The sequence below is a fragment of the Triticum urartu genome, chromosome 7A (genome assembly GCF_056163025.1).
Source record: "Triticum urartu cultivar PI428250 chromosome 7A, HENAU_Tu73, whole genome shotgun sequence".
NCBI classification, from domain to species: Eukaryota; Viridiplantae; Streptophyta; class Magnoliopsida; order Poales; family Poaceae; genus Triticum; species Triticum urartu.
Window position 1 is genome coordinate 576,460,010 of NC_141879.1, and position 144,179 is coordinate 576,604,188.

At 46.8% G+C, this 144,179-nt stretch overlaps 6 protein-coding genes and 2 pseudogenes across 16 annotated transcripts; 1 reads left to right on the top strand and 7 right to left on the bottom strand.

Annotated features, from left to right (window-relative positions):
* Positions 1-44,588: 44,588 nt before the first annotated feature.
* Positions 44,589-45,767, bottom strand: LOC125520530 (uncharacterized). Its single transcript, XM_048685484.2, has 3 exons — positions 45,367-45,767; positions 45,168-45,217; positions 44,589-45,068 (listed from the first exon to the last, which is right to left on the bottom strand). The coding sequence occupies exons 1-3, from the start codon at positions 45,452-45,454 to the stop codon at positions 44,778-44,780; spliced, it is 429 nt and encodes a 142-aa protein (XP_048541441.1). The 5' UTR covers positions 45,455-45,767; the 3' UTR covers positions 44,589-44,777.
* Positions 45,199-58,469, bottom strand: LOC125520528 (uncharacterized). Of its 5 annotated transcripts, none has more exons than XM_087537785.1 (7): positions 57,991-58,469; positions 56,234-56,270; positions 55,870-56,106; positions 55,752-55,799; positions 54,717-55,147; positions 54,518-54,605; positions 45,199-45,217 (listed from the first exon to the last, which is right to left on the bottom strand). In XM_087537785.1, the coding sequence occupies exons 1-6, from the start codon at positions 58,311-58,313 to the stop codon at positions 54,530-54,532; spliced, it is 1,152 nt and encodes a 383-aa protein (XP_087393911.1). In that variant the 5' UTR covers positions 58,314-58,469; the 3' UTR covers positions 45,199-45,217; positions 54,518-54,529. The 5 variants fall into 5 exon arrangements, with proteins under 5 accessions (XP_087393911.1, XP_087393910.1, XP_087393912.1 ...); XM_087537784.1 differs by lacking the exon at positions 45,199-45,217 and adding an exon at positions 48,736-49,241; XM_087537786.1 differs by lacking the exon at positions 45,199-45,217 and adding an exon at positions 48,736-49,274.
* A 9,448-nt stretch (positions 58,470-67,917) lies between these two features.
* Positions 67,918-69,096, bottom strand: LOC125519075 (uncharacterized). The gene is made up of 2 exons (XM_048683962.2): positions 68,029-69,096; positions 67,918-67,962 (listed from the first exon to the last, which is right to left on the bottom strand). The coding sequence occupies exons 1-2, from the start codon at positions 69,094-69,096 to the stop codon at positions 67,918-67,920; spliced, it is 1,113 nt and encodes a 370-aa protein (XP_048539919.2).
* Positions 69,097-70,158: 1,062 nt separating this feature from the next.
* Positions 70,159-73,759, bottom strand: LOC147960504 (uncharacterized). Of its 7 annotated transcripts, none has more exons than XR_015611164.1 (5): positions 72,910-73,759; positions 72,753-72,823; positions 72,611-72,662; positions 72,297-72,401; positions 70,159-70,472 (listed from the first exon to the last, which is right to left on the bottom strand). XR_015611164.1 is itself a non-coding variant. In XM_087536004.1 (4 exons), the coding sequence occupies exons 1-4, from the start codon at positions 73,147-73,149 to the stop codon at positions 72,360-72,362; spliced, it is 405 nt and encodes a 134-aa protein (XP_087392130.1). In that variant the 5' UTR covers positions 73,150-73,758; the 3' UTR covers positions 70,159-72,359. The 7 variants fall into 7 exon arrangements, 1 of the variants encoding a protein (XP_087392130.1); XR_015611163.1 differs by having other exon boundaries at positions 70,159-70,952; XR_015611158.1 differs by having other exon boundaries at positions 70,159-71,736.
* Positions 73,760-76,311: 2,552 nt separating this feature from the next.
* Positions 76,312-81,324, bottom strand: LOC125524735 (alpha-L-fucosidase 2). Its single transcript, XM_048689772.2, has 10 exons — positions 80,978-81,324; positions 80,582-80,727; positions 79,233-80,083; positions 78,875-79,007; positions 78,166-78,324; positions 77,609-77,839; positions 77,353-77,454; positions 77,140-77,275; positions 76,870-77,065; positions 76,312-76,728 (listed from the first exon to the last, which is right to left on the bottom strand). Exons 1-10 carry the CDS (start codon positions 81,153-81,155, stop codon positions 76,407-76,409), a joined length of 2,454 nt encoding a protein of 817 aa, XP_048545729.2. The 5' UTR covers positions 81,156-81,324; the 3' UTR covers positions 76,312-76,406.
* A 4,216-nt stretch (positions 81,325-85,540) lies between these two features.
* On the bottom strand, positions 85,541-107,985 carry LOC125525902 (diacylglycerol kinase 1-like). The gene is made up of 13 exons (XM_048690909.2): positions 107,771-107,985; positions 106,631-106,847; positions 106,443-106,565; positions 106,223-106,351; positions 105,815-105,900; positions 105,499-105,622; positions 89,228-89,276; positions 88,910-88,992; positions 88,713-88,780; positions 86,846-86,923; positions 86,535-86,619; positions 86,327-86,443; positions 85,541-86,165 (listed from the first exon to the last, which is right to left on the bottom strand). The coding sequence occupies exons 2-13, from the start codon at positions 106,844-106,846 to the stop codon at positions 85,836-85,838; spliced, it is 1,488 nt and encodes a 495-aa protein (XP_048546866.2). The 5' UTR covers position 106,847; positions 107,771-107,985; the 3' UTR covers positions 85,541-85,835.
* Positions 89,736-91,762, bottom strand: LOC147960505 (uncharacterized; annotated as a pseudogene).
* LOC147960506 (uncharacterized) lies at positions 98,736-105,486 on the top strand (annotated as a pseudogene).
* Positions 107,986-144,179: the final 36,194 nt, after the last annotated feature.

Genomic DNA, 144,179 nt, shown 5'->3' on the forward strand with positions numbered 1-144,179 from the left:
AGTACCTTGTGATGGCATTAGTGAGCTGAGTTGTCGAGCAAAAACTCTACACTTTGGCGCAAACGGCGGCGACACCTGTGAGTGCCGCTTTCCTCTTAAGGGCGTCGTTGTGGTTCTCTTCGTGCTAGGGTCCCGGTGAAGACCCATGTCCATCTTGGACTCGGCAGCTACGCACTTAGCATTGTTCCTCTCCCTGATGGCGTTGTTCTGGAACTTACGTGTCCTAGCTTGTGTCATGGCATACTTATTGGCCATTAATAGGCGTCGGCGCGCCAGCCGAAATTTCGGTCGGTCCCACGTGGGCCGCACGATCTAGCTTTTCTAAACCGTACAATTCCTTCGTCAAGCTTCCAGAAAACGCTGCAGCAAAAAAAAGCAGAGGAGAAAAAAGAAAGGGGAAAAAGACCAGCACCCCGCTCGTCCTTGACCGCGACGACCCGTGCTCACCGAACCTTGCCCGTTTGCCTCGCCTCAGACACTCACCGCCAATGCTCGCCGCCGTCGCTCGCAACAAAAAGGCCGTTGACCGTAGCAGCTTTTTCTCTTGCCTCTGTGTTGCATCCATGGTAGCTTTGCGGCGCCGACCGCAACACCGTCCCTCGTTGGTGCTGCCCACCGCCGTCGCAGCATCAATGGTGACGGCGGTGTCTCTTCCAGACAAAGTTGATGGTAGCAAAGAACGGATTGCTAGTTCCAGCAAAAGTCGATGGCGGTGGAAGCAAAATTGGGGCTGGTTCCAACAAAAACAAAAGATAGTGGTAGAAAAAAAATATTGCTGGTTCCAGCAAAAATCGAAGGCGATGGAAGCAAAATTGGGTCTGGTTCCAGCAAAAACAAAAGATAGTGGTAACAAAAAGATTGATGGTTCCAACAAAAATTGAAGGCGGTGGTAGAAAAATTCGGTTGGTCAGCAAAACCAAGATAGTAGTAGCAAAAAAAGATGCTAGTTCCAGCTTTCGTATGCATCGTTTTCAGCACCGATAGACACCGGTTCCAGCATCGCTAGCTGCCCATCACAGCACAACTCTCTAGCACATAGCAGCACTCGATGCCGGAGTTAGAACCGGCTTGTGGAGGAGCTGCAGCCGGCAGGGGGCCAAGCTGCATCCGGCAAGGGCTAAGATGGAACCCGCGAGCGCCGAAGCTGCGGTGCGGTCGGTTGCAGCTCCCCGCGGTGCTGGTTCCAGCAAAAATGATGCGTGATTCCAGCACGCGCTGCAGTGGCTGGGGTCGTCTGAGACATGGCGTACGCGGTGGCTGTTGGTAGCCCACGCCCGCGACGCTGGCAAGCCCCTTACATCAACTCCACTCACCAGGGGCGCCTGAAAATAGTGCTTGGTCTTTGGGAGGTCCGATGCCAGGCGGTACGCGCATTGGGATGAACTACGTCATGGCATCTGAGGCCAGAGGGAGGAGGGTGCGCGCGTGGCCATGAATCGGCAGCGGTGGCCGGAACAGCTCACGGGATAGTTTAGCTGAGAGATGAGAAGGAGAAAATAGATAAGAGGAGAAACGAATGGCTGTGAGAGACGGAAGAGATAAGGCAAAAAAAATAAGGAAAGCGGTGCGTGCGTAGAAGCTACTAGTAGAACCGAGCGAAGCCTGTGTCCGGCGCAATATTGAGCCGGTCCGCCGAGTACAAGGCTTCCCATAGTTTTTAAGCCTACCTGGGTTATCTTTCAGCAATGTAGTCGCGGGCGTTTGTATTGACTGATTATCCTGAAATCTACTTTATAAAAGGGTTTCCTTATTATTTTTTATTGTTTGGCTATGTATAGCTTGATGTGTGTTTTATCCATAAAGCGGGGCAAAATCTATTTCGAAAGAAGGCCGGGACGCATGCGCTGGATGACAACGAAGGCTAACTATGTTTTCTTTAACATCTAGCAATTACTGGCGCTCATTGATCAAAGCAAGGCGAATATTTACATGATCGCTGACGTGACAAGGATCAAAGTAAGAGATAAAAAAATGCACAGCCAAAGAAATCTGAAGCATCAACCTGCTGGATCCAGAGGCGTTTCCAAGCATCACTCTCAGGCCAGCACGATCAAGAGGGACTTGCTACCTCCGTTTTTTTGAACACTTATTTTTTTTACATCGACTTGGTACCTCCGATGTCCGACTCCGACTGTGGTGTAGACCTGTAGTGTACTCCGTACGTATACCCGAGTGGGTTTCCGACTCCGACCGAGGGTTGAGCCGCTTCTTCTCTATTATCTATCTCTAAATTATTAGTAGAATGTATGTGCGTTGCTACGAGCTATAATACATATAAATAAATCAAACAAATGATTAAAGTTATCATCAAGGTCGAAGCTCATTTCTTCTTCACACGTATGAACGTGTTCGGACATCAAACGGGCGCTTAATAGGCTCCCTAAAATTTAACCGTCCGACAGTTCAAGCTCCCCAAATCCAGGCCATATGTGAAGGAGAAATATTGTTGTTCAGACTATTCATCATGTTATCTCAAACACGTGGGCCTAACACAAAAACCCCATCTGACGACACACCCATCCCTTTTCCTTCCACAACCTCCCCTTCCCACTTGATTTTCGTCATAGCCGAACATTTCTAACTGGAGCCCTGTTTTGTAAAACCAGATGACACCCACCTCACCTCCTTCATGGTACCCTATGTTCTTCACCCTTTAAAACCGGATGATGCCCACCTCACCTTCAACATGGTGCCCTATGTTCTTTACCCTTTAAAACCAGATGACGCCCACCTCACCTTCGCCACGGCGCCCTATGTTCTTCGCCCCGCCATCGCCCGACTCTCCGCCCTAATCCCCTCCCCACATGTGTTGTGCTGATCCACCACTGCCATAAGGGGGAGGAGGCGTACACCGACTGTGACGCCCTCCCCCCTTCGAGCCAAGAAGGCAGATCCAATGCCTCTTGAGCCACAGATCTCCCGAGCCAAGGAAGCAGAGCCAATATGCAATGGGGACATAAATATTACCAGTGAAATCAATTTACTTGTAGCAAATCCTATGGAGAAGATTAAAGAAAAGATCATGCCGAGTTTACAACTCCAAAATGAACTTTTAAAATAACCAATGGAGGAACAATACACATGACTTATCATTGCATGTATGTGTTGAAACAAGCTAGTTCACTCTTGTTAGATTCTTGCTGAAAAAGTCACTCGCTGGAACTTCCAGCACCAGCTTTTTATGCTCTTGCAACAATAATCTTCTTAGGAACAATGCTGGATTAGAAGGCTACGTGTTGCTGCCACTACCTTATGCATCCTCCTTTCGATGGTCTTCCTCTACTCTTCCCTGATGGATCCATGTCTTCTAGTTGCTTCTGGCGAGTTCATGAGCATGCAGTTGGTGATGGATCCATGTCTTCTGAATAATTTGATACCAAATCTATCTGACCGCATGCCCTCTGTTTTGTATTTCAGTCCAAACATCAATTAGACATATGGAAGGGTGATATTACAACAAAAACATAAATTAAACAACAAAAATTTGACAACATACTACACAATTAAAAGAATCGATGATCCAAACATGAAGCTAGCAACTTACATTATTTTTAAGAGAAGCAAATACTCTTGTATAACGATAAAAAAAACAAAATGCAATTCATTGGTCTTTGATATGGACAATAGAGTATTGTTACTTGATTCAAATATTCACCTCTACGATCAAATCATAGAAACTTAATTTTCTTGTTACGATAATTTTCCACTTCACTCTGAAATTCTTTAAACTTTTCAAATGTTTCAGACTTATGTTTCATCAAGTAAACATACCCATATTTGCTCAAATCATCTGTGAAGGCCAGAAAATAATGATACCCGCCACAAGCATCAACACTCATCAGACCGCATACATCAGTATGTATTATTTCCAATAAGTCTGTTGCTCATTCCATTGTTCCGGAGAACAGAGTCTTAGTCATCTTGCCCATAAGACATGGTTCGCAAGCATCAAGTGATTCATAATCAAATGATTTCAAAAGCCTATCAGCATGGAGTTTCTTCATGCGTTTTACACCAATATGACCTAAATGGCAATGCCACAAATAAGTTGCATTATCATTATTAAACGTATATCTTTTGGCTTCAATACTATGATATGTGTATCACTACTATCAAGATTTAGTAAAAATAGACCACTCATCAAGGGTGCATGACCATAAAAGATATTACTCATATAAATAGAACAACCATTATTCTCTGATTTAAATAAATAATCGTCTCGCATCAAACAAGATCCAGATATGATGTTCATGCTTAACGCTGGCACCAAATAACAATTATTCAGGTCTAAAACTAATCCCGAAGGTAGATGTAGAGGTAGCGTGCCGACGACGATCACATCGACTTTGGAACCATTTCCCACGCGCATCGTCACCTCGTTCTTAGCCAATCTTTGCTTAATCCGTAGCACATGTTTCGAGTTGCAAATATTAGCAACAAAACCAGTATTAACCCAGGCGCTACTGCGAGCATTAGTAAGGTATACATCAATAACATGTATATGAAATATACCTTTCACTTTGTCATTCTTCTTATCCACCAAATACTTGGAACAGTTCCGCTTCCAGTGACCAGTCCCTTTGCAGTAGAAGCACTCAGTCTCAGGCTTAGGTCCAGACTTGGGCTTCTTCACTTGAGCAGCAACTTGCTTGTCTTTCTTCTTGAAGTTCCCCTTCTTCCCTTTGCCCTTCTTCTTGAAAACTGGTGGTCTTGTTGACCATCAACACTTGATGCTCCTTGATTTCTACCTCTACGGCCTTTAGCATTGCGAAGAGCTCGGGAATTGTCTTATCCATCCCTTGCATATTATAGTTCATCATGAAGCTTTTGAAGCTTGATGGCAGTGATTGAAGAACTCTGTCAACAACACTATCAAACGGAAGATTAACTCCCAGCTGAGTCAAGTGATTGTGGTACCCAGACATTCTGAGTATGCGTTCACTGACAGAACTATTCTCCTCCATTTTGCAGCTGTAGAACTTATTGGAGACTTCATATCTCTCAACCCGGGCATTTTCTTGAAATATTAACTTCAACTCCTGGAACATCCCATATGCTCCATGACCTTCAATACGTCGTTGAAGTCCCGGTTCTAAGCCGTAAAGCATGGCACACTGAACTATCGAGTAGTCATCAAATTTGCTCTGCCAGGTGTTCATAACATCTGGAGTTGCTCCTGCAGCGAGTTTGGCACCCAGCGGTGCTTTCAGGACGTAATTCTTCTGTGCAGCAATGAGGATAATCCTCAGGTTACGGACCCAGTCCGTGTAGTTGCTACCATCATCTTTCAACTTAGCTTTCTCTAGGAACACATTAAAATTCAACGGAACAACAACACGGGCCATTTATCTACAACAACACAGACATGCAAAATACTATCAGGTACTAAGTTCATGATAAATTAAAGTTCAATTAATCATATTACTTAAGAACTCCCACTTAGATATACATCCCTCTAATCATCTAAGTGATCACGTGATCCATATCAACTAAACCATGTCCGATCATCACGTGAGATGGAGTAGTTTTCAATAGTGAACATCACTATGTTGATCATATCTACTATATGATTCACGCTTGACCTTTCGGTCTCAGTGTTCCGAGGCCATATCTGCATATGTATGACGCCCAGATAATTAGGCTACAGTAATCCCGTGTTAATGATGCCTCGTCACCTCGGTTACTGCTGATAATCTCACGTTAGTTCGAAACGGTTTCAAATTCAAAATTTGAATTAAAGTTAAAACAATTAAAGTTTTCAAAAGTCAAAACTAAAATGTTCGATGTGTTGAAAATATTCCCTAACTATTTGTCATGTAGAAACCATGTTTTTATATAAGTCCTAAATATTTAAAATGAGCAAAAACAGAAAAAAGAAAAAAAAATAAAAAGAGAAAAAAAAGGGAAAACCCCCTGCTGGGCCATGGCCCAGCTGGCCACCGGTCCAACCAGGCCGGCCCAGCCGTGCCCCATCCCACTCTCCATAACCTCCCCCACTCTGGTCAAACCCTAGCGCACCCCACCCCACTTTCCCCACTCCTCCCTCTTCTCCCCCCCCCCGATCCCGATCGCATCGGGCGCTCGAAGGCGCCTGTAACACCCTCGATGCGACTATAGCTCCCACGTCTCGAGGCACGACTTAGAGACATAATCGCATTGAAGGCATATGTCGCAAGTAAGGTAATCTTTACAACATCCCATGTAATATAATAATAAAGGGGAGAACATAGTTGGCTTACACTCGCCACGTCAATCAAGGTACATAAATAACATTACATTAACCAAACACTCATGGCCCGACTACGGCGCCAAAATAAAAGATAACCTAACATGCGACATGGTCCCGATCACCCCCAACTGGGCACCACTACTGATCATCAGGAAAAGAAACATAGTATCATTGAGAGTCTTCGTCGAACTCCCACTTGAGCTCAAGCGCGTCACCTGGAGCGGAATCATCAGGCCCTGCATCTGGTGTAATAGTAATCTGTGAGCCACAGGGACTCAGCAATCTCGCACCCTCGCGATCAAGACTATTTAAGCTTATAGGTAAGGCAAGGTAAAAATATATGTGGAGCTGCATCAAGCGACTAGCATATATGGTGGCTATCCTGTTCGCAAAAGAGAGCAAGAAGAGGATGCAAAGCGCGAGCGAGAAACTAGAGGGCAACCTGCGCAAGCATTACTCCAACACCGTGTCCACTTCCCGGACTCCGCCGAGAAGAGGCCATCACGGTAACACACTCAGTTGATTCGTTTTAATTAAGTTAAGGTTCAAGTTATCTACAACCGGACATTAACAAATTCCCATCTGCCCATAACCGCGGGCACGGCTTTCGAAAGTTCAAATCCCTGCAGGGGAGTCCCAACTTAGCCCATGACAAGCTCTCACGGTCAACGAAGGAATAGACCTCCTCCCGAGACGTTCCAATCAGACTCGGTATCTCGGTTCTTCAAGACACTTCGACAGGTTAAAACAAGACCAGCAACACCGCCCGAATGTGCCGACAAATCCCGATAGGAGCTGCACATATCTCTTTCTCAGGGCACACTCAGATTGTCTTAGGTACGGGTAGGCCAGCCCAGAGTTGCCCCTGGTGGCCACCGGCAGCTGACAGGTGGACCAACACTCAGAGGAGCACTGGCCCGGGGGGGTTAAAATAAGATGACCCTCGGGCTCCGGAAACCCAAGGGAAAGAAAAGGCTAGGTGGCAAATGGTAAAACCAAGGTTGGGCATTGCTGGAGGAGTTTTATTCAAGGCGAACTGTCAAGGGGTTCCCATTATCACCCAACCGCGTAAGGAACGCAAAATCCGGGAACATAACACCGATATGACGGAAACTAGGGCGGCAAGAGTGGAACAAAACACCAGGCGAGAGGCCAAGCCTTCCACCCTTTACCAAGTATATAGATGCATTAAAATAACAATATAATATAATGATATCCCAACAAGTAAATAAATGTTCCAACAAGGAACGGCCTTCAATCTTCACCTGCAACTAGCAACGCTATAAGAGGGGCTGAGCAAAGCGGTAACATAGCCAATCAACGGTTTGCTAGGATATGGTGGGTTAGAGGTTTGACATGGCAATTTGGGAGGCTTGAAAGCAAGTGGTAGGCATCGTAGCATTGGCATAGCAAAAGAGCGACCAATCTAGCATAGCAAAGATAGTAGTGATTTCGAGGGTATGATCATCTTGCCTGCAAAGTTGTCAGAGTTGACTGGATCCTCGAAAGCAAACTCAACGGGCTCCTTGTTAGAGAACTCGTCTCCCGGCTCTACCCAAAAAAGACAAACAAGCAACAAGGACACAATCAACCACGTGCAAAGATCAAACAATATGATGCAAGGATGGTATGCTATGCGGGATGCAATGCGGGATGCATATGCAAGATATGACAAGTAATGCATGAACCTGGCCTCAACCTGGAAAACCAAGTGTGCCACTGGAAAGATGAGATGAAATCGCTTGAAAACGATATAAAGAACGCCAGAATCGGAGTTACAGTTTGGAAATGGCAAGCGAAACAAATATGACACTGGTCTGCGATATACAGCAAGTAGCCATCTAAATGCAAAGAGATGAACATGCTACAACACCCAAACATGACAACAAAATACATGGAAGGGATGCACTCAAGATTCTTAACAAAAGTCTAGCACTGAGCTATGGCCAATTCATCCATTAACAGGTGCAAACAAGCATGGCAAAAATGCATATGGTAAAACAGATCTCAGACTTAGTGAAATTAACACTTGTCTGAAATTTCAGATCAGGTAGCCCTCTTCGGAGCAACAAAACTACATGCTACAGGACCTGAACATGGCAAAGTAAAGCATGGCATGGAGCTACTCAAAGAGCTTAACAAAATTCCCTTACTGACCTTGAGCCAAAAGGGATCAGAAAATACAATTGCAAGCATGTGAACATGGCAAAAACATAATCAGTTCTCAGACTTAGTGAAAACTGGAGCATGCCGAAAACAGATATCAAGTAGGCATGTTTATGAGCTCGATGCACTCACTACGGTGCAAGTCATGACAAGATAAGCATACATCTATCAAGAACACACAAAATGCAAGCTAGACATGGCAAGAACAATAGCATAGCATGCACGGATCAACTACAACATCATCGGCAAAATTGCAAACAAGTTGACAATCTGCCCAGATTCACAAAGTAGCAAAAGTAGAGCTTAATTGACTCAAGCTAGGGTGCTCCATAATTGCAAACAAAGACATGGATGGATAGAGTACTACAAGATTAACAAAACATCCTTACTGACCATCCTCAAAAGAGGCACGGATCACTAGTAAACAACATGAACATATGACAACATGAGATAAATAGCTCAAGGACTTAGTGGAAATGCTAAGTCCCTGAAAACAGAATTACCAAGTGCCTCACTTGGCAAGCTTGCACTAGACACCACACACATCACAAAAATAAATGGGTTGCACCTCTGGAAAGATGGCAAAACCCTTAACAAAACATATGTAGAACTCATGGGCATATCATGCACACAATAATCACGGCAAAAATGACAAAACTCTAAATGGAGCAGCAGATCTGACAATTAACTCAAGTAGCCCTCTTCTAACAGCATTTAGGGCATCAAAATGAACTCAAATTAAAATGATGCAATGGAATGAAATGATGTACTCTCTGAGATGAACATTTTGATATGCTATATGCCAAAAACGGAGCTACGGATGCAAAGTTACGAGGCTATGAACATGAGCACTTGGACCAGATCTAGGGTTTCGGTGGCACGCGAACCGAGGTGGCTCCGGCGAGGACTGTAGCTCCGGCGAGGTCGGCTCATCGGCGGGGAGAAGAAAGGGAGACGAGGCCGGGCTCTCCCCGGCCGGTGCTGACGGCGGCGGCGGCGGCGGGCTTCGAGGAGCGGCGGGGCGGCGACGACCGCGCGGCGGGGCGGCGACGACCGCGGTGGCCGGAGCGGGCGGAGGGGAGCTCCGTTCGCCGGCGTTGGCGAGGGAGGCGGCGATGCAGCAGCGGGGAGCAGGGAGGCGCGGGGTGGCGGATGGGCCTCGGGGGCTCGATCTGGGCCTCCCGGGCCGGCGGCGGCGACGAAGTGGGGCGGCAGCGCGGACCAGTGAGGAGGCAACACGTGGCGGCGGCGGGTCGATCCGGACGTGTCCGGCCCGTGGGAAATTGTCCGGCGGCGCGTGGAGACGACGGAGACTAGGGTTTCGGGAAGGGGATCCGAGATTTGGAATGGGGGTTCTTTAAATAGGCATAGAGGGGGCTAGGAGAGTCCAAATGAGGTGCGGTTTTCGGCCACGCGATCGTGATCGAACGCTCTAGATGATAGAGCAGGTTTATGTGGGTTTTGGGCCGAATTGGAGGGGTGTTGGGCTGCAACACACATGAGGCCTTTTCGGTCCCTCGGTTAACCGTTGGAGTATCAAACGAAGTCCAAATGATACGAAACTTGACAGGCGGTCTACCGGTAGTAAACCAAGGCCGCATGGCAAGTCTCGGTCCAATCCGGAAATGTTTAATCCCCACACACGAAAGAAAGTTAGAAATGACCACCGGAGGGGAACGGAGCGCCGGAATGCAAAACGGACAACGGGGAAAATGCTCGGATGCATGAGATGAACACGTATGCAAATGCAATGCACATGATGACATGATATGAGATGCATGACAACGATAACAACACATGGAGACAAAAACCCGAACCCGAGAAAATAAAATAACTTAATGCCGGAAACGGCAAGAGTTGGAGTACAAATTGGGAAAGTTACATCCGGGGTGTTACAGCGCTCCTCACCGCGCCGATCGCGTCGCCATCGCCCCTAACGCCCCTGGACATCGACGACCGCCCCGACGCTGCTGGACCGTGCCATCGCCCGGAGCTCCACGGGCCTCGCTGGAGCCACCCCATCGCCCCCGACCTCGTCGCCTCGTCCCCGTCGTCGCTCGTCGTCGTCTCCCACCACCACCCCGACCACCGCTGCCACGAACCCTACGACCCCGCCGTGAGCACCGCTCCTTCTCCTTTGCCCTGCTCCGCCGCACATGCGTTCGGCTGCCCGCACCGCTCGCCTCATGCAGCCATGGCCATCCGCCGCTGCCCTCGCGCGCCCGCCTCTGCCTGGCGCTGCGGCCTCGCGCGCCTGCTGCTCCCGCTGGCTCTGCTCGCCGCGACCGCGCCTCTCCCTCACCCCGCGGTCACCGTGCTCCACCTCCGTGCCCGCGCCGCTGGCTCGCCGGCCGCGCCCTCGCCCCTGCTGCTTGCGCGCTGCACTGCTGCTGCGGTTGCGGCGGCGGCTACTACGACCCCGCTCTGCCTTGTCGCCTGCATCCCCCTACTGCAGTTACGCCCGCACCACCGCGCCCTTGGCCGCGCCGCCCGGGCCTCGCCTCCGCCGCCCTGCTTCCACTCCGCCACGACCTCCCCCCTGTCCACGGCCACCAGCGCCAAGCCGCGCGCCCGCCTCCGCGTGCCCGTAACCACTGCCTGGTGCCCGCTAAGGCCTCTAGGCCACAGACGAACGGGGCCCACGCCTAGAATGAAAATGATTAAAAAAAGAAATTTTAAAAAATAAATAAATAATAAAAAATATTAATTAATTAATTAATTAAAGAAGTAGTTAACTTAATTAATTCTGTTAACTAACTATTAAACCTAATTAACCTACTAATTAATCTAACTAAACAGTTAGTTAGTTAGTAAGTCAATGATAGTGGGACCCACACGTCACTTTGACCGGTCACAGTTGACTGCTGACGTCATGCTGACGTCAGCAATCACTATTCTGGATAATGTTGATTTAAAATAATTAAATAAATCCTAAAAATGATTTAAATCTTTTATAAATTAATATAAAATAAACCATAGCTCGGATGAAAAAACTTTGTACATGAAAGTTGCTCAGAACGACGAGACGAATTCGGATACGCAGCCCGTTCGTCCGCCACGCATCCCTAGCATAGCGAACACGCAACTTTCCCCCTCCGGCTCATTTGCCGAAAACGTGAAACACCGGGGATACTTTCCCGGATGTTTCCTCCCTTCGCCGGTATCACCACATACTGCGTTAGGGCACACCTAGCACCGCTACTTGTCTTGTCAAGCATCGTTATGCATCTGTTTGCATTGTATTCATTGTTTCTTCCCCCTCTTCTCTCCGGTAGACTACGAGACCGACGCCACTGCTACCCAGTACGACTACGGTGTTGACGACCCCTCTCTCTTGCCAGAGCAACCAGGCAAGCCCCCCCCCCTTGATCACCAGATATCGCCTATTCTTCTCTCTACTGCTTGCATTAGAGTAGTGTAGCATGTTACTGCTTTCGGTTAATCCTATTCTGTTGCATAGCCTGTCATTGTTGCTACAGTTGTTGATACCTTACCAGCATTCCTAAACGCTTAGTATAGGATGCTAGTTTATCATCAGTGGCCTTACATTCTTGTCCGTCTGCCGTGCTATACTATCGGGCCGTGATCACTAGGGAGGTGATCACGGGTATATACTTATATACATATACATGATACATGTGATGACTAAAGACGGGTCGGCTCGTAGAGTACCCGCAAGTGATTCCGATGTGGGGGGCTGAAGAGGCAGGTGGCTCCATCCAGGTAGTGGTGGGCCTGAGTTCCCGACGGCCCCCAACTGTTACTTTGTGGCGGAGCGACAGGGCAGGTTGAGACCACCTAGGAGAGAGGTGGGCCTGGCCCTGGTCGGCGTCCGTAGTTACTTCAAAATAACACGCTTAACGAGATCTTGGTATTTGATCTGAGTCTGGCCACTGGCCTATACGCACTAACCAACTACGCGGGAATAGTTATGAGCACTCGACGTCATGGTATCAGCCGAAGCCTTCGTGACGTCAGTGACTGAGCAGCGCGCGCCGGGTTGGACCGCGTAACGCAACTTCCTTTGTAATGCAGGTTGCTATGTCTGCTCACCGGCCGCGTACGCAACGTGCAGGTGTGCAATGGACGATGGGCCCAGACCCCTACGCGCATAGGATTTAAACCTATTCTATTGCATAGACTGTCATTGTTACTATAGTCGTTGATACCTTACATGCATTCCTAAATGCTTAGTATAGAATGCTAGTTTATCATCAGTGGCTCTACATTCTTGTCCGTCTGCCGTGCTATACTATCGGGCCGTGATCACTAGGGTGGTGATCACGGGTATATACTTATATACATATACATGATACATGTGATGACTAAAGACGGGTCGGCTCGTAGAGTACCCGCAAGTGATTCCGATGTGGGGGCTGAAGGGGCAGGTGGCTCCATCCAGGTAGTGGTGGGCCTGAGTTCCTGATGGCCCCCAACTGTTACTTTGTGGCGGAGCGACAGGGCAGGTTGAGACCACCTAGGAGAGAGGTGGGCCTGGCCCTGGTCGGCGTCCGTAGTTACTTTAAAATAACACGCTTAATGAGATCTTGGTATTTGATCTGAGTATGGCCACTAGCCTATATGCACTAACCAACTACGCAGGAACTTATGGGCACTCGACATCGTGGTATCAGCCGATGCCTTCGTGACGTCAGCGACTGAGCAGCGCGCGACGGGTTGGACCGCATAACGCAACTTCCTTTGTAATGGAGGTTGCTAGGTCTGCTCACCGGCCGCGTACGCAACGTGCAGGTGTGCAATGGGCGATGGGCCCAGACCCCTGCGTGCATAGGATTTAGACCGGCGTGCTGACCTCTCTGTTGTGCCTAGGTAGGGTTGCGACGTGTTGATCTTCCGAGGCCGGGCATGACCCAGACAAGTGTGTCCAGACAAAGGGGATCGAGCGTGTTGGGAAATGTGGTGCACCCCTGCAGGGAAGTTAATCTATTCCAATAGCCGTGATCTTTGGTAACAGGACGACTTGGAGTTGTACCTTGACCTTATGACAACTAGAACCGGATACTTAATAAAATACACCCTTCCAAGTGCCAGATACAACCCGGTGGTCGCTCTCTAACAGGGCGACGAGGAGAGGATCGCCGGGTAGGATTATGCTACACGATGCTACTTGGTGAACTTACCATCTACTCTCTTCTACATGCTGCAAGATGGAGGTGGCTAGAAGCGTAGTCTTCGATAGGACTACCTATCCCCCTCTTATTCCGGCATTCTGTAGTTCAGTCCACATATGGTATCCTTATTCCATTTGATACCAATGCATACATATGTAGTGTAGCTCCTTGCTTGCAAGTACTTTGGATGAGTACTCATGGTTGCTTTGCTCCCCCTTTTCCCTTTCTATACCCGATTGCTGCGACCAGACGATGGAGCCCAGGAGCCAGACACCACCGTCGACGATGACTCCTACTACACTAGAGGTGCCTACTACTACGTGCAACCCGCTGACGATGACCAGGAGTAGTTTAGGAGGATCCCAGGCAGGAGGCCTGCGCCTCTTTCGATCTGTATCCTAGTTTGTGCTAGCCTTCTTATGGCAAACTTGTTTAACTTATGTCTGTACTCAGATATTGTTGCTTCCGCTGACTCGTCTATGATCGAGCTCTTGTATTCGAGCCCTCGAGGCCCCTGGCTTGTAATATGATGCTTGTATGACTTATTTTATTTGTAGAGTTGTGTTGTGATATCTTCCCGTGAGTTCCTGATCTTGATCGTACACGTTTGCGTATATGCTTAGTGTACGGTCAAATTGGGGGCGTCACAAGTTGGCATCAGAGCCGACTGCCTGTAGGAATCCCCCTTCCACACTCCTTGGCTGAAGTCGAGTCTAGTCATTGCTAAACTTTTACTAACATGGCTCTGTGGCTTACGGGCCCACGTCGCCATTGGGTGGTATTAGGATCTTTTACTCCTCGTCTATACTCTGGGACTCTGATCTCTCTTCTATTCGGGTTAAATGATTTTACTAAATCTAACTCTAGATTCTCGTAACTACTTCCTCCCGGAGAGCCACTCGATACATGTGATCGCCTGATGCACTAGAAGATTCCGGAGTTACTCTCCGATGTTCTCCCGAGACTTTGTGTCATCGCTTTTACAATTCCCTTCCATCGATAAACCCTATGGATAACCACATACATTTGCCATCCATACAATCATTCCTCGTTGATCTTGTTATTACAAGATACCTCGAAATTCTCTCGATTGTTCCGAGAATCCTTGTGCCTACTGCCTTGCAGTTCCTTGACACCTGCACACACCTACAAATTAATCCGCACACACACACCGAGGATTTGTTTCTCCCCGGTTGTTCATGTGTTTCACCAAAGTCTTCGAAATACTATTTGATCTTCCGAAAATCCTCAACAACTTGTTGCTCTTGAAATTCTTGCTTGCTTGCATTATGATTAACCTCATAAAGTCCGGCAATCTTATTGGCATCCTTAGTCATTATCAGTTCGAGTCTGTTGAATCAATATGTTGCGAATGCTCACAATCCTTAATCAGATCCTTCATTTCGTCCTTCCGGCTCAGACGTCATTGTGAACAGGAACTGGTTCTCGACCAATCAAATTGCCGTCGATTGTAACTCTAAGGCTATTCAACTTATCCATCCCTAATTAGAGTGTTGCTTCTGATCCCTTGATTTGGAATGCATAATTCCTTTGCATTTGGGCTTTGAGTTAGTCAGTCATTTCTATAATATGACCTCCTTGCATTCTTTCTTCCTCTGGTTGAGTACCGATGCTCACATCAGATCCCTTGTGGACCACCAGATCCTTTGTTGGATTTTATCCGACAGCGTCCTTCATATTCTATAAGCTTGTGAGCCTTTCCTTGGATACATAATGCCTTTGGTAAATTGTATCCTCTGCTTTGTGAACCATGCTCTACTTTCGCACTTGTATTATTTACTCCGAAGTTTGTGGTATATGTTCCTAAGATGCCCTGATGGGTTGAACCTACGCCTTCCCTAATCTGTGCAAACCCGGAAGATTTCATGGGTCATACTTATCTGGTATTGCACCAGGTAAAACTTTCAACAACTAAATGTCATTTTCAAAATACGGGAGGTGAATGAAAGGTTATGCGTTGAACAAGTGGGAGTCGACCTTGAACCCTGTGTTCATGCCCATGGAAACGATGTATACCTTATCATGGAAGCTTCTCTTAAAATAATTATCCCCTTGTTATAAGTTCATATTGTATCTGTGGACGTGGTTCCGACCATGTTTCTCCTTGATTCCATTTCTCGTGCAAGTTTGAGCACTTGTCTTCTGCAGAGCATTACCCTAGTCCAACCTCTACTTTGATCTATCGTCGAGTATTACCCCCCGGTATCTCGAGATTATCATGGAACTGCATACTTGTTATGAGTTTTTCATCGAGTGCTACATTCTCACTGATTCCAATATTTCACGGGCTCTGAGTTATTAAACACTCAAAGACACCGATAACTGACTCAAGTCCACATCGCGATTAAACAAATCCTGGTAACCTTCATTACTTACGAGTTTGTACCTGATCACGTCCTTCCTACCCGATTTGGCTATATAATTATTGTGATGATTTTAACTGTGCTACCTGGTCCTTATTCCCGGAGCACAACTTTCGACGATGAGCTAAGCTTACGTCGATCTTCCTCATCATACCATTTCACCTTAAACAACGAGCTTGGTTTCGAGTTTATGTCATACCCTTGGTTTTAGTAACCTTTCGCTGCATCATTCCTTTGGCTTGATGTCATCGCCGACCGATTACATCTTCATGAAATCCCTCAACAATTGTGTCGTGATCATCATCGGCATTCTGAGCTCTTCCAGGATGTCAATTCAGTTCATGATGAGAAATACCATCCTTGCCCTCGATGATCTGTATTATTGTCGACCACTTTATTGATTTCCCTCCAACACAAACTTGTTCGTGTTTTGTGTTATACCTTGAGATCCTTGCTATCCGGCAATTATTCTTCTTTACCTTGGGGTATTACTATCTTATATGTCAAGAATGTCGTGAGAATTTCACCACCTCTTATGAATTCTTGGTACAAGTGATACTTCTTGCCATTTCCGTTCATTCCTTGGTCCCTGTGTTGTTTCTAACCAAAAAACCGATAATTGAACTTGAGGTGTGAATTCAAAACTTCTAGCAACCCTATTGCTTTGAAGTGAATGATCGATAGTTTCATTCTAATTCTTTTGTTCATTAAGTCACCATTCTAACATTGATTATGCTACCTAAGACCGTATTTCGGGTGCACCTTCTACCAATGTTTAATTGTGTATGTTTTCCTCGAGCATACCTCATTATATCATTTGATCTGACAAATGGTATCTCCTTGTTCACATAATTGTGGAAATCCATCTTTTAGTAAAACTCGAGGAATTGTCACTGAGTCCATCAGCCACCTCCTCGTCCTCTCCTTGGTTTAATGATGAACTCTTGTTTTGGAACTTGTTTCCGTAGTTCATTTCCCAAGAATCTTACATTATCATCTCGTCAATTTGTGTTGCACCTTTCCTTCTCAGCCATCATGAGTCTGAGGTATCCTGACACCAAACAGAATTGAACCTCGGTCAGATATGATGGTTGGGACTTATTTTCAGGAGTTATAACATTGGTCCTTATATATCGATAAGGTGATGTCATGCCTATCACCCCTGGCTGGAGGACCTATTGTTATAGTTCCCTTTTTAGCAAGCTTAGTGATTCTTCCATGAGGAAATCGTAAGACTTATTCTATAAGTTGTTCCAGATGGATCCTTTGCGTATCCAAAGTCTGACCTTTGCCTAAAGTGAAGGAAATATGCCCTAGAGGCAATAATAAAGTTATTATTTATTTCCTTATATCATGATAAATGTTTATTATTCATGCTAGAACTGTATTAACCGGAAACATAATACATGTGTGAATACATAGACAAACAGAGTGTCACTAGTATGCCTCTACTTGACTAGCTCGTTAATCAAAGATGGTTATGTTTCCTAACCATGAACAAGGAGTTGTTATTTGATTAACGAGATCACATCATTAGGTGAATGATCTGATTGACATGACCCATTTCATTAGCTTAGCACCCGATCGTTTAGTATGTTGCTATTGCTTTCTTCATGACTTATACATGTTCCTATGACTATGAGATTATGCAACTCCCGTTTGCCGGAGGAACACTTTGTGTGCTACCAAATGTCACAACGTAAATGGGTGATTATAGAGGTGCTCTACAGGTGTCTCCAAAGGTACATGTTGGGTTGGCGTATTTCGAGATTAGGATTTGTCACTCCAATTGTCGGAGAGGTATCTCTGGGCCCTCTCGGTAATGCACATCACATAAGCCTTGCAAGCATTGCAACTAATAAGTTAGTTGCGAGATGATGTATTACGAAACGAGTAAAGAGACTTGTCGGTAACGAGATTGAACTAGGTATTGAGATACCGACGATCGAATCTCGGGCAAGTAACATACCGATGACAAAGGGAACAACGTATGTTGTTATGCGGTCTGACCGATAAAGATCTTCGTAGAATATGTAGGAGCCAATATGAGCATCCAGGTTCCGCTATTGGTTATTGACCGGAGACGTGTCTCGGTCATGTCTACATTGTTCTCGAACCCGTAGGGTCCGCATGCTTAAGGTTTCGATGACAGTTATATTATGAGTTTATGAGTTTTGATGTACCGAAGTTAGTTCGGAGTCCCGGATGTGATCACGGACATGACGAGGAGTCTCGAAATGATCGATACATAAAGATTGATATATTGGATGGCTATATTCGGACACCGGAAGTGTTCTGGGTGATTTCGGAGAAAACCGGAGAGCCGGAGGGTTACCGGAACCCCCCGGGAGAAGTAATGGGCCATATGGGCCTTAGTGGAGAGAGAGAGGGGCAGCCAGAGGTGGGCTGCGCGCCTCCTCCCCCTGGTCCGAATTGGACTAGGAGAGGGGGGCGGCGCCCCCCCTTTCCCTCTCCCTCCCCACTTCTTTCCCCCTCCTAGTAGGAGTCCTACTCCTACTAGGAGGACTCCTCCTGGCGCGCCTATAGGGGCCGGCCGGCCTCCTCCCCTTGCTCCTTTATATACGGGGGCAGGGGGCACCCCTAGACACAAGTTGATCTTCGTGATCGTTCCTTAGCCGTGTGCGGTGCCCCCCTCCACCATATTCCACCTCGGTCATATTGCAGTGGTGCTTAGGCGAAGCCCTGCGACGGTAGTACATCAAGATCGTCACCACGCTGTCGTGCTGACGGAACTCTTCCCCGATGCTTTGCTGGATCGGAGCCCGGGGATCGTCATCGAGCTGAACGTGTGCTAGAACTCGGAAGTGCCGTAGTTTCGGTGCTTGATCGGTCGGACCGTGGAGACGTACGACTACATCAACCAAACGCTTCCGTTGTCGATCTACAAGGGTACGTAGATCACACTCTCCCCTCTCGTTGCTATCCATCACCATGATCTTGCGTGTGCGTAGGAATTTTTTTGAAATTACTACGTTCCCCAACAGTGGCATCCGAGCCTGGTTTTATATGTTGATGTTATATGCACGAGTAGATCACAAGTGAGTTGTGGGCGATATAAGTCATACTTCTTACCAGCATGTCATACTTTGGTTCGGCGGTATTGTTGGACGAAACGGCCCGGACCGACATTACGCGTGCGCTTATGCGAGACCGGTTCTCCCGACGTGCTTTGCACATAGGTGGCTTGCGGGTGACAGTTTCTCCAACTTTATTTGAACCGAGTGTGGCTACGCCCGGTCCTTGCGAAGGTTAAAACAGCACCAACTTGACAAACTATCGTTGTGGTTTTGATGCGTAGGTAAGATTGGTTCTTGCTTAAGCCCGTAGCAGCCACGTAAAACTTGCAACAACAAAGTAGAGGACGTCTAACTTGTTTTTGCAGGGCATGTTGTGATGTGATATGGTCAAGACATGATGCTAAATTTTATTGTATGAGATGATCATGTTTTGTAACCGAGTTATCGGCAACTGGCAGGAGCCATATGGTTGTCGCTTTATTGTATGCAATGCAATCGCGCTGTAATGCTTTACTTTATCACTAAGCGGTAGCGATAGTCGTGGAAGCATAAGATTGGCGTGACGACAATGATGCTACGATGGAGATCAAGGTGTCGCGCCGGTGACGATGGTGATCACGACGGTGCTTCGATGGAGATCACAAGCACAAGATGATGATGGCCATATCATATCACTTATATTGATTGCATGTGATGTTTATCTTTTATGCATCTTATCTTGCTTTGATTGACGGTAGCATTATAAGATGATCTCTCACTAATTATCAAGAAGTGTTCTCCCTGAGTATGCACCGTTGCGAAAGTTCTTCGTGCTGAGACACCACGTGATGATCGGGTGTGATAGGCTCTACGTTCAAATACAACGGGTGCAAAACAGTTGCACACGCGAAATACTCAGGTTATACTTGACGAGCCAAGCATATACAGATATGGCCTCGGAACACGGAGACCGAAAGGTCGAGCGTGAATCATATAGTAGATATGATCAACATAATGATGTTCACCAATGAAACTACTCCATATCACGTGATGATCGGACATGGTTTAGTTGATTTGGATCACGCAATCACTTAGAGGATTAGAGGGATGTCTATCTAAGTGGTAGTTCTTTTAAGTAAATTAATTGAACCTAAATTTATCATGAAACTTAGTACCTGATAGTATCTTGCTTGTTTATGCTTGATTGTAGATAGATGGTTCGTGCTGTTGTTCCGTTGAATTTTAATGCGTTCCTTGAGAAAGCAAAGTTGAAAGATGATGGTAGCAATTACACGGACTGGGTCTATAACTTGAGGATTATCCTCATTGCTGCACAGAAGAACTACGTCCTGGAAGCACCGCTGGGTGCCAGGCCTGCTGCTGGAGCAGCACCGGATGTTATGAACGTCTGGCAGAGCAAAGCTGATGACTACTCGATAGTTCAGTGTGCCATGCTTTACGGCTTAGAATCAGGACTTCAACGACGTTTTGAACGTCATGGAGCATATGAGATGTTCCAGGAGTTGAAGTTAATATTTCAAGCAAATGCCCAGATTGAGAGATATGAAGTCTCCAATAAGTTCTATAGCTGCAAGATGGAGGAGAACAGTTCTGTCAGTGAGCATATACTCAAAATGTCTGGGTATAATAATCACTTGATTCAATTGGGAGTTAATATTCCAGATGATTGCATCATTGACAGAATTCTCCAATCACTGCCACCAAGCTACAAGAGCTTCGTGATGAACTATAATATGCAAGGGATGAATAGGACTATTCCCGAGCTCTTCGCAATGCTAAAAGCTGCGGAGGTAGAAATCAAGAAGGAGCATCAAGTGTTGATGGTCAACAAGACCACTAGTTTCAAGAAAAAGGGCAAAGGGAAGAAGAAGGGGAACTTCAAAAGGAACGGCAAGCAAGTTGCTACTCAAGAGAAGAAACCCAAACCTGGACCTAAGCCTGAAACTGAGTGCTTCTACTGCAAGCAGACTGGTCACTGGAAGCGGAACTGCCCCAAGTATTTGGCGGATAAGAAGGATGGCAAGGTGAACAAAGGTATATGTGATATACATGTTATTGATGTGTACCTTACTAATGCTCGCAGTAGCACCTGGTTATTTGATACTGGTTCTGTTGCTAATATTTGCAACTCGAAACAGGGACTACGGATTAAGCGAAGATTGGCTAAGGACGAGGTGACGATGCGCGTGGGAAACGGTTCCAAAGTCGATGTGATCGCAGTCGGCACGCTACCTCTACATCTACCTTCGGGATTAATATTAGACCTAAATAATTGTTATTTGGTGCCAGCGTTAAGCATGAACATTATATCTGGATCTTGTTTGATGCGAGACGGTTATTCATTTAAATCAGAGAATAATGGTTGTTCTATTTATATGAGTAATATCTTTTATGGTCATGCACCCTTAAAGAGTGGTCTATTTTTATTGAATCTCGATAGTAGTGACACACATATTCATAGTGTTGAAGCCAAAAGATGCAGAGTTGATAATGATAGTGCAACTTATTTGTGGCACTGCCGTTTAGGTCATATCGGTGTAAAGCGCATGAAGAAACTCCATACTGACAGACTTTTGGAACCATTTGATTATGAATCACTTGGTACTTGCGAACCGTGCCTCATGGGCAAGATGACTAAAACACCGTTCTCCGGTACTATGGAGAGAGCAACAGATTTATTGGAAATCATACATACAGATGTATGTGGTCCGATGAATATTGAGGCTCGTGGCGGATATCGTTATTTTCTCACCTTCACAGATGACTTAAGCAGATATGGGTATATCTACTTAATGAAACATAAGTCTGAAACATTTGAAAAGTTCAAAGAATTTCAGAGTGAAGTAGAAAATCATCGTAACAAGAAAATAAAATTCCTACGATCTGATCGTGGAGGAGAATATTTGAGTTACGAGTTTGGTGTACATTTGAAAAATTGTGGAATAGTTTCGCAACTCACGCCACCCGGAACACCACAGCGTAATGGTGTGTCCGAACGTCGTAATCGTACTTTACTAGATATGGTGCGATCTATGATGTCTCTTACTAATTTACCGCTATTGTTTTGGGGACACGCTCTAGAGACGGCCGCATTCACGTTAAATAGGGCACCATCAAAATCCGTTGAGATGACGCCTTATGAACTGTGGTTTGGCAAGAAACCAAAGTTGTCGTTTCTGAAAGTTTGGGGCTGCGATGCTTATGTGAAAAAGCTTCAACCTGATAAGCTCGAACCCAAATCGGAGAAATGTGTCTTCATAGGATATCCAAAGGAAACTATTGGATACACCTTCTATCACAGATCCGAAGGCAAAACTTTTGTTGCTAAGTTCGGAAACTTTCTAGAGAAGGAGTTTCTCTCGAAAGAAGTGAGTGGGAGGAAAGTAGAACTTGACGAGGTAACTGTACCTGCTCCCTTATTGGAAAGTAGTGCATCACAGAAAACTGTTTCTGTGACACCTACACCAGTTAGTGAGGAAGCTAATGATGATGATCATGAAACTTCAGAACAAGATACTACTGAACCTCGTAGATCAACCAGAGTGAGATCCGCGCCAGAGTGGTACGGTAATCCTATTCTGGAAGTCATGCTACTAGATCATGATGAACCTACGAACTATGAAGAAGCGATGGTGAGCCCAGATTCCGCAAAATGGCTTGAAGCCATGAAATCTGAGATGGGATCCATGTATGAGAACAAATTATGGACTTTGGTTGACTTGCCCGATGATCGGCAAGCAATTGAGAATAAATGGATCTTCAAGAAGAAGACTGACGCTGACGGTAATATTACTGTCTACAAAGCTCGACTTGTCGCAAAAGGTTTTTGGCAAGTTCAAGGGATTGACTACAATGAGACCTTCTCACCCGTAGCGATGCTTAAGTCTGTCTGAATCATGTTAGCAATTGCCACATTTTATGATTATGAAATTTGGCAGATGGAGGTCAAAACTGCATTCCTGAATGGATTTCTGGAAGAAGAGTTGTATATGATGCAACCAGAAGGTTTTGTCGATCCAAAGGGAGCTAACAAAGTGTGCAAGCTCCAGCGATCCATTTATGGACTGGTGCAAGCCTCTCGGAGTTGGAATAAACGCTTTGATAGTGTGATCAAAGCATTTGGTTTTATATAGACTTTTGGAGAAGCCTGTATTTACAAGAAAGTGAATGGGAGCTCTGTAGCATTTCTGATATTATATGTAGATGACATATTACTAATTGGAAATGATATAGAATTTCTGGATAGCATAAAGGGATACTTGAATAAAAGTTTTTCAATGAAAGACCTCGGTGAAGCTGCTTACATATTAGGCATTAAGATCTATAGAGATAGATCAAGACGCTTAATTGGACTTTCACAAAGCACATACCTTGAGAAAGTTTTGAAGAAGTTCAAAATAGATGAAGCAAAGAAAGGGTTCTTGCCTGTGTTACAAGGTGTGAAGTTGAGTAAGACTCAATGCCCGACCACTGCAGAAGATAGAGAGAATATGAAAGATGTTCCCTATGCTTCAGCCATAGGCTCTATCATGTATGCAATGCTGTGTACCAGACCTGATGTGTGTCTTGCAATAAGTCTAGCAGGGAGGTACCAAAGTGATCCAGGAGTGGATCACTGGACAGCGGTCAAGAACATCCTGAAATACCTGAAAAGGACTAAGGATATGTTTCTCATATATGGAGGTGACAAAGAGCTCATCGTAAAAGGTTACGTTGATGCAAGCTTTGACACTGATCCGGACGATTCTAAATGCAAATCGGATACGTGTTTATATTAAACAGTGGAGCTGTCAGTTGGTGCAGTTCTAAACAAAGCGTTGTAGCGGGATCTACATGTGAAGCGGAGTACATAGCTGCTTCAGAAGCAGCAAATGAAGGAGTCTGGATGAAGGAGTTCATATCCGATCTAGGTGTCATACCTAGTGCATCGGGTCCAATGAAAATCTTTTGTGACAATACTGGTGCAATTGCCTTGGCAAAGGAATCCAGATTTCAGAAGAGAACCAAGCACATCAAGAGACGCTTCAATTCCATCAAGGATTTAGTCCAGATGGGAGACATAGATATTTGCAAGATACATACGGATCTGAATGTTGCATACCCGTTGACTAAGCCTCTTCCACGAGCAAAACATGATCAGCACCAAGGCTCCATGGGTGTTAGAATCATTACCGTGTAATCTAGATTATTGACTCTAGTGCAAGTGGGAGACTGAAGGAAATATGCCCTAGAGGCAATAATAAAGTTATTATTTATTTCCTTATATCATGATAAATGTTTATTATTCATGCTAGAACTGTATTAACCGGAAACATAATACATGTGTGAATACATAGACAAACAGAGTGTCACTAGTATGCCTCTACTTGACTAGCTCGTTAATCAAAGATGGTTATGTTTCCTAACCATGAACAAGGAGTTGTTATTTGATTAACGAGATCACATCATTAGGTGAATGATCTGATTGACATGACCCATTTCATTAGCTTAGCACCCGATTGTTTAGTATGTTGCTATTGCTTTCTTCATGACTTATACATGTTCCTATGACTATGAGATTATGCAACTCCCGTTTGCCGGAGGAACACTTTGTGTGCTACCAAACGTCACAACGTAAATGGGTGATTATAAAGGTGCTCTACAGGTGTCTCCAAAGGTACATGTTGGGTTGGCGTATTTCGAGATTAGGATTTGTCACTCCGATTGTCGGAGAGGTATCTCTGGGCCCTCTCGGTAATGCACATCACATAAGCCTTGCAAGTATTGCAACTAATAAGTTAGTTGCGAGATGATGTATTACGAAACGAGTAAAGAGACTTGCCGGTAACAAGATTGAACTAGGTATTGAGATACCGACGATCGAATCTCGGGCAAGTAACATACCGATGACAAAGGGAACAACGTATGTTGTTATGCGGTCTGACCGATAAAGATCTTCGTAGAATATGTAGGAGCCAATATGAGCATCCAGGTTCCGCTATTGGTTATTGACTGGAGACGTGTCTCGGTCATGTCTACATTGTTCTCGAACCCGTAGGGTCCGCACGCTTAAGGTTTCGATGATAGTTATATTATGAGTTTATGAGTTTTGATGTACCGAAGTTAGTTTGGAGTCCCGGATGTGATCACGGACATGAATAGGAGTCTCGAAATGATCGAGACATAAAGATTGATATATTGGACGGCTATATTCGGACACCGAAAGTGTTCCGGGTGATTTCGGAGAAAACGGGAGAGCCGGAGGGTTACCGGAACCCCCCCCCCCCCCGGGAGAAGTAATGGGCCATATGGGCCTTAGTGGAGAGAGAGGGGGGCAGCTAGAGGTGGGCTGCGCGCCTCCTCCCCCTGGTCCGAATTGGACTAGGAGAGGGGGCGGCGCGCCCCCTTTCCCTCTCCCTCCCCACTTCTTTCCCCCTCCTACTCCTACTAGGAGGAGGAGTCCTCCTGGCGCGCCTATAGGGGCCGGCCGGTCTCCTCCCCTTGCTCCTTTATATACGGGGCAGGGGGGCACCCCTAGACACAAGTTGATCTTTGTGATCGTTCCTTAGCCGTGTGCGGTGCCCCCCTCCACCATATTCCACCTCGGTCATATTGCAGCGGTGCTTAGGCGAAGCCCTGCGACGGTAGTACATCAAGATCGTCACCACGCCGTCGTGCTGACGGAACTCTTCCCCGACGCTTTGCTGGATCGGAGCCCGGGGATCGTCATCGAGCTGAACGTGTGCTAGAACTCGGAGGTGCCGTAGTTTCGGTGCTTGATCGGTCGGACCGTGGAGACGTATGACTACATCAACCAAATGCTTCCGTTGTCGATCTACAAGGGTACGTAGATCACACTCTCCCCTCTTGTGGCTATGCGTCACCATGATCTTGCGTGTGCGTAGGAAATTTTTGGAAATTACTACGTTCCCCAACATAAAGACCATGTCAACGCTATCTCGAAGCATGTATGTGGTACTCCGATTTTCAATATGAACATTTGAAGCACAATGCTAAAATTTCTTTATAAATTACCCCAAGCACCGTTGTATGGGTAATGTCATCAAATTTCTCTCCCTTTTCCTAAAGGGTTTTCTACGATATATCCTATCATGGTTATCATACTCCGCTTGTCCTTGGGAAGGATATACCCTTGAAATATGTGTTTAAACACATTTTCCTTTCCATTGTTCTGTTTAATCTGATAATCATATTTTCCTTTTCATTGGTTGGGTTAATGTTTCTTGTGATCTAAATGATCTAAGCAGTAATATTCTCCTGCTTATGTAAACACCTCGGTGTACAATTCTGTCAGCAAGACCCTGTTACTATTGTTGATGACATTCCGGTAACCACCGATGGATGAGAACCTTGCCTATTGGTTCGCCTCGTTTCAACGAGTAGGGAAATGATTCTCTTTGTCCCTCGCCCTTGGTACCAATGTTGTTGCCAACATAACTGACAGGCTATCCTCTAACATACCTTGCTATCTTGACCGTGCACGTGATAGCGCTTTCCTGCTTTTAACCCACATGGTGGGCCCATAACCCACAGTTCCACAGGATCGAAACCTGACTCTCCTATACACCCCCTGTTCTTAAGGTTATTCCTCGCGCGTGGCCTCATACGTAATTCATGGGCCACCTTTAGAAAGATCACCAATTCTGGTATCAGACACAATACTTATTCCCATTGCTATGAACCCTATCACGTTTTGTTTCAAGCTATGAACGATTGCCTATCCTCTCAAAACTTCTTATTGCACCGTCTTACTTGCTCTCAGTGTTTTCTTAAGTTCCAATTCGAGAGTTACTTTCCGCCACCTTCCCCGATGTTATCGACCAGATAGTCAACCTTGTGGAGGTCCATTCTCCTGGAATACCCACCCCTTTATTCTTTCGTAAGTACGATAGAGTTCCCGAAGAAAGGATGACGACTTCATCATGATGACCTCAAATAGAGAAATGAAGACATCAACGTAATGGATCGACCTCTTCGAGAAGAGCAACCAAGACCAATGACACTCGTCAAAATTTCGTAACCAAATCCATTCCCCCTTACTTCCGCCCCTAAATCTCGGGACGAGATTTCTTGTAGTGGAGGAGATTTGTGACGCCCGGATAATTAGGCTATAGTGATCCCGCGTTAATGATGCCTCGTCACCTCGGTTACTACTGATAATCTCGCGTTAGTTCGAAACGGTTTCAAATTCAAATTTTGAATTAAAGTTAAAACAATTAAAGTTTTCAAAAGTCAAAACTAGATTGTTTGATGTGTTGAAAATATTCCCTAACTATTTGTCATGTAGAAACCATGTTTTTATATAAGGCCTAAATATTTAAAATGAGCAAAAACAGAAAAAAGAAAAATAAATAAAAAGAGAAAAAAGGAAAACCCCCCTGCTGGGCCATGGCCCAGCTGGCCACCGGGCCAACCAGGCCAGCCCAGCCGCGCCCCATCCCACTCTCCATAACCTCCCCCACTCTGGTCAAACCCTAGCGCACCCCACCCCACTTTCTCCACTCCCTCTGCTCCCCCCGATCCCGATCGTATCGGGCGCTCGAAGGCGCCCCTCACCGCGCCGACCACGTCGCCATCGCCCCTGACGCCCCTGGACATCGACGACCGCCCCGACGCCGCTAGACCGCGCCGTCGCCCGGAGCTCCACGGGCCTCGCCGGAGCCACCCCATCGCCCCCGACCTCGTCGCCTCGTCCCCATCGTCGCTCGTCGTCATCTCCGACCACCACCCCGACCACCGCTGCCACGAACCCTACGACCCCGCCGTGAGCACCGCTCCTTCTCCTCTGCCCCGCTCCGCCGCACATGCGTTCGGCTGCCCGCACCGCTCGCCTCCCGCAGCCACGGCCATCCGCCGCTGCCCTCGCGTGCCCGCCTCTGCATGGCGCTGCGGCCTCGCGCGCCTGCTGCTCCCGCTGGCCCTGCTCGCCACGACCGCGCCTCTTCCTCACCCCGCGGTCACCGCGCTCCGCCTCCTTCGTGCCCGCGCCGCTGGCTCGCCGGTCGCGCCGGCCCTCGCCTCTGCTGCGGTTGCGGCGGCGGCTGCTACGGCCCCACTCCGCCCTGTTGCCTGCATCCCCCTGCTGCAGCTACGCCCGCACCACCGCGCCCTTGGCCGCGTCGCCCGGGCCTCGCCTCCGTCGCCCTGCTTCCACTCTGCCACGGCCTCCCCCCCCCCCCGTCCACGGCCACCGGCGCCAAGCCGCGCGCCCCGCCTCCGCCGCTCGCCTGCGCAGCTTCCCCTACCCGCGCCTAGTGCCCACGGGCCCATACCCGTAACCACTGCCTGCTGCCCGCTAAGGCCTCTGGGCCACAGACGAATGGGGCCCACGCCCAGAACGAAAACGATTTAAAAAAAGGAATTAAAAAAATAAATAAATCATAAATAAAAATATTAATTAATTAATTAATTAAAGAAGTAATTAACTTAATTAATTCTGTTAACTAACTATTAAACCTAATTAACCTGCTAATTAATCTAACTAAACAGTTAGTTAGTTAGTCAATGACATTGGGACCCACACGTCACTTTGACCGGTCAACGGACACAGTTGACTGCTGACATCATGCTGACGTCAGCAATCACTATTCTAGATAATGTTGATTTAAAATAATTAAATAAATCCTAAAAATGATTTAAATCTTTTATAAATTAATATAAAATAAACCATAGCTTGGATGAAAAAACTTTGTACATGAAAGTTGCTCAGAACGACGAGACGAATCCGAATACGCAGCCCTTTCGTCCGCCACGCATCCCTAGCATAGCGAACACGCAACTTTCCCCCTCTGGCCCATCTGTCCGAAAACGCGAAACACCGGGGATACTTTCCCGGATATTTTCTCCCCTCGCCGGTATCACCTCATACTGCGTTAGGGCACACCTAGCACCGCTACTTGTCTTGTCAAGCATCGTTATGCATCTGTTTGCATTGTATTCATTGTTTCTTCCCCCTCTTCTCTCCAGTAGACTACGAGACCGACGCCGCTGCTACCCAGTACGACTACGGTGTTGACGACCCCTCTCTCTTGCCAGAGCAACCAGGCAAGCCCCCCCCCCTTGATCACCAGATATCGCCTATTCTTCTCTCTACTGCTTGCATTAGAGTAGTGTAGCATGTTACTGCTTTCGGTTAATCCTATTCTGTTGCATAGCCTGTCATTGTTGCTACAGTTGTTGATACCTTACCAGCATTCCTAAACGCTTAGTATAGGATGCTAGTTTATCATCAGTGGCCTTACATTCTTGTCCGTCTGCCGTGCTATACTATCGGGCCGTGATCACTAGGGAGGTGATCACGGGTATATACTTATATACATATACATGATACATGTGATGACTAAAGACGGGTCGGCTCGTAGAGTACCCGCAAGTGATTCCGATGTGGGGGGCTGAAGAGGCAGGTGGCTCCATCCAGGTAGTGGTGGGCCTGAGTTCCCGACGGCCCCCAACTGTTACTTTGTGGCGGAGCGACAGGGCAGGTTGAGACCACCTAGGAGAGAGGTGGGCCTGGCCCTGGTCGGCGTCCGTAGTTACTTCAAAATAACACGCTTAACGAGATCTTGGTATTTGATCTGAGTCTGGCCACTGGCCTATACGCACTAACCAACTACGCGGGAATAGTTATGAGCACTCGACGTCATGGTATCAGCCGAAGCCTTCGTGACGTCAGCGACTGAGCAGCGCGCGCCGGGTTGGACCGCGTAACGCAACTTCCTTTGTAATGCAGGTTGCTAGGTCTGCTCACCGGCCGCGTACGCAACGTGCAGGTGTGCAATGGACGATGGGCCCAGACCCCTACGCGCATAGGATTTAAACCGGCGTGCTGACCTCTCTGTTGTGCCTAGGTAGGGCTGCGACGTGTTGATCTTCCGAGGCCGGGCATGACCCAGACAAGTGTGTCCGGACAAAGGGGATCGAGCGTGTTGGGAAATGTGGTGCACCCCTGCAGGGAAGTTAATCTATTCGAATAGCCATGATCTTCGGTAACAGGACGACTTGGAGTTGTACCTTGACCTTATGACATCTAGAACCGGATACTTAATAAAATACACCCTTCCAAGTGCCAGATACAACCCGGTGGTCGCTCTCTAATAGGGCGACGAGGAGAGGATCGCCGGGTAGGATTATGCTACACGATGCTACTTGGTGAACTTACCATCTACTCTCTTCTACATGCTGCAAGATGGAGGTGGCTAGAAGCGTAGTCTTCGATAGGACTAGCTATCCCCCTCTTATTCCGACATTCTGCAGTTCAGTCTACATATGATACCCTTATTCCATTTGATACCAATGCATACATATGTAGTGTAGCTCGTTTCTTGCGAGTACTTTGGATGAGTACTCACGGTTGCTTTGCTCCCCCCCCTTTTCCCTTTCTATACCCGATTGCTGCGACCAGACGATGGAGCCCAGGAGCCAGACGCCACCGTCGACGACGACTCCTACTACACTGGAGGTGCCTACTACTACGTGCAACCCGCTAACGATGACCATGAGTAGTTTAGGAGGATCCCAGGCAGGAGGCCTGCGCCTCTTTCGATCTGTATCCTAATTTGTGCTAGCCTTCTTAAGGCAAACTTGTTTAACTTATGTCTATACTCAGATATTGTTGCTTCCGCTGACTCGTCTATGATCGAGCTCTTGTATTCGAGCCCTCGAGGCCCTTGGCTTGTAATATGATGCTTGTATAACTTATTTTATTTGTAGAGTTGTGTTGTGATATCTTCCCATGAGTCCCTGATCTTGATCGTACACGTTTGCGTGTATGATTAGTGTACGGTGAAATTAGGGGCGTCACAATATGCTAGGCTCATCAAGTTTAACCTGAGTATTCTGCGTGTGCAAAACTGGCTTGCACCCGTTGTATGTGAACGTAGAGCTTATCACACCTGATCATCACGTGGTGTCTCGGCACGACGAACTATAGCAACGGTGCATACTCAGGGAGAACACATAACTTGAAATTTAGTGAGAGATCATCTTATAATTCTACCACCATACTAAGCAAAATAAGATGCATAAAGGATAAACATCACATGCAATCAATATAAGTGATATGATATGGCCATCATCATCTTGTGCCTTTGATCTCCATCTCCAAAGCACCGTCATGATCATCATCGTCACCGGCTTGACACCTTGATCTCCATCATAGCATCATTGTCGTCTCGCCAACTATTGCTTCCACGACCATCGCGACCGCTTAATGATAAAGTAAAGCAATTACATGGCGATTGCATTTCATACAATAAAGCAACAACCATATGGCTCATGCCAGTTGACGATAACTATGTTACAAAACATGATCATCTCATACAACAATTTATATAGTCACGTCTTGACCATATCACATCACAACATGCCCTGCAAAAACAAGTTAGACGTCCTCTACTTTGTTGTTGCAAGTTTTATGTGGCTGCTACGGGCTTCTAGTAAGAACCGTTCTTACCTACGCATCAAAAACCACAACGCGGTATAGTGATTGCTTTTTGATCTTCAGAAAGAACCCTGTTCATTGAATCCGATTCAACTAAAGTTGGAGAAACAGACACCCGCCAGCCACCTGTGTGCAAAGCACGTCGGTAGAACCAGTCTCATGAACGCGGTCATGTAATGTCGGTCCGGGCCGCTTCATCCAATAATACCGCCGAATTAAGAAACAACTAGTGACAGCAAGAAATATGTATATACCCACGCCCACAACTCTTTTGTGTTCTACTCGTGCATATAACATCTACACATTAACCTGGCTCTGATACCACTATTGGGGAACGCAGTATTTTAAAAAAAACTCATATGATCACGCAAGATCTATCTAGGAGATGCATAGCAACGAGAGGGGAGAGTGTGTCTACGTAACCTCGTAGACCGAAAGCGGAATCATTGAGTAATGCAGTTGATGTAGTCGAACGTCTTCGCGATCCAACCGATCAAGTACCGAACGCACGGCACCTCCGCGATCTACACACATTCAGCTCGGTGACGTCCCTCGAACTCTAGATCCAGCTGAGGCCGAGGGAGAGTTTTGTTAGCACGATGGCGTGTTGATGGTGATGATGAAGTTACCGACGCAGGGCTTCGCCTAAGCACTACGACAATATGATCGAGGTGGAAATCTGTGGAGGGGGGCACCGCACACGACTAAGAATCAACTTGTGTGTCTATGGGGTGCCCCCTCCCCCGTATATAAAGGAGTGGAAAGGAAGGGAAGAGGGGAAGAAGGAAAGGGGGGCCGACCCCCTTCCCCAATTCGGATTGGGCTTGGGGGAGGGGCGCCCCTTCTCTTGGCCGCCTCCTCTCTCTTCCACTAAAGCCCATGAAGGCCCATTAACCCCTCGGGGGGTTCCGGTAACCCCCCGGTACTCCGGAAAATGCCCGAACCTATCCAAAACCTTTCCGGTGTCCAAACATAACCTTCCAATATATCAATCATCATGTCTCGGCCATTTTGAGACTCCTTGTCATGTCTGTGATCACATCCGGAACTCTGAACAACCTTCGGTACATCAAATCACATAACTCATAATACATATCGTCATCGAACGTTGAGCGTGCGGACCCTTCGGGTTCGAGAACTATGTAGACATGACCGAGACTCATCTCCGGTCAATAACCAATAGCGGAACCTGGATGCTCATATTGGTTCCTACATATTCTATGAAGATCTTTATCGATCAAACCGCATAACAACATACGTTGTTCCCTTTGTCATCGGTATGTTACTTGCCCGAGATTCGATCGTCTGTATCATCATACCTAGTTCAATCTCGTTACCGGGAAGTCTCTTTACTTGTTCCGTAATGCAACATCCCGCAACTAACTCATTAGTCACATTGCTTGCAAGGCTTATAGTGATGTGCATTACTGAGAGGGCCCAGAGATACCTCTCCGACAATCGGAGTGACAAATCCTAATCTCGATCTATGCTAACTCAACAAACACCATCACAGACACCTGTAGAGCATCTTTATAATCACCCAGTTACGTTGTGATGTTTGATAGCACACTAAGTGTTCCTCCAGTATTCGGGAGTTGCATAATCTCATAGTCATAGAAACATGTATAAGTTATGGAGAAAGCAATAGCAATAAACTAAACGATCATAGTGCTAAGCTAACGGATGAAGTCATGTCAATCACATCATTCTCTAATGATGTGATCCCGTTTATCAAATGACAACCCGTGTCTATGGTTAGGAAACTTAACCATCTTTGATTAACGAGCTAGTCAAGTAGAGGCATACTAGTGACACTTCGTTTGTCTATGTATTCACACATGTACTAAGTTTCCTGTTAATACAATTCTAGCATGAATAATAAACATTTATCATGATATAAGGAAATATAAATAACAACTTTATTATTGCCTCTAGGGCATATTTCCTTCACGAAGGTGGTTGCAGCAATCAACAGTGAGGCAAGGGATCTCTCTGCCATCGGCCCTCATGTCCAGGATGTTAAAAACCCGCTCCTTCCCTTCTTGGAAGTTAAAGTCTTGTGGAATGGTCGTGATGCCAATAGAGCCGCTGATAAGCTAGCTAAGTTAGGTTTAGGTGAGAGTTTTTGTAAAGTTTGGTTTTCTGTACCCTCAGAGCACATTCTGGAGGTTCTTTTGGACGACATTCTTAGTTTCGTTTAAGGTGAAATAAAGCGGCGGCATTGATCCTAAAAAAAACATGCAACATGATAGTCTAGCCTCATTGTTTTACGGCGCCGGCGCACGATGCGTGGGCTCTTTTAAGCATCTCTAACGGACGCGCGGGTGCGCGACGCGCTAAATTATTTTGCAATGTTAAAATAGCATTTTTTTGCGCGTAGGAGGGTGCTTGCTCCAGCAGGCGCTGCAAAATATGGCGTGCCGCTATAGCTCTAGCAGCTGCTGCAAAATTCAGCACACGAGCAGCCGACATTTGGCAAATATGAACAACATGTATCAATTTGACAAACAAATGCCACATCATCTTCCTCCTCCTCTTCCTTCTCTTCCGAAATCACAACTAAACTGGGCCTTTCTGGCGAACACTGCCCATGCCACATATAACAAGTTTCGACGTGTATGTGTCACCACGCGGACCTATCTCAACTGACGGGGCGGCACTCAAGTCTTCACAGGTGTGATTTTATGTTCTTAAACCTACTTTTCTAGAAAGAGGCGGGTGGGTGTGGGTATATGCCTTTTTTATTAGCTAAGTGTGTGATGAGTGTTGATCAAAGTCATTCAATAACCGTTTTATTACTCGAGAGTATATGCCATAAAATCATGTGATCATTCAATTTCCATGTTTTGTCTCCCCTTTCAAAAGGAGAAGAAAAGGGTGAATTGAAAACTTCATGCAATGAGTAGTTCAATGTCAATTACATGAGGAACAGTAAGAATCTCATGACCATGATGTCCAACTTATAAATACTCATGTTCAGGTCTAGCTTGTTCAAGACTTGCTCACGAATGCCAAATCAACCAACCTAGAACTCTGGAATATTGGAGAAAAACAAGAGATGAGGAGCTATCATTCAAAATAGGCTTTCCCGATGAGGAGCTATCCAAGCAATTCAATCGCGGGATGTTGTCACCGTGCTACGAGTGTTTGGATTCAAAGGGTTACTGCGGACAACAAGGCGAGTCTTCATTGGAGCTTCGTCACACTGTGTGCGACAAGTCTAATATTTTTTTCTTTTGTGGGACGACATGCACCCGACGGATGCAAGGCGGTGCTAGAAAAGCCCTTGAGAGAGTTTATAGATCAAGAGTAGCTTAGGCTTCATATCATCTTCATAGAGCCATTATCCTTGGAATTAGTAATGCCTTTCATTTGTCATTGTATGTCTACAACAAAGGTGTCTTTCATGTGAGTCGATGTACAACTTCACCATGATCATGGGTAGTGATGACGCACAGCGCAAAGGACTTTCGTGTGAATCCACCTCAGTTTTCGCAAACATTGACTGCTGCGTATATTTCCCCTGCTGCATGTTCCTCCTCCACGTCGTCTTCACTGCTTGTGGCCGCCGTTTCCGTGCCGACGCTGCCTACACGACAGCCTTATGTTTAATCATGGGTCATGCCAGTGTGGGTGCTTCCATGGTCTGGCCGGTGTGTCCCTCGCGCACGTGCAATTGGCATCACGGTGGACCATGGTGACATTGTACTAAGACGAAGATAGCCCCTGTGGGCCGTGGCCATTAATTCTTGTATGCAGAAGCAAATTCTGCTATCACAAGAAGCAAACACTATTTGTAGCTGTTGGAAGCATTGTTTCGTTGGAAGAAAGAAATCAACAATGTTTTATTCGGTAATCAATTTTTTTCTCTTTTTGGAGGCACTGTAGATCTGAGAAAATATTTGTAACTTGGGAACCAAACACTAATCTTTTTCGGAAGCAGATTAACTTCCCTCTTTGGAAGCACCGTTGATGGAAGCAAATATATTTCTTTTCTAGTATATCTTGTGAACTAACTACTCAGCTGTCTTGGAAGCAATCTCGTTGAACAAGGGAAACAAAATAGTCTAGGTAGGAAGCAAATTAATTTACATTGCACTGGGTTCACCACAATTGGAAATATTTTTCTCTCATATGGAAGCAAAGTGCATGGCCCATAATTAGATGTGGCACTAGCAGTAAGAATAGCCTAGATTATTGGAAGCATTATCAGGAATGTTTCCTAAAAAAACAGTGCTTCCATCGGTACAAAATACATGATTAACATTGTTTCAAAAATATATGTTCACGTAAACTTTCTTTCATACATGTATTACATTTTTCTTACACACCAGGAACATTTTTATATACATGTTTAACATTTTTCAGATGCATTTTAGAAATATATTTTCCATGTCTACTTGTCATACATATTGTACATTTGTTTCTTACACCAGGAACATTGTTTTAAACATGTTTAACTTTTTAAATTCATAATTAACATATTTTCAAATATATGGTTGTGATGTGTGCTTTTTTCATACACATTATACTTTTTTGTATACATCTGGAACATGTTTTATAGATATTTAACATTTTTAAATATATTTTGTATTTTTTTAATATGCATTCAAAACATTTTTAATAGGTGTTAAACATTTTTAATGTTATCAACACTTTTTAAAAGGAAGTTGAAATTTTTTCTCCGTGTTACCATTTTTCGAATTCATGATTTTTAAGAAATTTTTGGTAGGTTTAAGTTTTGCAATTTTTTTATTTACAATATTTTTCAAAAATATAAACAAATGTTAAAAAGAGAACGTGCGAACAATAATTTAAAGAGACGTTTGACTCGCTACTGGGTTGGCCCATTACATGCGTCCTTGACGTGATGCTGCCTTCCATCCCTCATCCACACTAGTCCTGGCCATCTCAGGCCCGGCCCTGTCGGCCCACCCAGGCCCGGCCCTAAAATCCAGGGCCTAGGCCCGATGGGCTTGACAGTGGGCCAGGCTTGGGCCTGAGTTTTGAGCCCACCAACAGGGCCTGGGCGGGCTTGGGCTTAGCATATTGACATTTTAAGGAAGAGGCCCAGCCCACAGCCCTAAGCCCTAAGGGCTTTTCAGGGCTTTTTACCAGATGGGCCGGGCTTGGGCTTGAAAAGTGGGCCCAATGGTAGGGTCTGGGAGGGCCTGGGCCTCAGTTTTCTGCCATGGGCTTTTTTAGGCCCGGCACTGCCCATGGCCAGATATAATCCACACTGACATGTTTTTCCTGGGATGACCTGCACTTGCACATGAAAATTACAGCAAAACTGGGCCTTTCTGGTGAGCACGGCCTATGCCACATAACAATTTCGACTTGTATGTGTCAGCAAGCGGTCCTATGTCAGGTGACGGGGCAGCACTCAAGTCTTCACATATGTGATTTTATGTTCTTGAACCTGGGTTTTTTTTAGAAAGAGGGAGGTGGTTGTGGGTATATGCATTTTTTTTTGTTAGCTAAGTGTGCGACGAGTGTAGATCAAGTAGTTTAAGAACCTTCTTATCATTGTTTTATCACGTGAGAGTATAGGCCCTAAAATCATGTGTTCATTGAATTTCCATGCTTTGTCTCCCCTTCCAAAAGGAGAAGAAAAAGATGAACTGCAAACTTCATGCAATGAGTAGTTCAATGTCAATTACATGAGGAAAAATTAAGAATCTCATGACCATGATGTCCAACTTATAAATACTCCCGTTCAGGTCTAGCTTGTTCAAGACTTGCTCGCGAATGCCAAAAAGAAAAAAAAACAACTGCGAACCCTGAAATATTGGAGGAAAACAAGAGACGAGGAGCTATCCAAGCAAGTGCAAGATGTCGCCGTGCTGCGAGAGCTTGGATTCAATTGGTTAGTGTGGACAGCAAGACGAATCTTCATCGGAGTTTCCTTACACTATGTGCGACAAGGCCAACCATTTTTTCTATTGGGACGACTTCCACCCGATGCATGCAGGGTGGAAGGCTGTGATGAAGTAGCTAGAAAAGCCCCAGAAGAGTTTATAGATCAAGACTAGCTTAGGCTTCACATGATCTTCATGGAGCCTATATATCTTCAAGTATTTTAGAGGCTACAACTTTCCTAGATTCTCAAAATATTTATTATATATTTGCATCCTTTTGTGAAAGTTATCTTTAGAACTAGTAATACCTTTCATCTGTCACGTACGTGTAATGTCTTTCATCCATCTTGATGTACCATCTTCGGCTGGCTCCTCTGCCGTGACAGGCTAAGCACGATGGCGAACTTACATCGCAAGACCATTACCTCGGGATCGTCTTGCCCTCGATGTGACTTGTCTTCTGAGGATGCGGCGCACCTCGCTCTACTCTGCCCATGCACGGGCTAGGTCTGGTCCATACTGGGACTCCAGGCCCCTAACCGCATCGACCTCATCTGGGATACTCCTACTCCGGTAGGCCTCGGCATCAACATTTGGCCTACTGTCGCCCTTGTCGTCCTCTGGAAGCTCTAGGATTCCAGAAACGCTCGTGTGTTCCGTAACGAGATACACTCCCCCCTAGATACTATTCGGAACATTATCTCCGATTTCACGCTTTGGTCCTTCAGATTTAATGACCACATTAGTAGGGAGGCTGCCGTGTCTTGGCGCCTGTACCTCTCCTCTCGCTGTAATCTATAATGTATTATGTAATTTGCCCTCGGGCACCTTTGAGTAATATATTCAGGTGGGGATCCCCCCCCCCCCCCCCCCGGTGATTGTTCAAAAAAAAAAAACCTTGATGTACCCAACCTCACAATGATCATGGGTAGTCGAAGACACACAACACAACGCAAAGGACAACGCACGGTGGGGAGATTAATTCTCCCCGGCCAGCCTCGACTGAATCCACCTTCAATTTGGCACACGTAGACTACTATGTGTATTTCCACATGAAGGTGGAGGTGTAATTTCATACTGACCTTTATCTATACCTACTAAATAAAGGAATGACAGTGTGTTTCTCTGAAAATTTCTTTCGTACATACCATAAGTGAAAGGCAAGATTTCTGCAAAAAAAAAAAGTGAAAGGCAAGATGATACTAATTTTCTACGTCGTTGTTCAACCCTCCTATATGACAGGTCACCTCCGCTCCCCAATACTTAACCACCAGATTATTATTCAGCCCTCCAATGTTTCTACGCTATAAGATGGTCCGCCTCCAGCTCAAGATCTTTGATGGCAATGTATTTCTTTAGTACCGTATCACCTATTTGAGTGAGAGGTCTCGAAGCAGCGACGTTAGAAAGGGTCAGGTTTGGCCAGTCGATAGCAAGAAGATGAACGGTTCAGAAAAGAAAAATTACAAGTAGATGCACGATGAGCACATAGCAATCTATTTTTCCATATCTGTTGACGGCACGCTCGACTTGGCCCGAGGATCACGACCCACAGAGGCGCGGCAGATCTCCTACGTGCGGTCGGCGTCGGACGCAGCTACGCCAACCAACACGCAACATGATAGTCTAGCCTCATTGTTTTACGGCGCCGGCGCGCACGATGCGCGGGCTCTTTTAAGCATCTCTAATGGACGCGCGGGTGCGCGATGCGCTAAATTATTTTTTCAACGTTAGAATAGCATATATATATTTTTTTACGCGTAGGAGGGTGCTTGCTCCAGCAGGCGCTGTAAAATATGGCACGCCGCTATAGCTCTAGCAGCTGCTACAAAATTCAGCACACGCGAGCAGCCGGCATTTGGCAAATATGAATAACATGTATCAATTTGACAAACAAATGCCACATCATCTTCCTCCTCTTCTTCCTTCTCTTCTGAAATCACAACTAAACTGGGCCTTTCTGGCGAACACGACCCATGCCACATATAACAAATTTCGACGTGTATGTGTCAGCACGCGGACCTATCTCAACTGACGGAGCGGCACTCAAGTCTTCACAGCTGTGATTTTATGTTCTTAAACCTGTTTTTCTAGAAAGAGGCGGGTGGGTGTGGGTATATGCCTTTTTTATTAGCTAAGTGCGTGATGAGTGTTGATCAAAGTCATTCAATAACTGTTTTATCATCGTTTTATTACTCGAGAGTATATGCCGTAAAATCATGTGATCATTCAATTTCCATGCTTTGTCTCCCCTTCCAAAAGGAGAAGAAAAGGGTGAATTGAAAACTTCATGCAATGAGTAGTTCAATGTCAATTACATGAGGAATAGTAAGAATCTCATGACCATGATATCCAACTTATAAATACTCCTATTCAGGTCTAGCTTGTTCAAGAATTGCTCACGAATGCCAAATCAACCGACCTAGAACTCTGGAATATTGGAGAAAAACAAGAGATGAGGAGCTATCATTCGAAATAGGCTTTCCCGATGAGCAGCTATCGAAGCAATTCAATCGCGGGATGTTGTCACCGTGCTACGAGAGTTTGGATTCAAAGGGTTACTGCGGACAACAAGGTGAGTCTTCATTGGAGCTCCGTCGCACTGTGTGCGACAAGTCTAACATTTTTTTCTATTGTGGGACGACATGCACCCGACGGATGCAAGGCGGTGCTAGAAAAGCCCTCAAGAGAGTTTATAGATCAAGAGTAGCTTAGGCTTCATATCATCTTCATAGAGCCATTATCCTTAGAATTAGTAATGCCTTTCATTTGTCATTGTATGTCTACAACAAAGGTGTCTTTCATGTGGCTCGATGTACAACTTCACCATGATCATGGGTAGTGATGACGCACAACACAAAGGAGAACGCACGACGGGGAGAGTCTCCTGGCCAGCCTAGACTGAATCCACCTCGAATTTGACATGCATTGACCATTGTGTTTTTTAGGGAAGCTATGTAGTGTGCAGTGGCGGAGCTATGTAGGGGCAAAAGTGTGCTATGGCCCGCCCAATCCAAACAGGAAATAGTGTAGCGTTAGGGTAAACTGGGGTCATGAGGGCAAATTTTATGTAATTTCTTCTATCTTGGCGGGCACTGGCCCGCCTAACTATTCCTAGCTAGCTCCGCCACTGGCAGTGTGGGAGGCGGTGATGAAGCAGCTCAAAAAGCCTTTGAAAAAGTTTATAGATCAAGACTAGCTTAGGCTCCATATAATCCAGACTAGCTTAGGCTCCATATAATCCAGACTAGCTTAGGCCCTACAGCCATGGACAAACTCAATTCGTTCACCGAGACCTCCATGCATGGGACCGCCGAGTCTTGAAAAAACCACAGGCAAAACTAAAGAGGGCTCGACGGGAACTTGAGGCGCTAATGAGGGAACCGTTTTCGGATGATGTGAAGATGAGGCAAAAAGAACTATCAGTTTTGATTGAAAACTTGCTTGAACAGGATGAGATCTATTGGGCCTAGAGGGGTCGAGTTAATTGGTTAAAGAAGGGAGACCGGAATTCTTCATATTTTCAGCATTCAGCAACAGCAAGAAGGCGAAGGAACCTGATAAAAAAACTTAAAGATGAAAGCCAGAATTGGGTGGAAGGCAATGTCAATCTCAGTCCGCTAGTTCGTGACTATTTTCGTAATCTCTTCACCTCAAGTTCTGTTGAGATTGACCATGGTTTGTTATCTTCTATTAAACCTGTTGTAACAAATAATATGAATGAGTTTCTTGTTGCCTACTGGGAGGATGTGCGCAAAGCTCTTTTTCAAATAGGTGATATGAAGGCGCCGGGCCCCGACGGGTTACATGCAATCTTTTTTAAGAGGTTTTGGCACATTGTGGGAGAGGAGCTAACAGATGAGGTGTTGGATGCAATAAACAAAAGAAAAATACCGGCTGGATGGAATTCAACAAATATCGTTTTGATCCCCAAGGTTGACAGTCCAGAGGTAATAAGTCAGTACAGGCCAATCAGTCTATGTAATGTCATATATAAGATTATTTTAAAGATGATTGCTAATAGACTAAAGAGAATTCTTCCAGAAGTTATTTCTCCAACGCAGAGTGCTTTTGTACCAGGTAGATTAATTACTGATAATGTCCTGGTTGCCTATGAATGTTTCCACACCATAAAAAAGAAGACCCATGGGTCTTCGGGGTACTGTGCGGTAAAGCTTGATATGATGAAAGCATATGATAGAGTGGAATGGAGATTTCTGGAAAAGATGATGCTGAAGATGGGGTTTCATGGGCAGTGGGTCCAAATGATAATGGAATGTGTTTCTTCTGTGAGCTATAGAGTCCGTTTCAATGATACAAAAACGGAAGAATTTCTACCCACTAGAGGCCTCAGACAGGGGGGGTCCCCTCTCCCCTTATTTATTTTTGTTATGCTCGGAAGGACTTTCTAGCATGCTTGCTCGTGAGGAAGAGATTGGAAATCTGGAAGGTGTCAAGGTATGTAGGAATGCACCTACTATCTCTCATCTTCTTTTTGCGGACGACTCATTGATTTTAATGAAAGCAAACATGCAATGGGCAAACACATTGAAAAGGATTTTGGGCGTTTATTGTGGTAGTTCAGGACAACTGGTTAGCAACGCCAAATCTAGCATATTTTTTAGTCCTAATTCCCCTGTTGGTGTACGAGAGAATATTTACAGGGAACTTAATATTGTTACTGAAGCACTATCAGACAAATATTTGGGGCTGCCCACTATGGTGGGGGTTGATAAAAGTGACTGTTTCCAACAACTCATTGACCGGGTATGCCAGCGTCTGAAGGGTTGGAAGGAAAATTTTCTCTCGATGCAGGGTAAGGAAATTCTGGTAAAATCAGTAGCTCAAGCAATTCCCTCGTATGCTATGTCAGTGTTCAAGTTACCTAAAGGAATATGCAAAACAATCACGGATGAAATAGCTGGCTTTTGGTGGGGTGATGGTGAGGTAAAAAAGAAAATGCATTGGTTTGCATGGTGGAAGATGTGTGTACCAAAGAAGAAAGGGGGCTTGGGGTTTAGAGACCTTCACTGTTTCAACCTTGCTATGTTAGCAAAACAGTGCTGGCGACTAATCCAAAACCCGGACTCTTTATGTGCACGTGTGCTGAGTGCAAAATACTACCCCAATGAAAATATTTTGAAGGCAGGACCAAAGAAGGGATCGTCATTTACTTGGCAGAGTATCTGTGCAGGCATCCAAACCTTCCAAAGGGGGTGCATTTGGCGTATGGGATCAGGAGCACAAATAAACATATGGCATGACCCTTGGATTCCATCAAGTCCTTCAAGGAAAGTAATCACCCCGAGAGGTGCAACGATGCTAACATATGTGGAAGAACTTATTGATCCATATACTGGCAGGTGGGATGAAGTCTTAATCAGAGATGTGTTTTCACCGGTGGACGCTTATAGGATTCTACAAATTCCTTTGAATATTCAGTTAATGGAGGACTTTGTAGCTTGGAATTACACACGATCAGGGACCTTTTCGGTCCAGTCGGCATACCATAGGGAATTTGAACATCAATACGGTCAGCGACTTGTTTGTTCAGATGGACAAGGGAACACACATATTAATACTATCTGGAAGGAGGTATGGAAACTTAAACTCCCAGGGAAGATCAAACATTTTGTGTGGAAGGCTCTCAATGGATCACTACCCTGTCTTGGGATATTAGCAAATAGACACATACCACTTGTTCCCCAATGTTCGTTCTGTGCAGTGGGGATCGAGGACATTCTACATATTTTGTTCACTTGCAAGAGGGCGAAGGAAGTGTGGTCAGAATTGAAGCTACGTAACATTATCGCAGAAGCAACTGAGCAGGATAGGTCGGGTTCAATCACTGTAGAAATCTTGTGCCGCAATAACTCTGTTACAGAGGGGCTACCGACGGCAGAGCTCATAGCAGTGGCCGCTTGGTTTCTTTGGTGGCAGCGCCGCCAACATGTCAAGGGGGAGGCGATCGAGACCCCTGATAGGGCTGCTGTTTCTATAAGAGTCTTAGCCACCAACTTCATTCGAGCCTACACAACTAAGCAGCCAGTGAGAAGCTATGAACGCATGTGGAAACGACCACCTATGGACGTGGTAAAAATTAATCTTGATGCCGCCTTTAAGCCTGAAACCTTGTCAGGTGCAACGGGAGCTATTGCTCATGACGGACGAGGAAAATTTATTGCAGCGGCAACATGGTATACACCTCAAGTCGGCAGTGTTGATTCAGCGGAGATGACAGCGATCAGGAATGGGCTATACTTAGCTGGGAAAATTGGATGCAACAAAGTGTTGGTGGAGTCGGATAATAGCTTTGTGGTGGAACTAGTGCAAAATCCAGATGCATATGTGGGGCGTGACGTTGTTACTGTACTGGAATGCAAGCAATTATCTTTGGACTTTGCGATTGTGGAGTATTCTCACTGCCTACGTGAAGCAAATATGGTGGCTCGTGAGTTAGCACAATGTTCCTTTAGAGAATATGCTTCTATGTTTTGGGATTCTGTCATCCCTGACTTTATTTCTCACTCTTATGTAAACGATCTCGCTATTATTTGAGGAATAAAGTCAATTATGTTTAAAAAAATCCAGACTAGCAATTCATAGAGGCATTAATTCATACATGGTGCCTATATATCTTACGATTGTTTCTTTTTTTTCTTTGGATGGTTTCAAGTACTTTCGAGGCTATATCATTTCTGGATCCTCAAAATGTATGTGATATATTCATTTTTCGAGATATATTTACATCTTGTTATGTGGAAATTATCTTAGAAGTAGTAATGTCTTTCATCTGCCACTTATGTGTGCACAAAGATGTGGTTTAGCTTTTCGGAAATTCTGCTAAAAAACAGAACAATACTTGGAGCTTCAAACCAATTGACCTCGTTGGGTTTCCTCAAAAAATAGTGAGCATATCTGTTCACCTCGACGGCGCCGGGCAAAGTAGCCTCCTGCCGCCTCCTACCGAAGTCAATGTAGGAGACCGGCGGGCGGCGGGGTGCCACCGTGTTGTGGCGGGGAGAGTCTCCCTGGCCAGCCTCCACTGAATCCACCTCAATTTTGACACACGTTGGCTGCTATGTATAGTTCCTTGTGAATGTGGAGGTGGAATTTCATGCTGAGGGAATAAACTGAGATCGATCAATTCAAATTGGACAAATTTCAGAGTCTCATTCATACCTACCTTTATCCATCTCAACCGCTAATCGTGTTTTTTTTCTATCTCGTGCATTATTTAGAACGAGGGAATATTCAAATCCATCAGAAAATGTTAGTGTGTCAGTTCATGAATTCTTCCATTTCGTTGCTGAGAATGATTTCTGTTAGGAAATTAAAAGCTGCCAACATAAGCTTCACCCTTTCTAAAGTAAAAGCACTGATATTACTATTATGCCACAGGAGAAACACAACGTCACTAAACACCTATATCTAACAAGAAGGAAGGCCATATCTGACAAATAGAATGGCCAGCCAAAAGAAAAAGAAAAAAGGCAAGGGAAACAAGCTAGCTATACCCTACCCACTCCTAGTTGTTCTTGGGCGGGTGGTTCCGTGGTCTACGGTAATCAGCGGTGAAGGGTATGTGGCCATCGAAGTAAGCCCCTGGATGAAGTTTCCTGCTCCTAAAATAACAGTCCATACTCAGATCCTTCCCTCCTCCATGCCCACATTGTCCAACAGAATGTTTTGCAGCTGAGCTTGCCGTGCTTCTATCATCCGTCTTCTCCATGGCTGCATCTCCAAGAACCATCTCTCCTCTTGTCAGTGCATTGCTTCTGCTTCCCTCGTCTGTGATGGTTTTGTCGACAGTGGGCTCCTGCATATCAAGACTAACTTTAGTTATACATTATCCCCGGCGGATAGTGCATTTCATCGAAACACCTATAAGTTTTTGACAACCCCTTGCAGTACTTACCTGCAGCCTGGTTTCCGGTCCTCTCACGCTGTCGGTTGCCGTCAGCAACTCTGAGAACAAAGAGTAAGCATGTCAGAGTTTTGTTCAAAATCATAAATGATCATGCCTGTGCCAGTGTGAACTATAAGAAAGAAAAGAGCAGTCGGATGAAAGGCCTTATATAGCTCTAGCATGAACACTCAGAAGCACCGGTGTATACCTCTGTGCGCAATGGCGACGAAGGGCTCAAGGGTGGCCCATAGGACGGCCACCCCAAGCAAGAAGCTTGCACAGCTCAACGGCTGCATAACTAACCGTGGCCCTGTTCGTCGAGTATGTCGGTCGTGTAACTAACGAACAGGAAAGGGAAGGAGAGAAGCAGGACGCTGAGAGGGTGGATTTATAGGGACATTCGACACCTCATTGGTCAAAGCCCGACCTTGTGGCACGTATCTCCTGCGCGTGGAATGCCGCATCTGTACTTGCAGGCCATATAGTAGTCTGATCCCTCGGCATTTTCTTATTGGCTTGAGTATATTCACGTCCTTGGAAGTGCTCAAAGCTTGTCCCTTGCCGTTTGGCAAGCAGTAGTTTCCGATGATCTCTTGTGAACTGTGAATTAAAACTGCTCCAAGGATCTGCCATTGCTTACGGCTGAAGATTTTGGGTGCATTGGGCATTCTGCCCATGGATGCATGCAACGAGCAAAGTGTAGTGGCCAACTAGAAAGGATTTCGGTGACCAAGGCCAGAACCTAGGGCTTCGACCTCACCTCCATTTGATCTATAGTAATGGTTCCCGTGTTCTCCCAACACGTACCTTCAAACCATATTTACGCATCAGAGTCCCAGACGATGACCAAAAACAACCGGTGGCGAGCGTGAATCAGATGGCCGCGCATGGAAGATCACACGCACCAGTGTTACACCACCGCCGTTGTCGGTGCCATTGAATTTCAGGAGCTTAGGAGTGAACGCTCGTCGTCGGCAAAACCGTTCGCAGTCGGTTGAATTTGGTCAGTTTTCAGAGGTGGATTAGACTTTCGAGCGTCAACTGTTGCAGTTGGTTGGGTTTGGCCGGTACATTGATTCGGCTTTCGAGCGTCGACTGACTTGACGGTTCCTCTTTTCAGCTGCTGGCCATTGCCGATGGCTCTTAAAGCACGAGCAAGATGCCGAATGAGAGCTTCGGTACTGCTGCTTTGGGGAACAGGCGCTGGGCCCGGAATGCGTTCTTGGAGACAGTCAACTCGGTCTCCTGGGGCTTCAAGCTGTACCAGATGCGCCCGTGTGCGTCCTCACGATTCACACTTGGCCGAGAGGTTCATGGAACTGAATTTCTTCCGTTCGCCTTTTCGCTGAACCTACCAAAAATATGTATAATCTCTCAGGCGAGACAGGTTTAATGTCCATTCTGCTGGAAGCTTTTGTGGAGAAGCAGCAGTCAGGCGACTTCGGAACGCACTCGTACGCCAGCAGCAAAAGGCAGCTCTTGCGTTTACCGTGTGAGCTGCTAGCACGTGCAACGCCGCGTCGGGCTCCGGCGACGGCATCATTTGCGCGCACTGGGAGTGGCCGGAGCACGAGGGCGCGACCTCCTAGCCGAGTGGGCGGGCGGGCCCGTCGCTTCTCGCTTCTCGGCGCGTCCCTGGTCCTGGACGGAGGCAGCAGCGACACATTGTCTTCCTTGCAGGGGCAGCAAAGCGGCTCGAACCCAGAGCTCATGTAGTACCAGCGAGCACTCTACCTTTTCACAACTTCCGTGGATTAACTTTTCCATCGTCCTAACTGTTGTTGTAGGCTGCTTTGTGGTGGATCTGGACACGCTGCCAGCGCTAACGTGCGACAAGGCAATCTAATAGGTGTAGTTTTTCGTTAGGCCACGTCCATTGCAGGGGTGCTTTGCCTAGACGCATGTGTGAGAACAAAGGTACACATGATCGCACAGCATTTCTGTAGGAGTCTTTATTTCCAATGTTAAGTAGGAGTACTACCTTCTCTCGGGTTTACAAGGCTCGGATACATTTTTTGACACTCACTTTCAGCATCAAATTAACTAACAAAATATTAACTATATGTTATAAAAACATACTCCGTCCGTATTAAAATATAAGACATTTTTTGCTCTAAATTTAGGCCAAAAACGTCTTATATTTTGAAACAGATTGAGTGTCATTTACTTTGTCTTGGAAAAATGTTGTCAATGATATTATTTTTCATTCTCAACTCATTGTGTTGTACAACACATGGTTAAAGTTGGCAAATTCGAATCGTTCCTGCAGCTGGAATTAATGTCCTTCAAATCAAAGGACAAAGCTTATGAGATGCACAACACCTATGCCATTAAGGTTAGGTTCAGTATTAGAAACAGTCAGACAAAGCACCTATCAGATAAATTGCAATAACCGAGGACATTGAGAACCGAGTCATCAAAGGACACTACAATGACGGGTTGCGATGCTTGTGGTCAGTTGAGTGTCAGCAAATAGGGGATTCGGACAGCGCAAAAGGTTGTATCGATCACAATCATTATCTTGTTAGTCCACATAAGTTGCATATAAGCTTGAGATCCCAAAGATGTGTTAGAGAAGTGGACAGGATGCTAATTCACCGGATACAGGAAGTCGGGATGGTGCCAGATGTATTCATGGAGTTTCACACATGAGTGGAGAAAGTGTCATTCTCAAGGATGGATTGCAATAATGAGATTGGTCGCAAACGCAATAAGTATTCAGAATCCAGTGATGCGCAAACAGTTAGAATACTTGAGTAATAAGCATACAGAGGATTTCTATATATTTTTATGCCATTCAGATAGATGAGGAAGGTGGTCAAATAGCTAATTTCATTTGGGCATACGTTAGTCTATCATGGATCATGCATGCTTTGGTGATTTTATATCATTTGACACCACATTTGAGACTAGTAAAGAGTGAAATGGCCTTTGCTCCACTCCTTGGAACCAACCATCACAAGTAGACAATAACTTTTGGGTATGCTCTATTATTTAATGAGACAACTAAATCATTTATTTGGCTCTTTGAGACCTTTATAATGGCAATATCAAGCAAGCGTTCAAGCACAATTTTACTAATCAAGACGCGACCATGGCATCAATAATTGCTTATGTATTCTGAAATACAAGCCATCTTCTTTGTTTGTGGCACATTATTTATGTTAATGCTGCTAAATTTCTCGAGCATATAATTCATAAGCATCTTGAGAAGTTACCACCTGATTTTAAAAGATGTGTGTAGAAAGACATATCCTAGTTTCATGTAAAAAAGAAGCGGCTTGAACTTTGAGGACAACAAATAGATGGAAAATTTATATGGCCTCAGGAAAAGGTGGATGCTATCTACTGTGTCTCTTTTAAAGTCGATATGACCTCGAATAATCTCTTGAAGAAAAATATTTCGTATGAAAATCAGTCTTTCATAACTCCTTGTAGAATGTGAGAAGGTTTCTGTTAGTCTTCGTAAAAATGAGTTGGTAAAGATTTTAATTCACATGTAAAGAAACGGATTTATTGCATCCCAAATTTCTCTTTCTTGAAGACCACAGCTGAATCATATACAAGTAGGGTGTACTCAGAGTTTGAGAAACAATTTAAAAGAAATTTGTCATTGTATTGTAAATTGATACAAATTGAGTGCTCAGTATTGACATATGACCATTACATGTTTTGCAGAAAATACGAATTCATATGTATGTATACATGTTTTAAATTGCAAATGTGGTTTCGTAAAATATGGCATCCATATGTTATAAGTATATTGTGCGAGCATGTCTTCAAAGTCTTCAATACTTAGCCGCCCTCGAGACCGGGACGCCATCTCCGCCTTCATCGCCAACCTTCGCTCGATGGTTGTCCGCCTATCGCCGCCGCCACCGCCGCCTCCTCCAGAGCCTGACTAGATGCTTGGTGTTCCTCTTCGGCTTTGGCTCCGACCTTGGCCGTGCAGCTTTCTTTGTTGTTTCTTAGGGCTTGTTGAGCTGTGCCCTCAGCAGAACCCTTTGGTTATCTTGTTGTGTTTTGTGGGTGCGTGTGTCCTGGACTGGTACTTGTATGTGTGCTCTTGGCGGTTTGCTTTATCTATAAAGCGGGCGAAAGCCTTTTTCGGTAAGCCTTCAATACGAATGATGTTTTCATTTTGCCATCATAATATACACTAAACAGAAGGACAAAATATGCAAAAAGAGAATTTTATATTAAGAAACAATTGAAACTGCATGTTACACGTATCTCATTCTCATGAAAGATGGCATCCGCTACAATGAAGTGATCACTATCAAAAGAACTTATGAATGATTTGGAGAACTTCATTGAAGTTGGACTTGGAAGCACATAATCATTTAAGCGAAGATGCAAGAAAATTTGGTTTAGAGTTCCTCGGGCGATAAAAGGCGCCAACGGTAAACAACCATGGTCAAAGGTTGCCATACACATCATTTTCGAAGGTTGACATCACAGGATTAGCATATCCTCCGTGTATATAGATAGTTTGCCATTTGCCTTTTTATCACCCAAGGACCCGAAACGATATTGTACCTTTTAAAGTGCCTGTAGCACATTCAGTCAAAACTAGCAGAACCTCATGGGTTCTTTCTTGCATCTTACATATAGAATTATCGAATGTACAACTTATCAATGGCCTTTTTTGAAATCGTCAAGTTCTTTTGATAACAAACACTTCAATGAATGGATGCCACCCTTCATGAGATACATGCAACATGTGTTTTCAAACTTACCTTCCTACTTGTTTCTCAATTAAAAAAAAATTGCACATGTTGCCCTTCTCTTCATTATATGTTGTGATGGCAAAACGAAACATTATTGATATTGAAAACTTCAAAGGCACACTTGCACAATATACCTAGATATGGATGCATATTTTATCATTTTGGTATAAAATGTGTATGCATAACTATGAATTGGTACTTTGTGCAAGAACTTGTAATGGTCATATCTGCACTGCTGAATACAACCATTGCTCCATGATCATTGCACTTTTGCATAACTATATATGTCAAGATTGGCATTGGTTTGTACTCCCTCCGTCCTATAATGTAAGACGTTTTTTGATACTAGGACAGAGGGAGTGACAGTTTACAAGACAATGAAAATTGTCTTTTAAAATTCTTCCTCAAATTCTAAATGCACTCTCTTTGTATATGTTCAGCTACATTCTTCAGCATAATTTGGAATATTTTTTCACGTGAATTCAAATCTTCATCAAACTTAATTTCACAAAGATTAATGAAAACCCTCTCACATTCTACAGGGAGAAGCAGGACCTCATCGACGCGTTCCAGCAGCTCTACGCGCTCCGGGGCCGTGGTTTCAGCTGCCTTAACCAGGCGCTTCTCACGCTGCTGCCCAAGCGCGCGGACGCTCGCTGTCTCGGAGACTACAGGCCGATAAGCCTCATCCACCTCGTCGCCAAGATCTTCGCGAAGGTCCTCTCGCTGCGTCTCGCGCCCAAGCTCAATGCCCTCGTCAGCGCGAACCAGAACGCGTTCATCCCTGGACGCTCGTTGCATGACAACTTCGTCCTCGTCCGACAGTCCACGCGCCTACTCCATCAGCTCAAGGCCCCCTGCTTGCTGTTGAAGCTCGACTTGGCACGGGCCTTCGACTCGATCAGCTGGCCGTTCCTCTTCGAGGTATTGCGCCAATACGGATTCGGCAACCATTTCCTGGACTGGCTGGCCATTCTGCTTTCGTCGGCCAGCACCAAGGTGCTCCTGAACGGCAAGCCCGGCCCGACCATTTGGCATCGCTGCGGGTTTCGACAGGGCGATCCCCTCTCGCCCCAGCTATTTGTCCTCGCGGTCGACACGCTTAGCCGTCTCCTTCGCCGAGCCACCGAGACGGGCATCTTGCAGCAGCTTCACCCGCGGCGCCCGATCCTGACCGTCTTGCTATATGCGGACGATGTGATCCTATTTTGCCACTCCACTCCGGGCGGCACCATGGCAGTGAAAGGAGTCCTGCAGCTCTTCGGACGCGCGTCGGGCCTCCAGGTGAACTTCCTGAAGAGCTCTGCCACACTCATCTACTGCGACGCCGACGACATGGCGCCTATCATCGACGCACTTGGCTGCCCCATCGTGGACCTGCCTATCACATATCTTGGCATCCCGCTCACGATCAAGCGCCCATCCGCTGCCCTGCTCCAACCCGTGGTTGACAAAATTGCTGGCATGCTGCCTACCTGGAAGGCGCGCCTCATGAACAAGGCTGGCCGCCTTGCTTTTGTCAAGGCCGTGCTCAGCGCCATCCCCATCCACCAGCTGCTGGCGCTAGCACCACCGAAGCGGATCATCAAGGCGCTGGAGAAGATACAGAGGGGATTCCTTTGGGCCGGACGCGCCGAAGCCAACGGCGGCCACTGCCATGTCAACTGGCGGCGCGTCGCACGGCCAATCTCGCTTGGAGGACTTGGTGTCCACAACCTCGAGCGCACAGGCCTCGCCCTCCGCACATGTTGGCTGTGGCTAAGCCGCACCGACAGCGCCAGGGCTTGGAGTGGTCTTGACCTGCAGTTCTTCGCCGACAAGCGCGCCTTTTTCTTTGCCTCGACCACCATGCAGATAGGCAACGGCCAGCTCGCCTTGTTCTGGGAGGACCGCTGGATTGACGGACGCTCCGTCAGCGAGATCGCGCCGGCGTTATACTCTTGCATCCCCAAGAGACGCCGCAAGCTGCGGACGGTGGCGGATGGCCTTCAGGCCAACAATTGGGCGCGCGACATACAGGGCAACGTTGGGATTCAAGAGATCAGTGAGTACCTGCAACTCTGGCACATGATTGAGCACACAACGCTCTCCGCCGAGCCAGATCATCTACTCTGGAAGTGGAGCTCCAAAGGCACCTACACCGCGCAGTCCGCCTACCTTGCCATGTTCCACGAATCCACCGCATGTGATGCTTGGAAGCTCACTTGGAAATGTTGGGCGTCGCCCCGGGTACGCTTCTTCCATTGGCTCGCCTACTTAGAGCGGTGTTGGACTGCTGACCGCCTCGCCCGTCGCGGCTTGCAGCACCCCGCGTGCTGCCCACTTTGTGACCAGGCGCCGGAGACCCTCTAGCATCTCCTCCTCGCCTGCCCGTTCTCCCGGCAGGTATGGTATGAAATCCTGAGCTGGCTAAGGGTTCCCTGCACCCCACCTGATGGCGAGCCATCAACCAACACCTAGTGGCTCTCCGTGCGGCAGCACACGCCCAAGCCTATGTGCAAGGGCCTCGCCTTGGCGACACTACTCATTCCTTGGATGCTATGGAAGCATCGGAACGACTGCGTCTTCGACAGAGCCAGCCCTTCTATAGCTACGCTACTGGATAAAATCAAGGAGGAGGCGACCCTTTGGGCCAGAGCCGGCGCGTTGGGCCTGCGTGCCCTCATTCCCCAAACCTAGGATGTACATTAATTGCAGCACCCTCACCCTGTATAACTGCCTCCTAGGAGGATGTAACTGAAACCCCTTCCTTTTCAATGCAATGAAATGCAAATCTTCTGCGTTTTCTCGAAAAAAAAACATTCTACAGGGAGTTCTGAAAGACTAAGTTTCCCAGAAAATCTTTTCTTGACGACATTATGCATTCCTTTGGTCCTTTCGAGTAGAGGTCGTATCAATTGTGTAAAATAATCATGATAGGTAGCATTCCATTTTTTCCAAAAAACTTATAGGTTTACCATCCGTTGTCCTCAAGATTGTACTCGCACAACAAGTCAAGCCACTTGTTGTTGAAGTAAAACTCTTCGTACACGCATCTTTAAAATCAGGTACAAACTTCTCATGATGCTTATGATACATGTGCATTAAGATAAATGTGTCACAAATAAAGACGATGGTTTGTATTTCAGAATATATAAGTTGTTGCCCATGCCATGGCCGCATCTTGATTAATGAAAATATGTTTGGATGTTTGCTTGACATTGACAAAAGGTCTCAGGTAGACAAACATAACAGAGCAGACCCAAAAGTTATTGTCAGTTTATGTTGGAACAAAATTTCGTTCTTTATGCAGTGGTTAAATGCCCCAATCGATTTTGTCATCGATAATTGAAACAATGGGAAGTACATACAAGCCACAAAGAATTTAACACAAATAGTAGAAATAACTGAAGAAGACATCATGTCCAACGGGCTTCTGAGTTTCTATTCACTACCTACTATCTAACAAGGAACCAGCTAAAACTCTTGAAATGTACTACAAATTAGAAGGAAAAAATGACCCATTCACACTAACGCATGGAGGTAGATACAAAAGAAGCCCATTGGAATTGGATAAACTACTTTGGAAAAAGGCGACGACTAAGTGATGTTGTACAACTACTTCAAAATTCATTTGTTTTTCCCCGAAATAGGATGTTTTGTACCTAAATTTCCTAAAAACTATGATGTCAAGCGATGTTAGCTTCAATTATGATAGCTTACAAATTTCTTGTTCATAATTTCAATCATTTTGCAATTGTCTACAATGATCCTTAAGTCGAACTTTATAGTTTTGACCAAATTATAGAAAGAAGTATCAACATCTACAACACCAAATCAATATCATTAGATACACCATGAAATATATTTTCACACTATTTATTTGGTACAGTATAATTTGATATATTTTTATATGAAGATGGTGAAATATTATGAGTTTAGACTTAGGACAAAATATATCTGAGAGAGTAATAACCAGCCACAACAATTAACATGCAAGCTGTTCTTGCATGATTCTCTAGCAAGTATGTGTCCGTCCTAGTTTACATGTCATCCTTGTATTTCGAGTTTTAATTACATTGACAGTGACCCACATTTCATTGGTCAGACTGATGGTCATACTTGAACCTCAAATGTGCAGGCACCATGTAAACTGCGACGGAGGGAGTATATATTGTATTAATAGAGAAACAGGATAGCTAGAACATGAGCGTTGAACTGAACAAAGATGATGATTACATTGAATGATCCAGTGATTCGTTTCAAGCTCAAGCTCTATGACAAAGCAATCAAGTGACATAAATCCATATTTGAAGAGAACTTTCCAGAGGGAAGACACAAATTCCCAGTTTAGTTATCTATCAAATGTTTCTATGAAAAAGAAAAACTACGACAGTGTAATGATACAACTACTTATGTACAGTGTAACAATGGTGTTGCTTCATACTCCGTGGGAGTAGCATTGTTGATGTGCCAAATGAATGGCTTTGAAAACTCAGGGGGTCGGGAATGAATGATCATTTCTTCTCACGAAACAATTCAGTGTGCATAACCCTCACCCAAACCAATACACCTTCCACAGCAAAACTAAAAACACCCAATGGAATAGATTATACAGATGAAATAAATACAGATACTATCAAAACTAACCTTCCACTATTTTCAGCTCCCGGAAGTGGAAGTTACTTTGAAGCAGTCAATATTGCACAATTTAACCGACCTCATCATCCCTCCAAAGCTGTCACACAATTCATTGCAAGAGTCAAGAAGACAAGACAAGCATATGTCCTGTAACAGGAATCCACATTAAACAGTAAAACAAACAGAGTGCATGTAAGAATATACAGACCGGTCAATGCTTTTCCGTGGCTTATCAGATTGATCCACACTAGCCCGTGGTTTGTCAGGATGATCTACACTCTTTCTGCCTTTATCCTTCCTATCTATGCTGCTCCTTGGTTTCTCCCGTCGGTCTGTACTCCGCCTGTGATCAGTGCTTGACCTTGATTTGTCCCTCACATCCGTGCTTTTTCTTGAACTCTCCATACTTTCAGATCCTGTTTCAAGATCTGAAGGGCCTGAACTTTCTGGAGATTCATCTTTCAGTGGTGGGGACTTCTCTATGGCTGTGATGAACTTCTTTAGGTGCTTAATGTATTCGGGATAGAGTTCCAAATTACAATGGTTCCCACCTTTGACCCACAAAGGCTCATACTTCACTTTGGACAGTTCCCACAGTGCTCTCCCATGAGAACAGTCAACAACATCATCAGCCGTACCCTGCAGATGAAATAGTTTTAATGCCATAAATAGGTGAGGGAATATTGATGTTGCTATGGAACAGGCATCTCTTCCCAAAACACCATAATCAGAAATTGTTAAATTTCCGTCCAAGGAAAGAGTTGTACTCTTCAAAAGGAAAGGACAGTCACATAGGCATTACAACAGTACAGCTATGTTGAACTTAATCTATCGCTTTACATGTGATTGTTTTACTAATTACATTATATGATGCCAAATGAATATTCTTAAAACTTATAAGACCGGTGAGTGAATAGGTGAACTGGCTGTTGGACAGGCAAACCAGCAGGTTGACCGATGAACCAACAGCCTGGCGGCTGGGGTCATCGGTTCGGTTTTTAGAACTGTGCTAGAAGCATCTAACTTGAAACATATTTGAAGAGAATGGAGAAAACAATATAGAGATAATCAAATCTAAAAAGGGCTCCAATCCATCCCCGCGCCACCAAACTGGTACGGGACCAACTATTGATTTCCTTTTCATAGGAGGAAAGAACACCACCAAAATTAAAATACAAAAGCATTTCATGTCATATGGAGTTTTAAGACCTTTAGGGAATCTTGCTGTCACTAGAATACTCACATGGATTACTAACACGGGGCATTTGACCAATGCAACTTTGTCAATGTTCTGCAAACAAAAATATAGGGATCAGATCAAGGAAAAGATGAAACTGAAAGAAACAAAGTAAAATAATCACCTTATATATGTCAAACCAGTATGTATGTTTCACAGGATACATTACTCTCAAGCCAGACGAAATTGGACTATGTAGAACCACTGCTCTCAAATGAGGCAAACGAGATGCCAAATCTAAAGTAGGGCCACTGCCAACTGATTGACCATACAGAATGATGTTTTCCTCGGAGGCCCCATAAGTTTCTATGAGACACCTATAAGCGGCCTCTATGTCTGCATAAGTGTTCTGCTCACTTGGCTGCAGAATCAAATAGAAATAAATCAAGTCAGCTATGCAAACCGATGGTAGCTGAACATCTTAAAACAGAAAGCAAAGGGGAAGAGGAGAGGAAAAGTACTTTCCTAGAAAAAGATTGAGTCTATACCTTCCCAGATGATTGCCCATATCCAGAATAATCATAACTGTAAAAGTGGGAAAGAATATACTTCATTAGTTACTGTGTGAAGCCAAAATGGGTATTAGGATCAGTGAAATATATGTGACACTGCCAGCAGGATCATGACTGGTAAGTATCAACTATCAACAGTATCAAATGGAAGAACATACATATCATAAACACAAACACAGAGCTTAAATCAAGTACAGTAATATATAAGAATTCTCCTTGAAATTTGCATGACCTATTGTAGCTGCCACGCGTCAAAGCAACAACTGGTCTACTCTATATTATAAGGTCAAGGAAACTAGAGATAGACCCTTTGGAAAGTCAAATATGCAAACAGATGAAAGAAAGGACAAACTGGCATTGGAGCTATAAGACAGATACAAATGGTGTTCACTACTCAACTGAAAAAAAAATGGCTACTCAAACAAGAAGCTGGAGACACGATAGAGCAATTGTTCATTGCTCCACACCACACGATTTGAAACTGGGTATGCCTAATATCAACTGGACAACTCAATTAATCTAACCAGTAAACAGCTCATCTGGCAGTCTATCAATTATAAACATAGTAACTGATCAGGAGTGCCCAATTCCCTCATCAAAAGCCTGACCCACTCAAATGAGTAGATGGAACAGAAGCTACCAACAAAAGCTCCTTCATTTATTCACTACTACCTACAATAGTTCTAATCAAAGTGCCCAAGTGGGATTTCATTACTTTATCAAGAACAAACCAAATTATCCCCCCGGGGGGGGGGGGGGGGGGGGTATCCATTAAACAGAAGAACGAAACAAATCTATAGCTAAAACTTCTAGACAAACCTAACCAATTTTGCAGGTACAACAGAAACGATAACTATAATAATTATACAAGAATCTAATTAGAAGTGAAGTAAAAAGAAAGTAAAAACCCTGTCCTCATCGTTAACAGTATAAGATCCCTATACTAGGAAAAATAAATATCCAAACGGAGCAAACAACAATGATGCAAACCTTTTGTTTGTTTATTTTTCCGCACGGCAAGAAACTTAATATTGGTAATAAAAAAGAACATATGAATGTGCCAATGAGGCATTCAGATTGTGGCCAAAAATGGCGACCACCAAACTACATTCCGACACAATGGATCTTCAGTCCTTACCAACTGAATTATTTAAGGTAGGATCAGAAGATTCACAATTCAACACTAGAATCCAAATGTTTCATTTTGCGTGCACAGATACGAGAATTTTCAAACGACTCTAGCAGTGACAATGACATAAAGTAGACGTTCCCACCACTGACTAGCACAGCACACTAACATCCAAACTTTCCAATCAGTCCTAAATCCTCTAACATTTATTAGAAAAATAATGATCCACTTCAATCAAATCAACCAATTATTGACCAGACTGGCCTAGTCTTCGGACCACCCAGCCGATAACAACGGCCTCGCAGACATTCCCATGGGTTCAACAACCTCAATCAAATCACAAAAGTATCTAACGACTAATACTACTTTCCATGAAGGCGTGGATGCACAACCAACCGCCAGCACGACCTTGAAGATTGAACTTCCATCGACGTTTTACGGAACAACAGGGCCCAAACGTTCCTAAGCATACCCCAACAAGCAAAACCCAAGCAGTCAAGTTCTACTAAATCCAATTCCTTCCACCCTACTAATCGAGCAACCTGACAGTAGCAGCACCGTAATTCATAGCGAAACGTTACTAACAGATGGGAGACGTACGCACCCCATGAGGTTGACGTTGAGGTGTGAGCTGAGCTCGACGAAGAGCTCGTACATCTGGCCCAGGTCGGCGGCGTTGCCGTGGGAGTAGAGCAGCGTGAGGCGCGCCCCGGGCTGGCGCACGTACATGGCCACCACCTCCGAGCCGCGCTTGGTCGGCAGCCGCCGCGCCTCCACGCCGCCCCGCCGGGGCACCCCGCTGAGCTCCACCACCGCGCCGTCCGCGGCCGCGGCCGCCGGCGAGGGCGGGGGCTCGACGCCGTACGACGGCGGGGAGGGCGGGAAGAAGGCGAAGCGCGCCGCCACCGTGGAGGCGACGGCGCCCATCGCCGCGCTCGCCGGCCGCTAGGGCTGGGATTCGGGGAGGCGGGGGCGGGGGCGGCGGAGGCCGAGGAGGAGGAGCGGGGAGGGTGGAGAGATGCGGGGGCGTGGCGAGTTCGGTATTTTAATGGGGGCGGCTCCGTCTTCGCGGAAGCTGCTGCGATCGGAGGGGAAAAGGGAACGGGGACAGCGGCGGAGGTGGTTTTGTTAAGCTGCGGGTGGGGCCTCCCGGTCGAGTGGTGGTTAGAGTGGCTAATGATCCCAGCCAGATCAAGGGTTATCATTAGGGCTTTGGAAAAAAAAGTTGTCATTGGGCTCTTGAGTGGTGGATCATGTGTGTTTGTGGCTAATTTGGAAGAGTTTAGGGCGTGTAACAAAAATTTGGTCACCATGCGATGTAGCCAAGACGTTCCCGGTGAGTCGACGCATCCCCTCGCCTCCGATCACCGATCCGACGGTCGGGTGGCGCGGACCTTATTTTTCCCTCTCGGTGTTTGTTTGCTTTCTTGTGTTTTTCGCCGCTTTCTTTCTAGAGAGCGGCAGCATGGTGGTGAAGAGGTAGGCGTCTTTTTTCAACGTCGATGTGGAGCCAGTGAAGGTGCCTTATGGCGGGTCTGGTTGTCTAGATTCCATGAGGTTTTGTGTTCCTACTCTATCTTCAACCATGTATGTCAAGTTTGGAGTACGTCTCTAGTCGATGTTTAAATGGCTAAGCCTTTGTCTCATCATTGTAATTGAGTTTCTAATGCATTGTGTAAAGCCTATCGGTGGCGATTCAAGTATGTGTAGTTCATATTGGTAGCTAATATCTTTTTTTTGAGAATCACCGGGGGGAGCTCCCCACCTGAATATATTGCTCAAAACGACTGCCGGAGCAGCAGAAACAATTTACAAAGGCACGGTGCATCGTGCAGAGAGGTAGGTACGCCACGAGGAGACGTCCTCCTTGTCACCCGTATCAACAAGACGATGTGACCAAAGATCTAAGTCTGCTACTAGGTTCCTAACAGTTATTACAGAACATTGATCAGCATTTCTAAAGAGCATATCATTTCTCGCGGCCCATATGGAGGAGAGTAGTGCAAGAAGGACGAAAGGCCATGCGTTCTTGGGCAGGTGGTGAGGCAGTGGAACGTCCCAAAGTTCATTGAGGTCTTCATCTTGAGGCAGAATGCCAACTCTCTGCCAGATTCTGTTGGCGAGGGGGCAAGAGATGAAGAGGTGAATGGAGTCTTCCGGTAGCGTGGCACACCGTGTGCATAAGTCCGACGGGATTATGTTCTTGTGGGTAAGGTTCACGGCGGTGTTTAGGCGATCCTTAAAGAGTAGCCAAGCGAAGATCTTGATCTTGCGTGAAGCCTTGGTGTTCCAGATGAGGGGAGCAATGAGGTCCGTTTCTGGCCTTGCCATAATGGTGCCGTAAGCTTGCTTGGTGGAGAATGTTGGAAATATGCCCTAGAGGCAATAATAAAAGGATTATTATTATATTTCCTTGTTCATGATAATTGTCTTTTATTCATGCTATAATTGTGTTATCCGGAAATCGTAATACATGTGTGAATACATAGACACCAACATGTCCCTAGTAAGCCTCTAGTTGACTAGCTCGTTGATCAACAGATAGTCATGGTTTCCTGACTATGGACATTGGATGTCATTGATAACGAGATCACATCATTAGGAGAATGATGTGATGGACAAGACCCAATCCTAAACATAGCACAAGATCGTATAGTTCGTTTGCTAGAGTTTTTCCAATGTCAAGTATCTTTTCCTTAGACCATGAGATCGTGTAACTCCCGGATACCGTAGGAGTGCTTTGGGTGTACCAAACATCACAACGTAACTGGGTGACTATAAAGGTATACTACGGGTATCTCCGAAAGTGTCTGTTGGGTTGACACGGATCAAGACTGGGATTTGTCACTCCGTATGACGGAGAGGTATCTCTGGGCCCACTCGGTAATGCATCATCATAATGAGCTCAAAGTGACCAAGTGTCTGGTCACGGGATCATGCATTACGGTACGAGTAAAGTGACTTGCCGGTAACGAGATTGAACGAGGTATTGGGATACCGACGATCGAATCTTGGGCAAGTAACATACCGATTGACAAAGGGAATTGTATACGGGGTTGCTTGAATCCTCGACATCGTGGTTCATCCGATGAGATCATCGAGGAGCATGTGGGAGCCAACATGGGTATCCAGATCCCGCTGTTGGTTATTGACCGGAGATCCATCTCGGTCATGTCTACATGTCTCCCGAACCCGTAGGGTCTACACACTTAAGGTTCGGTGACGCTAGGGTTGTAGAGATATGAATATGCAGTAACCCAAAAGTTGTTCGGAGTCCCGGATGAGATCCCAGACGTCACGAGGAGTTTTGGAATGGTCCGGAGGTGAAGAATTATATATAGGAAGTGTTGTTTCGGCCATCGAGAGAGTTTCGGGGGTCACCGGTATTGTACCGGGACCACCGGATGGGTCCGGGGGGTCCACCGGGTGGGACCACCCATCCCGGAGGGCCCCATGGGCTAAAGTGGGGAGGGGAACCAGCCCATAGTGGGCTGGTGCGCCCCCTTGGCCCACCCCCTACGCCTAGGGTTGGAAACCCTAGGGTGGGGGGGGGGCGCCCCACTTGTCTTGGGGGCCACTCCACCCTTGGCCACCGCCCCCCTAGGAGATCCCATCTCCTAGGGCCGGTGCCCCCCCTTGGGGAGCCTATATAAAGGGGGGGAGGGAGGGGCAGCCGCACCCTTGACTCTTGGCGCCTCCCTCTCCCCTGCTACACCTCTCCCTCTCGCAGAAGAACGACGAAGCCCTGCTGCGGTGACTGCTGCATCCACCACCACGCCGTCGTGCTGCTGGATCTTCATCAACCTCTCCTCCCCCCTTGCTGGATCAAGAAGGAGGAGACGTCACGCTGACCGTACGTGTGTTGAACACGGAGGTGTCGTCCGTTCGGCGCTAGCATCTCCGGTGATTCGGATCACATCGAGTACGACTTCCTCATCCCCGTTCTTTGAACGCTTCCGTGCGTGATCTACAAAGGTATGTAGATGCAATCCGATCACTCGTTGCTAGATGAACTCATAGATGGATCTTGGTGAAACCGTAGGAAATTTTTTGTTTTCTGCAACGTTCCCCAACAGAGAAGTCATGACCCTTAAGGAGGAACCGTTGATCTTCCTCTGCCGAAGGCGCAAAGTCCTGCAAAATAGCCAGAAGCGAAACCAGCTCTGTCTCTGCAGAAAGGGAGAGACGATTACGGAGGTTTGTTTCGATACTGAAACGCAAGATGTTAGCCACTTTCACCAGCTGCAGTGTTGAGTGTGAGAAGAGGTGTGGGTAGGTGGTAGCTAGGGGTTTTGGGGTGAGCCAGGTGTCTAACCAGAAGTAAGTGTGTGTTCCATTGTTTGTTAAAACGAAGGAAATTGACCGTAGGGTTGGGATTTGTTGAGCAATCTTGCGGCATAGGAAAGAGGTTTGGGGGGCCGAAGAGACTAGGGCATTGGGGTGTTGGAGCTCTAGCCAATCGAGCCACGGTGATGGTGTGGATGAGAGGGCTTTGACGGCAAACTTCATTAGGAGGCAATTATTTTGAACCTGTAGATTTTTCAGCCCTAACCCACCGAAGTTTTTAGGCGTGCAAACGTTTTTCCACGCAATCAGGCATTTGGCTCCCGAGCATTCATCCTCACCAGCCCAGAAAAAGGATCTTCTCAGGGAATCAATGATTTTGAGGGTTTTTTTGGGATGCGAAAGACAGAAATGAAGTATGTAAGCAAGGAGTCAAGAACAACCGAGATGAGGATGAGTCAATCGCCTCTGTCTAGGAGCTTGGCACGCCAACCAGTGAGAAGTTTTCGGGGTCATTCGATTAATGGGGCGAAGGCAGTGGATGGAGGCTTGGTCGGAGCGAGGGGAAGTCCAAGATAGGTTTGGGGAAGGAGGGCACGCATGCAGTCCATGGCAAGGGCAGTGGTGACAGCTAGACTTTCATTTACGTGCAAGGTTGCTAGGGTTGTTTTGGAGAAGTTTATGGTGAGGCCAGTAGCTTGAGCGAAGTTCTGAAGGATTTTTTTGAGTGTGGCAGCTGCGGCGGGAGAGGCGGCTGCGATGATCAACGTATCGTCTGCGTATTGGAGGATGGTAGGGGGCAGGTGGGTAAAGATGGGGTGATGGAGATCGGGATCGGTGCTTTGTAGAATAAGTTGCTGGAGCAGATCAACTACTATTAGGAAGAGATAGGGGGAGGCCGGGTCGCCCTGACGCAAACCATTCTTGCATGGGATCCAACGACCTGGAATGCCGTTGAGGAGGATGGCAGTCTTGCCAGTATGGAGGATATTTTGAATCCAACCACGGAAAGTTTGGGAGAAGCCACGGACAGCCAGTATTCTGTCTAGGGCATTCCAGGCAACCGAATCAAATGCTTTTCTGAAGTCAAGTTTGAAGATCATGGTTGGGCGTTTGCGAGAGTGACAAGAGGTGATAAGATCTGCTGCGAAGACGTAGTTTTCAGCAATGTTCCTACCAGTGATGAAGCCAGTCTGATTACCATGGACGAGCTGAGAGATGAAGGGTTTGAGGCGCGAAGTTAGAACCTTGGCGACAGCTTTGATCGGGCAGTTTTGCAGGGAAATTGGTCTGAAGGCGTCAGGTGAGGGTGAGGAGGCAGATTTTGGAAGTAGAGCAATATGGGCCCGATTTAGACGCTCTGTGTCTGCCACACCTTGGTGAAACTATGCGAAGAAGGAGAGTATTACCTGCTTGATAGAGGGCCAGAAGGTTTTATAGAAAGATGGGCCGAAGCCATCGGGGCCGGGGCTCGCTTGTGGGTTCATTTGGAAGAAGGCCAATTTGATCTCATCTTCAGTGAAAAGTGCGTCAAGGGCATGAAGACCAGGTATGGGATGAGGGTAGATCGTTGCGAGATCAAAAGGCCAAGTTGTGGAGACAGTGGAGCCAATGAGCTTGACAAAAAATCTCGTAGGATGTCAGCTTTTTGGTGATGCAAGGTAAAAACTGAGCCGTCTCGAGTGAGGGAGAAGATTTTGTTTTTTCTAAGCCGTTGGGAGGCGGACATGTGGAAGAACTTGGAGTTTTCACCGCCATGAATTGCTATGGACACTTTGGCACGCCATTTCCAGTAGGACATTTTTTCTAGAATAGTGCTTTTTAGGAGAGAAACGATGATCTGACGTGTGAGTTGTTCTGGTGGGGAGAGAGGCCTAGATTCTTCTACGTGGTCGAGAGCAGAGATGGCAAATTTGCAGCGCGATTCGCGGAGGGGGCGGGAAGGCGCGAGTGGGCCCATTTTTTAAGCACGGCCCGGGTTTGCTTGAGCAGAGTGGCGAGGGAGGCGGCAGAGTTGGGCGGAGAAGTGGGCCGATGTGAGGCCCAAACCGAGGAGATGATATCTTGGCAGGGCTGCAAATTGGCCCAGGAAGATTCGAATTTAAAGAAGTTTGAGCGCGGGATAGTTGTGGTGACGTGTATGATGAGGGGGACGTGATCAGACGTGAAGCGCGTGAGGGATGTGAGTGAGGAGTTGGGGAAAGCATCAGCCCAGGCTAAGTTGAAGAAGGCGCGGTCGATGCGTTCTATGGTGGGTGTTGTTCTGTTGTTAGACCAAGTAAATTGGCGGTCTAGAAGTGGTAACTCGATGAGAGCAAGTGTATCAATTATTTGATTGAAAGTGTTGGCCTCTGTGTGTCTGAAAGCATCGTTATTTTTGTCTGAGGAAAACCGTAGGAGGTTGAAGTCACCTACGAGTAGCCAGGGCGAACCATCTGGTTGGGCGATAGCTAGAAGTTCATCGAAGAATTGTTGCTTGAGCACGCGTGAGGAGGGGGTGTAAATGTTAGTGATGGCTATGTTACGGTCAGTTGCCGTTGATTGCAGAAGCAGAGTTGAGGAAGAAGAGAGGTAAGAGAAGGAGATCACTTGAAAGAAGGTAGAGTTAACGACAGAGATGGTGCCACCCGCAGTGCCTACAGCAGGTAAGTTAAAAACTTGATCAAGCTGACGGGGCATGAATGAGCTTAGTTTTGGATCCGGTAGCGTGTCAAATTTGGATTCTTGTAGTAGGGCGATATGTGGATTGATAGAGATTAGTTCAGAGAGGACGTCAGAGCATTTATCATGGTCACCAAGTCCACGTACATTCCATGAACATATAGAGAAGGTTGCATTACTTATGAGAAGGTTGCGTACACCTGGGTTTTTAAGTCCGAACTACAACAGGTACACGGTAGCAAAAGGTACATCGCGTCATTAGAGCAGTACATGGTCTGGCGATCACATTTGAGGGTCCAAAAGTACAGAGACACTACTAACGAGAGTAAGGTGCGGGCAGTTGGCAGCGGCGTGGAGTCGCCCCCCCGCAGAGCAGAGCAGAGCTGGCGTGCTGATCATGGAGAATCTTCAGCACCGGAGGCCGAGTCGTCAGCTTGGAGGATGGCGTCGACCTGGCCATCATCCGCCCCGCAAAGCAGGGCGATGGCAGTAAGATCTTCAGCTGAGGCCGGTGGGCCATCGGAGACGTCAAGGCGAGCCTCATGGATGGCGCGGTCGATAGCCGTGCCCACGTCCGCGGCAGATAGGCGAGCTGCCTTGGCCTTGACCGCCTTGGCGAGCATAGGCAAGTATCGGGCCTCCTTGCCGACGAGCCATGCGCTGTGGTGCAGCTTTTCCTTAGAGCAGGACTGGGCACGGGCCGTCTTACGGCGTTCCTTGAGTATGGTACACTCATGGGTGTCCAGATCATGGACAGGCAGCGCTGCATCAGGGTTTTTATGGGTCAGGGTGGTTGAGGTAGTATGTATAGGAAGTGATTGAGTGGGAGACTGGGGGAGTGGGACATTACCAGCAGAACGGGACGATTCGCCAGCCGAAAAGGTGAAGTTGGGGACGGTATCCATGTTAGAAGCCTCCGACACAACCGCCGTAAAGGCAGAGGTGTCAGAGGGAGTGAGCAGTCGAGCAGGCGGTGTAGCGTCTGCATGGATCAAGGGCGGTGGTGGCGGGTCCATAGCCCCGACCAGCGGCGAAGGCCGGATGACAAGAGGGCCCGAAGAGCCCCCCACTGGTGCATGCACCACGTCCATGGACCTTGGCAGGTCTGCATGCAGGAGCGGAGCATGCATGTCCTCGGAGCCGGCAGAATCGTCGTCGGAGATGACAAGGGGCTGGTGCACAGAGCCAGGTGGAGGCGAAGGAAGGGGAAGGGCAGAAGCAATGGTGGCATGGCCAGATGGGTCCGGTGCCGCAGGTGCGGCGCCACTGACAGCCACAGGTCGTGTCCCACCGTACGTGGGATCGGCACGCCAGCCAGCACGAATGACAGAGATGATGGGGGTGAGATGCTCTGGGGAGGCGGGTCGTGGGGAAGCATGCCGAGAGAGAGGGGCGGAGTCTCCATCAGAAGAGTCGCCACCGAAAGGATTGGCGCCATCGCCGTGGTGCCAACATGAGATTTCAACTACTTTGGCTATCTTGATTTCGTTGATGGGAGGGAGCTGGATGACGATGCCGGGCGGGGCTGGCTTGCCGGACTGGAGCAGGACCAAGGCGAGAATAGAAGTGTAATCAATGCCATGCAGGCAGAAGTCATCAACGGCACATACGTCGCCGAGGAAGGCTAAGGCAAAGCGAATGCCGTTGTTGTGCCAAAGCTCGTGCGGGAACTCGGATACCTCAATTTCGGCTAGGTCAGTGAAGATAGCAATGGAGCGGTCGACGTGCTCGACCGGCTCGATGGTGATGGAGTTACCCTCGAAGTCTATAGGGCTGCGGTGAACGACATCATTGCGGGCAGAAGGGGTGTGGAAGGTGAGGCAAGCAACCCAACGCCATGAGCCACCTATGATGAAGGTGGGGTTGCCGCACGTAAGCTGGATGGCACGGCGGATGAGTGGAGTGGGGTTGGGGTCAGGTGTTCGGAGGTGGGCAAAGGCGAAGCGGCGTGGGCAGTGCACTAGGCAGGGTGGCGTGGCGGCGAGAGGCATGTCTCCATAGGGAGGCATCGGTCCGGCGTCGCGGAAAGGATGAGGCAACTCATCATTAGAGTCAGACTCAGATACATAGGATGCGGCTGTGGTGTGCTGGGAGGCAATGAACACGTTGGCAAGGTGATCTCTGAGTTCCTGGGTGTCGAAGGGGGGGGAGTGTGCGTGCATGGGGTCGTGGGGTGGGGTGGTGGGAGTGGGGGGAGGTGCTGATCGAGGAGCGTGGCGGCGAGTTGGGAGGGAGTGGGACGCCATTGGCGCCAACAGGGACGCCGTGGAGGATGAAGGGGGACGACACACATACAACGAGGAAAGGCTCGGAGAGGATGATGGGGATCTTCCCGATCATGAGGGTGCGTGGATCGGCGGCCGTAGCGGACAATGAGCTGCCGGGCTCCATACTACGTAGGCAGAAGGCTGGGTTAGGGACGGAAATAAAAGTATTTGGTAGGGGAGGGAAGAAGGGCCAGATCCATCGGTACCTGCAGTCGCGGCTACGGTGGTCGTTCCGCCAGCAGCGGGCGCAGCGGACGGGATCACGGCAGAGCTCAACACAGTGGTCTAGGGCGAGGCAGCGGAAGCAGCAGCGTCTCTTTTTGGCAGATGGAGGTGGGAGGGAGTGAGGATGAGGAGGGAAGAGTCGTCGTGGAGATATATAGGGGGGCGAGGCAGCGGCGCACTGTGGCTATGTGGACCGGAGAGCAGCACGTCTCGATATGTGGGCGTCGTGGAGCGGGTGGACCGAGCATGCAGCGTATCCGTTGTCAGAGCGGCGAGATCGTTTGCGTGTGTCAGCGGTTGAGGCGACGGGGGGGGTGAGGCGTGGTGATGGAGGGCTTAGGTAGGGTTTAGAGGCGATGATTATGGCTAGATGCTGGTCAGGGATAGAGGGAGGTGCAGCAGAGGTGCGGTAATGCAGGCGAGCACGTGAGGCCGCGTGAGATCGTTGGTTCCCAATGCGAGATTCTCTCTTGGCTCAATCGCCCGGGCGGCGCGTTGGCGCCCGGATTAGACGCACGTGGGTCAGGTGGGGTGTCCAATTTTGGCACAGACAGAGAGACCAATGGGGGTGTATTGGTTCCTGTGCGCAGCTCGCCCGCATGCGCGGCATCAATTGGTACGTACGGATCTTTTGTAGGATTTGCTCTGTCGGGGGACGCAGCAGCCCCATCATTGTGCATGCTGCGGGGCCGCAATGCATGCAGGGTAGACCGGCCGTGCAGCGATGCCGTGGACACGAGGGTCGGTCGTATCAGTGCATGGGGTGGCTAGTGGTGATGGGTGTAAGGCCCAAGTATGGACCCAGGGCGTGTGGGCAGCGAGGAGAAGGAGAGGGAAAAATAAGATTGTGGGAAGCGGCTGCAGTGGGCAACGGCTAGATCGAGCTGGTCAAAAAGAAAAAGACGAAACCCGTCAAAGTCAAGAGACCCCAACTTGAGAATTTCAAATTTGACTGGGCGGGAGGAGACGCTAGATTTAAAAATTAGATCATGAACCTTGATTGCGTGGAAATCTTGTTGAACGGAGAAACAGTGGTTTAGGGCTGATTCCACTAGTAGTTCATTAGATTTGACAGTGATTGGCATGAAAGTAATCTAGAACGGATGTGTATGGTGAGTGTAGTGCACATGAGGTGGAAGCTGATTAAAGCAACTAACATTTAGCATGCGGTAAAAGAAACTAATACCTGGCCGTTTGCATCTCACCTTAGGCAGATCCAGAGTTGAAGGCGCTGGTGGCAGTGATGCAGAGACGACCGACAACGAAGAGGAAGACGTGGAACCAAGCGACAGGGGCATGGCATCATCACTAAGAAGGTGTCGGGCACCACTCATGAGCATAGGCCAGGGGAAGCGGATCAGCATTCTCCTCTTGCGGTAGTCACCCATGGAGGCGATCAGTTTGGCTACTGCGGGCGATGCAACGGTGAAGGAGAAGCAGGAGTCTCCGTTGTCAGTGACCTCGAAATGGAAGTAGGAGTCCCCAAACAGATGAGCGAGGACAAGGGCCATGATCGTGGCATTGAGAGTGAAGGGAAATTGTATTACACACGCGTACATTCGGCAGCCATGAGGCTGATAGCATGAACGGGCGGTAACATGGGAACGTAGTTGTGACCAAGTCACAGCTTCGAACTGAAGACCCAGGTCATCTGGGATTTGGAGCAACTGGGCAAGCGTCATGCATGTAGCGGCAGAGTGTGGTGGAGACGGGAAGGAGGGCAGAGTCCTAGCAAAAGAGAAGGAATAATTGCGGAAGTGAAGAGTGGTTTGAGCGAGGATGATCTCAGCCACGCGCGCAGACGCGACGTGGAAACGGAAGACCAGAGGAGAGCATTGCGCAACGAAGAAGTGAGCAGTAGAGCCACCCAGGACAGCCTGGAGCAGCGCAGCAACAACAATGGCGTTGAGGTGTCGGTTGGAATGGCCGAAGGCGGTGTATAGGGGTGAGGCGAGGTGGAGGGCCGGTGTGGTGATGGCGAGGCGGAGGTAGTAGGAGCAGTCATCTTCAAACTCTAAGCCCATGGCATTGCCGCAGCCGAGGAAGCAGTGGAGTGCTACCTGCCCAGCCTTGACATAGGGTAGGTCGAAGAATGGCGAAGGTGGTGGAGCCACAGATGATATGAGCTCGTCTAGGAGGTTTGTGGAAAGGGATAGATCAGGAGCAGGGGTGCCCGGCGCGTTTTTGGTGGCCGGGGCATCGCCGGGGGCCGGCGGCGTGACCGGCAGGGAGGGTGGAGCGGGTGCGGGAGCGGGAGCGAGAGCGAGAGCCATATATGGTTACTAGTAAGCTTGCACATGTAACACACGTAGTCTCAGGAATTTCATTAATGTTATGATTATCCAACCTTGGACCTGAGCAAGAAAGGCATACCAAACATGCTCTTTTTGTCAACATTGGTTAGATGTTCAAAACATCATAAGCAACTTGACAAATCATAGCAGAAAATAAAAACATACTCCCTTCGTAAAGAAATATAAGAGCATTTAGATCACTATATTTCTTTACAGAGGGAGTACTATCTTAAACTAAAAAGCTATATGTGAGGCGATGCCCAGTTTCACCAGTTAGTTTCTTATCATGTGTCTTGAAGATTGAAAACATCACTGTTCCAAAATATCCTTCACTATTTAACAAAATATTCAGGAGATCACAAGTACAATGACATGTGTAAAAAGCACAGGGCACTACCACCCTTGACTCATACATTTGCACTTCAGCAACATGAAAAAACCGTAAAAGATCAAGAAGGCGGTAGTCCATCCCACCACATCATGCATAATTGCTATTTTTTGATAGTATTTGATGATAGCATCTCCTCCAGATTCACACCAGCCTTGCTGCAAAAAAGCGGAAAGAGTTTTACTTTTCAAATACCAAGCCATCTACACAAAGCCAAACTAATAGACAAATAACAATATATTCGTACATTGCAATTCACCTTGCTACTGTTGCTATCTCAATCAAAGAGTTTTTGCACATGATAATAACCGTGCTCCTTAGGTTTCTTCTATGCACGGTATCAACCCTGTAAACATTTGTCGCTCCTTGCTGCTCTAAATGCTGAAGCTAATCCCATACTCAGCTCTAATATGCTTTCTACAAGCCCTATGAATCTGTATGTGTTGACATATAACTACAAGATAAAACGGTACTCAGTCAAGTCACATTAAGATGCAATTCATTCTGCAAGATTGTTTAGTGAACTGCTCCTAGCAGTCTATTCTACATGCATTTACAAGCAACCCTAAGGGATCAATAAGTCCACAACCTAAATATAGCATACACTACGAAGGTGGTTAACAAAATAAGTAGATACAATTACTCACTCAAGCTCAATAAAAATCTCCTCGTGATTCTCAGTATGGAACACATCATATCAGTATCTTCACAATATTGGTAGTCAGTAGCAGCCACTAATTCAACAATACCAGCCTGCAACTCAACAAGTGTTTACTCATGACATCTATCTATTTGAGAAAATACAATGACGTCAGCACAAAAATGACTTCAAAATATGGATAATCTTGCATTGCAAGAGGGCGTGAGCTGATAGTGCCAACGAAAAAAGGAGGACACAATCTGAAATCTTCCTGCACTTGAATATAAAGCAGATTGCACTTGAATATAAAGAAGATTGAAGTGTCACCTGCAGAAATAGCAACATGTTGATCAGTAAAAATAACTTCAACAGAAATCAAATGTGAGGAACTGAAAATGGCTAAAACAAAAATGAACAGTCCCAACATATATAACTAACAAAGAAAATGGCGGTGGAAAATAATAATAATAGGTAAGTCGTGCGTTAACACTGCAAAAAGAAATTTACAAGATAAAAGAAGAAGTATCAAAGGCTTCATAGAATTTAAAGGTTGCGCGATTTTGTTCCCGAATGCACAAGAGAATTGCACCTCGTTCCACAAAGATAGAAAGAGACAATCCAGCATACATCGAGAATTACATGAGAACGCGTCGGTCTAGCCGCGGAAAAATTAAATCCGTAAATGGGTTCCCTTTACTCCATGTTAGATCAGGGACCATTATGTCTGAGTCCAACATTCTTCCAAATGATGTTCGTGACCAGTTTTCACTTTCTTCCATCCACTTCGAAAGAATCGACGAAGATATACTACAAGTCATCCATCATAGGTCATGATTAAAAACAACAGAGTATATATTGAATGCGCATCACTGGAAATCCTAAAATAAATCCAGTAATAAATGTTGGTTGGTGTGATGTATTGAACAAAGGGAAGAACAATTAAGGACAAAGCACCTGGCCTTGAAATAACTGCAATATTTAAGTTGCACTGGCTGACAGAAGCAATATAACCTAATTGGTGTTAGAATTAGTCATAAGGGCGGCATAGTGCATTCACCGTGTCAACCTATTATGAAATAGATTGTCCAAGACAATCAGAAGATACATGTATAGTCTGATAACATCATACCTCTTGCCATCAAATATGATTATGCACCACATGATACTTCTATAAACATGCCTGTTGCCCTCAAAATATTACACAGTCGATTCTAGAAACACAACCTTTTTGAATTACAGTGCCCATTACTAAAACATCCATGGAAAGACACATTATTGTTTCAAAGGGTGTCATGTTGGTGTCTAATCTATATAGTGAGAAAATGTAAGCAAGATCATGAAAATCAACCAATTAGAGCTAGGATGATGACCTAAAATTTACCCGTGACTTACACCATGTTTTAGTACCAAATTTAGTTGCAAAGTTCAAAAGTTAATACATGCATGCCATATGATTTCCAAGAGATACCTTATTAAAATGGATGCCATGAGTAAGTGCATCCTGGAAGGAAATACAAATTAAATTCATGCTCCATAAGTATGATATATTTAGTTTGGATTGTACAAATGCGAATATGTTCACTCCAGTGTCCTACAAAATTGTTAACCAAACATTAAAACTTGATGCTCTTGTAGCATTGCCTATATCTATCTCCCTTCTGATTACAAGGTGAGATTAATGTCACAGATTTTTTAAAAAAATTTGAGAAAAATCAACCATGTTTAATTTGAGAACCAGAAGTACATAATATCATACTAATCTCGAAAACACTGTAAAAATGCTAAAGATCCAGTTGCATCAAAGATAAGAGAAATGACCATGAACTAAATTTTCATACCGCGCCAACATAAATTGTTAATCCACTGAAAGCAAAAATAATAACCTTGGCCGCTTATATGTGAATGTTCTAAATATACTTTTGTTATATAACATAATAATGTAAAGAACATGGTAAGTTCTAAATATCATATGCACTATCCACGGTCTAATGGAGGCACTGGCAAGCATCTTTAGACAGATGCACCAAGTCTTCACGGAGGATACACCAACAATTAAGTGCTATTTTAGACTAGTTTGCACTAAATCATTTTTCCAGCAGACCATGACTTATCAACAACTAATATAGTTACTGCAACTCGACAACTATTCACCTTAATAACATGTTAAGATAATCACATTAGTGCGTCTCCGGTAATTCCACCTCTTATAGTTACCTAGATCACTCGACTTTGAGAGAAAAATTCCTCACTTAAAACCTGAAACAAAAGGAAAAGAAATAAATCTGTTTTGACGCAAATTCATGCATAACAATGGCAGGAGTTGCATGTAAAATAGCAGCTAATTCATTATAGTTTGATGGAGTATGTAAAATAGAAGGAATTTTGCTCTTCTTTGATCATAGCAGAAGCGCATATACAAGGGGAAAAAGGCCAGATCTGTACAATAACAGTTAGTACAAACATACAGGAGTCTTTTGATTTTTCATAGTACTGTCAACAATCACACATGGAAGGTTCCTACAAAAATGTCACAGAGGAAGTACTCAAGAGATAAGAACCAAAGGATAAAACAAATGTTTTCTAATATTGAGCAAAATAAAAACTCACCCATATATCCATCCTGAACCTGAGCATTTGCGTCTGCAGCAGCCAGCGACAACAGGAAATTCAATTTGCGTCTGCAGCAGCCAGCAACAACACGAAATTCAGTTTGCGTCTGCAGCAGCCAGCAACAGCAGGATATTCAGTTTGCTTTTGCAGCAACCAGCAGCAGCAGGTCGCAAGGCATCGACAGCAACCCTAGGGCATCCGGCAACCACATGGTGGGAGGCGTCCGCGTCAGAGGCGTGCTACTGCCCCTGCCGAGCAGAAAATAGGAGGGACGGTTCAAATCGTCCAGGGCCGGAGGCGTCCACGTCGGGGGCGTGCTGCTAGTGCCCCTACCAAGCGGCGCCAACCCCTGGTCGGCCGGATCGAGGGCGTGTGCGGCCTCCCTGCTCACCATGTCGTCTCCACTACAGTCACTCTGCGCCTCCTCGGCGTCGCCCTTTTTCTTCTTCTCGTCATTGATGCGTAGGGGTTCGTCGGGGCGGCGCAGAGTGTGCGGCGGGGCTGGGTGGGTGGCTTCGAGAAGAGGTTGTGGGGCTGCGCGGCGGGTGTGGAGGGGCAGAGCAGTTGGCTGAGCGAAGGGCGGCGGGGCGAGCGGTGGACGCGGAAGGGCGGCGACGTGAAGGGGGCCGGGGCAAGCGCCTGGCGGCAATGGCGTGATGGGGAGTTGGGGCGAAGCCGCTGGCGGCGGCGGCTGCGTGAAGGGGGCCGGGGCGATCGGCGTGAGCGTGAAGGTGAGTCGGGGCGAAGCCGCTGGCGGCGGCCGCTGCGTGAAGGAGGCCGGGGCGAGCGGCGTGAGCGTGAAGGTGAGTCGGGGCGAAGCCGCTGGCGGCGGCGGCGGCGTGAAGGGGGCCGGGGCGAGCGGTGTGAAGGGAAGGTGGGGCGAAGTGGCGAACGCGGAGCGGTTGTTGAACAGAGGACGTGCGGGGTGAGACGAAGCGGGGGATTAGCGTTTCGTTAACGAAGACTATTTCGTTAACGATGTATTTAGGCCGTTGATGATGTGATTAGACGGTTCAGATTATAAGTTGGATCTGGCTTCTCTTCCTTTTATAGTAATGGCATGGTGGGTAATTAAAGCGTAAAATACATTTAGTATGCTGGAGGGATGTAGACCATCAGATTGCAGCTTCGATTGATAGGATGATCTGATTCTCCGCCCTCTCTTTCTTTTATAGTGGTAGTAGATTCGCAAAATAGGCTTATATGGTTGTAAAATGGGCAAATTTAGCTGTGAACCTGGGTACCGCTCCTTCGGAGCAAAAAATATTGTGAATCAGCAACCAAAGAAAATAACTACAACGTTGTTGATGAATTATGAGTTTAGGAGAACAAGGACGTGGTGGGAGAGCTTCCCTCTCTCTGAACCTAGAGGGATCGCCGTGGAAAATATCCATCCGACGGTGGAAATGACTGCTTAAAACATGATGGTACACACTAGAAGAACTAAAGGAGGCGATCCTCACCGGGAAGGAGCCTGGTGAGCAAAACAACCATTTTACAGTAAACTAACATCGGGGGCATGTTTTTTTAGTTCTTTTTTAGTTTTCTTTCCAGTTTGAATTGTGTGTTTAGTGTTCTGTTCAGCAGCGGCAAGCAAGAGAAATTAAAAACACTATAATAGCAAAATAAAAAAGCCTTGAACTTTGGGAGCATTATTAGAAAAGGTGTTCCAACGGAAAAGAGAAAATGCTGAGGCGTCAAGCCATCAACTTCTGCGACAAAACCTCCATAAGGTGCGGAAAGCTAACATGTGAAGCAACTTAAAATGCTCGACATGGCTTGGATGGAGAGGATACGCTATTGCTTTTCTGATTAGGGTTTGGTGGTCACGCTTAGGGCTAATAACATTTGTCACTCACCTGTAGGTCAGGGTCTAACACTCTGGGCGGTATATATCGTCCGTCACTTACTATGGACTCTGTACACTATCAATGACTTTGTTTAATTAGCAGTCAAATCATACCCCGATTAATTAGCAGTCTGAATTTGGTGACATACACACTTGCAGACCATATTTAAAGTTTTCTCTAGGATTTCTGACTAGACATGTTACTGGTTTGGTCTTTGTGGGTTATGTTATGGTGTACCCTGCTTCAGGTTAAACTCGTCTCATCTCATCCAGACAAAGGTTAATCTGTTTGCTTCAGAAATCAAATAAGGCATACATTTACAAGGAAATCATTCTAGGCTATGTATGTTTCCAAACATTGACTGTTTACTAAGAACAGGTCGAAATAGTATGAAACATTGACTGTTTACTGAGAACAAGGAGAAATAGTATCCATACACCAAATGTATCACACACCAACTCATTCATATGCCCACACATGATAGCCAAGCCAATACATACAGTTATTACCCACACCGAAAAAGGATTCCCCCCCGCTTTGTATTCCAAAGCACCAACACCGATTATAGAGCAAACGCTGGGGCGAGCAGCACAACAAACCAAAGAAAAAGAAAAAGAAACAATGCCAGCACCGGCAGCTCGACAGACGCAAATGACCTACAACCGCTGCGCCCTCCGAAATCTACCCACCACGATCCTAGGCTCCGATCCTCCGTGTACCAAGCAGCACCTCCAGGAAGGAAACGACGCCGACGACGCTGCTGCCCGGACGTATCCTAGGGTTTCCCCCGGCACACGGAGGGAAGAGGGGAATGAAGACCACCGACACCCTCCAGGAAGGAATGGTGGCACCCGCAGGCGTCACCGCACCGGAGCCGGAAGATCCGGCAAGGATTTCTCCCAACTCCAAACCCCACCGCCCAACCGGATCGAAGCCAACCAACCGGCTCGCCGCCCACCGCCCACCAGCATGCGCCACCGCGGTTGCAACGCCACCCACGCCGCCTCACTGAGATCGCCACCACGAGGCCAAGAGAACGAGGAGGAGGCGTTGGACGATGGGAGCAGCAGCGCCGTAGCCGCGCGGGAGGGAACCACCTCCTCCGCCGTCGTGCAGGAGGCTTGAGCCTCCGGCACCGTCGCGGTCGCCGTCCGGACGCAGCAGCAGGGCATACCAGGCCACCCCTGGCCCGGCCAGGCCCGAATCGGGCCCGCTAAGCCCCGCCGGCCACGCTGCAGCAAGGCAGCGCCAGCACCCCAACGCCCATCGCTGCTCCCCCGCCTCCTGGGAGCCACGCCGTCGACCCGCCCCGCCGTCGAAGGGCCCAGATCTGGGCCGAGCGGGCGCCGCCTGGCCGCGCCGCCGCGCCACCCCGCCGCCAACGGCGACGCCGCCGTCCAGCCGATCTCCCGCACCGCGCTAGGAAGCCCCGCCGCCACGCCGGACCGTCGCCGCCTAGGGAACACCCCCCGGCGTCCTCCGCCCCGCGTCGGAGAGCAACCGAGAGGGGAATGGCCGGGGGCCGCCGCCACCAGCGTCGCCCGGGCTAGGCCCAGCGGCGAACGCCGGCGACGGCGGCGAGGAGGGGGAAAGAGGGGGAGCTGGCGGAGGAGGAGCCGGGGCGCGGCCGGTCGCCCGCGGGGGCGACGCGGTCGCGAGAGCCCGAGGGGAGGGGGGGGGGGCGTTATTACCCACACACCAACTCATTATTCTTAATCAAGCCACACGCCTTAAATTATTATCCACACAGCAACTCATATACATATGTCCATACACAATGAAGAAGCCACACACACACACATTAAAATGGGCATTTGTCAAGGGGCCATATCTCGACACACTGTAAAAACCCATTGAACCTGTAAACGTGACCAGCTTCCGCTGTGGCTTCGGCAACTTGCCCGCCATAATGCAACCGTAAAGCTGAATTGTTTCTGTTGTTAAACCACAGCACTGCTTCCTGGAGCTCCCCTTTCTCCCAGAAGATGCCGACAGTGGTGTCACCCCGGGCCCTCAGCCCTTTGACACACCCTTCAGGCCACTTGTCGCGTGGAAGCGCGGGCAGTAGATGCAGGTCAGTGGGAGAGCTCTGAAGCAACATTTCAGCGATCGCAGCTGCGAATCTGCAAGACAGTACAGAATTGGAGATGCTAATGTTACTTTCAGAGTTGGTTAATTGGTAATTACGCAACCCGGAAACTGTCAAACTGATCAGACAGAATGAAGCATATATCGTATACTGAAAAAGTAAGAACATTTCGTACCCAAAGTTTCCATCGATCTGGAATGGTGGGTGTGCTGTCCACAGATTGGTGTACAGTCCTCCTTCGAACCCAACTTTTTCACCAGGTGGAGCCAACGTGATTAACTTTAGGATCATTCTGTATGCATTTTCGCTGTTAAGAAGGCGCGCCCACAAAGCCATCTTCCACGTGCTTGACCATCCAGGTCCATCTTCCCCTAGTAAGAAACAACGATGTATTAACTTCCGATTTGAGGAGAAATGTCCCTTTATTAGTAAGTGTTATGCAAACCTCGTTTGTGAAGACTATTAGAAATAGCTTCGCAAATCTCAGGATTTCTCTGCATGGTTATAGTATGACCAGGATAAAGACCGAAGAGATGTGACAGGTGCCGATGGGTAACTTCAGGGTCCTTAAAATCTTGTGCCTCCGTGAAAAAAACCAAGATGTGAGTCGAATTATAATAGAAATAAATCCAAACCCAAGCAGAGCTTGAGCATTTACCCATTCCATGAGTGTTTGATCTTCAGCAATCGTATTCTGAGGGAGCCTTGGAAGCGCTTCCTTGATCTTCTGGACCAGAGGAGTATCAGATTTTCCTAAAATCTGTTGCGTAGTAGCATCAAAATATTATGTTTGAGAGATGATCGAGTCAACACACATTTCACAAACAAAAACAAAAAAAACTACACCAGCATATATTTTTATCTTTCTGATTACATTTTACATTGTTATAACCAGTTAGGGCATCAATTGTTACCTCTGCAGAAGAAATGACTGCCGAGAATATCTCTCGGATGATTGCGATATCCATTGTAGTTGAATAGCTTACACTAGCTTGCTGACCACCACTCCCTGGAGCAATGAAAACATGCTCGGGAGAAGTAGAGGGGTTTGTTTCCAAAAGACCTCGAGGTCCCTCAATCAACCAATCAGTCAGAAACAGCGCACATCCTTCCAACAATGGATATGCAGTGTTCTTCAAAAAGTCCTAGAAGAAACATAAAAGAATAACAAGAATTTCAAAACTGTGAGATGCCAAATGATACTGCTGTAGGAACACTGGGACATCCTTGATACAGTTTTAACAAGAAATATAGTTTCAGAAAACACTCCAGTGTTGCAGAACCCCATAATTATGTGAGTATCAAGGTAGTAACGAATCGAAGACAAGTTGCACAATAAGAGAATAACAATGTGGTAACATAAAACTTGCAAAACATTGAGACGTTGTAACCAGACTATATTTGCAAAATAATATGAGGTAGTAAGAATATTTATATGAGCTAACAACATTAAAGCATATCTGTTTCTTACTTTGTCCAATAAATACTGGTAGTGCTCCCAAAGATGCGTACAAAGCCAGGCACCCCCCATTGGCCACACTGAGAACCTGGCATCTTCATTGTAAGCTGATGATTTTGCCCATATGTCTGAGACGTGGTGAGTTACCCAGCCACTTGCTTGGTAATTGATCTGTCACAAACAAAGAATTCCCCCAGCAATCAGATGTTTTGATTCTTCTACACGTTAAGGATGTTATGAATGGAAGAAAGACACTGATCTCGTCTAGGTAACTTCGCCTCAGTTTAGAGTTAACAAGTATAAGCACAATTATCATAAACAAACATACTGTTTGCAGGACTTAGCAGTCAGAACAAAATCTAAAGTTCAGTGACTACCTGTCTACCTTTGTGTCATGGATCTAAATCAGATAGTCTACTGTCAACCTATTTTTATTTTTGTGTGCGACATGCAGATGTGTGTATGTGTGTGTGTGTGTTTAGCTCCCGCGGCGAGATAACACACCTCTAGCAACTGTCGTGGGACCTAAGAAATTAAACTGTTCAGTAAGTAGATTTCAGTGATGCCTTTACAAAGTTGGCCATGTGTTGTCTGGTGGCATATGGCATATTTTCCCCTAGTATAACTCCGCAAGGTATTACAATTCTATTCTCATGCTACTCATATTTGTGGTAACCTCACTGTTTCACTAAAATCAAATATTGAAAGCAGTAGAACTTACTTTTGCAGTCTTAGTTCCGTTAACTGCAAGAGATGCTATGAAATCAAGTAGTGGTTCTTGGCATTCAGTAAGGTTGCAAGGAAGTGTTGGCCAATAATTCATCTGAAGATTTATGTTGAGGTGCGGAGCACACCTGCAAAATTAAAACAGTATGGATCACAAACAAAAAAGAGAAAATGCAGCCCCTAGCAATATCTCCCAGTTGCCTTAGTTAGCAAGTCAGATATTTTAATAGTCAATTCATCATCAAGTGCATGTATTAGAGTAGGTAGTTACTGCCTCACATATAAAAAACAGATAAGGGAAATGAAAAATAAAGGATATCGATGCAATAACTTTAGACATAAGAATAACTTACTCCCATCCAGGAAAGAGATCTTGATTCCAAATTCCTTGCAGATTAGATATCTGTGTTCCAGGTCGAGAGCATGAAATAAGCAGATATCGACCATATTGGAAGAGAAGTTCAACCAAAGAAGAATCCTCGTCGCTTCGAAAACCATTCACTCTTTCTGCTGTAGTCTTGACGGCATCACCAACTTCTTTCATGTTTATTTTTTCTATAGCTGCTGCTTGTGATAGCCGCAGACTAACACGGTGAAAAAGACCCTGGTAATCTTTCAAATGAGCAGCTTTGAGCTGATCAAATGTGAGATTCCTAATCATATTCATGACCTTCAGAGCAGCTGATTCAGGATCCAGTTTTGAGTCTGACGGATTCACAAGAGGCCCATTGAATGAGGAAGCAGCTGTAACCCGCAAAAGCACCCAATCTGCATTGTCAATTCTCAAACTTTGATCATTTAGAACTGCTACTTTTGCAGCAGTGCCGCTCATCTGCAGGCTAAGGACAGCTGCAAACCCGATACCAGTAGCATCGTTGGCTTCATTTTCTTGTAGCTTGTGTCCTTGTACTGGACAGGTGCCATCCATGATCATCTCATTTGCATTCATTACACGAACTCTGTGGTTTAACTTACTATTTAACGATAAAGTCAATGATACATGTTCTGGTTTGTTTGCTGAAATCTTGGTAACAATGACCTGGTGTGGATTTGAGCAGAAGTGCTCCCTTGTGTACTGAACTTCTCCAATGTTGTACGTGATAATTGTGGTAGCAATATGCAGATCAAGCTCCCTTTTGTAGGAACTATACTCCTGATTGGATGTGTCAAACTCTAGATTCATATCTCCAAGAGGTTTGTAGACCTTCATAGCATCAAGATAAGATAGTGTTATGAACTTCTATTGCAGATGTGTAATACTGCATCTTGCAACAATAACTTTCAACTTGAAAATCAATGGTAAGTTTAGTTCAATTTCTTTGGCTAGGATATGCTATTTTTGGAAATAAGCATGCTACTTTTCAACTTATAACAGGTTAACGAAACAATGACCTTTTACCTTAAGTGGTTTTTACAAGTAAGAAAAAAAAGGTCTCTTCCAACATTTTTTTTGCCGACGGACCATACAGCCATGGTGCAGTAAAGGCTAAAATGTTGCATATATCGTCAACCAAAGGCCCAACCATAACAAAGTAAAGCACACATTTAATGTGCAGTAAGATGCATCATATCATAATTCGGAACAATACTCAACGACGGCAAGGATCAAGGAATTCATGGTGCTAGGTCTGGCCTCACCGCGACACGACAATCAATAGCATGCTCCGACGTGCAAAGCAGAACACCGTGGCATATAGCATACCTCTGTTAGACCACCGAAAAGGCCCGAAGCCGCGCTGGTGGCATCCACAAACCGTCCTTCATCGACGAGCTTCCTGACGGCGGCAAGGGCGGCAGGTGCTTTCGGGTCGGTGTAATCTCCCGGCACACCGCTCCAGAGAGTGTCAACTGCAAAAACAATTATGGTTACTTTTATCATCCTTTCACTTGCCAAGTTGCCATGATACATAATCATATAAGGGAGGGTGGTTTGGTTAGGGAGTTTCATCGAACACCCTCCAGGTGCCGTTCTTGGACGAGTCACGAGTCACAACACTCTGTTTGCTGATTCCAGTACGTGCTCCGTTTGAAACAACCGTCATGAACAGGGAAAGGAATGGCAAAAGCTTAGGCAACGGGGGAGGCAGCTGGTACGTACGGTTGAGCTGGAGCTTCTCGGAGGCGACGCCGCCCCAAACCATGGCGCCGAGGCTGCCGTTCCCGATCGGCGCCGAGTCCGTGAAGTGCTCCGCCGGCGACGCGAACACCACCTTCAGCGGCCGCTCCTCCGCCTCCTCGTCCGCCCACCGGCGCGCCCGGACCCGGTCGCCGTCCATGAGTGGAGCGGTGGTCAGCGGTGGAAGAGGGAGGAGGAAATCTTGGACAAGCGGCGCGGGGCGAGCGAGTGCTTTGGCAGGGGAGGGGGCCTGCGGGGCTTTTTCAGGGTGGCAGAGCTTCCATTTTCGCAGTGGCGTGTACTGTATTTGGCGCCAACGGAGAGGACGAAGCGCATCGTGCAGCGTAGCTTCAAAATGGCAGTGTGCGCCTTGCAAGGCTGGCTGGCTGATCCGTCTGCGTGATCGATGGATGCGGCCATTGCGTGGCACTGTGCGCGCGCTGGTGGAGTGCACGGCATGCCATGCCGATCCTGATATGGCGAGCGTCGTGTCGTGCACCGGCAAGGCTTTCCTTTCTTCATAGGGAGGCTTTTGGTTTCATGTCGCGTTGTGGCGGTATTGCTCGCACCGCATTTTAAGCCCGGCCTCTTTTCTGATCATTATACATCTGGCAACAATATTGCTAATCTGTTCTCGTGTGATCATGGTATGGAGGGTGGAGTGCACGGCACATCCATATGATTATTGTTATATATGGACTAAGCAAAAGAACTCGTGCGTTGCAACGGGAGCAAAAAAGAATCGTAATCGCCAATGACTAGGACCGCATTTTGCTGCATCATCGAGATACTCTGTCTCTTCCTTTTGAATTAGTTAACCAAGTGTAAGGAGTTATTACCTTCATTAGTTGGTATATTATTGAGAACCCAAAATCATGAGGATCATACATTTACACACACAAACTAAAAAAATTAAATGAATACAAAATTGGTGTTTAATTGGTAATTAAGTTACCAAATGTACATTAGTGATTACAAAATTCTTTCCGACCTTTAGAAACATGCTAAGAGAGTTTGCACGTAACATGAAGAATATTTTTTCTCTCTCTAAGGAGTGTGCAAAGAAGATTACCCTAGTTATATCAGCTCGGTTGAATAACAGTTGTTGAGCTTAATCAAATATCAAGGTTTCATGTTTGGACGGTAAAGAGAGGCAAAGGATTTTCAGGCTCTATGCCAACAATGGGATTGCTCCTATTGTCGAGAGGTTACAACCATGGAAAAAGATGCAACCAGCGGGTGGCCTAATGATGATGGCGACATGGCGGCTGTTAGCGGTGAGGAGTCTATAGAGAAAGGCAACATGAGCGATCACGAGAGACAGGGCATGAGATGTGGTTGTAAAGGGCTTAGGTGTTGAAGTATGTCTTTGTCACATCGTCTCCGTCGCCGCACACTGCGGTCACGTTGTTGGCTAGGATCAAGGAGAGAGTTGCACCACTGGCGGCCATGCGGAGGTGAGCCTGCATCGCCGAGCAGTTACGTTGTCGGGGGGCCATCTGTGGCCAAGGTGCCGTGATGGTGCTCCTTGGATAGGTGGAATTGCGCAGTGAGCTTCTCCTTGAGGTCTTGCACCTCGGCTGACTTTCCCAGAAGCTACCTGTGGATGTCATCGAGCACGGCCTCGCGATGCAGTGGCATGGGAGGCAACGGGGTGTGGTGTGGTGAAGGGAATCGGAAGGTACGAGAGGGGTTCGCTTTTTCTTAGAACAATGAGACGGGTTCGAGGGCGGAAAATCCTATAAGACGCTCTCTGTGTCAAGGAGTTGACCAAACACACACAGAGCACACCAAGCGATCTAAAATGGGCTGGCCTTTTTGTCCATAAATTTAAATAATTGTTTGGAAATTTTAAGATTTATTAAAAATTTCAAAAAATGTATGTGTTTTTCAAAAGTGTTCGGAATTTTCAAAAATGATGCTTTACAAAAGAATTTTTAAAAAATGTTCATGTTTTCAAAAAAAATCACAAAATAAAAAATGTACAGGAATATAAAAAAGTTCAACTGTTTAAATAATTATTCTATTTTTAAAAAAATATCAGAATTTCAAAAAAATGTTCTTGATTTCAAATTTTGTCCAAAAATTCAAAGAAATGTTCCCGTTTTCAAACTTTTGTCCAAGAATGAGAAAAATGTTCCCATCTTACAAAACTTGTTCACAAATGAAAAAAAGTTCCCATAGTTTAAATTTATGCACAATTGAAACATTGTTCACATTTTTTAAAATTGGGTTTGTAAAAAATTGTTCAGAATTAAAAAGAATTATTCTGAATTTCAAGAAGTGTTTTGAAAAAAGTCAAATAATATTCCAGTCTGCCCCTGCAGTTAATTCTTAAACTTTTGCATGGCATAATAGTCACAAATATGCATAGGCTTCACTGGCTAGCAATATGCCTCCGCAAGGTGTTGGTTGCGAGTTAAATTCCTCAATATTGCACCAAAAATATTTATATTTATCTAGTACTTGTGGGCTGGCCCAGACGGGTCTCCCCTTGCGAAACGAAGCATTTTTTTTCCATCAAAGGGAATGTTTTTTTTGTCACTTACTGGTGGCATCGATGGGTGATATTTTACAACTTTGAGGGCAATTTATGTGACGGGCAAACACAAATGTTTGTCCATATTTTAGTAGATAAAGATATAGATAAAGATAAAAATATGTATGGATATAGATTTCAGGTGGGCTGGGTACGCCGTGCGTCCGTGCAGTCGTTCAACTAATATATTTTTTTACCCCCTCTAAAAAGAAAGCTAATGTTTTTTCAGGTGGGCTGGATACATACCCGGTGCATCTGTGTGTCCAGCTAATGTTTTGCTTTGTTTGCATAATCTTGGAGTGTCCTTTTTATATCCATTTCAACAACTATTATATGACCCCCCCCCCCCCCCCCCCCTATCTAGTTTTGCTTTGTTTGCATAATCTTAGAGTGTCCTTTTCTTATTTTGAATAAATGTAATCATCACCCCTGTTCGTTTGCATCTTTATGAAGGTGCTTGGCTTTGCTATTTTACTTGTTGTGCTTCACTTTTATCTGTTGGAGTAACAAAATTGGTGATATGCGGCTATAACTTTCTGTGCTTCACTTATATTTTGTTAGAAGTTATAGGATCTGGGTGGCACTTGTTTCAATGATGTATCTTGAGGATATTATCTTTGGTTTAGTACCGGAAATTGATGGAAACACTGAAGGAGAGTCTATTTCAATAGCTGTGATTTTTTGGCTTCAGTTTTAGGTCATTCTTGTCACTAAGGATTTGCATGCAAAGTAGCTATTGCTATTTGAAGATAGGATAATGTACTCATTGTTTAAAACGAACCTTTGGCTTTCTTTCACCACACGTGTGGCATAAATAGGTATTCGCCCACACACCGTGTGTGGCATGAGTAAGGGGCAGCCCACACGGGCTGTGTGTGGGCGAACAGTAGAATTGCCCACACGTGTGGACGCAGCTACTTTGTATCACACGGCCAACAAGTACTACGCATCCCCACCCTGCGCGTGTGGCACGAAGTAAAATATGCCCACACTTTCTGACGCAGATACAATAGGTACCCGCGGGTTGATGATTTAGTTGCCATCCGGGATGGCAGATGTAGTTATCCGGGATGATAAATATGGTTGTAAAAGCATGGCAACTCTCTCTGTTTTGGTTAACTATAGTTGCCATGTCTAATTTATGGTAGTTGCCGCGTGTAATCAAACCATAGTTGTCGTGTGTGATTAACGAATTGCCACATATGGTCAAACAATAGTTGTCGTGTGTGTTTACCTAGTTGCCACGTGTGGTTAATCATAATTGCCATGTATGCTTACCTGATTGCCACGTACGCGCAACTGTAGTTGCCGTCTAGCAAACGAATCATAATTGCCATGTGTGTTTACCTAGTTGTCATGTACGCGCAACTGCAGTTGCCATCCAACAACGTACGATTGTCGTGTGGGCGAAAAGCAGTTCGCCCACACGCACGTGGACTAGGTGGTGGCTGTGTGGGCAGAAACTAGTTCGCCCACACAGCGCAGCTGGCAACCGCGTGCTGTGAGGCGTGTGGGCGACCTCTCCAACGCCCACACACCAGCCTTGTCCTACGTGACACACGAAAATTGCCTTGGTGTGACAAGATTCGTGCAAACTTAACTGTACGGTGATTCAGACATGTGGGTGAGTTGGAATGTTGTCACACGTGTGGACGTTAGTGTTTTCGTAACTTTTTGGAGGGATTCTAATTAGAAGATGAAACTGATTAGTTTTATTCTCATGTAACCATTATAGACTAGCGTCATTGATGCGGCCGGGTGCGAACGATGGTCTTGAACCTACCATTCAAACTCCATGGGATACTTGGCTTGTTGTACTATGCTCTAGTAATGTCGTGAGCCACTACTTAGTTGATGAGTTTTTTATGATTAATGCAAGTCTTTGAGCTTTGTGCTTGAACCACATGAAAATTTACACACATACAGTATACATCTACAAGTACTTGTGTATTTATTTTCAAAAAAAATGGAACTTAAAAAATACTTTGAAAATTCTGGGCTCCATGGAGCCCAAGAGCCAAAAAGCCTCACTCCAACATCTGCCCTCTAAATTAATGAGGCAACGGACTTATAGAAAATAGAGTACAATTCTGTAAGGAATAAGTTGCACATTTCTATCAAGATCCTGAATCTATACAAAGTTGCATTAGTAAATAAAAATAGCTGCTCCTCGCTTGGTTCACTAAACTCCAGCTATACAGGGTTTTGCATGAAGCTATTTGCATATAGTGATATCACTTTACTGGACAAATATTGTGAACCGGCAAGATATGATGTTTGCCATAAGAATGGATATGCAGCTCAGCTGAGATGAGCAATGTCGATCTCATCAGGGAGCTTGAAGGTTTCCGCGGCCCCAAACTTCCTCCTGCCATCCTCCCACTCCTCGTCATCCACGTCGTTCTTGTGTTCGTCACTGTGGTCGCTGTGGCCGTGTGACGACAACGGGTCACTGAGGCTCATTGACTTGCAGGGTTCGTTTGCTAGCATGGTCACCTGGCCTTGGTGTGAGATCTCAATGACAATAGTGTCATCGTCCTTTGGGAGGGGCTGCTTCCACGGCTCCCCATCGACCCTCATGAACGTGTGGTCCACCACGCCTTTGTGGAACTCGAAGCGGATCCTGTGGGTCTGGTTTTGCAAGATGTCAGCATGATATTGCAGGATGGGAAGAAGAGAGTTTTGATGCATGAAGTTGCAAAACGCATTAATGCACTGCAGCAAGCAATCTCGTCCAATATTCAGTTGTGAGATGCCAACGGGACAGGAGGGACAAAAGAAACACTTCATACCTGTGCAAGGCGATGGCCGTGCCCATTAGGAGCCAACAGAACCAGCCCGTGCCAAGCATCGCGGAACCCGACAACCTCAATAAGGCCATCATCGACGTAAGGCATCGTGAACTCCGTCTGCACATTGCCACGGAAAACATGTGAGTCATGTCAACATGCAGCTCAAACAAAAATTGATGTTGATGGGGCATGGCGCATCGGAACTCACATTTATTCTCCTTGCGCCAGGTTCGCCCCATGGATTCAAACCTCCAGAAAAACTAGGTAGGTTCACACAGACGATTGATCGAATGCTGCAAGAGGTAAAGTAGCATAGATTACAACTCCATCTACTACCCAAGAATATTACAGAAATGGTGCCATGATATAAGTAGACCACAAAGAGTATGTTGCAAAACAGAACAGAAGAACAGGGTGACCAAAAACTCCCATCATGCTTGTAAGCATGTAGGCTTAAATTACAGTATACAAGAATAGAATAAAATGCACTGTGGTGAACTGGAAGACATCAAAGTTCACCTGTGATGAATCTGTAGTTCTTCCCAGTGGCCACCAGGCTTTTTCATAACCTTCACCTTTGCAAAGTGAGGAATATTCCTGGAACAAAACATTCAGCTTATCAACAAAGGAGTTGAAGATACCAACTTCACAAATATGTATTGTATGAAGGATTCCCCTCCCCCTCGCCCAACCCGCTCCCACGAGGGGGGGGGGGGGGGGGGGCGATTCCCTCGATCGACCGCAAATAGCCCCCTCCCCCCTCGATCTCCTCCCGTCGCGCAGGGACGGCTGGCGCGGGGCAGCCTCCTCGCGTGTTTGCGCGGCGCTGGGCAGGGCACGGCGGCGCGGTGTTGAAGGCTGTTCCGGCGACGGCGGGGGCTGCTGGCGATGCGCGGTGGGCTGCTGGGCGGCGGTGTGTCCCGTCGCGGCCGCGGCGGCATGATCCGGCTCGGCCCTGACCAGATCCTGCCCGTGGCGGGCGGTGGCGCAGTGGTTGTGCCTGCTGGAGTCGGGGGCGGCGGCTGGCGAGGCGCAGCTCGGCCAGATCTGACCTCCCGCCGGGCGGGTCGTGGACGGCGCGGGTCAAGGAGGGCGGTAGTGGTGCGAGCCTGGGGTCGGGGACGGCGGCAAGCGGCCCGGCTAGATCTGACCTCACGGCGGCGCAGGCCGCATTCGGCTAGGGCTGCGGGCGGCTGCCTCGACCGGGGCCATCTCGGCTGGTCGGGGTGGCGGCGCAGTGGCGGTGGGAGCGGCTCTGCCCACGGCAGCAGCCAGCTTCTCCGGCGTCGGCTCGTCTGCATTCAGACCGTCTCGACCTTCGCCCCATCTCCTCATCATCCGGGCGCTACTCCCATCAAAAAGGGCTGGTCCTCACCCAGCTGCGGTCCACTGCTCGTCTCGCGTCCGGTGCTGCAGGACCGAGCTCGTCTCGCGCACGGTGCAGCGGGATCGAGCTCGTCTCGCGCATGGTGCAGCAGGATTGACCTCGTCCCCCTCTCGGTGCTGCAGGACCGAGCTCGTCCCGAGCTCGGGGCAGCAGGACGAGTCGGTGGATGCCAGTTCTGGCTGGCCTATCGGGTCTCGGCACTGGGGGTCGCCCAGGGGTGCGAAAGGTGGGACCTTTCCGCTCGTCTCTTTCGTTTGGGTGGAGGCGGGTCTCGTGTGAGGTGGTGTCAAGGTCTTGGATGCCGGGGCGGCGGACTTGGTGGTGGTAGCATGGTGCTTTTGGGCAGAGCCCGTGCTGTGGCGCTGCCCGGTCACCATGGCCGTGTGGGCGGCGTGGTTGCCGGGATGTGGCGTCCGGTGGCGGTGAGTGTTGGCCGAGGTGAAAACCTGTTCTATCTTCGGACGGACCGGCGGCGGCGAAGATCGTTCCCTTCCTGAAGGCGTCGTCGCGGCTCTCATTGCCCGTCATGCGGCTTCAGGGGAAACTCTGATCCTTGGATCGGGCGGTGGCGGTGCTCCGGTGCCGTACCCTTCCCGAAGGCGCCACCTTGGAGCACATGGTTCGTCATATGTAGATTCATCTCTTCGTGGTGGTAGTGCTAGGAATGGTGTTGCTGCGCTCAGCGCCTATGTATCCTGCCTTGGGTGTGTGTGTGTGTTGCGGTGGCGTGTGTTTGTACTAGATGCTTCATGGTCGGTGCTTTATATATAAAGCGGGGTGAAAGCCTTTTTCGGTAATATGTAATGTATAACCTTTTGTAACCTAAAATAGTCAAGAAATAAGCTGAAGACTTGATCTAAATTATAAATAAATAAATTAGCCTTGAAATGTGGCTTGTAAAGTACACTCCCTCCCCTTCCACTTTATTGGCAGGGCTCTTGGAGTTTTGTGTTCTGTTTTTCGGATAAAATTAGGGGTTGGATCCAATCAACAAACTACCTCGAAGACGGATGACTTAGAGAAGCGCAAAACCATCCTTGTTTAAGTCCGAGCTTAGCATATTGTCCCTGTATAGATGATTGCATTAACAATTCACAAGGCTCGGCATAACTTGAAAAGCACTATCTGGTCATTTGTCTAATCGACAACACGGGATGGCAAGGAGATTGTGTCCCGAAGAATACAAAAAAAGATACCTGATTTGTCAGCTGATTTTTGAATTTCTCTGGATTTCTCTTCCTTTCGGAATGAAATGCATAAGATATTTCTGCATCCATCCCTGCAACATGCAAAAACATGATCATCATGTCTGACAACCCAGGTTTTTCACAGAAATATATGCTCGAGGGTTCATGAAAGGAACTTGGGATTTTTAATCTGCTATGGAATTAAACAGTTAGACAGTGTAGGGTACATACATAAAGTTCATTCATAAACAGTTAAACAGGTAGAAAGTGTATGGTATGTGGTTCATGTTGGCAATAAATTAGGTAGATACATAGGGAAACCCTTACCCATACTAAAGTAATTCCAAAATCCTCCGCGGAATGTGTGGTAACCTTCCTGGAGAAACAAGGAAAAATAAAAATGGAAACTTTGAATTAGATTTGGTAACTACTTGTCTTACTTTGATGGAACGTATTTATCAAGAAACATAATACCATAAGAAATACTTGCGTAAAGATATATTTTTTCTCGACATGCATGTTGGGATCCACCTTATGTGAGATGTGAGGAGATGACCATTTGAAGACTCTAGTCAGTCCAAAGTTGTGCAAGAGCCCACTACCAATTATTGTTGTGACCTAAGGACATTTTTAGACTTTGAACAAGGGGAAAGCAGGTGTCTAGCCTCCCATACAGAAGCCACCAACACAAGCAACAAATTTCAGGTTAGCCTCCATTGGAGAAGAGAAGAGAAAGCCAAGAGATAAAGGAAGGAGAGGAAGATTGAAGAAATAAGCTTGCCATCAAGCAAAGGTATCTCTCATCTGGTAGGAACCGGATCCCTACCAGGGCGTGGTCTCGGGTTGTAGGGGTGGAAGGAGGGATGATGTGAGGAAGGCGTGGTCGCCGGCGCTGGGGCGCCGTCGTTGCATGCGCGTGCGAGAGAGAGAGAGAGAGAGAGAGAGAGAGAGAGAGAGAGAGAGCAGGGGCGGTGGCTAGGGTTAGGTCTCCCGGCTCCCTAAGGAAGCCTAGCAAATATGATTGCTTCTTGCTTAATCCCAAAATGGGTCCTTACACGAGTTTATATAATCCTCCTAATAAGGTAATTGGGCTAAGCCCCTAATAACGATAAGATAAACTGGGCCACAACTAACTGGGCTAAGCCCCTAATATGCCGGTCATAACATCTCTCCTCGCCTGCACAAACAGCTCGTCCTTGAGATGGAAGGCGGGGAAGATCAACGGTCGCCAAACACCTCTGCGTCAACTCGGGCGGGTTGGTCGCCGAGCCCGGCGGCGGCGGGGTCCTCCTCAATGTAGTCTGCAACCTCCAAGTAGAAGAGTCATGGGCAGACGTGGCCCGGTACGTAGGGCTCGTCGCGGTTGAAGCACAACCCTTGGCGGCGACGCTCGAGTTGCTCGGACGGGGTGAGCTGGCGGAACGGGCGTGCTGCAGCCGCGGCGAGGGGCGCCGCGGAAGTCTGGGCAGGCCGACCCTGCGTAGAAACTTCCGGCCAAAGTGGTGGCCCAGCGGCCCGGGGCGGTGGCGCCTGCTGGATGGCCACCGCACGATGCTCGAAAACACGGGCGTAGTACATGGCCGTCTGGAGGTCTTGTGGCCCGCGCATCTCCATGTCCACGCGGATGTGGTCCGTTAGGCCGCCGACGAAGAGCTCAGCCCACTGACGAGCCGAAACGCCGGGGGCGTGGCACGCCAGTGCCTGGAAGCGGTCGGCGAAGCCTTGCACCGAGGTGAGGAACGGAAGACGCCCAAGCTCCGCCAGACGGTTCCCGCGTATAGGCGGACCGAAGCACAAGAGGCACAAATCATGGAAGCGCTCCCATGGTGGCATGCCGCCCTCGTCCTGTTCGAGGGCGTAGTACCACATCTGCGCGACTCCTCGAAGATGATACGAGGCGATCCAGGTGCGGTCAGACGCGAGCGTGCGCTGTCCCCTGAAAAATTGGTCGCGTTGGTTGAGCCAATTCAAGGGGTCGACGGTGTCGTCGTAGGTCGCGAACTCCAGCTTGGAGAATCTCGGCGGCGTCTGGACGTGGACGACGGGCAAGTGCACCTCGTCAGCATGGAGCAGCGAGGATGATGGGGCGAAGTAGGTGGGCATCAGGGTGCCGCCCTGGGACAGGGGCCTGTCGACACTGGTGAAGGGCTCGGCGGAGCCCGAGGACCCGCCAAACTACATGGCCGGGTGCGTCACCGGTGGGGGTAGCACGTGCGGCCTGACCGAGGTTGTCGTGTAGACCTGCTCAAGGGACCCAGCGAGCCAGGCCGGTAACGGAGACGGCGACGGGGGAAACCGGACCTGGTGGATGGGCACCCCCCGGCCCGTCGCCGGGATGCCCAGGGCCGCGGTCGCCGGTGGCGGCAGGTGCAGTTGTTGCCCCTGCTACATGGTGGAGGCGCAGGGGTTCGTCAGTGGTGGCGGCTGCCACGGCAGCTGCTGCATGGCGGCGGCGACGGGGGTCGGCGAGGATGGCGGCTGCCACGGCGGGGTGGTGGCGAAGGGCACCGGCGGCTGCAACCCATAGGATCTCACAAGGAACGTGTAGATGCCCGTGACCGCCTGGGTGAGATCCCAGATGGCAGTCGTCATCTCCTCCGGGGTGAAGACGACGGGGACGGGCGCGGCGGAGGTGACCGGCACCGGCAAGAGCGGGGCGCTGGCCATGGTGGCCATCGGGGCGGTCGTCGCGGTCGGCAGTGGGAGGGTCAGGGTGGGCGGCGGCGAGGACATGATCGCACCAAAGCTATCTGATACCAAATTGGTACGGACCGGATCCCTACCAGGGCGTGGTCTCAGGTTGTAGGGGTGGAAGGAGGGATGACGTGGAGGAAGGCATGGTCGCAGGCGCTGGGGCGCCATCGTTGTGTGCGAGCGCGCGCGAGAGAGAGCGCAGGGGCGGCAGCTAGGGTTAGGTCTCCCGGCTCCCTAAGGAAGCCGAGCAAATATGATTGCTTCTTACTTAATCCCAAAACGGGTCCTTACATGAGTTTATATAATCCTCCTAATAAGATAATTGGGCTAAGCCCCTAATAACAATAAGATAAACTGGGCCACAACTAACTGGGCTAAGCCCCTAATATGCCGGTCATAACATCATCCCCAAAGGTTTTTATTCTTCAAGTTGTCGTTCCAATATGTTGGTTAGACGGTTTCAATCCCTAGCTCTTGCAGCCACAAATCTTATTGTCATCCAAGATAGAGAAATCTCGAGACAACCTATAATGCTACATAGAGAAGAACTTGTGTCCCACATTTGATAATAGTGATAGAAGATTAGGGTGGCTTCGGCTCATGATTTTTACCCCAACTTGGGTTTTTTGTGTAAATATCTGGTGTCTCGATGTGTTGATATTGCTATTGCAGTTCAGAGGTTCTCTTGACTTGGACAATGATTAATTGTTGTGTGGGTTGCTTCCTCCGTATAGGTTGTTGCATATGTTTCCTTCCGTGCTGAGCAACGACCCTTGAGTTAGTACATTAAGTGGTGCAGAGATTATTTTGTTTCTGTTGCAGTTTTAAACCATAAGTATGCTAATTCACAACAAAGTGCTATCAGAAATAGGTTTCCCAGGAGGTTTGCTTATCCCGGTTGCTTGGTTGTTATTGGAGTTGCTGCTCACAATGTCCATGGAATAAGGTGCCACAAAAAGTGGCATGATAAAACTCGGTTCTTCTGAGTACTCTCTAGGGAAGCCCATGATGTAAGACATCCTTTACTGGAAGGATTTGTATGAGCCAATTGTGAAAGATAATATACCTACCGGTGTCATGGAAGAAGAATGGAGAGTGTTGAACCGAAAAGTGGTATATATGATTCGTTTGTACATCAATTGTAATATATTCCACCATGTTGAAAATCAAACAAACATGTATGAGATGTGGCAGAAGTCGGAATCCATGTATGAGAAGAAGAATCCATGAAGGCCTCGGTAGTCAAAATACTTGCAAAGATTGAGTGCCGAGATGGCAGCAGTGTGATTGAGCACTTGAATGTCTTCCAATGCCATATAAATCAACTCTCAGCCATGAAGATCAACTTTGAGGACGAGGCGCAATCATTATTGTTGCTGAGTTCCATACATGATAGTTGGAACAACCTCATCATGTCACTTGGCAATTGAGCTCCGGATGGTAAGGTGGTATTGGAAATGGTGAAGAATAGTATGTTGAATGAAGAAGACAAAAAGAAGGAAAAGGGTGAGAATGACGCCTCTTCTGCTGATGCGTATTTGGCTAAAAGCCATGGGAAGAAGGAGAACTGTGAACGCAGTCATGCACGATTTCAGCAAGCCATGGGTTAATCTAGGGTGATCAAAGTCAAGATAGAGAAAAGAGTTCACTTCCTTTCATTGGGGTAATCTCGGAACACAAGAGTGGTTGCAAGAAATACAAAAAAGAGCTTGCAGAGGGTAAACATGCAAACAAAATCGAGCAAAAAGCTAAGAATAACTCGACCATGATTGTACAAGATAAGGACTATTTAGTTATTGAAGATGAAGAATTTTATAATGTTGTTCGTGATGATGCAATGAGTCGTGGATTCAGGTGCGTCCTTTCACATTACATCACACAAAGAGTAATTCAAATCCTACACTAGTGGCATTACTAGCCAAGTGAGGATGGGAAATAATGGTTCGTCCACCATTCGTCAACACAGGATGCAGGTTGGTGCTCGATGACGTGAGACATGTTCCAGATATAAAGTAGAATCTATTATCTGTGGGCAAGTTTGATTGTGTCAACATAGGGTTGTTGGAGACATGCCCTAAAGGCAATCTGATGATGATTATTTACTTATGTATTCATGAGTTATTTGTATTTTCCTTGAACAACATCACTGATATGTATCAATAAGTATGTGACTTGTTTGTGAGACTATATATTATATGATGCTTTTTTTAATGGTCCATGGTCAATAAGGTTATGCAGACACACACCCTTTGACTAGTATATGATTCGGTTGATGACTATGTTTCACAAGTCATGGGCATAGAGATGCCAACCCGATAGTATGGACTCACGGATGCAGATCACCGAGCGGACAAACCCACTATGAGACGCAATGAGACCCACTACGAGACGCAATGAGATCAGGGGCAGAGCCAGGAATTAGACATAGGGGGCGAGTCGGAAATTTAAATTTTCACAGCCCGCGACGAGTTATAAATGACTTCCTTAAACAATTATTTTCACAAATAGAATCTAAAGCTTAGCTCGTAAAATATTGTACTGAAGATAGATCAAACATACAACTAATAAATTTAATTATAAAATAGAAGGATATCAATAAGCAGCAATGTTTATTGGGTTTTTAAAGGAACTTCTAACCGGTAAAAATTAACATATCGTCTTACATGCTTGACTAATATGCTGCTAGGTAGTAATCCATAAAAGAGACTGAACTAGGTACGAGTATAGCGTACGCCAGCGTACCTTTCAAGCCTTAGATCATGCTCATATACTCGATGGAATCAATGACATGGCTAGATGGCTGAATCAACAGAGCGGTTAATTACATGGAAGCAACTTGCGTCTTTGCCTTAGTAGTCTCCTAGCGTCGGCAGCACCAGCGAACGGGAGCAACGCCTGGCTGTTGGCGAGCGGGACTGGGGTGTAGCGAGCCATTGAGCGGTGGCAAGAAACCCTAGCAATTAGCGAATTGGGAGATAGATTTTGGATCAGATAAACACACAGACTTAAAGAAATATCAAACTTGTAGGCCTCTTGCCTCTAAACCAATGGTTAGAATGGGTGGATGGGCTACTTTTGGGGCTTTAGTTTGCATGGCCATACATTAGCATAATTTGACTTGAGGACCTCACATGTTCTCGGGATGAGGATCGACTCACTTAGGGTCTATCAAACACTACTCCGCAACTGAGTAGTTATAAAGGTAGCTTTTGGGTGAGTCGTGAGATATGCAACGAGACATGGTTGACCAACATGGGATTTACCCCTCCGATACGGAGAGATATTCTCCGGGGCCTCTCAATTGATCAGATTCAGAAAGCATGGCCATGTGACTTGGGTTAAGTGTCAACCCGGTTCGGGAATCTGTATCACGGTTTCGAGGAGAAGTTGAGCTACCACAAGGGTGACAAGTACTCGCCTTGAGCTCTGCTCGATAACATATATTGTGAGGCAAAAGGAATGTTGCATATGACATATTGTCGAGGTTCGTGAACCAACTTTATGCACACATGGGAGTTGGCATGTTCTGCTAGGAGCCACTATCAACTATCGACTCGGGTGGTGTCCATGTGTAGGTGAACCTATAGGGCCGCACACTTAAGGGGCAGGAGCCATTCGGATTGGATCTGAGTGGAAATTGGGTGTGGACTCCTAGCGAGCCTCAAGTGTTCAGCCCACGTCGGGATCTATATAAAGGGGAGTGGGCACACCTTTTAGGGTCGATCTTTTTTCTCTCACCACAGCCACTGCTGCCGCCACTTCCCACGGCCCTATGTCACGTGACCGGACCGAGCAGTAGCTGCCCGACGCTACTCCTCGTATGTGTGGATACCTTGGAGGCATACCATATATGTGCTTGGACGAACCGTTCACGTGAACTGCAAGGAGTTATTCGAGGGATCCGGGAGGAACTATTCACGAGAGATCGGCTATACGAGGAGGTGACTAGGTTGATCGGCCACACGCACCACCAATTGTACTTTCGCTACTATGACTGTGTCTAATAGTAAAACCTGATCTATGATCTATCCCTAGCACTATGATCTTGGTTGCGCGGTAGAAATTTTTATTTTGTGCTAGCATAGTGTTCCGCGTGCCTCAACAAGGGTTACATTTCGTACACTCCCGCCAAACTATGCGGATAATGCTCTTGATATTATGCACACTCATGTTTGCTCTATGACTGAAAGAATGCCTTCATGGAGCATTATAATTTGTGACTTTCATTGATGACCATTCCAGAAAAGTTTTTGTATATGTGATGAAAAACAAGTATCATTTGCTTGAAGCCTTCAAGGTGTTCCATGTGAAAGTTAAAAGAAGTGTGTGAGATAAGACAATGGTGGTGAATATGAAGGTCCTTTTGAGAGGTATCACAGAAAGTATGCATCAGGCTAGAGAAGAGTAGTATGGCATCAGGCTAGAGAAGAGTTCACCAAAGACACCTTAGCTCAATGGACTTGCAGAGATAATGAACAGGTCAATCAAAGAGATGGTCACAACAATACTCTCTCATGCTAATTTACCCAATCCATTCAGGTTGAAGCATTAATGAATGATGTGTATGTTTTATCTATCTCCCTCACTTCATGTTGCACATGATATTACTCAGAGAGTTTGGTCAGGGAAAGAGGTGTCATACAAGAACTTAAAGGTTTTTGGCTGCAGTGCATGTCCCAATGGACGAGGGGTCGAAGGTTGATAGCAACACAAAATAGTGCATCTAACTCATCCAACCAAATGAAGAGTTTGGTCATAGATTGTGTGATCCAACCAATAGGAAGATTGCGAGAAGCCAAATGCGTTGTTCGTCAAAGATGAAACAATTGAAAATATTGGGAAACTAGAGAAGCCGAAGACCATCACACCTCAGATTGACATGTATCCTCCCCCCCCCCCCCTCATGCATGACAATCATGGGGGAGATGTTGACACTGAACACATGGAGATGCAATTGTCTAAGGAAGTACATGTGGAGGTGATGAGCAGCCTTATAATGATGATGCCAATGATGGTCCACCTGATTCAACACAGGTGCAACAACAAAGAAGCAGAAGAGGTATATTACCTTCCATCAAGTATCCACCACATCAATATGTGTTGAGTGATGCACGTGAGTCCTCATGCTATGAGAAGGCAATGCCTGGTGAGTATAAGAATGAATAGTTGGAAGCCATGCATGAAGGATGGTATGAAGTCCTTGTATGAGAATGGCACCTTTGAGTTGGTGAGTTTACCGAAGGGAAGACACCTCACATCCAAGGTACAAGGCTAGATTGGTCCTGAAAGGTTTTAAATAGAAAAAGGGTATTGATTACGATGCTCTGGTGGTCACCTTAGATTGGAAATTGAGTAACTTGATGTGAATAAAGCATTCCTACATGATGAATTGATGATCTAGAGGAGGAGATATATATGGAGAACCTAAAGGAATTTATGGTTTTAGGCAAGGTGCACTTAGTTTGCAAATTGAATAAGAGCTTGTATGGTTTGAAGCAAGCTTCTCGACAATGGTACAAGAAGTTTGAGTCTATTATGACTGGGCTTGGTTACATAAAGCACAACCTGATCATTGTGTCCTTATGAAGAGGTACGCCGAGGGTGATTTCATTATTCTCTTGCTTTATTTTGATGATATGTTGATTGTTTGTAATGGTACAAAGATGATTGCTCTCCTCAAGAATTCATTGAGTAAATCATTTGCCATGAAGGATTTGGGACCAACTAAGCAAATGCTTGACATGAAAATCTCCGTGATAGATCAAACAAGTTGTTTTGGCTCCCACTGGAAAGATACATTGAGAAGGTACTTAAAATTTTCAACAAGGATGCAACACCTTCTAACTCTCTGTTTGCAGGTCATCACCAACTGGCTGCTAAACAATGTCTTACAAGGAAGAAGGAGAAAGAAGAAATAAGTTTAGTACCATACCAATGTGTTTTGGGCAGTTTGATGTATGCCATGGTGTGATATGCACTAGGCCTGATATTGCCTATGCATTTGGAGTTGTTAATCGGTTCATGAAAAATTCAGGCGAATCCTGTTGGAATGCAGTGAAATGTTCTAGGTATCTCAAGTGAATTCAAAATCATGTTTATGATTTGGAAGTAGTGATCATGTATTGCATTGCTATACAGATGCAGATTATGATGGTGACATTGACCGTAGGAAGTCAACCTCACGATACCTGATGACTTATGCAGGGGGCGGTGTCATGGAAATTAAGATTGCAAAAATGTGTTTTGACGTTGATCATAGAAGTTGCGTACATAGTTTTGGCTGATGCATGCAAGGAAATGTTGTGGATAAAGAACTTTTTGCGGTAGATAAGCATGAAGCAAGAGAAGTATGTTGTGTTTGCAACAGTCAAAGTGTTATTCACCTTGCCAAGAATTCAAGCTATCACTCTTGTATAATTGGATTTGAGATATCATGAATTCCAAGTTGCTACAACTTGAAAGATCCTTACTGATAAGAATGATTCGGATATGATGACTAGGATATTGCCAAGTGAGAAGCTACAAGCATGTTGCAGGATAAAGGGCATGACGGGCCCACCTCATGGGTCAGAGGGGGGGATTTGTTGACATGTCCTCATGTGGGTTGTGAGGAGATGAACCTTTGAAGCCTTTAGGCAGGACAAAGTTGTGCAAGTGCCCACTACCGATTAGGGTTAATGACCTAAAGACATTTGACTTCGCACAAGGGAAAGGGGCCTCCCATCCAACAGCCAACAACAAGTGACAAATTTCACGTTAGCCTCCATTGGAGAAGAGAAGAGAAAATCAACAGTTAAAGGGAAGGAGAGGAAAATTGAAGGAAAAAACTTGCCATCGAGCGAAGGGGTCTCACCCTAAAGTTTTGAAGTTCAGATCAACCACCTTGTCTCCTTCAAGTTGTGGTTCCACCATGTTTGGTGAGATTGTTCCGACCACTAGCTCTTGCAACCACAAATCTTGTTGTCATCCAAGATATAGAAATCTTGATGTATGAGAGTCTATAGTGCTACCTAGAGAAAAACTTGTTATATCTCATATATGATAATAAAGAAAGAAGATTTGGATGGCTCCGTACTATGGTTTATACAGGGCCGACCGGGGGGGGGGGGGGGGCGCTCCAGGCCCCCGCAGACAAGGGGGGCCCGCCCAGGTATGTGTGAGCACCTGTACTACAATCGGCAACCACTCCTGGAGGCGCTATTAAAGGTCGAGAAGCTATTCAGCATCTCCACATAAAAGACTGAAACGTTATTTCTTCCCATGAACAGACTGGGCCTTGGGCCTTTTTCTTACTTTACTATGGTCGTGGGTCAGTTCCAAAAAGAATAAGATGGTGGTGGATCATTCCTCAAAAAAATGGTGGTGGGTCAGGCTGGGGCAGATGGCACACTAGTTCAGTAAAATTAGCCATTCCTTTCTGGAAGATGGAATTAGGTATCAATTGATCCTTCCCTTTAAAAAATGCTATCAATTGATCATTGTCTAAAAAACTATTAATTGATCCTAAAAAAATCGATACTAGGGAATAGGGAATAGGGACGACACTCTCGGTACTCTTGTCCTCCCTACTTTGAATCAATACTTATTCATATATATTTTTCAAATTGATTTCATGTTATAAATTGTCGGCTCACTGTTGTATTAACTTTATTTAGTGAAGCATATTTTATATATCAAATATTACCTTCATATGTTCATATAGGCCCATTCTATTTCTTATCTTGCTGATTATGCATTTTAATTCATAGAAATCTCTTTGCTAACGGTTTTACCATACCAAATTGCAACATCGCAAGTGTAATTTGGCTCATAAGATGGTAGCCGCAATTTGGCTTGATATCATGTGCTACCTCTAGTGGCGAACGCTTGATCTTCTATGACCAATGCTTTGATCTCGTGCGTCTTGGCTGATGATGCCCCCATCATCGCCTCCACATGGCCACATCGAGAGGCGGAGTCACCAGGAGGAAACTACACCGCACTCACCAATCACTATGACCGCTACAATTTAGATCAAGTATGTATCTTGGTAACATTTATAAATTACTTAACATGGATATTGTTTTTGATGCATTTTAAATGTTTATTGATAACATTGTATATAGGCATATATTGATTATTTTGATGTTTATATTAAAGGGCCCTTGTTCTAGTTTGACCCTAGGCACCCAAAATCTCAGGACCGGGCCTGGGTTTATACCCCAACTTGAGTGTTTTCCACATAAAAATTCGGTGTCTCGATGTGTCTATATTGCTACTGCTAGAGTTATATTAAGTGATGTCTTTTGGCCTTTTGCATTCTGGTCTTTTGGCATTCTCTTGTAGCCTTTTAGCATCCTCATGTATGTGTATATATATTGGCATTGGCCTCCTAATAATTTAAGTTGCTACTCTCAACATGGTATTAGAGCTCTAGGTGTTTATTTTTCCGCACGCGCAACTTGTGCCGCTCCCCATCCAATCTCCTACAGGACTTCCCATCCAAGCTAGCTAGTTGATCCAGCCGCTCGCTAGTTGTTGCCCTCCCGTGAAATCCACTGTGAATCGATTTGGTCCCAATCGATTTGGCCCTCGCGTAGAATCCGCTAGCTAATATTGGATCCGATCGGACTTGGTCTCAATTGATCCAGCCACTGGCCGCTCGTCCTCCTCCAAGGTCGCTGCCGACCGTGGGCCTCGTCCGCGCCGCTACTGCTTTCTGCTTTCTGCGACTGCCGGCATCCGGCCTCGTCCGCGCCGCTACTGCCTTCTGCGGCGCCACCGGCCGCCGGCCCCGTCTGCGCCGCTGCTGCCGGTCGCTGGCCCAGTCTGCGCCGCTGCCGCTGGCCTCGTCCCGCCACTGTTGCCTTCTGCGGCGCCACCTGTCGCCGACCCCGTCCTCCGCGACGCTGCTGTCTTTCGCGGCTGCCTGCGGGGCGCTCGCGTGGTTACGTGAGTAGCTGCTATCGTTTCTTGTCCAGGTGTCTACTGCTGCAGATCGCGACTCTGTCTAATCAATTTGGTCCTCGTTCGGCTGGCTTTTCGTCTGATCTGCTGCTGGTTCTGGCCCTTCTCACCTTTGCCAGTTGAGTCTTGGTGACAGAAAAGGAGCACCATTTCTTTCGCGTCATCTGGCTATGTTGCCATCCCGCGCTGCCCGGTGATATTCGATGGGGCTAATTATGCTGAGTTCGTTGCCTTTATGTGCATTCACATGTGTGGCATTCGTTTGTGGGGTGTTTTTTCTGGTGAGGTCCTCTGTCCTCCGCGCTCAGTTCCTCCTGTGGCTCCTACCCCACCGCCGACGCCACCGGCTCTTGATGCAGATGCTTCTGATGCTGATCGGGCTGCAGCCACGGTTGCTGCTGATGATGCGGCTGCCGCTTATGACCAGGAGGTCTTGGATTATTCAAATGCTCTTTCTGTTTATCGTGACGATCTGGCTGCTTACACTCAATGGTGTGATGATGATGCTCGTGCTGCAACTATCCTCACTTCCAGTGTTTTGCCTTAGTTTGCTTCTGAGTTTATAGGCCTCGGTATTGTCTTTAAGATGTGGACTCATCTTCGTCAGCGCTATCAGCCCTCTGGTGATGCTTTCTACTTGTCTGTGGTCCGTCGGGAGCATGCTCTTTAACAAGGAGACTCCACTATTGATGAGTTCTACACTCAGAGTTCTGCTATCTGGCGCCAACTTGACTCCCTTCGCACTACTGTTTGTGGCACTTGCCCGTGTTGCCAGACTGTGAGGTCAGACTTGGAGTTTCAGCGCGTCTATGAGTTCTTGTCACGGCTCCGTGGGGAGTTTGAGCCTCGACGTGCTCAGTTGTTTGCTCGTGGCCGTGTTCCTATTTCTGAGGTGCTTTTTGAGCTCTGTGCTGAGGAGACTCGCCTCCGTGGTGCTGGTTTGCTTCAGGTTCCCTCCATGCTTGCTGCTCGAGTTGCTACTCCACCAGTGTCTTCTCGCTCCAGTGCTCCGCCGCTACTGCCCACTCCTCCGGGTAGTGAGGCCCGCTCTCGTGAAGGCCGCTCTCGTCCTCGTACTCATTGTGACTACTGCAACAAGGATGGTCACCCCGAGTCTGATTGCTTCAAGAAGAAGCATGATATGCGTAATAGGGGGCGCAATTCTTCTTCTGGGGCTCGTGCTTCTTCCTCGACGCCGTCTACTGTCTCCTTGACTGAGCAAGATATTGTGAAGCTCAAACGTCTACTTGCTGCTTCAGGTTCTTCGACAGGTACTGCAGGCTCTGTGACTGGTGCTTCTAGTGTTGAGCGACCATTGTCTACACAGTCAGGTACATCCCCATGGGTTCTGGATTCTGGAGCTTCATTTCATATGTCCTCCGATTCTTCTATCTTGTCCTCTCGTAGATCTCTCGATTTTCCTATTAACGTTCTTACTGTTGATGGTACTCCTCTTCCTGTTGCGAGTCGAGGCACTCTTGCCACCTCTTCCTTTTATGTTCCAGATGTTTCTCATGTGCCTCGCCTTACCATGAACCTATTTTCTGCGGGTCAGCTTACTGATTCTGGTTGTCGTGTCATTCTTGACGTTGATTCTTGCACTATCCAGGATCGCCACACGAAGGCTCTGGTTGGGGCTGGCCCGCGCCGCCATGATTCTCAGGGGCTTTGGGAGTTGGACTGGCTTAATGTTCCAGTCCATCTGCCTCTGTCGCTTCAGCTACCAACTCCTTCCAGCAGTGGCATCATCGACTTGGTCACCTTTGTGGTTCTCAACTATCGTCTTTAGGGCCTGTCTCAGGAGATGTCTCCTTACAGTGTCAGGGTTGTAGGCTTGGTAAACAAGTTCAGTTACCTTATCCTACTAGCGAGTCAGTGTCTCAACGCCCTTTTGATTTAGTACATTTAGTTGTGTGGGGTCCGGCTCCCTTCTCTTCCAAAGGGGGCCATCGCTACTATATTATTTTTATAGATGATTTCTCTCGCTACACTTGGCTTTACTTCATGTCTTCTCGTAGCGAGGTTCTCTCTACTTATAAGTGTTTTGCCGCCATGGTCCACACTCAGTTCTCTACACCTATTCGCGTGTTTCGTGCTGATTCTGCTGGCGAATATATCTCCAAAATGTTGCGTGGTTTTCTTGTTGAGCAGGGTACTCTTGCTCAATTCTCTTGTCCCGGTGCTCACGCTCGGAATGGCATGGCTGAGCGCAAGCATCGTCACCTTCTTGAGACAACTCGTGTGATGATGATTGTCGCCTCTCTTCCACCTCATTTCTGGGCTGAGTCTGTCTTCACTGCCACATATCTCATAAACATTCAACCCTCATCTGCTCTATAGGGAGGTATTCCTCTAGAGCGTCTTTCTGATCATTCTCCTGATTATTCTACTCTTCGGTTGTTTGGTTGTGTTTGTTATGTTCTCCTTGCCCCCCGAGAACGCACCAAACTAACCGCTTAGTCTGTCGAGTGTTTTTCTGGGCTACAGTGATGAACATAAGGGTTATCGGTGTTGGGATCCTGTCGGTCGACGGATGCATATTTCTAGGGATGTGACTTTTGACGAGTCTTGTCCATTCTGCCCACAACCATCCTCTTCTACCTTTTCAGCAGAGGATATCTCTTTTCTCACATTTCCTGATACACCTCCCTCTATGCCTCATATTCCTACTCCTCCTTCTCCCCACTATTGCAGATCCGACACCATCTTCTCCTATCATTTCTTCTCCTTCCTTATTGCATGACACTCCACCTTCATCACCGATGTCTTCTCCATCTCCATCACCTCCGCTGGTTCCTTCTCATCCCACTTTTCCTTTTCATTATACCCGTCGTCGACGTGTTATGGATGAATCTACTGACGTGCCATCTACTTCTGGTGCACCATCTTCCTCGTCCCAGCCGACTTATGGTCTTCGGGCTCGACCTTGCCCTCCTCTTGACCACTATTCTCCTAGCCGATATGGCCTTTCGGTTGTACTTGATCCTACCTCTTATTGTGATGTTGTTGTTCATCCTGAATGGCAGTTTGCGATGGCATAGGAGATTGCCGCACTTGAGCGCAACGGCACATGGGATCTGGTTTTTGTGTTCGTCCCATCACTTGTAAGTGGGTCTATAAGATTAAGACTCGCTCTGATGGTTCTCTCGAGCGTTATAAAGCTCATCTTGTGGCTCGCGGCTTTTAGCAGGAGCATGGTCGTGGTTATGATGAGACATTTGCTCCTATAGCCTATATGACCATTGTCCGCACACTTCTCGCCGTGGCCTCTGTTCGCCACTGGTCCGTGTCACAGCTTGATGTTAAAAATGCTTTTCTTAATGGTGACTTCATGAGGAGGTTTATATGTAGCCACCACCTGGGTATTCAGTTCCCGATGGCATGGTTTGTCGTCTTTGTCGCTCTCTCTATGGCCTTAAGCAAGCCCATCGCGCTTGGTTTGAGCGTTTTGCCTCTGTGGTCACTGCTGCTGGTTTTTCACCCAGTGATCACGATCCAGCGTCGTTTGTCCACCTTTCTGCTCGTGGTTGCACTCTTCTTCTTCTATATGTTGATGACGTGATCATCACTGGCGACGATTCTGAGTACATTGCCTTTGTCAAAGCCCATCTTAATGAGCAGTTCCTTATGTCTGATCTTGGTCCTCTTCGTTACTTTCTTGGGATTGAGGTTTCCTCCACCTCTGCTGCCTTTTTTATTTCCCAAGAAAAGTATATCCAGGGCCTTCTTACTCGTGCGGCTCTTAGTGATGAGCGCACTGCTGAGACTCCTATGGAGCTCAATGTTCACCTTCGTGCTTCTGATGGTGAGCCCTTGTCTAATCCGACACGTTATCGTCATCTTGTTGGGAGTCTTGTGTATCATGTCCATATTCTGAGCCATTTTGTTTCTGCTCCCACTTTAGTTCACTATAGTCACCTTCTTCGCATTCTACGATATGTTCATGGCACGATCTCTCATCGTCTCTTTTTCCCCGTTACAGCTCGTTACAGCTCCAGGCCTATTCGGATGCTACATGGACTAGTGATCCTACGGATCGCCGTTCACTTTCTACCTACTGTGTCTTTCTTGGTGGTTCTCTCATTTCCTGGAAGACGAAGAAACAGACTGCAGTTTCTCGTTCAAGTGCAAAGGCCGAGTTGCGAGCTATGGCTCTTCTGACGGCTGAGGTGACTTGGTTATGATGGTTACTGGAGGATTTTGGTGTTTCTGTTACTACACCTACCACCCTCCTGTCAGACAGCACAGGTGCTATTAGTATTGCGCGGGACCCCGTGAAGCATGAGCTTACCAAACACATTGGTGTTGATGCTTCTTATGTGCGCGCTGTTGTGCAGGATCATGTTGCTCTTCAGTATGTGTCTTCTGAGTTACAGCTAGCGGACTTCTTCACGAAGGCTCAGACTAGAGCGTAACATGGATTTCACCTCTCCAAACTCAGTGTTGTGGATCCACCATGAGTTTGAGGGGGGGGGGGGGGTGTTAAGAGTTATATTAAGTGATGTCTTTTGGCCTTTTGCATTCTAGTCTCTTGGCATCCTCTTGTAGCCTTTTGGCATCCTCATATATGTGTATATATGCTGGCGTTGGCCTCCTAATAATAATATAAGTTGCTATTCTCAACAGCTACTACAGTTCAGAGATTCTCTTGCAGTGAAGAGATGCTGTCTCGGTGTGTTGATATTGCTACTATAGTTCAGAGATTCTCTTGCAGTGAAGAGATGTTGTCTCGGGGTGTTGCGTGGGTTGTTCCCTTCATATATGGTATAGTATATGTTTCCTTCCGTGTTGGGCAACGATCCTTGAATTACATGAAGTGGTGATGAGATAACTTTATTTTCACTGTGGTTTTAGACCAAAAGTGTGCTAATTCAGAAGAATGTGCATCAACATGTGACATCATTACTTGGCCCACGCCCAAACGTGTGACGTCATTACTTGCATAAATACATGCTTACCACATCGTGGGAGTCACCGCTTGACACACGGTGGAACGCATGAAGTGAATGAGGCAACTCTAAGGGAGCAATGGGTTCACACGGACCTTCTTTTGGAGCTTTCATCCTCAAAATTAGATGCCAGCTGAAACATTAAAGTGGGCTTCAGATTAGTACCTTGCGCATGCATGAAATACACATATGAAGCATGAGGAGATAAAATTAGCACTGAAGCATATACGTTGTTGTTAATGTTGACAAGGTAACCATTTTTAAATCTTTCGAGCAAGCCTTACATGCATCAAATAAATTGAATAAGAAAATATTAAAGCGGCACCTATCAATTTTAATCTCTTTTGCATGCTTCACAAGCCCAAGGAATATTTTTACAGCCTCTTGGTCTGTAGAAGGATTCTTCTTTCCCTGCGATGTAGAATTCAGGATAAGTAATAATACTTCCCTACATACAGAAGAAGTGTGAAAGAAAGAGCTAAATTTGTCAGCCGATAGCATTGGCATCCAACCTGCAAGAAACCAACAGACATTAAAGAACTTCTACATGTACCGCAGTTTAAAGTTTAAACCAAATAAAACAGTAAAACATAACGGCTTCACGCCATGCACAGTACTAGTTCATGCATTGGCACAGACTTCAGTTGAATCACCTCTTTTCTGCTACCTTTCACCATGGAGAATAAAGAAATTTGTTTTACATGCATACTGTACACACTAGTTGATCACCTACCCATCCAAATGAAAATGGGAGGTTGTTTCCAGTTCCCAGAGGTACGGTGGCAATTGGAGGTGGGTGGGAAAGCTTAAGATCACTGACGACCCCAAGCAACCAACTCGCTGTACCATCGCCACCTGCAACCTATCCAAATCTATTCAGTCAAGAGCATGAAATGGAAAGCCAAGAAAGGCATCATCTTCGCATAATATAACTTGAAGATGGTATCACTTACAATTAATCTCATAGTCCTCCAAATTTGAACGGCAAGAATGTCTCCTTCAATCTTGAGCCTTTCAACATTCACATATAAACGGTGCAAAACCTTATCCGGAGTCTCTTCTGAGAGATCAATAACCTGAAAAAGAACTCAGTGGCTCTGACAACAATTTCAAATTCAAAATCCAAAGACAGAATAAGTACCTGTGCTTCACTCAGAAGTTCACGGTATGTTTTGATCAAACTACTTCCAAGTTGACCGCCAGATTTAGAATTGATGAACACTATTACAGGACACTGTGGAGCATGATCAACAAGTACTTGTTGGGCATCTGGTCTCAAGACGTAATCTGGAATGCGGTACTCCTCCAAAGGCCCACATGGCTTCAAATCTCTAGGGGTTTCTATCTCCTCTTCCATCCTGAAGAACAGGTGCACACATTTTAATGATTTAGTTTAACTCAGCAAACTACAATGTCAATGTATAATGATATTTGTTGTATTTAGCATCACATAGAAAACGAATCAAACATATTGACGTCGAAGAGGGTAAATAAAACCCCAAGGGTATAATGAAAAGGGGAATTGAGTTAACCATGAAATAAAAACCTAGGTAAGGCCTTAAATTATCCGCGATCATGAGATTTATGTTTTTTTAGTTCCTCCAAAAGAATAGGAGATTTCAATATTATGTAAGAATTAGAAATCCACTAGATCTTATATTATGTAAGAATTAGCAATCAACCAGATCTATATTGATATAAGAAACATGAGTGTGGGAGATCTGGAGCATTTCGGTCTTCCATCTTCCTAATCTTCAAGTATCACGTAAGATTATAATCCTAAATATCATATAATAATTTAAAAAAAGCATAAGAGGGGAACATTCCACCCTTTTTCTTAGGAAAAGCATAAATAATATGCAGCAAGATATGCAATAATCTTGTCACAACATTGCAGATGAAGATAACCCATTTAACATGCAGATAACAATCGGTGCTTCAAAATGAAAATATGCAGTTCTGATTGTTGCTAGAATATACTGTATTTAACGTTGGTTTTTGTACGATCGTTCCTAAATCAATAAAAATACAGCCTTAACCTGTGTATACAAAAGAAGCCAAAACTATAGGGTCGCAACTTGTTGGTTTACCTGATTAACATGTGTAACCAATTTCTCTCAAGAACACGGATGCATGCATCTATCACTGCAAATCATTCACAAACCGGCTATACAGAACGTATTCTGATCACCAAGGTGCTCGCTAAACAGGGAATTCCCGAATCATGATGCCTAGATAAGAGTAATTTAGCGCGCGCCGCGTCGGCCGTGTGATTGCGTACCTGAGATCCCGAGGTGCGCCCTGTACGGACTCCGCGCGGCCGAGATCTGGCGTGTGTGGTTGATCCGATGCTCCGATTTGGAGGGGAATGAATGGGAGCAGGACGAGGGGTATGGTGGGGGAGCGATGAAGAGGGAGGATCGGAGGCGCTCCGGTTCTGGATTCACCCGCTCTTTCTCAATCGTTTTGGGCCAGCATGTGCACTGTTCCTTACTCCAAAAATACACAAAGAAGAAATATGTCCAGTCAAAATATAAATAAAGCCAAACCAAATATAGGGTGATTCATAGCACACCTAACAAACACTATGATGCGCGAATCAACCTGTGGTTGAGTTGGTTAGGTGGACAGTGGTATTCCCAACCCACCAGGGTTCAAATCCTGGTGATCGCATTATTCCTGGATTTATTTCTGGATTTCCGGTGATGCGCTTTCAGTGGGAGGAGACGTTCCCGTCGACGATGAGGCGCCTACGGTGACTTTGTGGATGCCAGTGAGGGGTCGGCGCATCAGGGCCAACGCGGAGGCCGCCGGACATGGCCACGCCCTCTTGGTCGAAGTGGCGGTGCACGATGCTAGCAGACCCATGTCTTGGCGGGGATCTCTGGGCTCAAGGCACCAACAACGCCGCCCAACGCGCGAGCCAGTCCCCCACAATTGCTTAGCAGCCAAATCCATGCGGGAGCACATCACCTTGGTTACCACCACGGAATACTCGGCGGCATGAGAGGAGAGGCATGGAGGGGTATGGGGGCGGCCGGTGTAATCTTAGTTCACGGAGTCATCCTCGAAGGGACAATGCGAGGATTGGAGGGCACATTTCATGCTCACAATCAGCACACGCTCGTTGCCCCACCACTTGTTGTATTACCTCAAAAGCACGGCGAGCCGTCGAATGCACAGTACAGTTGAGAGCTACAAAAAGGGAGGGGGAGGATAGACCACATGTTAGACAGACGATATAACACAATTCCGCAAGGCCGCAATGCCCTCCTTAACCTGATCGCTATGAAACTATTGAATTCATGCTTCAGTCGGTTGCTCCGAAAATCCGAATTGGTGAAGAGAGGCAGGAAATATATGTCAATACTCCGCCTCACATCTAAGCTATTCTAATCCTTAGACGTGGGATCGACGTAGGCAGCGGAATCTTTTTTTTTTAATACTAAGGTGCTAGAATCTTGAACTCAAGACCTCTTAATCTGATATCGTACTGAATTCATGCTCCAGCCAGTTGCTCCTAATGTCTAAACTGATGAGAGACCCGGGCAATATATTTCAACGGAAACCTATAGTTTCACGGGTTGTTTTTCGTAACCACACGTTAAAAGCAAGGCTTCCACAGTGCATGACCTGGAGTTGAACACCATGTCGTTGCAAGCTTTCCAAATGTGCTAGAGGATAATGCTTCTCACAGCATCCCACGCCTCCGCGACGACCTTGATGAAGGGAGGAGACGCAAGTAGAGCAACGGTAGAAGAAATAGACATGGCAAGCCCCAATCACCCGTTAAACCACCCCGGTAACTGAACAGAAGAGGAATAGATGATCCTCGTCCTTAATAATGCCACACCTTTCACATAGAGGTGTGTGTGTGTGTGTGTGTGGGGGGGGGGGGGGGGTGTAATTCTCGTGGTGCAAGTTCTTCCGGGTGCTGAGCCGATCCGACACTAGAAGGAGTATACAGATTTTGAGCTTGTTGGGATGGCGCGCCCTCCAGATCATGCCAGCCCACGCGGACTCGACGCCATGGGAAGAAGTGTATCCCCTCCCCCCCCCCACCCCCACCCACCCATCATAGAGCGAGCATCAATAATCCTACACGAGCGCTGCCAATTATCTACTCGTCGGCCCGGTCTTTTTGTTCGTGTATGTCGGCTTGTCTGCCGTTTGAGCGAGACAATGTTCAGCAGTTTCCGTCATTCGTTAGTTTTTTTGTTTCATTACTTTTAATCAAAACAATTAATGAAATGTGTTTTAATTAAATTTTGAAAATGCCCATCACACATTTAAAAATGGTTCATGCAGTGCACAATTTTTTAAAAATGTTGTGTCATTAAAAAATTGTAACATTTAAAAATGTTAATGAATTTAGAAAATATTTGTGTAATTTAGAATATTTTTATAAATGTAAAAGTTTTATTGGAATTTAAAATATGTTTTCTTCGATTCAAAAAAGTGCCCGTGAAAATTGGAAAAAATGTTCATACATTTCAAAAATATGTTCATGACATTTTCATACAATATTTATAAAATGTAAAAAAATTCAAAATATTTTATATAATGTTTTGCACCATTAAAATCCTAACTCTTAACAAATGTCTTGCACGTTTAAAAAAATCTTCATGTTATTTATGAAAAATGTCCAATGTGTGTTCACAAAATGTTCACCGTGTATTAAAAAAAATGCTCAGTGATTTGACAAATGTTCAAAGTATATTTCATAAAAAATCAATGTGTATTTGGAAAATATTTAACTTATACCTGAAAAATCGTAAATGTTTTTATGAAAAGGTCTACATGTGTTAGGGATTTTTTTGAAAGAAAACCCAAAAAACATTGAAAACCGATATAAAAATACATATATAGAAGATAAAGAAAACAAAAAAACACAGACGGAAGCTTCTAAAATTGATCCGAACCGGTCAATAGATACTTTTCAAAATCGCTCCAGAAGCTACAACGTTGGGCTTGCTCATTAGCTGAGCGCCAAAGACAAGAAGTGGGGATGCCTCACAGTAACTGAAACATAATCATCGCGGTCTGAGCGTCACACTGTGTTTGGTATTAGGGACAGTGAGAGACACACTGTGCCAGGCGTGAAGCGGTACAAAGAGAGGGCACACCCAATAAATAAGTCTTTACTATTAAAGGGGATCGAACGTCGTGATGGTTCAACCTCTTTCAATGATTCAACCTCCTTCAATACCCCCACCTTGTTCGATCCACCTCTCTCTCGTACGTGAAAAAAAGAACCTCCTCACACGAAAGAAAAATCAAAAAGAAAATAAAACAGCTCACGTATGCACGTCGTCCCACCTCCAAGGCCCACGCGCCCCTTCCCCCAATTCCATCGCTCTCGATCTCGTGGCTCTATCGCCGTCGCTGACCTCCTCCTGCCTATGACAACTTCGAGCGGCAGCACGCTGCAGCGGATCCACCAGCCCCGAAGGAAGCGATGCAGCAGGAGGGCTACCATCTAATCCGATGGTGCCTTACCCGCCGTGATTGATGCAGCATGATTGATGCAGGAGGAGGGTGCCTTACCCGCCGTCGATGCCGGCGAGCGGCGTGCGGTTCACGTACCAATTCGTCAAGTGGATCATCGCCATGTGACGAAGCGGTTCTTGGTTCGAGCCATGGTGAGGGTGGTGCTGGCAGATGTGGCCTCCCGTGCTTCTGCGTGATCGTAGGCCTGGCTAGCATCTCGAGTTCTCGACTTCAGCAACTGCCCGGCTGCCCCCCAGCTCCTCGAGTGCACGTACAGTCTTACACTCGCCATCGCTGCCCTCCACTTTTCCAATTGCTCGGGCAACTAATTTTCTGCATAATCTGTAGATGAAATCTTGTGTTGACGGCCTTCAAGTCAAGAACTCATGATGCACTTCTATTCAAAGGGAATCAACCCCTGCAAGCTTGCAGCCACATGCACAAGTCCTCCCAGCAACATTACCGAGGTCAACTACTTGCAACTACAGCACTCAATTTCAAATCACTGAATGTGTGTGCAGAGTGGCCATTGTTGCTGTACAATTTGCAATATATTTTTATTTGCGGGAAAAAAACATGTTATATTCAGTGGATTATAACATATATCAAATGATCTCAATGAGATTTGCATTGATGCTTTTGACAAAAAGCATGTTATATTCAGTGGATTATTTCTGAAACTTAAGTCAGAGAAAAGTGATGGTAGTATATATTAGTTGGACTAGGACAAATTAGTGGCACTCAAGTGAAGTATTATAACTTCTTTCAATTATAATTGTACTTTGATAAATAAATTTCTTGCAATTTCATTTCTACTTGAGCAAATATGGTTTCAGCAAGGAAATTGACGTCAGTTTTTTATATTCTATAGTTCATAGAATGAGTGTTTTTAACACTATGTATGTACGTACTCTGGAATAAAATGGCAGGTTATATCTGCCTTCCAATGTATTAGATGTTTTCTGGCTTTAAGTTTATTCCTATGGCCTAGCAATTTTAGGGGGAGTTATTGCTGGAGATGTCAATTCTCCATTTGACAGTATGCAGATCATGATGGCTTGGAACACTTCATCATGGGAAGTTTTTATTTATCTTTACCTATATATATTGGATTAGGTTCCATTGGCAGGTGAGATTCATATTTGTTGCAATAGAATTACAGGATCTCTAAACATTTTGGTTCATAATACCAGTCTGCTGCATCATGGGGTTTGTTAGAAATCCTAAAGCATTTCTAATCAGGACTGTTTCTGACGGTGATTAAAGTTGTCATAGTGTCAACATGTTAAAGACAATGTACCCTTTTCTTGTTTGGATACCAGCCATTCGATTCAGCAGTCAGATCTATTGCTTCTTTACTTGCAGAATCAAGTGAGTTGAGGCATCTGCTTTTAACAATTTACGGAACTCCCCTTTTCAATAAGACACTCTTTTCTTCTTTGGGTCAGTACTACTTGTTCACCTTTTGTACCTCATCGTCGTAGCATCTGGTTTCTAAAATGAATGACTACTTGCGAAGATACTGTTTTTAATTTCTTATTTTTGGTTCGGCTTGTTTGGTTTTCAGTAGCTTTGCTTCTTCTGAAATTAAATCTCAAGCAGCAGTAATTGCTCGCCAACTTGCTTCTAAGGTGTGTTTTCTCTACAACTATTGTATCCATAATATTGGTCACTTTTGTTTTATAGGCGCTGAAAGCAAACAATTGCTCCCATTGATATCATTCTAGGATTGGATTGGAAAGCCCTCGAGATCTTTACGGAGAAAGTGTTGCCTTAGAATAAAAATTGTGCAGCAAGAATACTTCTTTCTCTAATCTGAAATCAGAGCTTCACTTATACTTACTGATCCAGACTTGAGTTATTTTGTGATTTTTTTGGACGTTGAATTGTGGCATGCGTCAGGAAGTTGATATCGGTTGTCTACAATTTGTGACTGATTTAGATTGTCCCACTTACTTTTATTCTCTCTCCGTAAAATTCCTTTTGGGTAACTACATGGATAAAAAAATGGCAATGTACAACACTCCTACATTAATCAGTCTGAACAAAGTCATGTTGAGGTACCTACAGAATTTTTTGCAGCTTCTGTGAACTCTTGTATTATGAGAAATTAGATCAACGTTGGTGGGTAAGAAGTTTCAATTTTCTTTTCCAATTTTATGGATGATTGATTAGTTATTGGTCATGGTCTCGAAGGAGATGCTGATGGATAGCTGGGGTGTCATTGTCCTTTCTCTATCTGGGCTTATGTGCCGACAGTTTCAGATTCCATTGCCTAGAGAAACAACATGGATTGTCTGCTATCTATGACTCATTTATGTGCTACAGGGCCAACTTACATTTTCGTGTCAAGCTGGGACGATTATCGGAGGGCTAGGAAAGATGGAACATGAGCGGGAGCATCAACTACAATGAGTTCATCAGGCCGACAGTGCACAACACAAGCTGTAGCGGGAGGAGCACCTGCTGGCTGCCTTCGCCTACTTCGACAAGGACGACACCGGGTACATCACCGTTGAGGAGGTTGAAGAGGCCTGTCGGGAGTACAACTGTTAGGAGCTAGGTTCGGGCTCCTCTGGGTCGTAGGTGGTAGGGAAAAGAGGGAGCTGGGCGTGGGCTAGAACGCGGCGGCCGGCGGCGAGGCGCCGTTCTTGCGGCTGGGCGGCGGCGGCGCAGGAGAGAGACGGCTAGGGTTTTAGGGTTCCGGCTCCTCTGGGAGCCGGGCAATAGAATAGTCTTATTGCTTAATCCTCAAAATAGTCTTACAACTTGTATATATAACCATAATCTGAAAATAAACTAAGATAACTTGGGCCTTAAGCCTGCCCAATGGGCCCCCGGCGGCCATAGACCTGGCCGGTCATAACATCTCTCCCTGCCTGCGCAAACAGTTCGTCCTCGAGCTGAAAGTCGGGGTAGTGCTGGCGGAACTCCTCGCGTTGCTCCCAAGTAGCGTCCTCCTCTGGTAGTCCAGCCCACCGAATCAATAAGTACCAGGAGCCTCGGCGCAGTTGAGCCTTCAGCGCCTTCTCCGGTGCAGGAAAGAGACGCCCGTCCGTGAGCGGCAGAAGCGCCGGCGATGCCGCGGGTGGATCGCCGCGGAATGGCTTGAGCAGCCCGACATGGAAGACATCATGGATCCGTGCGCCTGCCGGAAGCTGAAGACGGTACGCCACCTTGCCAATGCGTTCCAGGATAGCAAAGGGACCGACATAGCGAGGACCGAGCTTCTTCCTCGCGCGTGGGTCCAACGACTGCGTAGAGCGGTGAAGTGGACGCAGCCAGACCCAATCACCCACCGTGAACTCCGCCTCGCGATGGTGGCCATCATAGTATCGTTTGGCCAACTGCTGGGCCTGGAGGAGTCGTTGCTGGACCTCCGCGAGCATCTCATCACGGCTCCTGAAAAGAGCCCCGGCTGCCTCGGTCCGCGCCGAGGCCGGATCAACCGGCAGAATCGGCGGGGGCGGCCTGCCATACACCACCTCAAAGGGCGTAGCACGGAGGGCGGAGTGGTAAGAGGTGTTGTAGCAGTACTCCGCCCACGAGAGCCAGTCCACCCATGCGCGAGGGCGATCACCTGTAACACAACGCAAATACATGGCAATCACCTTGTTAACGATCTCAGACTGGCCGTCTGTCTGAGGGTGGAAGGCGGTACTCAGGCGGAGCTTCACGCCCGCCAGTCGGAAGAGGTCGCGCCATACATGGCCCGTGAACACAGGATCCCGATCACTGACGATCGAAGAAGGGAACCCGTGGAGACGGACAATGCCATCGAAGAAGGCCCACGCGACAAATGCCGCTGGATATGGATGGCCAAGGGCGATGAAATGAGCATACTTGGAGAAGCGGTCGACCACCGTGAGAATGGCGGATTTGCCGCCCACCTTGGGAAGGCCCTCGATGAAGTCCATGGAGATGTCCGCCCAAACCTGAGACGGGACCTCCAAGGGCTGAAGTGTTGGGGAACGTAGCAGAAATTCAAAATTTTCCTACGTGTCACCAAGATCAATCTATGGAGTCATCTAGCAACGAGGGAGGATTGGATCTACATACCCTTGTAGATCGCGCGCGGAAGCGTTCAAGAGAACGGGGTTGATGGAGTCGTACTCGTCGTGATCCAAATCACCGATGATCCTAGCGCCGAACGGACGGCACCTCCGCGTTCAACACACGTACGGAACGGAGACGTCTCCCACGCCTTGATCCAGCAAGGAGGAGAGAGAGGTTGATGGAGATCCAGCAGCACGACGGCATGGTGGAAGTAGCGGGATTCCAACAGGGCTTCGCTAAGCGCTGCGGGAGGAGGGAGATGTGTCACGGGAGGGAGAGGGAGGCGCCAGGCCTTAGGTCTGGTTGCTCCTCCTTTTCCCCACTATATATAGGGCCAAGGGAGAGGGGGGAGGCGCAGCCCTTGCCCCTTCCTCCAAGGAAGGGTGCGGCCAAGGGGGGAGGAGTCCATCCTCCCCAAGGCACCTCGGAGGTGCCTTCCCCCTTTAGGACTCTCCCTTTTTTTTTCTCTCTTGGCGCATGGGCCTCTTGGGGCTGGTGCCCTTGGCCCATATAGGCCAAGGCACACCCCCTACAGCCCATGTGGCCCCCCGGGGCAGGTGGACCCACCCGGTGGACCCCCAGGACCCTTCCGGTGGTCCCGGTACAATACCGGTGACCCCGAAACTTGTCCCGATGGCCGAAATAGCACTTCCTATATATAATTCTTTACCTCCGGACCATTCCGGAACTCCTCGTGACGTCCGGGATCTCATCCGGGACTCCGAAAAACTTTCGGGTTACCGCATACTAATATCTCTATAACCCTAGCGTCACCGAACCTTAAGTGTGTAGACCCTACGGGTTCGGGAGACATGCAGACATGACCGAGACGTTCTCCGGTCAATAACCAACAGCGGGATCTGGATACCCATGTTGGCTCCCACATGTTCCACGATGATCTCATCGGATGAACCACGATGTCAAGGACTTAATCAATCCCGTATACAATTCCCTTTGTCTATCGGTATGTTACTTGCCCGAGATTCGATCGTCGGAATCCAATACCTAGTTCAATCTCGTTACCGGCAAGTCTCTTTACTCGTTCCGTAACACATCATCCCGTGATCAACTCTTTGGTCACATTGCGCATATGATGATGTCCTACCGAGTGGGCCCAGAGATACCTCTCCGCTTACACGGAGTGACAAATCCCAGTCTCGATTCGTGCCAACCCAACAGACACTTTCAGAGATACCTGTAATGCACCTTTATAGCCACCCAGTTACGTTGTGACGTTTGGTACACCCAAAGCACTCCTACGGTATCCGGGAGTTGCACAATCTCATGGTCTAAGGAAATGATACTTGACATTAGAAAAGCTTTAGCATACGAACTACATGATCTAGTGCTATGCTTAGGATTGGGTCTTGTCCATCACATCATTCTCCTAATGATGTGATCCCGTTATCAACGACATCCAATGTCCATGGTTAGGAAACCGTAACCATCTATTGATCAACGAGCTAGTCAGCTAGAGGCTTACTAGGGACATGGTGTTGTCTATGTATCCACACATGTATCTGAGTTTCCTATCAATACAATTATAGCATAGATAATAAACGATTATCATGAACAAGGAAATATAATAATAACCAATTTATTATTGCCTCTAGGGCATATTTCCAACAGTCTCCCACTTGCACTAGAGTCAATAATCTAGTTCACATCGCCATGTGATTAACACTCACAGGTCACATCGCCATGTGACTAACACCCAAGAGTTTACTAGAGTCAGTAGTCTAGCTCACATCACTATGTGATTAACACTCAATGAGTTCTAGGTTTGATCATGTTGCTTGTGAGAGAGGTTTTAGTCAACGGGTATGAACCTTTCAGATCCGTGTGTGCTTTACAAATCTCTATGTCATCTCCTAGATGTAGCTACCACGTTCTATTTGGAGCTATTCCAAATAACTGTTCTACTTGGAGCTATTCTAAATTGTTGCTCCATTATACGTATCCGGTATCTCTACTCAGAGCTATCCGGATAGGTGTTAAGCTTGCATCGACGTAACCCTTTACGACGAACTCTTTTTACCACCTCCATAACCGAGAAACTTCCTTAGTCCACTAGTTACTAAGGATAACTTTGACCGCTGTCCTGTGATCCATTCATGGATCACTCTTGTACCCCTTGACTGACTCATGGCAAGGCACACTTCAGGTGCGGTACACAGCATAGCATACTGTAGAGCCTACGTCTTAAGAATAGGGGACGACCTTCGTCTTTTCTCTCTATTCTGCCGTGGTCGAGCTTTAAGTCTTAACTTCATACCTTATAACTCAGGCAAGAACTCCTTCTTTGACTGATCCATCTTGAACACCTTCAAGATCATGTCAAGGTATGTGCTCATTTGAAAGTACCATTATGCGTTTTGATCTATCCTTATAGATCTTGATGCTCAATGTTCAAGTAGCTTAATCCAGGCTTTCCATTGAAAAACACTTTCCCAATAACCCTATATGCTTTCCAGAAATTCTACATCATTTCTGATCAACAATGTGTCAACAACATATACTCATCAGAAATTCTATAGTGCTCCCACTCACTTCTTTGGAAATACAAGTTTCTCATAAACTTTGTATAAACCCAAAATCTTTGATCATCTCATCAAAGTGTACATTCCAACTCCGAGATGCTCACTCCAGTCCTCAGAAGGATTGCTGGAGCTTTGCATCCTTATTAGCATCTTTTCAGGATTGACAAAACCTTTCGGTTGTATCACATACAACCTTTCCTCAAGAAAATTGTCGAGGAAACAATGTTTTTGACATCCTATCTGCAAGATTTCATAAATAATGCAGTGACTGATAATATAATTCCAACAGACTCTTAGCATCGCTACGAGTGAGAAAATCTCACCGTAGTCAACTCCTTGAACTTGTCAGAAAACATCTTAACGACAAGTCGAGCTTTCTTAATGGTGACATTTACCATCATTGTCCGTCTTCCTTTTAAAATCCATCTATACTCAACAGCCTCACGACCATCGAGCTGTTCTGTCAAAGTCTACACTTTGTTTCCATACATGGATCCTCTCTCGGATTTTATGGCCTTGAGCCATTTATCGGAATCCAGGCCCACCATCGCTTCTCCATAGCTCGTAGGTTCATTTTTGTCCAGCAACATGACTTCTAAGACAGGATTATGTACCACTCTGAAGTAGTACGCATCCTTGTCATCCTACGAGGTTTGGTAGTGACTTGATCTAAAGTTTCATGATCACTATCATAAGCTTCCACTTCAATTGGTGTAGGTGCCACAGGAACAACTCCTGTGCCCTGCCACACACTAGTTGAAGAGACGGTTCAATAACCTCATCAAGTCTCCACCATCCTCCCACTCAATTCTTTCGAGAGAAACTTTTCCTCGAGAAAGGACCCGATTCTAGAAACAATCCCTTATTGCTTTCGGATCTGAGACAGGAGGTATACCCAACTGTTTTGGGTGTCCTATGAAGATGCATTTATCCGCTTTGGGTTCGAGCTTATCAGCCTGAAACTTTTTCACATAAGCGTCGCAGCCCCAAACTTCTAAGAAATGACAGCTTAGGTTTCTCTAAACCATAGTTCATATGGTGTCATCTTATTGGAATTACGTGGTGCCCTATTTAAAGTGAATGTGGTTGTCTTTAATGCCTAACCCATAAATTATCGTGGTAATTCGATAAGAGACATCATGGTATGCATCATATCCAATAGGGTGCAGTTATGATGTTCGGACACACCATCACACTATGGTGTTCCAGGCTGTATTAGTTGTGAAACAATTTCCACAATGTCTTAATTCTGTGCCAAACTCGTAATTCAGATATTCATCTCTATGATCATATCATAGATATTTTATCCTCTTGTCACGACGATCTTTCAACTTCACCCTGAAATTACTTGAACCTTTCAATAATTCAGACTCGTGATTCATCAAGTAAATATACTCAACATCTATTCAAATCATCTGTGAAGTAAGAACATAACGATATCCACTACATGCCTCGGCACTCATTGGATTGCACACATCAAAATGTATTACTTCCAACAAGTTGCTTTCTAGTTCCATTTTACTGAAAACGAGGCTTTCAGTCATCTTGCCCATGTGGTATGATTTGCATGTCTCAAGTGATTCAAAATCAAGTGAGTCCAAATGGTCCATTTGCATGGAGTTTCTTCATGCATATACACCAATAGACATGGTTCGCATGCCTCAAACTTTTCAAAAACGAGTGAGCCCAAAGATCCATCAACATGGAGCTTCTTCATGCGTTTTATACCGATATGACTTACGTGGCAGTGCCACAAGTAGGTGGTACTATCATTACTATCTTTTGGCATGAACATGTGTATCACTACGATCGAGATTCAATAAACCATTCATTTTAGGTGTAAGACCATTGAAGGTATTATTCAAATAAACAGAGTAACCATTATTCTCTTTAAATGAATAACCGCATTGCGATAGACATAATCCAATCATGTCTATGCTCAATGCAAGCACCAATCTCGATGGTAGAGGGAGCGTACGATATTTGATCAACCTTGGAAATACTTCCAACACATATCGTCATCTCACCTTTAGCTAGTCTCCGTTTATTCCGTAGCTTTTATTTCGAGTTACTAACACTTAGCAACCGAACCGGTATCTAATACCCTGGTGCTACTAGGAGTACTAGTAAAGTACACATTAACATAATACATCCAATATACTTCTATCGACCTTGCCAGCCTTCTTATCTACCAAGTATCTAGGGTAATTCTGCTCCAGTGGCTGTTCCCTTTATTACAGAAGCACTTAGTCTCGGGTTTGGGTTCAACCTTGGGTTTCTTCACTAGAGCAGCAGCTGATTTGCCATTTCATGAAGCATCCCTTTTTTCTTCCTTGCCCTTCTTGAAACTAGTGGTTTCACCAACCATCAACAATTGATGCTCCTTCTTGATCTCTACTTTTGCGGTGTCAAACATCGCGAATATCTCAAGGGTCATCATATATGTCCTTGATATATTATAGTTCATCACGAAGCTCTAGCAGCTTGGTGGTAATGACTTCGGAGAAACATCACTATCTCATCTGGAAGATCAACTCCCACACGATTCAAATGATTGTTGTACTCAGACAATCTGAGCACAAGCTCAACAATTGAGCTTTTCTCCCTTAGTTTGCAGGCTAAGAAAATCGTCGGAGGTCTTATACCTCTTGACGTGGGCACGAGCCTGAAATCCCAATTTCATCCCTCAAAACATCTCATATGTTTTGCGACGTTTCAAAAACGTCTTCGGTGCCTTAAGTCTAAACCGTTCAACTGAACTATCACGTAGTTATCAAAACGTGTATGTCAGATGTTCGCAACATCCACAGACGACGCTCGAGGTTCAACACACCGAGCGATGCATTAAGGACATAAGCCTTCTATGAAGCAATGAGGACAATCCTCAGTTTATGGACCTAGTCCGCATAATTGCTACTATCAACTTTCAACTAATTTTTCTCTAGGAACAAATCTAAACAGTAGAACTATAACGCGAGCTACGACATAATTTGCGAATTCCTTTTGACTATGTTCAGGATAATTAAGTTCATCTTATGAACTCCCACTTAGATAGACATCCCTCTAGTCATCTAAGTGATTACATGATCCGAGTCAACTAGGCCGTGTCCGATCATCACGTGAGACGGACTAGTCAACGTCGGTGAACATCTTCATGTTGATCGTATCTTCTATACGACTCATGCTCGACCTTTCGGTCTTCTGTGTTCCGAGGCCATGTCTGTACATGCTAGGCTCGTCAAGTTAACCCTAAGTGTTTTGCATGTGTAAAACTGTCTTACACCCGTTGTATGTGAACGTAAGGATCCATCACACCCGATCATCACGGCGTGCTTAGAAACGACGAACTGTAGCAACGGTGCACAGTTAGGGGAGAACACTTCTTGAAATTTTAATGAGGGATCATCTTATTTAGTACCGTCTTTCTAAGCAAATAAGATGTATAAACATGATAAACATCACATGCAATCAAATAGTGACATGATATGGCCAATATCATATAGCTCCTTTGATCTCCATCTTGGGGCTCCATGATCATCTTGTCACCGGCATGACACCATGATCTCCATCATCATGATCTCCATCATCGTGTCTTCTTGAAGTTGTCACGTCATCTATTACTTCTACTACTACAGCTAACGGTTAGCAATAAAGTAAAGTAATTACATGACGTTTAAGTTGACACGCAGGTCATAAATAAATAAACACAACTCCTATGGCTCCTGCCGGTTGTCATACTCATCGACATGCAAGTCGTGATTCCTATTACAAGAACATGATCAATCTCATACATCACATATATCATTCATCACATCCTTTGGCCATATCACATCACATAGCATACCCTGCAAAAACAAGTTAGACGTCCTCTAATTGTTGTTTGCATGTTTTACGTGGCTGCTATGGGTTTCTAGCAAGAACGTTTCTTACCTACGCAAAGACCACAACGTGATATGCCAATTGCTATTTACCCTTCATAAGGACCCTGTTCATCGAATCCGATCCGACTAAAGTGGGAGAGACAGACACCCGCCAGCCACCTTATGCAACTAGTGCATGTTTGTCGGTGGAACCGGTCTCACGTAAGAGTACGTGTAAGGTTGGTCCGGGCCGCTTCATCCCACGATGCCGCCGAATCAAGATAAGACTAGTAACGGCAAGCATATTGAACAAAATCAACGCCCACAACTACTTTGTGTTCTACTCGTGCATAGAAACTACGCAATAGACCTAGCTCATGATGCCACTGTTGGGGAACGTAGCAGAAATTCAAAATTTTCCTACGTGTCACCAAGATCAATCTATGGAGTCATCTAGCAACGAGGGAGGATTGGATCTACATACCCTTGTAGATCGCGCGCGGAAGCGTTCAAGAGAACGGGGTTGATGGAGTCGTACTCGTCGTGATCCAAATCACCGATGATCCTAGCGCCGAACGGACGGCACCTCCGCGTTCAACACACGTACGGAACGGATACGTCTCCCACGCCTTGATCCAGCAAGGAGGAGGGAGAGGTTGATGGAGATCCAGCAGCACGACGGCATGGTGGAAGTAGCGGGATTCCAACAGGGCTTCGCTAAGCGCTGCGGGAGGAGGGAGATGTGTCACGGGAGGGAGAGGGAGGCGCCAGGCCTTAGGTTTGGTTGCTCCTCCTTTTCCCCACTATATATAGGGCCAAGGGAGAGGGGGGAGGCGCAGCCCTTGCCCCTTCCTCCAAGGAAGGGTGCGGCCAAGGGGGGGAGGAGTCCATCCTCCCCAAGGCACCTCGGAGGTGCCTTCCCCCTTTAGGACTCTCCCCTTTTTTTTCTCTCTTGGCGCATGGGCCTCTTGGGGCTGGTGCCCTTGGCCCATATAGGCCAAGGCACACCCCCTACAGCCCATGTGGCCCCCCGGGGCAGGTGGACCCACCCGGTGGACCCCCAGGACCCTTCCGGTGGTCCCGGTACAATACCGGTGACCCCGAAACTTGTCCCGATGGCCGAAATAGCACTTCCTATATATAATTCTTTACCTCCGGACCATTCCGGAACTCCTCGTGACGTCCGGGATCTCATCCGGGACTCCGAACAACTTTCGGGTTACCGCATACTAATATCTCTATAACCCTAGCGTCACCGAACCTTAAGTGTGTAGACCCTACGGGTTCGGGAGACATGCAGACATGACCGAGACGTTCTCCGGTCAATAACCAACAGCGGGATCTGGATACCCATGTTGGCTCCCACATGTTCCACGATGATCTCATCGGATGAACCACGATGTCAAGGACTTAATCAATCCCGTATACAATTCCCTTTGTCTATCGGTATGTTACTTGCCCGAGATTCGATCGTCGGAATCCAATACCTAGTTCAATCTCGTTACCGGCAAGTCTCTTTACTCGTTCCGTAACACATCATCCCGTGATCAACTCTTTGGTCACATTGCGCATATGATGATGTCCTACCGAGTGGGCCCAGAGATACCTCTCCGCTTACACGGAGTGACAAATCCCAGTCTCGATTCGTGCCAACCCAACAGACACTTTCAGAGATACCTGTAATGCACCTTTATAGCCACCCAGTTACGTTGTGACGTTTGGTACACCCAAAGCACTCCTACGGTATCCGGGAGTTGCACAATCTCATGGTCTAAGGAAATGATACTTGACATTAGAAAAGCTTTAGCATACGAACTACATGATCTAGTGCTATGCTTAGGATTGGGTCTTGTCCATCACATCATTCTCCTAATGATGTGATCCCGTTATCAACGACATCCAATGTCCATGGTTAGGAAACCGTAACCATCTATTGATCAACGAGCTAGTCAACTAGAGGCTTACTAGGGACATGGTGTTGTCTATGTATCCACACATGTATCTGAGTTTCCTATCAATACAATTATAGCATAGATAATAAACGATTATCATGAACAAGGAAATATAATAATAACCAATTTATTATTGCCTCTAGGGCATATTTCCAACATGAAGCATACTGTAACGCCCTCGATGCGGCTATAGCTCCCACGTGTCGAGGCACGACTTAGAGACATAACCGCATTGAAAGCAATGTCGCAAGTTAGGCAATCATCACAACATCCCATGTAATATAGATAATAAAAGGGGAGATACATAGTTGGCTTACACTCGCCACATTAATTAAAGTACATAAATAGCATTACAACATTCAAACACTCATGGCCCGACTACGGCGCCAAAATAAAAGATAACCCAACATGCGACACGGTCCCGATCACCCCCAACTGGGCACCACTACTGATCATCAGGGAAAGACATGTAGTATCGTTGAGAGTCCTCGTCGAACTCCCACTTGAGCTCAAGCGCGCCATCTGGAGCGGAATCATCAGGCCCTGCATCTGGTTTGGAAGTAATCTGTGAGCCACAGGGACTCAGCAATCTTGCACCCTCGCGATCAAGACTATTTAAGCTTATAGGTAAGGCAGGGTAAATATGTGGAGCTGCAGCAAGCGACTAACATATATAGTGGCTAACCTATTCGCAAAAGAGAGCGAGAAGAGAAGGCAAAGCACGGTCGAATAACAAGAGGACAACCTGTGCCAAACATTACTCCAACACCGTGTTCACTTCCCGGACTCCGCCGAGAAGAGACCATCACGGTAAGTCACACTGTTGGTTCATTTTATTTAAGTTAAGGTTCAAGTTATCTACAACCGGACATTAACAAATTCCCATCTGCCCATAACCGTGGGCACGGCTTTCGAAAGTTCAAATCCCTGCAGGGGAGTCCCAACTTAGCCCATGACAAGCTCTCACGGTCAACGAAGGAATAGACCTCCTCCCGAGACATTCCGATCAGACTCGGTATCCCGGTTCTACAAGACAACTCCGACAATGGTAAAACAAGTCCAGCAACACCACCCGTTGTGCCGACAAATCCCGATAGGAGCTGCACATATCTCGTTCTCAGGGCACACCGGATAAGCTAAGCGTACAGGAGCCAACGTAACCCAAGTTGCCAAGGGACGGCCCCGCACGGTGCTCTAGGTTGGACCAACGCTCAGAGGAGCACTGGCCCGGGGGTTGAAAATAAGATGACCCTTGAGTCCGTGAAACCCAAGGGAAAAAGGCTAGGTGGAAAATGGTAAAACCAAGGTTGGGCATTGCTGGAGGAGTTTTATTCAAGGCGGACTGTCAAGGGGTTCCCATTATAACCCAACCGCGTAAGGAACGCAAAATCCGGGAACATAACACCGATATGACGGAAACTAGGGCGGCAAGAGTGGAACAAAACACTAGGCGAGAGGCCGAGCCTTCCACCCTTTACCAAGTATATAGATGCATTAAGATAACATGGCAATATAATGATATCCCAACAAGTAAATAATGTTCCAACAAGGAACGGTCTCCAATCTTCACCTGCAACTAGCAACGCTATAAGAGGGGCTGAGCAAAGCGGTAACATAGCCAATCAACGGTTTGCTAGGACATGGTGGGTTAGAGGTTTGACATGGCAATTTGGGAGGCATGATAAGCAAGTGGTAGGTATCGTAGCATAGGCATAGCAAAAGAGCGAGCATCTAGCAAAGCAAAGATAGTAGTGATTTCGAGGGTATGATCATCTTGCCTACAAAGTTGTCAGAGTTGACTGGATCCTCAAAAGCAAACTTAACGGGCTCCTCGTTAGCGAACTCGTCTCCCGGCTCTACCCAAACAAGACAGACAAGCAACAAGGACACAATCAACCACGTGCAAACTCAAACAACATGATGCAAAGATGGTATGCTATGCGGGATGCATATGCAAGATTTGACAAGGAATGAATGAACCTGGCCTCAACTTGGAAATCCAAGTGTGCCACTGGAAAGATGAGATGAAATCGCTTAAAAACAATATAAAGAACACCGGAATCGGAGCTACGGTTTGGAAATGGCAAGCAATTCAAATATGACCACGTTCTGCGATTTACAGCAAGTAGCCATCTAAATGCAACAAGATGAACATGCTACAGCACCCAAACATGGCATCAAAATACATGGAAGGAATCCATTCATGAAGCTTAACAAAAGTCTAGCACTGAGCTACGGCCAATTCATCCATTAACAGGTTCAAACAAGCATGGCAAAAATGCATTTGGCAAACAGATTTCAGACTTAGTGAAATTAACACTTGTCTGGAATTTCAGATCAGATAGCATTCTTTGTAGCATGAAAACAATAAGATACAGGACCTGAACATGGCAAAGTAAAGCATGGCATGGAGCTACTCAAAGAGCTTAACAAAAGTCCCTTAGTGACCTTGAGCCAAAAGGGATTATAAAATACATTTGCAAGCATGTGAACATGGCAAAAACATAATCAATTCTCAGACTTAGTGAAAACTGGAGCATGCTGAAACAGATATCCAGTAGGCATGTTTACGAGCTCGATGCACTCACTACAGAGAAAGTCATGATAATCTAAGCATACACCCATCAAGAATACACAAAATACAAGCTAGGCATGGCAAGAACAATAACATAGCATGCACAGATCAACTACAACATCCTCGGCAAAATTGCTAACAAGTAGACAATCTGCCCAGATTCACGAAATGACAAAAGTAGAGCTCGATTGACTCAAGCTAGGGTGCTCCATAATTGCCAACAAGGACATGGATGGATAGGGCACTACAAGATTAACAAAACATCCTTACTGATCATCCTCAAGAGAGGCACGGATCACTAGGAAACAACATGAACATATGACATATTGAGATAAACAACTAAGGACTTAGTGGAAATGCTAAGTCTCTGAAATCAGCATTATCGAATGCCCCACTTTGCAAGCTTGTGCTAGTCACCACACACATCAAAAAAATACATGGATTGCACCTCTGGATAGATGGAAAAACATATAACAAAACTCATGAAGACCTCAGGGGCATATCATGCACACAATAATCATGGCAAAAATGACAAATATCTAATTGGAGCAGCAGATCTGACAATTAACTCAAATAGCATTCTTCTAGCAGCATTTCGGGCATCAAGATGAACTCAAATGAAAATGATGCAATGAGATGAAATGATGTACTCTCTGAGACGAACATTTTGATATGCTATATGCCCAAAACGGAGCTACGGATGAGGAGTTACGGCACGATGAAGTATGCAAAAATTACTGGAAATGAGGGCAAAAGTCAACCCAAAATATCCGGATCTGGATCTGAGGCGTGGTTCCCGAGGTTCGCCGGGGGATCTTCGTCGGAGTTGGACGGGGAGACCACCGGAGTTCGAGCTCGAGGCCGCCGGGGAAGGGCCGGCCGGGTCTTGGGGAGGCGGACGCCGGCGAGGTGAGCCACGGCGGCGGTCGGCGTCGAGGACGGCGGGCGAGCGAAGAGGCGGCGGGCGGCGCGGGTCGGGTGGGCGGCGCCGGCGGCGACCTTGGACGGCGGCGGGGCGGCGGATCCGCGGCAGAGGTGGATCGGGCGAGGCGACGGGAGGCGATGGCGAAGGAGAAGGGCGATGGTGGCCGCGATGGGCCTCGGGGGCCCGGTTCGGGCCTCCCGGGCCGGCGGCGGAGGAAGGCGGCGATGGCCACGTGGCGCGCCCTGGTTGGCCGGAGGCGGCGGCGGACTCTGTCCGGCCGGGGACGGACGTGTCCGGCCGGCGCGAGGTGGTTTTTTTTAGGGTTTGGACGGGGAGATCCGAAATTTGGAATGGGGGAGGTATATATAGGCATAGAGGGAGCTAGGAGTGTCCAAATGAGGTGCGGTTTTCGGCCACGCGATCGTGATCGAACGCTCTAGATGATGGAGAGGCTTTTGGTGGGTTTTGGACCAAATTGGAGGGGTATTGGGCTGCAACACACACGAAGCCTTTTCGGTCCCTCGGTTAACTGTTGGAGCATCAAACGGAGTCCAAATGGTACGAAACTTGACAGGCGGTCTACCGGTAGTAAACCTAGGCCGCTTGGCAAGTCTCGGTCCAATCCAGAAATGTTTAATCCCCACACACGAAAGAAAGGTAGAATTGGCCACCGGAGGAGAATGAAGCGCCGGAATGCAAAACGGACAACGGGGAAAATGCTCGAATGCATGAGATGAACACGTATGCAAATGCAATGCACATGATGACATGATATGAGATGCATGACAACGATAACAACACACGGAGACAAAAACCCGAACCCGAGAAAATAAAATAACTTAAGGCCGGAAACGGCAAGAGTTGGAGTACAAATTGGGTAAATCACATCCGGGGTGTTACAACACTCCACCACTACGAAAGGATCTCGTCCCGAGATCTAGGACCGAAAGAACGCCGGGTATTCAGAACGGAGGTGATCCTCGCGTTCCCAGGTAGCTTCACGGTCGGAATGGTGTGACCACTTGACTTTGAGGAATTTGATTGACTTGTTGCGATGCTTGCGTTCAGTCTCTTCAAGAATAGCAACGGGGTGCTCATGATAAGAGAGATCTTCTTGGAGCTCAATGTCCTCGAAGTTGACGGTGCGGTCAGGAGTCTTGAAGCACTTTCGGAGCTGAGAGACATGGAAGACGTCATGAACATTTGCAAAGTTTGAAGGAAGCTCAAGTTGATAGGCGAGGTCGCCTCTCTTGCTGACAATCTTGAAAGGTCCCACGTATCTTGGGGCAAGCTTCCCTTTGATACCGAAGCGACGGGTACCTTTCATTGGAGAGACGCGGAGGTAAACATGATCTCCGATCTCGAAAGCCAAATCACGATGCTTACTATCATAGTAGCTCTTCTGGCGGGATTGGGCTGCTTTGAGGTTATCTCGAATGACTTTGCACATTTCCTCTGCCTCTGTGATTAAGTCATTTCCGAGAAGCTGACGTTCACCGGTTTCAGACCAGTTAAGAGGGGTACGACACTTCCTGCCATACAGAATTTCAAATGGGGCCTTGCCCGAACTTGCTTGAAAACTGTTGTTGTAGGAGAATTCAGCATAAGGAAGACAATCCTCCCACTTCATGCCAAAAGAGATCACACAAGCCCTGAGCATATCTTCAAGAATCTGGTTGACACGCTCGACTTGACCGCTAGTTTGAGGATGGAAAGCTGTGCTGAAGCGGATGTTGGTGCCCATGGCCTTCTGAAAAGAATCCCAAAACTTGGAGGTAAAGATGCTGCCACGGTCTGAAGATATCACTTGTGGAATACCGTGCAGAGAGACAATTCGAGAGGTATAGAGCTCCGCCAATTGAGCTGCAGTGATTGACTCTTTGATAGGCAGAAAGTGAGCCACTTTAGTGAGTTTGTCAATGACAACGAATATAGCATCATTGCCACGTTTGGACTTTGGAAACCCAGTCACGAAGTCCATCTCAATGTGGTCAAACTTCCATTCTGGAATGGCAAGAGGTTGGAGGAGACCAGCTGGCCTTTGGTGTTCCGCCTTCACTCTTCTACAGACATCACATTCATTCACGAATTGAGCAATCTCGCGCTTCATTCGAGTCCACCAATAAGCCTGCTTGAGGTCCTGATACATCTTCGTGCTCCCAGGGTGGATGGAGAGGAGAGAATTGTGAGCCTCATTCATGATCACTTTACGAAGGTCACCTTTGGGCACAACAATAAGATCCTCAAACAATAGAGTATCCTTGTCATCAAGGCGGGAGCACTTGTACTTGGGTTGACTCTTGGCAATCCCAATCTTCACCTTTTTCACCATAGCATCCAGAAGTTGAGCTTGGCGAATCTGGTCTTCCAAGGTAGGAGAGACTTGAAGGTTTGCGAGGAAACCTTGAGGAACAACTTGCAGATTAAGTTTGCGGAAAGCTTCACAAATCTCGGGTTGATAAGGCTTGAGAATCAGACTGTTGCAATAAGCCTTTCTGCTCAAAGCGTCAGCAATCACATTGGCCTTGCCTGGAGTATACTCGATACTCGGATTATACTCTTGAATCATTTTGACCCATCGAGTTTGCCTGAGGTTGAGATTAGGCTGAGTGAAGATGTACTTGAGACTCTTGTGATCAGTGAAAATGTCCACTTTCCTTCCCAATAAGAGATGTCTCCAAGTCAAAAGAGCATGCACAACTGCCGCCAACTCGAGATCATGAGTGGGGTAGTTCTTCTCGTTGGGCTTCAACTGGCGAGAGGTATAAGCAACAACTTTCTTCTCTTGCATCAACACTGCGCCAAGACCTTGGAGAGAGGCATCACAAAAGACCTCGTACGACTTGGATTCATCAGGCGGAGTCAGAACTGGAGCAGTAACCAATTTCTCTTTCAAAGTGTTGAAAGCAATGTCACACTCCGGAGACCAAACGTACTTGACGTGCTTCTGAAGAAGATTTGAGAGAGGCTTCGCGATCTTAGAAAAGTTTTCAATGAATCTTCGGCAGTAGCTTGCGAGACCGAGGAAGCTACGGAGTTGCTTCACGTTCCGAGGAGGTTCCCAATTCACAATTGCAGACACCTTCTCAGGATTCACCGCAATGCCCTTGGCAGAGATGATATGACCAAGATAAAGAACCTCATCGAGCCAAAATTCGCACTTGGAGAACTTGGCGTAGAACTTGTGTTCCCTCAGCTTATCGAGTACCAAACGCAAGTGCTTGGCATGATCTTCCTTGTTCTTCGAGAAAACCAGAATGTCGTCGAGATAGACCAAGACGAAGTCATTGGTGTAGGCGTTGAAGATGAAGTTCATAATGCGAGAGAATGTCGGAGGAGCGTTGACAAGGCCAAAAGACATGACAGTGTATTCATATGAACCATAGCTTGTCCTAAAAGCCGTCTTGGGAAAATCTTGCTCACGGATTCGAATCTGATGATAACCCATACGGAGATCAAGCTTGGAGAATACTTGGGCACCTTTGAGTTGTTCGAACAACTCGTTGATGTTGGGAAGTGGGTATTTGTTCTTGATGGTCTTCTTGTTCAATGGACGGTAGTCAACACAAAGTCAGTCCGTTCCATCCTTCTTCTTCACAAAAACAACACCACAACCCCACGGAGAAGAACTAGGCCGGATGAGACCCATTCTTTCTTGAATATCGAGTTGCTTCTTCAGCTCCTTCAACTCTTCAGGTCCGAGCTTGTAAGGACGCTTGCACACAGGTTCCGTGCCAGGCTCAAGATCGATGACGAATTCAACTGGCCGGTGCGGAGGCATTCCTTGAAGCTCTTCTGGAAAGACGTCTTGATATTCGCAAACGACTGGAATTTGCGAGATGGCATCCAGTTCACCCTTCTCATTGAGAGAAAACAGACGGATGGTATCGTCATTCGCGGCAAAGACAATTACATCCTCAGACGAATGAGTCAATTGAATCTGCCTGGCTGCACAATCAAGTTGAGCCTTGTGCTTAGAAAGCCAATCCATCCCGAGAATAAGATCAATATCCGAGTTACCAAGAACCATTGGAGAAGCCAGAAACTTGAAATCACCCATCATGATAGAAACATCCGAGACTATTGAAGTAGCCCTCATAGACTTAGCCGGAGAAACCACTCCCATAGGTTTACCCAACATTTGTGAAACGAAGTCATGCTTGGAAACAAAAGATCTTGACATGAAACAATGCGATGCACCCGTGTCAAAAAGAACTTTTGCGGGAAAAGAGTTAACTGGAAAGTTACCCATGATGACATCTGACGAGTCCTCTGCCTGAGCTGCATTCAGCAAGTTGACCTTGGCGTGCTCGGGGTTATGCTTGACTACAGCTGTACTTGCCGATCTCACAGGAGGAGGAGGAGGAAGACGCCTCTGGTTGAAGCATTTGTTGGCATAGTGACCCTTCTGTTGGCACTTGTTGCACGTGACCTCTGAAAGCGGACGGTGATACGGAGCACTTGATCTTGGAGCTTGAGACGAAGTCTTGTCCTGAAAGCCAGGGTTGGGTGGGTGGGAAGATCCACTGCCACCTTTGCTCTTCTGCTGATACGGCTGACGAAACGGAGGATGAGGAAGCCAATACTTCTGCTGCTTGGCCACTTGAGTAGAGGAAGAAGGAGTAGCACCTCTGACTTGCTTCTTGGAAGCATCACACCTCAGTTGAGCGGCCTCTTGCTTTAAAGCCATGTTGTAGAACTCATCGTACCTCAAGGGCTCAAAGAGAACAAGAGCTAGCTGAGACCACCCCTGAACTGGTATATCATGCTCTTCTCATCAGGGACATCCTGCTTGGCAAAGCGGGCGAGCTTCTGGAACAACTTGTTGTAGTCATAGACAGACAAAGAGCCTTGCTTCAGGTTGCGGAATTCCTCACGCTTGCTTTCAACCACGCTCTGAGGAATATGATGAGCTTTGAAATCTTGACGGAATTCATCCCAGGTAATAACACGTCCACCTCTGGAATCCTTGTACTGCTGGAACCATTCTGCAGCTTGATCTTTGAGTTGGAAGGATGCGAACTTGAAGAAGTCCTCAGGCCTGATGTTACTGCACTCAAAATGCTTGCACAGATCCATGAGCCAATCGTCAACATTAGTTGCCTCAACACAATTGCTGAAAGTCTTTGGCCCGTTAGCAAGGAACTGGTTGAGTGTAGCAAAGTGATTCTGATTGTTGCCTTGGTTGCCTTGGTTCGCTTGATTGCGCTCTTGAAGAATTTGCATGATCAATTGTGTGTTTGCATTGGTTGCGGCCATCACAGCTTGCCATGCCTCCGGAGGAGGTGGAGGTGGTGGCGGATCTTGATTCTGATTCTGATTGGTGCTCTTGGCGGGAGCCATCCTGAAGAGGTTGACCACCGTTAGCACATTGATAGATAAAATGAAGCTGAATCCAACGGAATGAAAATTGCAACATAAAGTCTTCACATCCGAACAAAATGAACGAATGCATTCCTCTTGAAATGGTCACATATCCATAAATTGAGAAGCCACTTAGAATTTAGGTAGAGAAATAAATCAACAAGGTACGGATCAAGAACGAATACTCGGTAAGAAATCCCAATCTCAAACCAAATATTCGTGGAAGAAGAACTAGAGCTACAAGAATTCCCACCTATGAAACTCCCGAACCTTTCCGGTTATGCAATCAGGTGTTGGGGATACAAGGGAAGCATAATATCACCCAATTCTAGCAAATCCTACATCCAGCTATATCCGTCCTTCAACACATAACCGAGAAAACTTCGGAAACCATCTACCTCAACCTTCGAAAAGCATCCGTTATACAAGTTATGGCGATACTCCCGAACTCCCGCCCCAGTACTGGGTGGCGTCGAGGTTATCTCACCAACGAACTGCATAAAAGAGATTTTCGATGTCGACGTACTAAACTCAGGTATTCCAGAACTGCAACGATAAAATTGTGACGACAACACCTCGGAGCTCAATTCCCCGGGACACTGCCACAAAACCCCTGACAGGAGGCACCAAGACAATGTTCTCGTCACAAAACCATCAGAACGATTCCAAGATACCCGCGTGATCCTCAATTTTTTTTAGTGAAATTTGAGAAGAGAAGAGTCAAAACTCTACGTCAGGATGCCTTACCAGAGCGATGAGGAGACTGGGAAGTAAACAGAATTCCTAAACTCTCCGATATATAATTCCTAAATGACTCAAAACATTTTTCTAGACACAACTCGGCCGCTAAAAATGATCAAGCAATGGGGCTCCTAAGGTCGGGGAAGGCTCTGATTACCAACTTGTAACACCCTCGATGCGGCTATAGCTCCCACGTGTCGAGGCACGACTTAGAGACATAACCGCATTGAAAGCAATGTCACAAGTTAGGCAATCATCACAACATCCCATGTAATAATCACAACATCCCATGTAATATAGATAATAAAAGGGGAGATACATAGTTGGCTTACACTCGCCACGTCAATCAAAGTACATAAATAGCATTACAACATTCAAACACTCATGGCCCGACTACGGCGCCAAAATAAAAGATAACCCAACATGCGACACGGTCCCGATCACCCCCAACTGGGCACCACTACTGATCATCAGGGAAACACACGTAGTATCGTTGAGAGTCCTCGTCGAACTCCCACTTGAGCTCAAGCGCGCCATCTGGAGCGGAATCATCAGGCCCTGCATCTGGTTTGGAAGTAATCTGTGAGCCACAGGGACTCAGCAATCTCGCACCCTCGCGATCAAGACTATTTAAACTTATAGGTAAGGGAGGGTAAATATGTGGAGCTGCAGCAAGCGACTAGCATATATGGTGGCTAACCTATTCGCAAAAGAGAGCGAGAAGAGAAGGCAAAGCACGGTCGAATAACAAGAGGACAACCTGCGCCAAACATTACTCCAACACCGTGTTCACTTCCCGGACTCTGCCGAGAAGAGACCATCACGGTAACTCACACTGTTGGTTCATTTTATTTAAGTTAAGGTTCAAGTTATCTACAACCGGGCATTAACAAATTCCCATCTGCCCATAACCGCGGGCACGGCTTTCGAAAGTTCAAATCCCTGCAGGGGAGTCCCAACTTAGCCCATGACAAGCTCTCACGGTCAACGAAGGAATAGACCTCCTCCCGAGACATTTCGATCAGACTCGGTATCCCGGTTCTACAAGACAACTCCGACAATGGTAAAACAAGTCCAGCAACACCACCCACTGTGCCGACAAATCCTGATAGGAGCTGCACATATCTCGTTCTCAGGGCACACCGGATAAGCTAAGCGTACGGGAGCCAACGTAACCCAAGTTGCCAAGGGACGGCCCCGCACGGTGCTCTAGGTTGGACCAACGCTCAGAGGAGCACTAGCCCGGGGGTTGAAAATAAGATGACCCTTGAGTCCGCGAAACCCAAGGGAAAAGGCTAGGTGGCAAATGGTAAAACCAAGGTTGGGCATTGCTGGAGGAGTTTTATTCAAGGCGGACTGTCAAGGGGTTCCCATTATAACCCAACCGCGTAAGGAACGCAAAATCCGGGAACATAACACCGATATGACGGAAACTAGGGCGGCAAGAGTGGAACAAAACACTAGGCGAGAGGCCGAGCCTTCCACCCTTTACCAAGTATATAGATGCATTAAGATAACATGGCAATATAATGATATCCCAACAAGTAAATAATGTTCCAACAAGGAACGGTCTCCAATCTTCACCTGCAACTAGCAACGCTATAAGAGGGGCTGAGCAAAGCGGTAACATAGCCAATCAACGGTTTGCTAGGACATGGTGGGTTAGAGGTTTGACATGGCAATTTGGGAGGCATGATAAGCAAGTGGTAGGTATCGTAGCATAGGCATAGCAAAAGAGCGAGCATCTAGCAAAGCAAAGATAGTAGTGATTTCGATGGTATGATCATCTTGCCTGCAAAGTTGTCAGAGTTGACTGGATCCTCGAAAGCAAACTCAACGGGCTCCTCGTTAGCGAACTCATCTCCCGGCTCTACCCAAACAAGACAGACAAGCAACAAGGACACAATCAACCACGTGCAAACTCAAACAACATGATGCAAAGATGGTGTGCTATGCGGGATGCATATGCAAGATTTGACAAGGAATGAATGAACCTGGCCTCAACTTGGAAATCCAAGTGTGCCACTGGAAAGATGAGATGAAATCTCTTGAAAACGATATAAAGAACACCGGAATCGGAGCTACGGTTTGGAAACGGCAAGCAATTCAAATATGACCACGTTCTGCGATTTACAGCAAGTAGCCATCTAAATGCAACAAGATGAACATGCTACAGCACCCAAACATGGCATCAAAATACATGGCAGGAATCCATTCATGAAGCTTAACAAAAGTCTAGCACTGAGCTACAGCCAATTCATCCATTAACAGGTTCAAACAAGCATGGCAAAAATGCATTTGGCAAACAGATTTCAGACTTAGTGAAATTAACACTTGTCTGGAATTTCAGATCAGATAGCACTCTTTGTAGCATGAAAACAATAAGCTACAGGACCTGAACATGCCAAAGTAAAGCATGGCATGGAGCTACACAAAGATCTTAAGAAAAGTCCCTTAGTGACCTTGAGCCAAAAGGGATTAGAAAATACATTTGCAAGCTTGTGAACATGGCAAAAACATAATCAGTTCTCAGACTTAGTGAAAACTGGAGCATGCTGAAACAGATATCCAGTAGGCATGTTTACGAGCTCGATGCACTCACTACAGAGCAAGTCATGATAATCTAAGCATACACCCATCAAGAATACACAAAATATAAGCTAGGCATGGCAAGAACAATAACATAGCATGCACGGATCAACTACAACATCCTCGGCAAAATTGCTAACAAGTAGACAATCTGCCCAGATTCACGAAATGACAAAAGTAGAGCTCGATTGACTCAAGCTAGGGTGCTCCATAATTGCCAACAAGGACATGGATGGATAGAGCACTACAAGATTAACAAAACATCCTTACTGATCATCCTCAAGAGAGGCACGGATCACTAGGAAACAACATGAACATATGACATATTGAGATAAACAGCTAAGGACTTAGTGGAAATGCTAAGTCCCTGAAATCAGCATTATCGAATGCCCCACTTTGCAAGCTTGTGCTAGTCACCACACACATCAAAAAAATACATGGATTGCACCTCTGGATAGATGGAAAAACATATAACAAAACTCATGAAGACCTCAGGGGCATATCATGCACACAATAATCATGGCAAAAATGACAAATATCTAATTGGAGCAGCAGATCTGACAATTAACTCAAATAGCATTCTTCTAGCAGCATTTCGGACATCAAGATGAACTCAAATGAAAATGATGCAATGAGATGAAATGATGTACTCTCTGAGATGAACATTTTGATATGCCATATGCCCAAAACGGAGCTACGGATGAGGAGTTACGGCACGATGAAGTATGCAAAAATTACTGGAAACGGGGGCAAAAGTCAACCCAAAATATCCGGATCTGGATCTGAGGCGTGGTTCCCGAGGTTCGCCGGGGGATCTTCGTCGGAGTTGGACGGGGAGACCACCGGAGTTCGAGCTCGAGGCCGCCGGGGAAGGGCCGGCCGGGTCTTGGGGAGGCGGACGCCGGAGAGGTGAGCCGCGGCGGCGGTCGGCGTCGAGGACGACGGACGAGCGAAGAGGCGGCGGGCGGCGCCGGTCGGTCGGGCGGCGCCGGCGGCGACCTTGGACGGAGGCCGGGCGGCGGATCCGCGGCAGAGGTGGATCGGGCGAGGCGACGGGAGGCGATGGCGAAGGAGAAGGGCGGCGGCGGCCGCGATGGGCCTCGGGGGCCCGGTTCGGGCCTCTCGGGCCGGCGGCGGAGGAAGGCGGCGATGGCCACGTGGCGCGCCCCGGTTGGCCGGAGGCGGCGGCGGACGCTGTCCGGCCGGCGTGAGGTGGTTTTTTTTTAGGGTTTGGACGGGGAGATCCGGAATTTGGAATGGGGGAGGTATATATAGGCATAGAGGGAGCTAGGAGTGTCCAAATGAGGTGCGGTTTTCGGCCACACGATCTTGATCGAACGCTCTAGATGATGGAGAGGCTTTTGGTGGGTTTTGGGCCAAATTGGAGGGGTGTTGGGCTGCAACACACACGAGGCCTTTTCGGTCCCTCGGTTAACCGTTGGAGCATCAAACAGAGTCCAAATGGTACGAAACTTGACAGGCGGTCTACCGGTAGTAAACCAAGGCCGCTTGGCAAGTCTCGGTCCAATCCAGAAATTTTTAGTCCCCACACACGAAAGAAAGGTAAAATTGGCCACCGAAGGAGAACGAAGCGCCGGAATGCAAAACGGACAACGGGGAAAATGCTCGAATGCATGAGATGAACACGTATGCAAATGCAATGCACATGATGACATGATATGAGATGCATGACAACGATAACAACACACGGAGACAAAACCCGAACCCGAGAAAATAAAATAACTTAAGGCCGGAAACGGCAAGAGTTGGAGTACAAATTGGGTAAATCACATCCGGGGTGTTACACATACCATCTGGTCGCAGTGTCTCCGTTTTGTTGCGCTGGCACGTCACACAAGACCGTACCCAGTCACGGACCAGGGTACGATCACCTTGAATGTAGAAGTCAGCGCGGAGGCGATGGAGCGTCTTCTGCGCGCCCTCATGGCCCGCCGAGTGGGCGAGACGCAGCACCTGCTGACGAAGATCGTCGTGTGCTGGAACGAAGACGCGACGCCCGTGGAGAAGCAGGCCGTCGGCTAGACGCCACGGCTCCTCCAGCTCGCTCGCCGCCAGCTGCTGCTGCAGGAGGAGGGCGTCGGCCATGGCAGCGGTCGCTCGGCGGATGTCGGTGTAGAGGGCGAAAGAGGGCCCGGTGATGATGCAGAAGGCAGCCCCTTCCGCTGCACCGTCGTCCACATCGGCGTCACACCGAGACAGGGCGTCGGCGACAGTGTTGAGGCGACCCGGCCGGTACTCGACGGTGAAATCAAAGCCAAAGAGTTTACTGATCCACTGGTGCTGGGGAACCGTCGAGAGCCTCTGATCCAGCATGAACTTGAGGCTGTAGTGGTCCGTGCAGATCCGGAAGGAACGGCCCCAAAGATAGGGCCGCCAATGGCATACTGCCTGCACCAACCCAATGAGCTCACGCTCATACGCCGCCAATTTAAGATGGCGAGCAGCAAAGGGGCGGCTGAAGAAGGCGAGGGGTCCATCGCCCTGGTGCAGGACCGCACCAAACCCCGCACCGAAAGCGTCGCAGTCGATGGTGAAGGGGAGGTCGAAGTCCGGCATCTGCAGTACGGGTCCTGTCGTGAGGGCCCCCTTGAGGGCCTCGAATGCTGAAGTGGCCTCCGCATCCTAAGAGAAGGCGTCGCGACGGAGGAGACGCATGAGCGGGGCCGCGATAAGGCCAAACTCCCGGATGAACTTCTGGTAGTACCCGGCAAGACCAAGGAACCTGCGAAGAGCCCGCGGAGACTGCGGAATGGGCCAGGCGGCGACGGCCGCCACCTTGTCGGCGTCCATGGCCACACCCTCGGCCGAGATGACGTGGCCGAGGTAAGCGACCGAAGGTGTCCCGAACGAGCACTTCGAGCGCTTAAGATGAAGATGATGCGCCCGAAGCTCATTGAAGACGATGGCCACATGCTGGAGGTGCTCTGCCCAAGAGGCGCTGTAGATAAGAATGTCATCAAAGAAAACGAGCACAAACCGACGTAAGTAGGGCCGGAGGACATCGTTCATCAAGGCCTGAAATATCGCCGGGGCGTTGGAGAGGCCAAAGGGCATCACCAAGAACTCGAAGTGGCCGTGATGGGTTCGGAACGCCGTCTTGGCGATGTCGTTGGGATGCATGCGCACCTGATGATACCCCGACTGGAGGTCCAGTTTGGTGAAGAAGCGCGCCCCATGTAGCTCATCCAGGAGTTCATCGACCACCGGAATAGGAAACTTATCCTTAAGTGTGAGAGCATTAAGGGCGCGGTAGTCGATGCAGAAGCGCCAAGTGCCGTACGACTTACGTACGAGGAGGACCGGCGCCGTAAAGGGTGATGTAGAGATACGGATAATGTCCGCGGCAAGCATGATGGCGCATTGCCGCTCCAACTCGTCCTTCTGCAACTGAGGGTACCGGTAGGGCCGTACTGCCACCGGAGCCGAGCCCGGCAGGAGATGAATACGGTGGTCGTAGACCCGGGCCGGCGGAAGGCCCTGGGGTTCCGCAAAAAGATCACCGTGCTGCTGCAGGAGGTGATCCAGCAGCGGATGCTCGGCCTCCGTGGTGGCCGCGGCTAGCTGGAGTGGGGGCGACGCCGGGGTGCCGCCAACGCCCTCCCACCGGATGCGGCGGCCGAGGCGCCAGAAGGTCATCGTCAGGGCGTCGAAGTCCCAAAGAATGGGACCGAGAGTCCGCAAAAAGTCGACGCCGAGGATGAAGTCGAAGCAGCCCAAGTCGATGTCGGCACACGTGATGGTGAAGTGCTTGTTGCCGATAGTAATGGGAACGTCCCGAGCGAGCCCATAGCATCGGAGGCGGTCTCCATTAGCGACGGTGACCCGCAGCTGCTCCCCTCCCGTCGGCTGTAGTGCAAGGCGCCGCATAGTAGCCTCCGGAAGGAAGTTATGTGTAGAGCCCATGTCTAAGAGAGCCACCAGAGTCTCGCCGTGGATCGTGACCGGTATAAGCATAGTCCGCTCATTGCGGATGCCGGCCAACACGTGGAGGGAGACGACAAGGGCCGTAGCCGGCGCGGGCGCGGGTGCCGGCGCAACCTCGGCGGCGGCTGGGTCACCGAGTCCATCGTCGGTGGCAGCGTCTTCTGTCTCGTCGACTGTCTCCAAGTAGAAGAGGCGTGGGCAGACATGGCCCGGGGCATAGGGCGCATCACAGTTAAAGCACAGCCCCAGGCGGCGGCGCTCGAGCTGCTCGGCCTGCGAGAGGCGCCGGAAAGGCCGCGTCACGGCCGGAGTGGCCGTCGGTGAGGCGGCTGAAGAAGCTGGCGCGGCCGGCGGTGGTCGTGTAGGCACCCGGCTCCCTCGAGGTGGTGCGGGCCGTGTTAAGGCCTGGGCGCGCTGCTCGAACGCCGAGCGTAGTACATGGCCGTCTACAGGTCTTGGGGTCCCTTCATCTCGACGTCCACGCGGATGTGGTCGGGAAGGCCGCCGACGAAGAGCTCGGCCTGCTGTAGTGCCGTCACCCCCGGTGGGTGACACGCCAGAGCCTGGAAGTGGTCGGCGAAATCCTGGACCGTGGAGGTGAAGGGTAGGCGGCCCAGCTCGAACAAGCGGCTGTCGCGCCGTGGTGGTCCGAAGCGAAGGAGACACAGCTCGCGAAAACGATCCCAGGGGGGCATGCCGCCCTCGTCCTGCTCGAGGGCGTAGTACCATGTCTGGGCGGCACCCCGGAGGTGGTATGACGCGAGCCAAGTGCGCTCGGACGCAGGTGTGCGCTGCCCCCGGAAGAACTGATCACACTGGTTTAACCAGTTAAGAGGGTCCTCCGAGCCATCATACGTGGCAAAGTCGATCCGGGCGAAGCGAGGTGGTGTCAGGGTCGATGCGCCAGTGCCCACCAGTTCGTCGATGCGAAGGGCCGAGGACGGCGCGCCGAACTGTAGCGTGGGCACCGCCGGGTCGCCGGCCTCCGTGTAGACCGGCGGTGGCGGCGTTCCGGTGAGCCAAGCCGGAATCGGAGAGGGCGACGGTGGAAACCGCACCTGCTGGATCGGAAGCCCCCAGAAGGGCCCTGACTCAGGCCGGCGCTAGGCGGTGGAGACGGCGTGGGGGCTGGCGCAGCCGGCGCGGAGGGGGCCGGGGCAGACCAGACCGGCCACGGGGTTGGGGCGGACGCAGCCGATGCCGCGGGTGCTGGCGCGGGCCAGTGTGGCCAGGCCGGCGCTGGAGCGGCCGACTGCTGTAGCGCCGGGTAGCCGCTGGCGAGCGCGGCGGGCACCAAGTACCATGGGAGCGTCGGCGGCCCAGAGGGCGCATGCGGCGGGGGCGGCTGTGGCGGTCCGTACGAGCTGGCCAGGAAGAGCCGGATGCCCTGGACCGCGACAACCAAGTCGTTGAGGACCCCCGCCATGGCCTCCGGGGTGTAGCGGGCCAGTAGGGTTGATGGCGACGGCGGCGTAACGGTGATGGGGGCCGGCGGATGGCCGGTTGACGCGCCGGGGATGAGGTCCAGCGGCGCGGACGGGAGGACCAGCGACCCCGTGGCGAGGGGCGCTGACGCGGCGGTGGTGGTCACGGGCAACGAGGGCGATGGTGGTGAGGATGACATGGTCGAACCAGAGCTGGCTGATACCAAGGTGTTAGGAGTTAGGGTTCGGGCTCCTCTGGGTCGTAGGTGGTAGGGAAAAGAGGGAGCTGGGCGTGGGCTAGAACGCGGCGGCCGGCGGCGAGGCGCCGTCCTTGCGGCTGGGCGGCGGCGGCGCAGGAGAGAGACGGCTAGGGTTTTAGGGTTCCGGCTCCTCTGGGAGCCGGGCAATAGAATAGTCTTATTGCTTAATCCTCAAAATAGTCTTACAACTTATATATAACCATAATCTGAAAAAAAAAACTAAGATAACTTGGACCTTAAGCCTGCCCAATGGGCCCCTGGCGGCCATAGACCTGGCCGGTCATAACAACAACATACAAGCTGTGGTCGGTATCAACGCATCATCAGGGAGGTCGACAATGACAACATGTGTATGTTTATTCACTACAGTCTCTGCCTCGAACTAATAATTAATTGGTTTCAGTTAATTCTGTTGATTAGTCTGTACTATTACGCTAATGATTACAAATCTGAAATCCAAATTTACCATGGCCTTGATATATAATACATTTGATTAGGTTGGTCGAATCGACGACAGGGAGTTCGTTGTGATGGTGAAGAAGGGGATCGTTGGGAACATATATATAAGGTTGACCCAGAGGCACAGCTCCCACGCGATCATCTTCCATGGAGCGGACGTCCTCAGTTGCATTGTGGCTCTTCCCCCAATCAATCACCTTTGTGCCAATTTCATATCATATACTTGAGTTTTAAATGATCGGAGTTATGAAGAATAAAGCAGATTAATCATGTTGTACTTGTTGTATACAAGCTAGCCCCCCACATTATTTATTTCCTATGCAAGATATAGGACATGAAAAGAGTGATTGTCGTGGTACCAGTAAGAACCCATGTTGCTTTAGGTAGTTATATCTTTTGGCCGAAATTTTCATATACCTTTGTTCCTGTTGTGATATCAATATTTTTAACCAAGTCATTATTAATGTTCGTGTAAACTGATGGAGATAAAAAATTGTTTGCATCATCTATGTGACCTGCATCCCTATGATATTTAATTTGACATCTTTTTTAGATGTTATTTTGTATTCCTGGATTAGTATGGTTACATGAGAAACTGAATTTTTCGTTCTATAGGAAATTTGGATTCACTGAGACAAGGTCATCAAAATCACGATGATCGATATGCGGTAGTACAGGCATCAACACTGTCCATCTAGGTTCAGAACCAAGCATGAAGGTTAGGATTAATTGTTCTTCATACCAAGTTAAATTCAAGATGCAAAAATACTGATAGGTCCTCATTTTATACTTGCGAGTTATGATTTCCAGATTATATTGTTTCAATGATGTGCCCTTCTACCATATAATGTCATTCAAGAAATTTATTTGTAAAATTTGAAGCGCAAAATGGTACCCCCCCCCCTCCCCCCCCCCCCCCCCCCCCCCCAAGTATAAAATGAGGACCTATTGTGAATCGTACATCTTTTTAATCCAATGAAACAAATTATTCTATTCCCCAAAGTAAGCACATCAAACATTGAAGATTACCATGATTAATAAGTAAAATCATTATTTTTTCTAATCCGTGGCAAAGCACGGGCATTCAACTAATAATTCTAACGGTGCTACAGTAGTATTTACCCGTGAAACATCTACCATCCATTCTTTATATTGGGATTAGTGCCAAAAAACGTCTTATATTATAGGACTGGGAGAGTAGCATTGTAAGTATAACACAAAGTTCGAGAGAGTAATACAAATGTGTGTGTCAGCTTGTGTCAGCGTCTGTTGGCTCGTAAATACGCGTAAAATGGGTAGGTTATTCCAGGAGAGAGAGAGAGTCAAAGAGTGGAGAGAAGGACCATTGCACCATGTAAAAGACGGGTACTTTATTTTGTTGTCATATACTGAATGATCGATATATTTAGAACAAAATCTTCATTTTTGGAACTTTATATATATTTGAATGTAGCGAGTAGACCTTTAAAACAATATCAATCTTGGATGTATTTGGATTATTTTCCATTTCATTGTTTCACATTTGTGAAATATCAAATATCACATATTTTCACATTGATGTGTGCCTCAATATATATATGAAAAGTTGATTTCACCCATTTTGAAATTGATTTTAGTCAACGCAAAAAACTAAGTTCAATTATTTCAAAATCTGATTTAACCCATTTAAAAAAAATCTCAGTTTAAAAAACAATTTCACTCGCTTCATAAAACAAGTTTCTCTTATTTAAAAAAATATATTTTAAATAATCTGTTTCACATTTTTCAAAATAACTAGTTTCAAAATTTTGAAATAACAAGTTTCATGTATTTTACACTGAAATTTCTGTCATGTGTATGAAATATACATTTCCCTCATTAAAAAAATTAGCACTAGCAATTAACTACTCGTAGGCCCGGTCTTTTTGTTCGCGTCTGTCGGCTCGTCCAGTGGCCAGCCCAGTAGTAAATACATTAGTTACCTTCATTCGTTAGTTTTTTCTGTTTTATTACATTATTTAATTTTTAAAATTAAAAACCGTTAATTGTGCATTTAGAAAGGATTTATGCAGTGCACAATTCTAAAAATTGTCAGTATCATTAAAAAATAGTGACATTTAAAAACATTCATGCATTAAAAAAAGATATTTTTCTAATTTTAGGATTTTTCTATAAATTAAAAAAAGTTTTTTAATTTTTTTTAAAAAAATCAATCAAAAAAGTATTTGTGATATTGGAAAAATGTTAGACTGTTTCAAACTATGTTCGTGACATTTTTATCTAATAATTAGAAAATGTAAAAAAAGTTACCCGTAATTTGAAAAAAATGTTTTGTACCATTAAAATTCTAACACTTAATAAATCTCTTCCACGTCTTAAAAAATGTTCATGTTATTTATGAAAAGTGTTAATGTGTGTACACAAAATGTTCACTATGTATTCAGAAAAAATGCTCACTGCGCATTTGACAAATGTTTAAAGTGTATTTCAAAAAAATGTTCAATGTGTTCTCAAAAATGTCCGCATGTGTT

Bases quoted from the DNA above. Each gene is read 5' to 3' on its own strand.
- LOC125520530 (XM_048685484.2), bottom strand. From the start codon at position 45,454: ATGCAGCCGTTGAGCTGTGCAAGCTTCTTGCTTGGGGTGGCCGTCCTA. The intron at 45,218-45,366 runs GTATACACCGGT...CTTTGTTCTCAG, and splicing joins CGTCGCCATTGCGCACAGAG to AGTTGCTGACGGCAACCGAC. The intron at 45,069-45,167 runs GTAAGTACTGCA...CTTGATATGCAG, and splicing joins GACCGGAAACCAGGCTGCAG to GAGCCCACTGTCGACAAAAC.
- LOC125520528 (XM_087537785.1), bottom strand. From the start codon at position 58,313: ATGGGCGCCGTCGCCTCCACGGTGGCGGCGCGCTTCGCCTTCTTCCCG. The intron at 56,271-57,990 runs GTGCGTACGTCT...CCACTTTTACAG, and splicing joins CTCAACGTCAACCTCATGGG to TTATGATTATTCTGGATATG. The intron at 55,148-55,751 runs GTGAGTATTCTA...TTTCATCTGCAG, and splicing joins GCCCCGTGTTAGTAATCCAT to GGTACGGCTGATGATGTTGT.
- LOC125519075 (XM_048683962.2), bottom strand. From the start codon at position 69,096: ATGGCTCTCGCTCTCGCTCCCGCTCCCGCACCCGCTCCACCCTCCCTG. The intron at 67,963-68,028 runs GTGAGATGCAAA...TGCTTTAATCAG, and splicing joins CAACTCTGGATCTGCCTAAG to CTTCCACCTCATGTGCACTA.
- LOC147960504 (XM_087536004.1), bottom strand. From the start codon at position 73,149: ATGGTGAGCAGGGAGGCCGCACACGCCCTCGATCCGGCCGACCAGGGG. The intron at 72,663-72,752 runs GTGAGTTTTTAT...ACATTTTTGTAG, and splicing joins GGTTCAGGATGGATATATGG to GAACCTTCCATGTGTGATTG. The intron at 72,402-72,610 runs GTATGTTTGTAC...CTTTTGTTTCAG, and splicing joins TGAAAAATCAAAAGACTCCT to GTTTTAAGTGAGGAATTTTT.
- LOC125524735 (XM_048689772.2), bottom strand. From the start codon at position 81,155: ATGGACGGCGACCGGGTCCGGGCGCGCCGGTGGGCGGACGAGGAGGCG. The intron at 77,840-78,165 runs GTAAGAAACAGA...TGTTTCTTCTAG, and splicing joins ACCAGTATTTATTGGACAAA to GACTTTTTGAAGAACACTGC. The intron at 77,276-77,352 runs GTAAATGCTCAA...TTTTTCACGGAG, and splicing joins ATCAAACACTCATGGAATGG to GCACAAGATTTTAAGGACCC.
- LOC125525902 (XM_048690909.2), bottom strand. From the start codon at position 106,846: ATGGAAGAGGAGATAGAAACCCCTAGAGATTTGAAGCCATGTGGGCCT. The intron at 106,352-106,442 runs GTAAGTGATACC...AGATTTGGATAG, and splicing joins GGAGGACTATGAGATTAATT to GTTGCAGGTGGCGATGGTAC. The intron at 86,924-88,712 runs GTAGTTTGTTGA...GTTTTGTTCCAG, and splicing joins CTAAGTCATCCGTCTTCGAG to GAATATTCCTCACTTTGCAA.